This window comes from Equus caballus, chromosome 4 (assembly GCF_041296265.1).
Source record: "Equus caballus isolate H_3958 breed thoroughbred chromosome 4, TB-T2T, whole genome shotgun sequence".
Classification (NCBI taxonomy): Eukaryota; Metazoa; Chordata; class Mammalia; order Perissodactyla; family Equidae; genus Equus; species Equus caballus.
The window spans coordinates 15,432,173-15,573,791 of NC_091687.1; the positions used below are offsets into that span (position 1 = coordinate 15,432,173).

Here is a 141,619-nt window from a genome sequence, read left to right on the forward strand (position 1 = left end):
TTCTGGGTGGAATGGGGAAATCGAGATGGAGATAAGCAAAAGGTTGCAAGCTACTCAGAAGTCCACCAGCAGAAGGATGGATAAAGGTCTGAGGGGTGGCTGTGCTGCAGTGTCGGGGCAGTGGGACAGGGACCACAGCCCTGACGTCACCATGGATTCCTCTTGAAGAATGTGGGATAACAGAGCAAGACAGGTCCAGGCAATATGATGCCACTTTTAGGAAACAACAGCAAATGTATTTTATGAGATTCGTGTTTGTGCTGAAATTAGGAAGAAAAGCAAGGGAGTCAACAAAGTAACCCCAATGCTTCCCCATGGCTCTGGCACAGGGCACGTCTGGGTAAGAGGGAGAGTGTTGGTGATGTGATCCTCAAGGGGAGTGGTGGCTTCATGGGTTTTCACCTTATGATACTTTGTATGTCATGTATTCTTATGTATGTGCCAAATATTACACAATTTAAGAAAGAAAAAGCCAACTAGACCTAACAGAACGCTCCACCTGACGGCGGCAGGATACACATTCTTCTCAAGTGTACACGGGATGTTCTCCAGGAGAGATCACATGTTAGGCCACAAAGCAAGTCTCAATAAATTAAAAAGATTGAAATCATACAAAAATATCTTCTCTGACCACAGTGGAATGAAGCTAGATGTCAATAAGAGGAGAAAAACTGAAAAGATCACAAATATGTGTAAATTAAACAATACTCTTTAACAGCCAAAAGGTGAAAGAAAAAATTACAAGATACTTTGAGGTCAATGAAAGCAAAAACACAACATACCAAAACTTAAGAGATGCAGCGAAAGCAGTGGTAAGAGGGAAATTTCCAGCAGTAAATGTCTATGTTTACAAGAGGAGAGAGGGATGGGGCTGGCCCTGTGGCATAGTGGTTAAGTTCTTGTACTCCATTCCAGCAGTCTGGGGTTTGCGGGTTCAGATCCCAGGTGCAGACCCACACCACTCATCAAGCCATGCTCTGGTGGCATCCCACATACAAAACGGAGGAAGATTGGCACAGATGTTAGGTCAGGGACAATCTTGGTCAAGCAAAAAGAGGAAGATTGGCAACAGATGTTAGCTCAGGGCTGGTCTTACTCACCAAACAATGAAAGTAAATAAATAAGACAAGATCTCAAGTTAATAACCTAACCCTACACCTGAAGGAACTAGAAAAAGAACAAATGAAACCCAAAGCTAGCAGAAGGAAGGAAATAAGATTAGGGCAACAGAATGAACAAAGCGTTAGTTAAATTGACTAAGGAAAAGAAGAGAGAACGCAAATAACCAAAATCAGAAATGAACCTGGGGAAATTATTACCCACCTTAGAGAAGTAAAATGGATGGTAAGAGAATACTACGAACAGCTGTGCGCCAACAAGTTAGATAACCCAAGTGAAATTAACAAATTCCTAGAAACACTCCTCTTACAAAAACTGACCCAAGACAAAATAGAAAATCTGAACAGACCTACAATGAGTAAGGAGATTGAATCAGTATTCAAAAAACCCCTCAACACAGAAAGGGCCAGGACCAAATGGCTTCCTGGGTGAATTCTACCAAACATTTAAGGAATTACACCAATCCTTCTCACTCTTCCAAACCCTGAAGAGGAGTGAACACTTCCTGACTCATTTTCATGGCAGCTCCCTGCCCTCACTGCCACATTCCCGGGCTGCTCCTCCCTCTGAGCTCCACCTGTGGCCCTCTCCCTGCAGGGAGGGCTCCCACTGCAGCCGTCTCCTCCTCACCACCCCTCCAAGCTTGGGTGGCCATTGAGACGGCCTCCAAGAGGACTGGTCAGGATGGTCCTTCACCCCAGGTAGGTTCAATGAGAGAAGCCGGGGATGTCAGGGCCATCACTGGAGGGGCAAGTCTCTAGACAGGATCAAGGGAATACGTAAACAACCCAGGGACTGTTGACACCTTTTTTCTTTATTTTTTGTTTGTTTACAACTTATCTTTTGCATCGAGAATCTTGGCCACTTGCCTGATGCAGTTTTTAGAGTTGAGGTAGAGTGAAATGCACAGATGTTAAGTGCAATGAGTTCTGTAAGGTCACACACCACAGACATTTCCATCCCTCTGCTCTCCCCCGGCAGTCGTCACTGTTCTGGCCCCTATCCACAGAGATTAATTTAGCCTGGTCTTGAACCTTACATAAGTGGAATCTTAGTTCTGCCCGCCTCTGTTAACTGACGCTTATTAAAGCTCATGTTTTTATTTTCATTTAATGTAAGTTGTTCATGTTTACTCATCCTCAGTTGTTATGGGGTGGGAGTGCAGATGTAACTGACACCCCCCCCCCCCAACTCTTTTCTGGTAGGGTGCTTCTCTGCTCAAACCCTTTTCAGGGTGTGTTAGCCACAACTGAGATTACAAGTAACAACGACAGACTCAGGACCAGCTTGGGAGGGAAGGGCTCAAAACAACCGTCCTGAAAGAGCCACCAAGGGCCTTGGGGACAGTGGACACCGGCAAGCACACCTCCAGAAGGAACTTTCCCCTCTCTCTGAGAGCTTCATTGTTCAGACCAGCTGCTTCTGGAGAATGGAGACCTGAGTTGCAAGCCTCACTCTCGTTGACTCACCCAGAAAGGCACCTACTCTCTGCATGCTTTCCGGTCCCAAGTTGAAATCCCTAGGACAGGCCAAGCTCCATTGGCTTAGCTGGAGCCCTTCCCCCCCCCCACGACTAGAATGGGGTCAGGGGCTGGCCCCGTGGCTGAGTGGTTAAGTTCGCGCGCTCCGCTGCAGATGGCCCAGTGTTTCGTTGGTTCGAATCCTGGGCGTGGACATGGCACTGCTTGTCAAACCACGCTGAGGCAGCGTCCCACATGCCACAACTAGAAGGACCCACAACGAAGAACATACAACTATGTACCAGGGGGCTTTGGGGAGAAAAAGAAAAAAAAATAAAATCTTTAAAAAAAAAAAGAATGGGGTCAGATGCACTTCCCGAGAGAAGGAACAGTTATCAGAAGGAGGTTGCAAGCGGCCCTCAGGGCCTCTAGGATAAAGTCCACATTCCTTACCCAGCCCCAGGCCAGCGTGGCCCGGTGCCCCGTGTCCCTGCCACACAGGCCGGCCTCATCTGGAGATTTCCAGGTTCCTCAGCATCTTACCCTAGTTCAGCCTTTGGCTGACCTGCCCCTTCCCCGGGGAGGCTTCTGCTCCCAGAATAAGTTGAGACCTCCTGCCATGGCCTCCGTGCACCCTTTGAGCTGGCTTGGTGGTCCCTGTCATAGCTGATCAATTGCAGACAATTAAATAATGGGGTGATTTTTTTTCTCCAGTTTTTATTTTTAAAAAGTTCAACCTTTGTAAAGTTAAAAAATAGCACAGTGAGCTCCCCCACAGCCTTTGGGTCCCAGTTGTCAACACTGCCACATTGCTTCACTGCTCCCTCTGTCGTCCCATGCATCCGTATTTTTGTATACACATGCTCACTTTTTAGTTCTTGCCAACTTTAGAATTAAACTGCAGACAAACGCTTCATCTCTAAATACTTCAGCAGGCATCCTAGAAACACAAGAACGTTCTCTTATATAAGCCCAACACCATTAGCACACCTAAGAAAATGAACAGGAATTCCATAGCATCATCTATTGTATGCAAATGTCCCGATTGTCCTAACATGCCTTTTATCACCCATTTTTTCAATCTGGGATTCAATCAAGGTTCACATTTTGTATCTGGTTGTTGTGTCTCTTTAGCCTCTTATAATCTAGAACAGTTCCTAGCCTTTTTTTCCCTGACATTGATTTTGAACAGTTCAGGGGAGTGGTCTTATAGAAAGTCCCACATTCACCTGCACACATTGTCTCCTTTACGCCCTGTGTGTCCCGTCACCATCAAGGGTGCTCTAGAGCTGGATTAGACATTCTTGGTCAGAGGAGAGTGTTATTTTTTATGTTTTCCCTACAAGACTGGGAGCTCCATGGGGGCAGTGACTAGATCTCTTGTGTCCTAATTTCCACCTGTGTGTCTTACACCTGCTGAGCGTTGCAGCGGGCTGGGCTCCCTCTGTCTCAGCCCACCCACCTGGGGCTTTGGAGGAAGAAGGAAGGTGTGCAGCTCATGGATCTCTTTACTGAATGGACAGAGGCTTGGCCACGTGGGGACAAATCTACCAAGAGGACGACCCTTCCCTCCGCCTGACACCCTTCTCCCCAGCCTGCCAGGCCACCCATGCTGTCTGCCCAGAGTGAAGCTTCATGGTTGGGGAGTGGGTCCCCAATAGCTGTTTTAATTTGCAAATGGACATGAGTGTGGGGTTTTGGATTCACCTCAGCGAGACCCTGTGTTGGTCCCCAGTGGGAGTGGGATAGGACTAAGGAGGGAAGGGACCCGTGGAGATTCTGGCTGAAACGAGGAGAAACCCCCTAGGGACGGCAACCCTAGGCTTTGAGCTAGCCCAAGACAGTGAAGAGCGCCCTCTTGACTCGGTCATGGTTCTGGAGAGGTCTGGCTGGACACAGCAGGCAGGCAGAGCCCAGGAGCCCCAGGCCAAGGAGAGGGAAGGACAGAGGCACTTCGGTTAAGTTTGTGAGTCCAGTGGCAGGTAAGACAGACAGAAGTCATCAGTCAAACCTCAATGAATGCATCAAATGAAGTGGCAGGTGGGAGACCTGGGCAGGCAGGAAATGAACGCCAGGCCAGGCAACTGTATCTACACCCCGACCCCAGCCTGCAGGAGTAGCTGGGCTCGAAGGACATCCCTTGAGGCTCGTCTAGGCTGGGTATGTGGCCCCTCTGGAGTTCTGAATGCAGCTCAGATGCAGTCAGAGGGTTCTCAGTTCTGGGTCAGGTTTTAACAGGTGTCGCCCACCCACTCAGACATGCGTGCCTCCCCATGGAGAACAGTCCGGCCTCCCCAGGGAACAGCAGCTCTGTTTCCTAAGGATCATGCCAACTGCAGATCAATGCGCCCGCTCGCCTTTCTGAACATCTTGAAGACCACTGCCACAGGGCAGCCCGGCCTGCAGCAGCACCTCATGGGTGCTCACAGAGGGTTCCCTTCTGGAGGGTGGCCTCCAGCCTCCGAGACCCTTTCCAGGCTTGTCTTTTTTATTATTGACGTAAAATGTACATAGTATACCATTAATCATTTTAACCATTTTTAAGTGTACAATGCAGCGGCGTTAACTACTTTCACAATGTGTGTAACCATCACCACTATCTATACCCCAAAACTGTCATCATCCCCAACAGAAACTGCACCCATTAAACACTAACTCCCCCTTGCCCACTTCTCTCCCCAGCCCCTGGCAATCTCTGATCTACTTCCAGTCTCCGAATTAGCCTATTCTAGATATTTCATCTAAGTGGAATCAGACAGTATTTGTCCTTTGTGTCTGGCTTATTTCACTTAGCATAATGGCTTCAAGGTTCATCCACACTGTAGCATATATCAAAATTTTGTCTGTTTTTCAGGCTAAATAGTATTCCATTGTGTGTCTAGACAACATTTTCTTTATCCATTTATCTGTTGGTGGACACTTGAGCTGCTTCCATGTTTGCTATTGTGAGTAGGGCTGCTGTGAACATGGGTGTACAACTGTCTCTTCGAGTCCTTGCTTTCAGTTCTTTCAATTCTTTTTCAATTCTTTTGGGTATATACCTAGAAGTAAAATTGCTGGACTAAATGGTAATTCTATGTTTCTCTAACTTTTTGAGGAACTGCCATGCTGTTTTCCACAGCAGCTGCACCATTTTACATTCCCACCAACGGTGCGCAAGAGTTCCAGTTTCTCCACCTCCACGCTAACACTTGCTCTTTTCTGCTTTGTTTCGTTTTAATTCTAGCCATGCTAATGGGTGGGAGGCGGTATTTCACTGTGGTTTTGATTTTCATTTCCCTAATGACTAACGATGTTGAGCTTCTTTACATGTGCTTTTGGCCATTTGTATATCTTCTTTGAAGAGATGTCTGTTTACCAAACTTGTCTTTTGAAGTTGCCAACCGTGGTCAGGCAACAGCTCCTTTGCTCACTCTGCGCTGCACAGTGGCCATGGGCTGGATATGTTCAACTTCACTAAAAGCCAAAGAAATACAAGATAGTGTGACACTCAAGTACGATATCCATTGTTATATTGCAAACCATGTCTCACTTAATAAATTAGCAAAAGGGGTAAAGAAATCATTGTCCCTAATGCAGCTAGGATTGTGCCTTCAGCTATTTCTGGTGGCAACACTTACGTCTCCTTAGGAGTACCACTTAGAAAATGCTTTGGTATTTTAGTCATGAATTTAAACTCTGTAAATTTATCCAAAATAGGAGAAAAATTATATGTGCAGAAATCTCATCACATACTTCTATTTTTGTGTTTTTTTTGAGGAAGATTAGCCCTGAGCTAACATCTGCTGCCAATCCTCCTCTTTTTGCTGAGGAAGCCTGGCCCTGAGCTAACATCCATGCCCATCTTCCTCAACTTTATATGTGGGATGCCTGCCACAGCATGGCTTGACAAGTGGTGCCATGTCCGCACCCGGGATCTGAACTGGCGAACCCCAGGCCACTGAAGTGGAACATGCGCACTTAACCGCTGCACCACTGGGCCGGCCCCCACATACTTCTATTTTTAATTGGGACAAAATCTAATGCCCCCTGTTTATTTTAGTTTCACACCTACAGAAAAGGTGGAAGAGTGGTTCAATAATCACCCAGACCCCTCACCTAGATTCACCAGTTACTAACATTTTGCATCACTTGCTTTATCTTTCTCCCTGTGTATTTTTTTTCTGAGCCATTTGAAAAGTAAGTAGCAGATATTATGTTGCTTTACTCCTAAATGCTGTGGCATGTATCTCTTAAGAACACAGATCTACTCCTATAACCACAAGAAGTTTATCTTACCCACAAACACTAATGTCTATGCAGTTATATTATCTGATATGTAGTCCATATTTAAATGTCTTCAAATGTCCTTTACAACCAGTTTTTAAAATCTAGAACCAGGGTGCCGGCCTGGTGGCGTAGTGGTTAAGTTCATATGCTCCACTTTGGTGGCCTGCAGTCCAAGGGTTCGGATCCCAGGCATGGACCTATGCACTGCTCATCAAGCCACGCTGTGGTGGCATCCCACATACAAAATAGAGGAAGATTCGCAACAGATGTTAACTCAGGACCAATCTTCCTCACCAAAAAAAAATCTAGAACCAGAGCAACCATCACTAGTTGTATTTGATTGACATGTCTCCTTAGTCTCCTTTAGTCTACAATATTCCCTGGCCTTTTTTTCCCTTTTGCCTCCCTTTGATATTTTTGAAGAGGTCAGACCAGGTGTCTGGTAGAATGCCCCAGACTCTGGTTTCATCTGACTGTGTCCTCCTGGTGAGAGGTCAAAAATTTTTGTCAAGACTCTGTCTAGGAGGCGTGTGTACTTCTCATTGCGTTGGAATGTCAGCTGGTCCCATCCTTGGCCGTGTTCAGCTAGACCACCTGGCTCAGTTGTAGCTAGTCACCTTCTGTGGGGAAGGGGCCTCTCGCCCTTTGTATTTATAAGCAGGCCTCAGAGTGAGCACATCCAGCATCATCTCAACGTGGCTTTAGCCTCCATTGAGGGTCCTCGGCGATATCCATTGTTATATCGCAAACCATGATTTTCCTCCATCCATCTTTCCTTCTACACGTATTGCCTGGAATTCTGTGCAGCGTCCTCCACCCAAAACACACACTTTCAGTAGTCAGGATCACCACGACTTGAACTTGTTTCTGTTAAATGTGTTATAATTACTACTTGTCATTATTCTTCTTGATACTTAAATTGACGCAAGTGTGACTGGTGGCACACTAGGGTTGGAACACTCTCTTGCTCTCTGACATGAGCTGCTCTGGGTTCACCTTGACCTTTCCCAGCTTCTGACCTTCGGTCAGGCATCTTCCCAGGGATTCCTGGTTTCCTTTCATGAGAAAACCACATACCTATTTATAAAGGTAAAAAAGCTGAGGAGAGAGAAATGCTCAGCAATAAAGGAGCTAACCAGGTTCTGGAATCTCTGCTCCACGGAACATCATCCGATCGTGTAAAAAAGCGCATCGAGGAAATTGGAACTAAACTCAATGCTCGTGATAGAAGATTCAGTTGAAAAATGAGGCAATAAGACTGTACACACATGATCCAGACTTAAAAAGAAGAGAAAGAAGGGAGAAGCTCAAGACTAGGAAGGGCCATCAGTATACAGAACAGTCCACCCTGGCGAGATTGTAGTGGAAAGGACTGTGTTCTTTTAGGGGTCTGACGGTTCCGCTCACGCATTGTCATTGGAGAGAAAAACAAGTGCTGTGAGTTCAGGTCCCATTTGTATGTGGTGCGGACCTGGGCAAAGTCTGGCTCGAGTGTCTCAGCCCCCCCCGGCCTCTGGGGCTCAGTGCACGACAGAGGCTGACTCCCCACAAGCTCTGGGGCCCCCAGAGGGCAGGGCAGGCTGCACCACTACAGCCAGATCAGAGTCAGTTAACGTCACTGCCTCTTTCCACTCTGACTTGCCCGTCATCTCACTTCTCCTGTTGAGTGGGGCTGGAGTTGCCACAGACATATGTGGGATCCAGCTCAGGGGAAACTGAGTCAGGGATCCATTTAGTGTGGGTTTAGTCACTTTTACATGTTGTGCTGCTGTAGGAGTGACAGCCAGGAGGACGCCCCTGCCCAAAGTCAAGCCTAGGAATGTACCCTAGAGGCCTGTACCGGAAGTTTGCACAGTGGGGAAGAAACGGACGGAGCCAGAAGCCTGTCTGCGGGAAATTATTCCAACTATCCCAGTGTAGACTTGCAAGCAAAAGACTCAGTCTTCATTTTTATCTTGTTAGAAATATACTCTAGGGGCTGGCCCCGTGGCCGAGTGGTTAAGTTCGCACGCTCCGCTGCAGACGGCCCAGTGTTTCGTTGGTTCGAATCCTGGGCGTGGACATGGCACTGCTCATCAAACCACGCTGAGGCAGCGTCCCACATGCCACAACTAGAAGGACCCACAACGAAGAATATACAACTATGTACCAGGGGGCTTTGGGGACAAAAAGGAAAATAAAATAAAATCATTTAAAAAAAAAGAAATATACTCTATCAAACAGCATATACAATTGTAAATGCAATACATATATGTTTAGAGGTTTTTTTAATGAGAATCTTGTGAAATAGAATTTATCAGGATTCCTCTGTTCTAGGACACAAACCAGGAGTAATCTGCGTGTGAGTTGGATGTTATACATCCCGACTGTGAATATTGAAAAAACAAATTTCCATCAACCATGCTAAAAGAAAGACAAAATTATCTTTCTATTCTTTCTGCAGCAAGCGATATTATAAAATCAATCAAACAAAGAAGCAAAGAGTTTTCACTCCAAAAAATGTACAAAAAAACACATTATAGAGGTATGTCAGGCAGTTAATTAATAAAAATATTGTTATTTTTCTGAATTTGTGTGATATTGCTGCTGTTAGATTTTTTTGAATTTGCAACTTGTGATTTATCGTCCTATTCTAAAGAACAACTTTTGCCCTAAAGTTGACTTTGTAACTTTTTCTCCTTTTTTTCAAGAGGGTTTTCCAAATTGTGGGGGGTGGGGCTGCTTGGCGACAGTGAGAGAGGGCATGCGCCGGTCTCTGGACAGATGTGGGATCTCAGACACCCCACTGTAGGGGTGCGGGTCAGGGGTCCTGGGCTGTCCAATGCCAGAGTCTCTGCTTCCAGGGCCAAGAGGTGGGAGGATGGGGAGGAGGCCCACGCAGGGAGGCAGGGGGACCAAGCAGTGTCATCTTCTTCAGAGGAGGGAGGAGGGGCAGAGGCAGCATCCTGGAGGTTCCAGAAAGGACCTCACAGTTCCTGCTCTTTTCCCCTCATTGAAGTCGAGTGATGGCTTCCGAGGAGCGGGAGAAGCCTCTACCTGAGAGATGTCGATAGGGGCCACCTTTACCTGGAGCTAGTGGGCCCATCCTCGCCTCCACTGCCGGAGCCACCCCTGTCCAGCCCAACCATCACTTTATTTCCTCCTTTTCCTTCCAGATGCTGCTCAAATTTCACCTCTCTGACCTCTCACTTTTCTTAGTTAACTGCTTTCGCGAAGTTCTCGCTTCTCAGTTACTTCACTCTTTGAGAAGTTCCATTTGTACTAGAACTCTATTTCTATTTTTCATGATATATGTAAGCAGTGCCTGGCACATAATAGGCACTAAATAAGTATTGGTTAAACTGACCAAACTGAATCAGTGTAAAAAGTTCTAATAATACTGAGAAAATAAAAGTCCCCTTTAACTCTCACTTCCTCCCCCACTCCTGCCCAGAGAGAGCTCCTGTTAAAAGGTTGATTTACATTCTTTTAGATTCTATATAAACACACATACTTTACATAAATAAGATCATGCTATATTTCCTTCCACATACTCCTCTTTCTCTCCTTTAAAAATAGATCTTGTGTAGCTTTCCCATCATAAAGATCTTCCTTATTTTTTGACAGTGGCATAATATTCCATTGTGCATGTGGCCCAAGGCTCACTAACCAACCTGATGTTAACAGACATTCGGGTTATTTCCAGCTGTTTGTTCTTATAAACAAGAGTACAAGGAACGGCTGCAAACGTTCATATCTACATGCAAATAGATATTTATAAAGGTGTTCCACTATTTTATCAGGATAATTTCTAGAAGGCATTGTTTGATGAAACACCACATATGTCTCAAACAATGATGTCTTCCAAATTACCGCCCTGGCAGGGAAGACCGGATTCTCCCTTCCAGGCCAGATCTGGGCAATATTTCTTTTCTCTTTCTTTTTTTAAACTGCTTTATTGAGGTACGATTGGCATACAAAGAACTGTGCATATTTAATGTATTCAACTTGAGGAGGCTGGAGATCAGTACGGGCATTATTTCTTGTTTTAATCTTTGCCACAATGGACAGTGTGGATGATCTTGTTGGTATGATTTGCATTTCTTTGATTATTAGAAGGATAAATCCTCTTTTTTATATTTATTGTAAATTACTTGTTCATTTCTTTGGGTTTTCTTCTGTAGTGTTAATTTTATTCTAATTAAAAGGACACTTCAAATAGTAAGGATATTAACCTTCTGTCTGTTGTGCACGTATATCATTTATCTTAACTTTGTTTATATTCTTTGCTAAAGCAGTTTTTAATTTTATTATTGCTAACCTTTAATCTTGTCCTTCATGACTTCCGGCCTTCAAGTCACGCCTGTAAAGTCCTCAAGACCATAAAAATAGTACCTCATACTTTACTTCTACTTCTTTTTAAATTTAATTTAAAAAATTTGAACTCCATATTTTGGGGTTGTGTGAGGTAGACCTGTAGCTTCAGGAAGTGCGCCCACTTTCAGCAGTGGTGGACTACGGCATTTGGAGCAACCTTCTTGCTAAAGTAAGAAAAAAACTTAATAAAATATTCTTAAAAGTACCTAAAAGCTAAAGGACAGTGCGGAGTTATCAAAACTGAGGAGAAGGCAAGAAGAACTCAGAGAGGTCAATCTAGAATCATAGCTGTTTTCTCCCTAAGGCATCTGCCAGTTCCTATAACAGTTGCAAAACTGAGTGGATGTTTGCTGGCCTTTGGGGGAACAGGCCAAGGCTCAAGGCCCAGCCACAGCAGGGAATGTGACATCCTCCTGTGACCAAGATCATGAAGCTGGGACCCTAAGGGCCACACCTCCAGCAGAAGGGGAACCAGAAGTGAACCAGCTCTGCAAGGCCTGACAGCCTGGAGGCTCTCCCCCTGGGCGTCTGGTGAGCTAAAGCAGCCCTGCGTCGATACTGCTCCTGGTACCTGGAAGACAGCAACAGAAACCCTCTTTCGAGGAAGGTACCTTTAGCCTCGGCCTCAGTTTCTACAGATAAAATTTTAAATACAGTTTCAGCACTCATGCAAAGACAACCAGGCACATGAGAACCAACCAAAATAGAAAACAGAAACAGAGATGAAATATTGAAATGATCAGATACATATTACAAAATAACTATGTTTATTATGTTTCAAGAATGACAATCAAGCTTGAAAAACAGCTGCAGGAAGCAGGACATTATAAAAAGTGACACCACAGGTTTGAAAACGAACTTAATAGAACTTCGAGAATTGAAAAATAAGTAGCTGGAATTCAGATCAATTTGACAGCAGAATACTCTATATTCACTTAAAATTGGCATGTACCTAAGAACATGGCCTAAAAATACATACAGCACAAGCTGACAGATCTAAACAGAAAAATAAACAAACTGATAGTAATAATAGGATACTTTTACATACTTCTTTCAGTAATTGATGGAAAAAGGAGGGGGAAAAAAGCCAAAGAAAATTTAAACTATTTACTTGTTTAAATACCATTAGCTGAGCAGTCCACTCTCCTTTCCGTTTGTCTGCTTTTTCCCTCAGCTTTAAACTTTAAGAATGTCTTTCCACTGTCTCTGGCCTCCATGGTTTCTGATGAGAAGTTAGCAGTTTCTTATCCATTTCTCCTCCTTTCTTTCATTCTCTTACCATAATATTTTCAAGGTTTTCTCTTTATCTTTGGTATCCAGACTTTGACCATGATGTGGCCAGGTATAGTTTTGTTTTTTTTTTTTTAAGATTTTTTAAAAATTTTATTCCTTTTTCTCCCCAAAGCCCCCCGGTACATAGTTGTATATTCTTTGTTGTGGGTCCTTCTAGTTGTGGCATGCGGGACGCTGCCTCAGCGTGGTTTGATGAGCAGTGCCATGTCTGTGCCCAGGATTCGAACCAACGAAAAACTGGGCCGCCTGCCACAGAGCGCACGAACTTAACCACTCGGCCACGGGGCCAGCCCCAGGTATAGTTTTTTTATTTGTTTGTTTTTAATCCTCTTTTGGGATTGCTGAGCTTCTTGGATCAGTTGATACTTTCCATGAATTTAGAAAATTCTTGATCATTATCTATTTAGATTTTTCTTCTGCCCCATTCTCTCCCTCTTGTCCTTCTGGGACTCCAATTACATGTATGTCAGACTGTTCTATATTGTCTTACAGATCTTGAATGCTCTGTTTTCACACACACCCCCCCCCCCCCACCGATTCTTCTTCCTCTTTGTCATTCAGATCAGATCATTTCTATTGACCTGTTGTCTTAGTCAGCTCAGTCTGCCATAAAAAATACCACAGGTGGGGTAGCTTAAACAACAATCATTGATTTTCTCCTGGTCTGGAGGCTGGAACTCCAAGATCAAGGTTTTGACTGATTTGGTTTCTGGTGAGAGCTCTCTTTCTGACTTGCAGATGGCAGCCTTCTCATGTACATGGCCTTTCCTCCTGTGTGTGCATGGAGAGAGAGAGAGAGCACGTTAGCTCTCTGGCGTCTCTTCTTTTTTTTTTAAGATTTGCACCTGAGCTAACAACTGTTGCCAATCTTTTTTTTTTTTCTGCTTTTTCTCCCCAAATCCCCCCAGTACATAGTTGTATATATTTCAGTTGTGGTATGTGGGACGCCACCTCAACATGGCCCGATGAGTGGTGCCATGTCTGTGCCCAGGATCTGAACCAGCAAAACCCTGGGCCACCGAAGTGGAGGGCACGAACTTAACCACTCGGCCACAAGGCTGGCCCCCTAGTGTCTCTTCTTATAAGGACACTAAGCCTATTGGATCAAGGCCCTGTCCTATGACCTCGTTTAACCTTAATTACTTCCTTCGAAGCTCCATCTCCAAATAAAGTCACACTAAGGGTTTGGGCTTCAACATATGAATTTGAGGAGGGGACACAAACATTCTGTCCATGAAGCTTGTCTTCAGATTCACTGTCTCTTTCCTCTGCTGGGTCCAGCCTGTTGTAAGTCCATAAAAGAAAGCTTCATCTCTGGTGTTACATTTTCTTCTGATTTCATTTTCTTTTGCAGCATTCCCATTTGGTCCTTCTTTATTGTTTCTGTCTCTCTGCTGAAATCCCCATCTGTTCATGTGTGTCATCCACCCTTTGCACTACATCCTGTTACATATTTACCACAGTTAAAGTCTCAGACTTGTAACACAGGCCATCTCTGGGTCTAGTCCTATTGACTATTGCTTCTCTGGTTGATGGGTCGCATTATCTTGCTTTTTTGGGTGTCTGTACTAGTCAGAGTTCTCCAGAGAAACAGATTCTCCTACTGGTTCATATATATACATATATATATATATAAAATATATGATTTATTATGAGGAATTAACTCACATGATTATGGAAGCTGTCAAGTCCCAAGATCTGCAGGGTGAAGTGACCAGCCTGAGGACAGGGACAGCAAAGTCCCTGGGGCCCCTGTTCAGGTGATTTGGGCCCTGTGGCTTTTTTTTTTTTTTTTTAAGGAAGATTAGCTCTGAGCTAACTACTGCCAATCCTCCTCTTTTTTCTGAGGAAGACTGGCCCTGAGCTAACATCCATGCCCATCTTCCTCTACTTTATATGTGGGACGCCTACCACAGCATGGCATTTGCCAAGTGGTGCCATGTCCACACCCGGGAACTGAACCAGTGAACCCCGGGCCGCTGAGAAGCGGAACATGTGAACTTAACCACTGTGCCACCTGGCCGGCACCCCCGCGGCTTTTTTGTGTAGAAAGACTATTCAGGGATTATTTTGCTATAATTTAACAACTGATATTTAATTTATTAAAGTCACCATTTTAAAACCTAGTTCTTCAGCGTACACATCATATTTCTTCACACATCATATTTGTCTCTTTATAAGTATAGCAGATTTGAACTCTTTTAACAATCTTCAAACATTTAAATTGCATTTATAAACATCATACATTTGGTTTCCTTTTAAAGTATTTAATTGTCCAAATTAACAAAGAAAACCTCTCTGAGCGTTAAATACTTCTAATAAGCTTTTAAATATGTTGAACCTCAAGTTCTCTGAAATGTTAAAATAAAATACATAAACTTTGTAATATTTCAATTTGAAACCAGAGGTCTAAATCAATTTTTAACTACACAATTTTAAAAGCAGTTATTGGGCAGGAACAGGCAGTTACTAAAAATAAGTACACGGTTCTTTTCGGGGTGAGGGAAATGTTCTAAAATTAGATCGTGAAGAAATTTGCACAGCTCCGGATTTACTAAAAATCGTTGAATTATATGCTTAAAATGAGTGGATTTATGGTGTGTAAACTATATCTCAACAAAGCCGTTAAAAAAGAAAATGCATACGTAAGTCAAAGAGAGGGAAAAAACTACTGTGTATTTTAACACCTAACTGAGGTAGATAATGGTCAGACCGGTCTGGCTGTGGACTGGAGCCTTTTGGCCACCCCCCATGCCTGCACGGAGACCCTGTTCTCAGGACTGGACAGCACACTGTCTGCATGCCGCCCCCTGCCTCCAGCCCTCGCTGGTGGAGTGTGCACCTCTGGCTTCGTAGTATGTATTTTTGCTTCGTTTTTGTTTTTTTGAGGAAGATTAGCCCTGAGCTAACATTGACTGCCAATCTTTCTCTTTTTGCTTAAGACTGGCACTGAGCTAACATCTCTATATGTGGGATGCCTACCACAGCATGGCATGCCAAGCAGTGCCATTTCCGCACCTGGGATCCAAACCGGCGAACCCTGGGCCACCAAGAAGTGGAACGTGCAAACTTAACCGTGGTGCCACCAGGCCAGCCCCTATTTTTGCTTCTTCCACCAAACATCTTTAAGTCTGATGGAATCCTCAGACACAGAAATGTCTTTTCTGTCCGTATCTGACCATCTCTGCACTTGACAGACATTCGGAACTTCTTCATATACTTCCCAGGCCCACAGAGCTCTTAGGCATGGGAAAATATCCTACTGGAATTTTGGTTATTGCACACAGCTTTTCTGACTTCTGACCACGGCTCAGTAGGCCCATTCTACTGAGAGCACCTTTGAGCTGCACCCTGCCCTGGATTTTTAGTGTATAAACAAAGTCCTGCCCCAGCCACTGCTGATGGCAGTTTCTCCCTCTCGCTGCTGAAGGCATTCTGAGCCTGGGTTACTGCAGCTTAGAGCTGAGAACCTCATGTCATCAAGGGGGTAAATGTCAGTGGTCATTGAGGCCAGCCCTGTGGCCGAGTGGTTAAGTTTGCGCGCTCCGCTTCGGCGGCCCAGGGTTTCACCAGTTCGAGTCCTGGGCGCAGACATGGCACCGCTCATCACGCCATGCTGAGGCGGTGTCCCACATATCACAAATGGAGGGGCCCACAACTAAAAACACACAACTATGTACCAGGGGGCTTTGGGAGAAAAAGGAAAAAAAAAAATCTTTAAAAAAAAATGTCAGTGATCATCAAGCAAAGGAGTCCATTGGGTTTGTAAATCAGAGGTCCCTGGAGGAAAGAGTGAGCGGTCAGGACAACAGTGTAGACTATTCTTGCAAGTGAGTTAGTTAAAAGTGAAGAGAAGGTGGCAGAGGAGCTGCTTCCAAGGCTGGGGGATGGAGAGGATTTGGTCAGCCGCAGGGAGAGATGCTGAAAGGAGGGGAAGGAAGAACAGCAGTGGGGCCTGGATAGACTGTGCACAGGAGAGAGGCCGGATGGGGGAAGGAAGTGAGGGTGCCGGCAGGCATCAGCAGCCGTGTAGCTGTGGGGGCAGCGGCTGAAGTGAAGCTGCCTGATCACCTGGACCTTTTCACGCCCCACTAAATGTCAAGAGGCAGGAGTACCCACTGCCGCCCAAACGGAGTACAGAGTCGCACAGTCTGGGGAGCGTGTGCGAATAATAACCACCCCATGGGAGACGCACTCCAGGGCCAGGTTTTGTTGGGCCTTTCATCACGTGCATGCGAGGCTATTGACCTCAGTTATGCATATTCATTCAACACACTTTTACTGAGTTTTGATATTGCAGGGTGTGGCCTGCAGATGAGAGAAGGCTCTGGGAGAGCTAAGGAAGGCTTCCCATGGGGACCACAGGGCCGAGCTCTGCTGGTGGAGAGGAGAGGGGCACTGCACAGGTGAAGGACGAGCCCTGGATGGGCCGGGCTGGGGGCAGAGTGGTTGAGTTCACGCCCTCTGCTTTGGCGGCCTGGGGTTCATGGGTTTGGATTCCAGGTGTGGACCTACACGCAGCTCATCAAGCCATGCTGTGGTGGTGTCCCACAAACAAAAAATAGAGCACAGATGTTAGCTCAGGGACAACCTTCCTCACAATAAATAAATAAATAAATAATAAAAAGGACGAGCCCTGGAAATGCAGGGTGGGGCATGGTAATGAGTTCAGCGTGGCAGGAGAAATGTCAGCCACGAGACTGGAAAGCAAGCCAGTTGGGGACAGTCTGTGAAGGGGCTGGTCACATTCTGTCCCGTGGGTGACCAGAGGCCTCAGAGGAGGTTTTAGAACATGGGACTTACAATATCAGCTGATTTTCAGAATGACCATTCCGGAAGCACCAGGAAGAAGAGAGGTAAAGTAACTACTTAGGAGGCTGATTGGAAAGGCCAAGCAAGAGCTGTAGCAGGGGAGAAGGAGGAGGGGGTCTGGGGATGAGTAAAGCCTGGAGAGGAGCGGGGAAGACTAGAGATGGGAGGGGAGGGGAGGCGGCAGAGCTCCGTCTGAGGGGTTCATCCATGAGGAGAGACCCAGTAGGAAGGGAGGATCCATCTGGAGCTCTGGAGTGAGCTCGGGGCTAGAGTTCGGTTTAGAAGTCACCTGAGAGTCTGAGCCACAGGAATGGATGAGGTTGACCACGGCAGGCGGGTAAGGAACAAAACAAGACCAAATGTGTAGCTCTGATTGGAGAAACCTGTGACAGAGTTCAAGGGGGAAGGGTCAGAGTTGGAGAAATGGGAGAGAAAGTGCAGGCTATCAAGGAAGCTGCAGAAGCAGGAGGAGGTGAACATGCCTGGCAGAGGGCAGTGTCAGAGAAGATGCAGCCTCGAAAAAGCCCTGGATTTGCAGAAATCACTGGTGGTCCCAGCAGGGGCCACTTCCACTCAGCACTGACAGCAGAAGCAGGATGGCAGAAGTACCAAGCCAGGCCCTGGGCAAGGAGCACACACAAGACAAGTTACCCTCTTCCAAAGTAGTCTGTCTTTACAGTTTTGAATAACCTGATTTTTTTTCCTGTTACATTCTCTTTTGTGCAGAGACATTTTTGAGAAAAGCATTTGTTTATAATATGCTACATGACCAAAGTCACAGTTCTGCTTGCTGGTACAGAACACCTCTGGCTAGCCAGATTGGGACACTGTTGAATTTGGATGGATTTGCTTCTGGTCTGAATCATCCAAATAAGGCACAGACGGCCCACATTCCTGAGGTTCTGTGCCTGCTGATAGCTTACTCAGTTAGGAAGTCCAGTTCAACAGATAATGCTAAGACAGGATCCCCTACAATACTGGCTCCCCGCTTAACAAACAAGACATGTGCACATTTATTTTCTTGAGTGTACATACTGCATGCCTGTGTGGATGAAGACCTAGAACCCTGCTGTGACAATGCTGATGGCGAAGAGAAGGCAGGGCTTTAAATGGTAGTGTGAGGGAAGTCATAAGGGATGATTTTATTATTCGTGCATGCACTCATTTATTTCCCAGCTGCTCTAAGGTTCAGCGTGGAGAAAAGCTGAAGGCGTTTAGGCCTGAGGGCCATTTTTTTCAGTGTCAGATGAGGACAAGTAGCTTCCTCAAGGTCACAAAGCACCAGGTGATGTCAAATCAGCACAAAAGGCAGTTTCCAATTCTGGCTTTGCTAACACTCATAAACGGGTTACTCTGAGCAAGATATTTAACCTCGAGGATACTTACTTTCCACATCTGTAAATGGGGATAAGGAGGTGGCTGTGAAAACAAAATCACTCTCTCAATCCTAGCACACGTAGGCTCATGATGCCATCATTAATAACGATGGCAAGATGCCAGACCCAGGACTTTACCTATCAAAAGAATTCTCATTTGATTCTCACAACTCTATCCCGGTTTTGCAAATGAAGAAACTTTTGAGTTTTACAGATCTTAAATAATATTCTGAATATTGCAACTAAATGACAGAGGACATAGAAATTCCCTCTGCAAGGTTTTCTGAACCAAAGACTAGGGTCACAGAAGTGCATTTAGTACTAGTAATAAAAGTATGATTAATGTCTTTGCCTGAAAGAACTCACTTTTAGATTGTTGCTTTGTCTTTCATCCAGAAGTCAGAGCACAATTCTGCCTCTGAAAGTCGGGAGACGGGGAGCAGAGATTTTTAAAAGAGGGCAAAAACGTGCAAAGTGTGTCTTCACAGGTAAGAGCTTGCGCCTGGCTCTTGTCTTAATACCTTTCTCCTGGAGAAAATTCAAGCAGTGTGTGCAAGATATTTTCGGAAAGTAGGGCATTTTGTAAAGATTTCATAACCTCTCAGACGGGGGCGGCTGCGCCTCATCTGCAGTTTGAGAAAATGGTGATGCCTAAGGCCACCTGGTCTCCCCAAGCGTCGCGGGGCGGGGACCCCGAGCGACCTTGGCGGGCGGCGCGACCTTGAGGCCTGCGTTCGCCTCAGTTGCCCCCTCTGCTTAATGGGGAGACGCCCTGCCCGTGGGGCCGGGTGGACGCGCCCTCTGCGCCCCCCTGGGGCTCCCACTGGTCCACTCAGTTCACCCGGGTCGTCCCCATGCCCGGGACCTGTCCTCGTCCCCGTCCTCGGCCCCGCGCCTGCTCGATCCCACGCCGCAGCGCCGCGACGGAGCCCCCGGGCGAGAACCTCCTGCGTCCGCCAGCGCGCACGCGTGCCTCCCGTCCCGCCCTTCTGGCGCCGTCTCCGCTCATGGGCCAGCAGCACCATCACTCCGAGAGACCCGCGGTCGCGATTGGCCATGGCTGAGGCTCGCGACCGGCTGTGGGCGGGGCCCGGACCGGCTATAAAGGAGGCGGGCGGCGCGACTCGTGCCGCTTTGCAGACGCCGCCGCCCAAGAGCTGCCCGTGCCGCTTAGCCATGGTTAACCCTACCGTGTTCTTCGACATAGCCGTCGACGGCGAGCCCTTGGGCCGCGTCTGCTTCGAGGTCGGGTCGGGCGGCGGCGCGGGCGGGTTCGAGCGGGCGGCGGGTGGCGGGGCCGGCCGAGGGGCCCGGGTCGGGCGCCCCGCCTGAGGAAAGCGGGCGGCGCGGCGCCATTTCCTGACGAGGGGCCATTTTGGAGGCCGGGGGCGGCGGGCAGACAAAGGCGGGGCGGGCGGGGGAGGGGCGGCCGCGCCCTTCCGGCCGCGCACGTGCTCGGACTGCAGGCGGTTGGCCGCAGCGCGTGCTCGCGGGCTTTTGGGGGTCTGCAGCGCCCCACATGGAAGCGGGGTGCCGGCCCCGGCAGCGGCCCTCCCAGGGTTGCCCTCGAGGGCGCGGGAGCCTCGCCTCCGGCCCCGACGCGGCGCTCGCGGGCGGTGTTGGCGCAGCCTACCCCGGCTCCCGGAGGCAGCGTGCCCGTCCGGGCTGTGAGGAGGGCGCGGGCCGACTGTGGCTTCGCTCGAGGGCTTCGGCTGGTCTGAGGTGGTGGGGTCTTAGGACTCGGCTCCCGGCGCCCCTCCCCGCGCGAGCGGAAACGTGCAGGCGGCCTTCCCTCCGTCTTCCGCCGCGGTGACGACGCCGGGGGAGGCGCCCGGCCCCTCCCGGGCGTCCCCGCACAGAAGGGCGAGTCGCGACTGGCGGCGCCGCAAACCTCTTCCTCCCGGGGTGGGTGCTTTCCTAACTAGTTCCGAGATGCGGGGCGTGCTTGCCGATCGGCTTGCAGTCACAGCAGTGTGTGCCCTGAAAACGATGGCTGCGGTTCCGTTCTGGTTCGCCCGATATGGCAGGGCTCGGCGTGTGTGTAACGCTGAGCGGTTTTATTTTCTTGGGCGGCTTCTCAAAGATCCTGCAGTGATGGGGTTTTAGGATTCCGAGAATAGGTTTGCCCGCATGTGGGGGATGAGGCCGGGGCGTGGGGGTTCCTGCCATTTTGCTTGTTCAGTCTTCAGTGTCTGGTACGTAGTAGGCGTTTAAAGGCTTGTTAGAGAAACGTTAAGTCCTAGTCACTCTGCACCTAGTTTTTATCTGTAGTCAGAGGTGGTAATTGACAAGGGCCCACGTGGAAACTTGGCCTGACCCTAAAAACTCGGAGAAGTATTACATTCTATGGGATCTACACCCTGGTTTTACCCGTAGACAGTTAACTGACTGGGGTCCACGTGGAAACTTGGCCTTAGCCTAAAGCTTTGTAGCTTGTCAGTCTCGGGTTAGCCAGAGGGCTTAATGGAAATGAGATAGGAGCCGCGGGGGAGCCCTTGGTGAGAACGCTGGTGGGACTGCCAGTAAGGGCTTTGACTTCAGTAAGAGTCTAAAAGGGAGGTTGTAATAAATTAAGGAGGACAGAGCTCTGAGAAAAGTTAATACAAAGAGACCATATATTTTAGGTGCACATACTTAAAAAGCTAAATAACAAGATTTTTCTAAGGAGAATGTGCACGTATTTAGTAGGTGATTTAGTCACAGATCTCTGGAATAGTTCATAAAATGCTTCTTAAAAAGCTGTTTAAATGAAAAGGCTTGTAAATGTTTTTAACAGTGTTTAAGCTGTTTCTCAAGCCAAAATGTTTTATACATGTAGGAGAGGTTAAAGCAGATGCGCTAGAAACCAATCTTTATTTTTTACCCCATTACTAGGTAAGGGACCTGGAAACCAAGAAGTGACTGCTCATCTAATCCATAAAGCTATGTTAACAGAATGGAGGTAGTAGCATTTTCATTACCAGTGACTAAAATAACAGCTATTGACTCCCCTGATGGTGCAGAAGTACTTGCTGTTCCTGAAAATCTTGTCCTTAGGTTCCAGCTGAAGTTGGGGGAGGTGATGAACATTTGAGAAGCCATATATCTGTTTAGAAGTAGGTGTGATAATACCTAAAACTTCTAAGTCACTTTTTAGAAGCCTCACACTATTTAAGTCATTACCGGTTCTGGATTTTTGGCATGTCTTTGGGTTTCAGGTTGCTTAACCCAACCCCACAGGGCCTTAAGGTTGTCAGGAGCAGTTCTTATTTGGGATCCAAAGTAATTACTGAAGAAGCATTCTATTCTAGTGAGAAAACGATGTTATGATTCAGAAGCCCCTAAAGACACGGGTACTAAGCAACAAAATATGTAAGCAGATGTTAATCAACTGTCATTTTCTTTTACAGCTGTTTGCAGACAAAGTTCCAAAGACAGCAGGTTAGTTTTCTTTTGCTTTTCAAGTTTAAGAGGTATTCTGGTTTTACTTGCTGTGTGTGTATAAATACATATATAATTTTTTTAACAGAAAACTTTCGTGCTCTGAGCACTGGGGAGAAAGGATTTGGTTATAAAGGTTCCTGCTTTCATAGAATTATTCCAGGATTTATGTGTCAGGTATGAAGTTTACTGATTCTGCTTTGGGGTTCAGTTTGGGGTTGAGCCAAAAGATTGGGATTGATGAAGTTTGAACCTTGCAGACTTGGCATGTTTTCCGATTATGTTGCCAAAAGTGATAGGTTCCTCTCACGTTCACAGGGTGGTGACTTCACACGCCATAATGGCACTGGCGGCAAGTCCATCTATGGGGAGAAATTTGATGATGAGAATTTCATCCTGAAACACACCGGTCCTGGCATCTTGTCCATGGCGAATGCTGGACCCAACACAAATGGTTCCCAGTTCTTCATCTGCACTGCCAAGACTGAGTGGTAAGGGCAGAGCGCAGCAAAGGCAACCAAGGAACACTAATTACTTGCTTCAACGTTTCCCTGCTATTTCTATCTTTGAGGTTATATGAATAACTACAGGTTTTAATAGTGTGCTGTAGAAAGCAAGATACTATAAAAGCAAAACAGCATTTAGCTGGGTACTTTAATTAGTGTGTGATTTGTTGGCCCTTTTTTAGGGGTCCATTGTAAACTTAAGATTAACAGCAATTGGAGAATCTTAAGCCACGTTTTTGATAACTGGCTCGTTGTTAATCCAGGGTGTTGCCATTTCTTTTAGATAAACGGATAAGATAATGTTTTCAGTATTTAGCCTAGTCAACATTAACTGGTAGTGAAGCTGGATAAGCCACCCTTCTGGTGTTCTCTTGGGTATGCTACATTGATTTGTGGAGCAGTGTTGTCTTCAGGGACAGTGCAGGCTGCTTATTTATCTCTGGTCACTGGTGGTTGTGATGGTTCTTCTGTTTCCAGGTTGGATGGCAAGCATGTGGTCTTTGGCAAGGTGAAAGAGGGCATGAATATCGTGGAAGCCATGGAGCGCTTTGGGTCCAGGAATGGCAAGACCAGCAAGAAGATCACCATTGCTGACTGTGGACAAATCTAATAAATTTGACTTGTCTTATCTTAACCACCAGACCATTCCTTCTGTAGCTCAGGAGAGCACCCCCTCACCCCCATCTGCTTGAAATATCCTATAATCTTGGTGCTCTCGCTGCAGTTCTTTGGGTTCCATATTTTCCTTATCTCCCTCCAAGTCTAGCTGGATTGCAGAGTTAAGTTTATGATTATGAAATAAAAACTAAACAACAGTTGTCTGTCCTTGTTTGGGTTAGGGTATTGATGTAGGTTTCATTTTAAGCAGCAGTAAGTTACCTCTAAGACAACACTTGCTATGTTTGCTTAATTCCACAGAGTACTTTGTTTTTTGTTTCCCTGATCCAAGAATTAAATGACGCTGGGAGTCTCCCCAAGGTAAGCTGTGAGTGGAATACTGAAGTTGTAGGAAGGGGCAGGGAAAAAACAAGTTAAAACTTAACGGGATTGTGAGTAGGTTGGACCGCTGCTGCTTTAAGGGTGACGGTGGGAAATTCCCACTGGTCACATTTAGAGGTATTCAGTGTTATAACCAGAGTTGTAACATGGAAAATGATGGCTCATTTTAACGAGGCTTAATTCCACCATATTGTATGGTGGTGTTCCTTTGAAGCATCGGGCTTTAGACTCAGGAGAAGGATCTTTGGACCATGTTCCTGAAATATTTGGAGCTATTTCAGGTTGAGAACGTAGATGAAGGGTAACAGGTTTATAATAGAGCTTAATTAACGTGGGAAATTGTTGGCAATGTTGACTGATAGAGAAGGGCAGTGCAGGCCAGCTTCCTGGTGATGTCTTGGCTGCAGAAGGGGTTTGGCTGTGTGTGACCCCACTACAGCTGTAGTGGCCAGTTAACTTCCTCTAGAGTAGGGCGCCTCTTCCCAGTTTGGGTTGTAGAGACTCCCCCCCCCCCCCCCAAGGTCTTCTGAGGTCTTGCACTTCCTCCATAGTCTAAACCTGACCAGGCCGAGCTGTAAGATGGAGCTGAGCGAGGCCCTTCTGCACTCCATGAACTTGTTTTCCCTTAAGATGAAGTGTGTGTGTGCAGTGAGAAATTAGCTGCATAGGCGGAAGGAAACCTGTTAGGACAATCTTGTAACAGGTGCAAGCTGAGAATACTTTTCAGCCACCTTGCTGATTCTGGGGCTGCTAATTGACCTAAAAACCACTTCATTTGTCGTAGTGGTGTGAGGTCCGCTAGACGGCTTAATGGTTTGTCGCTGTAGTCGGGCTTCTGGCTGATTGCTTGTGCCCTAAAGGCTGGTTCCTGCTTAGGTGTGCATTTCAGTTCTCTGCATCTTAGTGTCCTCTGGGGAACTAAGCAAGCACTGGCAGTGTCTGGATGACAAGGTCCCCAGGTGGAGATAGACATGGTCTCCTCAGTCCAGTCTTGCTCCCTTAGTTAATAAACCGGCCCTCATTAACCATACCTAGTCTAACCATGTCTACCTGTGGATGAGTTTCTTACTCATCCACAAAGTATCTGTCAGAGAGAGATGCCAATGCATTGTGCTGGGTATTGGAAAAGATGGGTAACCAAAGTCCTTCCTTAGAGACCTTTCCAAGGGAAGAGGCTCCAGATGCCAGTAGTTGATAGTAATTCTTGTTACATATGGTGCTAACTTATGAAGTAAGATGATCTAGTGAGAAATATCCCAAATAGCTTTCCTGAAGAGTTAGCCAGGTGAAGAGGAGAAGATTCAAGCAGAGGGACCTGTATGCAAAGGCCCAGTGTTCTGTTGCTAAGGCTCTCGTGGATACCTGTACACAAGAATTCTTAAGCTAAGACCCGGGCCGGGGGTGGGCCTGGGTTTGTTCACCCCATGCTTTCAAAACAAGTGTACAATATAATCTCTTAGTGAGTACTTGGCTTCATGGGATTGTAAGAATTAAACAGATGAAGCACTCGTGAGTACCTTGCAGGCAGTTTGTGTTAACGGTTTTTAAGCGTGAACCCCTGTGGCTTTGTCCAGCTTGTTCAGTGAATCCTAGTGCCTAAGGTAGTGCTTGGCCCAGAGGAGGCTCACAAATAACGAATGAATTGAGTGAAATGAATATAGATCCTGTTCTTACATTGTTCCAGAATTATGAACTTAAGGATTTTGTGTGTTTGTGAGAATTGTATGTACAGAAGCATATTGTATTGGGTATCTTTTGCTGTGTCTTAAATTATCCCAAAACTTAATGACTTTAAACAACGTATCGGTTCCTGTGGGTCAGGAGGTTGAGCATGGCTCTGTTGGGTCTTCTGCAGGCAAGGTGCAAGCCAGGGCTGTAGTCAGCTCAGGCTCCAGGGGGAAGGATCTGCTTCCTTGCACGCTCACACGGGGGACGGCAGGGTTCTGTTCTCGCTTTGAAGGCTGGCCAAGTTGGTAGCTTGCTTCTTGAGACAGAGTCCAGCAAGATGGAAGTCACAGTCTTACAGCCTAGTCATGGAAATAACATCCCATCACTTTTGCTGTGTTCTGGTAGAAGCAAGTCACTGGGTGCAGCCAATACTCAAGGGGAGGTGATTACACAAAGGTGTGTGTACTAGGGAGTGGGGATCATTGGGTGTCATTAAACATTGGTGACCATGAGTACGTAAAGCATTGTACGGTTTAAAGACCAGAAATAAAAACACCAGCATATCATTTCCAGCAACCCAGAAGTCCTCTTGGGAGTCCCTGGTTGGATACTCTTTCTGCGTTCCCAGAGAGAACTGTGATTCTGGTTTTTGTGTTCATCACTCTCTGGCACTTACGTGTGTCCTTAAAAATGTGTGTTTAGTTTTGAAAAAGTGAGAGGCAAGCTCAAATCCAGTTCTGCAGAGAAAGGGTACATTTCCGTTATGTGCTGAGGGCCCCCAGAAGTCAAGATGAGTAGAATCTGCCTTAACAGTGTGGCCTCAGTGTCCATCAGAGCCTAAGAGCCACTTCCAGGGAAGTCAGCCAGGTGTCCATCCTCGAAGGCAGGGCTCACCCAGTGCCTTTATCATGCCTCAGGAAAGAAGCAAAATCCATAAAATCTACAGTATCTGGTCCGTATTCAGATTTCTCCCATTGATGCTAGACGTTTTTAAAATTAGCTTTATTAAGGTATAATTTATATACAATTAGAATGTCTTCTGTAACACCTTCTTCCCCCCACGTCCCCCACCCCCAGAATCCAACCTAGGTTCATGTGTTGTGTTTGTTACATGTCTTTAGTCCTCAATCTAGAACAGTCCTTCCACTTTTTTTTTTAACATAATGTAATTTCTATTTATTAACTTAAAAAAACTGCTAATGAGATTATAATTTATACATCATAAAATTCATCCTTTTTATGGGTGTACAATAATTGCAAGAAGAATACAGTGATTTGGGGTCCGGCCCCGTGGTTTAGTGGTTAACTTTGGCACACTCTGCTTTGGCGGCCTGGGTTCGCAGGTTCAGATCCCTGGCATGGACCTACACCACTTGTCAGCCATGCTGTGGTGGTGGCCTACATATAAAGTGAAGGAAGATCGGCACAGATGTTCGCTCAGGGCTAATCTTCCTCAGCGAAAAGCAGAAAAAAAACTGATTTTTAGTGAATTAACTGAGTTGTGCAACTATCGCCATACTCCATCACCCGAGGAAACCCCACTGGAAAGGTATTTTATACTCTTTCTAGCGAGCAGGCAATCTGAGGGGCGATGCTTTGTGTCTGTGTGGAGATCCAGTTCCAGACTTTTCACCTAACTGTTTTAGCATCAATGAATGATCTTTGCCTGAATCAATTATTCTGTAGTTGCAAAAATAATCATCTAATCTCTCACTCTGTCCCTCCTTCCTCCTGTCACTGGACTCATGGACTCTTAGTTAACATGTTACCAGCAATTGCACTCATTATTTTTTTTGAGGAAGATTAGCCCTGAGCTAACTACCACCAATCCTCCTCTTTTTGTTGAGGAGGCCTGGCCCTGAGCTAACATGTGTGCTCATCTTCCTCTACTTTGTATGTGGGACGCCTACCACAGCATGGCTTGCCAGGCGGTGCCATGTCTGCACCCAGGATCTGAACCGGGAACCCTGGGCTGCTGAGAAGCGGAACTTGCGAACTTAACTGCTGCACCACTTGGCTGGCCCCACACTCATTATTTTTGATGCTCAAGTCATCCCAAAATTAGGGGGGTTGTCTGCCCCTCTAAACTGACTTTGGTGTCTTTGACACAATTCCAGTAGCCTTTGAGCCCTTCCTAGTTTCATTATTGCAATTTTAACTGGGTTTTGGGAAAAAGAAAAAGTAGGTAGATGCATTCAGTTCTCCACTCAACCCAGGTGTATATATTCTTGTTTTTTACGGCCTCATATACTTCATTGGTAATTTCCCGGGTTGTATTTACTTCATTCACTGTTCAGCGTGGTTTGTGTAAAACAGAAATACTTGAAGAACCGATCTGCTTTTGTATTTTTGCCATCTTGCACCAAATCTTGTTTCATCTATTTGGTGATCTATTCAATATTTGGTTCATCTGTTGCAGTATTTGTTTCATCAGTGGGCCGGCCCTGCCTTCTATTTTAAAAGGATCACTTTGCCAGCTGTACTCAGTAGACTGTGGGGCAGCGTGTTCTCTGGAGGCTGCCGCGTCATCCAGGTGTGCAGGATGCAGCCTGGACTGGCGGCGCAATGTTGGTGGTGAAAGTTAAGTACATTTGCTTGAATGGCAGATTGCTTTTTAAATGCATGAGGATATGAGATTGGTTATCTTTATAACTTTGAATTCTGAAATGTTACCTATTTCTGGTCCATGTTTAAGTTTTCCTTGCTTTGTCTGAATTGATGGCTTTGTATGAATGCAATGTTCGGGAACGAAAGCAAATAAATAGCATTGAAAAACTGGAAATAGTGTACATATCCATCATAGGGCACTAGTTAAGTGGATTACAGGAACTCACTAATTTATAGTACCCTTTCATATCCAATCCCCCTTTATAACAATATCCATTAACTATCCTGAACTCATATTATAGATAGAACTTTCTTACATGATTTTAAAAAATTGGTCGAGGGGCCACCCCAGTGGCGCAGCAGTTAAGTTTGCATGTTCCACTTCTCGGTGGCCCGGGGTTCACCAGATCAGATCCCAGATGCGGACATGGCACTGCTTGACAAAAGCCATGCTGTGGTGGGCATCCCACGTATAAAGTAGAGGAAGATGGACATGGATGTTAGCTCAGGGCCAGTCTTCCTCAGCAAAAAGAGGAGGATTGGCAGTAGTTAGCTCAGGGCTAATCTTCCTCAAAAAAAAAAGAAATAATAATAATTGGTTGAGTCCTAGTGCACAATGAGGAGAAAGGAAAGAGCAATGACTTATAATGAAATAACGTTTCACTCTAAATGCTGGGGTCCGTCTGACCACTCATGGGGGTACCATAAGAGGGTCAGGGTGCACTCCATTAACTGCACACAAAAACACGAGTGCACTTTAGGTGTCTTCAATATCATGGGTGATATAGGACTTTCAGAAACAGTGAACAACTCTCAACAAAGTTCCAAGCGACAAAGTTCATGCTTCCTTCCGCTGACGTGGCAGTGGCAGGCCTGGGAAATGCCAGAGATGTTAAAATTTTCAACAACCAAACCAAACCCTTTGTGTTTATATGTAAAATGGAGTTCTAGACTTAGATAGTTAGAAATGAGTTTTTCCTGTACATGAACGTCTGGCCGGATGTTTGAAAGTCAGTGAGGCAGTCTCATGCTTTACAAGATGTCCAGTATCACCCCCGCCCCCTCTCAGAGGCACACAAATTTCCAAAGTGCCTCGTGGCTGAAAATCACTGATACAATGAGAAAGGATGTAGCTGTTAAAAGAACAAGGTGGCACATCGCCAAAATAGTCTCTGATAGACTTTTAGATGAAAAGAATCAAAGAGCAATAGAACAGAATATCCCATATGCTACGATTTTTGTAAAAAGGAGAATTGTATTTGTGTGCCTGTACGTGCCTATAATACCCTTGGGAGGAAACAGAGAAATGTTTCCCAGGATGCTCAGGGGAGGCGGGAGAGGACTCATTTTCAATGCATACCCTTTTTACCTGTATTACATATTAAAAATTACAAAAACATACATTCTCAAATGAATCAGAAGTATTTGGTCCACTTCAAAATGTTTAAAATAAAGAAAGATATTGCTCAAAAAAATTAGATTTTTCCTGTCATTTTTACTTTCAGTAATTATTAGGCAGTTTTCCAAAATAAAGCTAGAAGTCATTCCTGATTATAGACTTCAAATAGCACATATTATAATGTTATTCACTTACCCCCCTGTTCATGCTGGTCGCCCTTTCAGTGAGACAGTCTGTCTGCAGGGCCAGCGGCAGGGGCAGCTGTTGGCTCATTTACACAGCAGACGTCTCTCCGGACTGTTAGGCTCCAAGGTGGTGAATTGAAAAGTACTGGTTAAAAAACCCTGACACTTTTATATCTTAACATATTATTTCGACTTTTATTTATTTATTTATTTATTTAAAGATTTTATTTTTCCTTTTTCTCCCAAAGTCCCCCAGTACAGAGTTGTGTATTTTTAGTTGTGGCATGTGGGACGCCACCTCAGCATGGCCTGACGAGCGGTGCCATGTTTACACCCAGGATTCGAACTGGCAAAACCCTGGGGCGCTGAAGCAGAGCGCCAGAACTTAACCACTCGGCCTCGGGGTCGGCCTCGTGACTTTTAAAAGACTCAGATTTGGCTACTGTTTTCATGTAAGGCCATGTTTCTTTGGTGTTTAGGGTATCTTTCATGATGCAGAATCCTCGTAAACTTCTAGCACCTTCCCCCAGATCTTTTCTATCTGCCACAGGAGCTCATTTCTTCAAAAGGAATTTGTGTTTGTCTACTCTTTCCAAACCTACTTTTGATAGAAATAACTCTTTTTTCACACTTATTTCATAATAGATTTACATAGTTGTTAACTAAATTACATACTTTAAATAGTTAAGATTTACATAAACAGATCTGGGAAGAAAGAATTGATTCTTGGTAAACACATGAGGGAGCAGAACGGTGCTCGTGAACTAGGTGATTGTTTTTCAATTGTAATCCCTAGAAAGAAATGTATTTTACGTTGCGGCATGGTATATATATATATATTTCATATATCTGAAATATATCGTGGAGCAATGCTCTTACCAAATGCACTGCACTGTGATATTTCCTATTCTATTTCTTAAAAAAAAGGTGGGTGGTAACCCAGTAGTTTATCTCATAACGCAGGTCATGGCCTGCAGCTGGGAGCCTCCATCCTGGAGCAAGACTGACCAGCTCAGACCCCAGCGACCAGGCCATCGGCAGGTATGCGTTACAGTGGGAACAGGAAGCTGTGACTGTAATTTTCCAATCTGCCTGAAATCCTACAACTTGCAATTTACCATGAAAAACGTGACTATTGTTCAGCTACACATTCAATTTCCTGAGTTTCAGTATTTTTCAGGAAATACTTGGGCAAATGGTAATCACTGGACATCCCAAACATTGTGGACATTTATTTTGGATTTCTCAAAACTTCTAGCGATGACATGAAATTTTCAGGTTGAGTCATCTTTTTATCCTTCATCCTAAGGTCGGCCCTCTGACCCTGATGACAGCTGTCACCCCCAGCACTGGCTGAGTCTGCAGGAGGATGAGACAGGCGTTTGAGAGCCCCTGCCCCATCGCATGCTCTGGGGCCTGGCTTCAGGGGCACGGTCGTTTCAAGGGCCTTCAGGGCCCTTGGTGCTGTCTCGCTGCCTTCGAGCCATTCTCCACGCTGACAGAGCTCAGTGAGGCTGGCCTTGAGTCCACTTCCACCACGACTGCTGGGACCTTGGGACAGTGATTTATGTCGTGCTCCGTTTCCTCATCTGTAGAAGGGGTGTAATTATAGCACCTACTTCCTCTGGCACGGCCTGTTTTCAGTCATTGTTTCTCTGTGTAAAGTACACTGGGTATTTGACAACCTAGTTTCTCCCTTTCCATATAGGACAAATGTTTTTCTTTCCTCCTCTAAGCTTTTTAACTGGAGTTATTAAGCAGTCTTGACTCTCAGTGGAGAAGTCTTCACGTATAGGCAAAGCCTGTCTGAACTTTCTTGATGGAGGCAAAATGAACTTCTCCCGCCTCTGTGTTTCTGTAGCATGTGTTACAATCTGTGCTATTGAAGCATCTACACTTTGTTGTACAGTTACTTGTTTGCATGAGGCAAGTGATAGGAGGAATTTGATTTTTGTGTGTGTGTGTGACGATTGGCCCTGAGCTAACATCTGTTGCCAATCTTCCTCTTTTTGCTTGAGGAAGCTTGTCCCTGAGCTAACATCTGTTGCCAATCTTCCTCTTTTTGCTTGAGGAAGCTTGTCCCTGAGCTAACATCTGTGCCAGTCTTCCTCTATTTTGTATGTGGGACGCCACCACAGCATGGCTGGATGAGTGGTGTGTAGGTCTGGCTCGGGATCCGAGCCTGCGAACCCTGGGCTGCTGAAGCGGAGCATGCGAACTTAACCACTGTGCCACCAGGCCAGCCCCTGGAATTTGACTTTTATCTTTATATCACTGGTACCTACTGGAGGGCTGGGCTTTTGGTGGACCTCACGCTTTTTCCATGGCAGGAAGGGAGCGAGGGAGGGAGGGTGTATGGTGAGGAAGGTGTACAGCAAGAGAGGAACACCGTTCTGGGGAAAGGCCGAGGCGCTGTGATAGGAAGAGGAGAGGGAGACTCAGGGAGGACTCCTTTCTCCTGCCACTGAGCTGGGCGGCAGGACACCATCCAAGTTCCTGCTCCCGACGGGCACAGTGCTCTGGCACATAATACTTCCCACTGACGAAACACTTGAGACAGTGTTTTGGGCTGTGAGGTTCTCCACTTGGGCCCCTGATATCACACACTAGCCGGGTGCAGCAGTGTCGCTGGCGGTGGAAGCACACAGGCCACGAGGGAAACCCAGTCCTGAAGCTCAGCTAACGTCCAGATTTGCCACCTATTGTGGATCAGTGACCTTGTAGAAGGACAGATCAGTGACCTTGCAGAAGGATAGATCAATCACCATGTAGAGGATAGATCAATGACCTTGTAGAAAGGTGGGTCAATGTTGAGTGCCCATTTCGGGCTAGGCTGGAGAAACAGGAAACACCTTCATGCCAAAGGAAGGATGAAGGTGTCTGTCAGAAGACAGGAACTGACTGGGGTTTATCCCAAGAACAACTTGTGAGTTTTAGATGACTCCTTCTGCCCTCTGGCAGCAAGCATTTTAGACCGGGGCGGCCATTACTCTGGTAACCTCCCACTGGGCCAAGGCTCAGGGCCCAGAGTCCTCTCAAAGCGGTGGCCCCTCGGGCTGTAGCATTCCCTGGTTTGAGAAAATTGTTCTAATGCTGTTTCCTTCAAGAGGTTCTTCCGCGGGGCCCCTTCTCCTTGGCGTGCTGGCGCAGGCTGCCGTGTTTCTCTGGAGTAGGATACTCTGGAGAGTATCCAGTGTCTATACAGACGTGCCCATGTCTAATCAAGAGCCGGTATCTTCATTCTCCGGTTGTCTGTCCTAAACGCTCCTCCCCTTCACCTCGTCCTCCATGCAGTCAGGAGGCTCGCCTGAGACTCTCAGACCACGTCTTCCCCGTTAAGGAAGGGTCACTGTGTGCACGTGGAAACACTGTGGAGGCAGAAGGTTGAGGAACAAAATTTACAAAATTCAATCTCTTAGCTTGTTACTCCCTTCCAGGCAGTCTTCACTCCCCACCGCTCTGCACAGGGCATCTCCTGCAGCCCCTTAGCATGCCTCTGCACTCACCCAATCCTGGAGTGCCTGCCTGCCTGCTCCCCGTCCCTTGGTCCCCCTTCCCCGGACCCAGTTCCCCCTGCTCCAAGGGCCTCTCTCTCACTTGGCGAAACTCTCCAGGAACATTCCAGCCCCTCAGCAGAGCTCTCCTCTGAACGCTGAGGTGTTTTTATATTTGGACACTTTAAACACTTCAAAACACCTTTTTTCTTTTGAACACTTTTAAAAAACCTTAATAGGATAGGTGTTACTTGAAAAAACAATCTGTGGACAGTGGGAAGGAACTGCCCGCCCCTGGGCGCCCTGTCACCTGCAGCCTCAGACTTGGAAGCTTCTGGGCGCCCATCTCTCACCCCTCCACTTAGTTATGAGCTGCTTGACTGTGGCAGCCTGAGAGCAGCGGTCTTTACGTCTCCAATAAACCTGCTGCCATGGCGCGTGGCAGACTTTCAATACAACAAAGAACCAGAGATGGAAAGGAAGTCACACCCGATGGTGAAGAAAAGCCGAATTTGGTGGCAGAGGACCCAGTAACGGAAGAAGCTTTGAGGTGTTCAGAGTCAGCCTGTGAGCAGGGTTTGCCACACTAAACGGGACACATTTTGGGGACATTAATCTGGTCGTGGTGTGCAAAATGGGTTAAAATGGGAGACTGGTGAGAGGTGACCATCATGGCCTAGGTAGGGAGTGGGAGGGGGCAGGATCTGAGGAGTTCTGAGGAGGAGTTGTCAGAACGGAAGATCAGAACGTGTGCCCTGGGAAGTATGAATATAGTGTGAATATACTCTAGGACGTGTATTTGAAACTGGACTCTCTGAAAAATTTGGGAAGTCTGGTGGCTGTGCTCACAGCTGAGGAAGAAGACAGGAAGGAAGTGGGCAGAGGGAGAAAAAGTGGAATGCGAATTGAGGCATTGATGCCACTGACAGATAGGAGAAAAAGGAAGCTCGCCTGGTGGTACGTGCAGGAGACAAGGAACAAGCCTTTTGGCAGGATAACAACTGTCACATCTGATTATGCTGCTAACTTTCACCAAGACCGCCATGGGGTAGAGTTCCTCATCCAGGGTCCCCAGGCACCACAGCCACCCACTGAGGGCGGGAGCCTGTAGAGTCACAGGGCTGTGGGCGATTCCCCCTGGCGGTGCTGGGAAATGCGAGGCTGCTGGAGACTAGCGAGCCTGTGTGCAGGGAGCGGCAGCTGACGGCACTTTCCGCTGACATGCCCTGCTTCCAGGCTTCATTCTCAAAGGGAGCCACGGCTTCTGTCCACCAGGAGCTAGGCATGTCTCGTTTGTACATATTAGAGGACTCCTGCAACCCACAAGATCAATGGGCACAAAATCATCTGAGCTTATGAGGCCACTTGGCTCTAAGTGTGAGACATTAGAATGAGAACTTTATAGTTACTTCCAGACCTGTGTTAATCACATTCTCTAAATGAAGCTTCAAGCAAACCAGAACAATGTGTGGCACATCCACGGGTGGTGGCAGACCCCCGTTGCATACCATCGTGTCCTTTGCACTGACAGAGCCTGCAGCTGGCAGTCAGGCTGATCCGAGTTCAAATTCCAGCTATGCCGCCAGCTGGAGCCAGCTATCTAACATCTATGATTCTGAATTTCTTCGTCTGTAGCTAAGGCTGGTATTTATTTCCCAGATATATTCAGGGGATTAAATGAGATAAATCCACATAGGGCATGTGGTAGGTTTTCAAAGAAAATGTTTAGTGACCTTCCCCAACTATAGAAAAAATTCTAAGTCTTGGAGCTAAACAGACCAGATTCTCAGCTCTGTCCCCTTTTAGATATGTGACCCCTGGATGTTGAATCATCTTCCTATGCCTGCATTTCGCCAGCCTCATCCCATGGTTGCAGTGGAGGTGGGACACTGGGAGGAGGCCAGCAGGTCCCTCTGCTGAGGGCTAGGTCAGCCCCGCTTGAACACCTTCAATGACAGGAATTCATTGTCTCCTACTTTTTTTTTTTTTTGAGGAAGATTAGCCCTGAGCTAACACCTGCTGCCAATCCTCCTCTTTTTGCTGAGGAAGCCTGGCCCTGAGCTAACATCTGTGCCCATATTCCTCTAGTTTATATGTGGGACGCCTACCACAGCATGGCATGCCAAGCAGTGCCATGTCCGCACCCGGGATCCGAACTGGTGAACCCCGGGCGGCTGAGAAGCGGAACGTGCACAACTAACCGCTGCACTACCAGGCCGGCCCCTGTCTCCTACTTTTTTTATTTTTAAAGATTTTATTTTTTCCTTTTTCTCCCCAAAGCCCCCCGGTACATAGTTGTATATTCTTTGTTGTGGGTCCTTCTAGTTGTGGCATGCGGGATGCCGCCTCAGCGTGGTTTGATGAGCAGTGCCATGTCCGCGCCCAGGATTCGAACCAATAAAACACTGGGCCGCCTGCAGCGGAGCGCGCGAACCTAACCACTCCGCCACGGGGCCAGCCCCTGTCTCCTACTTTTTAAAGCGGAAAAGGATCTTCCAGAGATTACTCAGTCCAGCCCAACTCTTTTACACAGAATGTATTTAATTCCATCATATAAACTAGGAACAACTTTACCAAGAGAAAATGTGACAATAAGGTAAATACAATAAAAGATCAAAGCAAGCACACATATCCACAGAAAAACCACACCAATTACAAGAATATGCTCAGCACTTCCATTAATATTGGTAGGCTACTTTTTCATTTTTTGCTGATAAGCGATATAGGAAAAATTTAAGAAAAACTTAAAATTGACAAGACAATCAACTGGCTTGTTTTTTCTGTCAGTTGGAAAAGGACTACCTTTGCTCAATTTTATTATGTAATACACTCATCCGGGTAATGAAACATCCATGAACAAATATTTGGGAACCACCATCAGTGGCCAACTCTAATCTCGTCTGTTCATAAAGATTTATCTCTGTTATACTCAAATGCAGACATTCAAAGTTAGAAAGGAATACAATTCAAATAGCGAAAGGTCTTAACTATAGAAAGAGTTTAAGGAGAGGCAATCTTATTTTCAAAAGTACATCCTAAGCCCAGACTAGGCGAATTTTTGGAATAACTCGTAGCATAGCGTTGTTCCTAACTCTCCAAGCAAGCTGCATTTGCAGAGGCAGCTCCTAAATGTCCCAAGAACAGGAAACAGCCCCGAGCACAGGGCTCACGATGAAAAGCAGGTGGGAGCGAGGAGCGGGCCTGCGTCCTCTTAGTGAAGGAGGATTGGGGTAAGGAGCTTTTAGGCCAAACTGGGCTTCCCTGAAAAATCTGGGCCAAACTGGGAGAAACTAGCTTCACTCCTGCGCTCAATTCCAATGCGTGGGGTTTTCTTCACACCACTGAGCAACTCTGACACCAGCCGGGTGTCCTAGAATTCAACTCAATTCTGACTCTACCTGGAGATAGTGTCAGATCCCACAGGTTAAGAGCTCAGTCCTGTGAGCCAGCCCTCCTCTTTAGGTGCCAACTGCAGGTCTAGGTTATCACCTGTACTTCTGACCCAATGGCTGTACATCAGAGGTCCCCCGGCTCCCTTGGGTTCAATTTGTTAGCAGCTCACCAAACTCAAAAAACCCGTTACTCACTAGATTACCCATTTATTACAAAGGACATTGAAGGATACAAAACAACAGCCAGGTGAAGAGATACGTAGGGTGAGTTCCCGAAGCAAAAAGCTTCTGTCCCCGTGGAGTTTGGGGCCCAGCACATGGATGCATTCTGGTTCACAACCTGGAAGCTCTCTGAACCCCCGTCCTTTTGGGTTTTTATAGAGGCTTCATTACAGAGGCAGCATTGATTAAATCATTGGCCATTGGCAATTGATTCAACCTCCAGTCCATCTCCCCTCTCTAGAGGTCAGGGGTAGCACTGAAAGTTCCAACCTTCTAATCGCATGGTTGGTTCTCCTGGCAACCAGGTCCCATCCTTAGGTGCTTCCAAAGTCACCTCATTAACATAAACCTAGTTGGGGTGGCAAGGGGCTTGTTATGAATAACAAGACACCATTTCACCTTTATGACTCTGAAGCATCTTCAGGAAATGAGGACAAGAGACCAAATATTATGACAAAAGATGCTCCCATTGCTCTTAGCACTCAGGAAATCCCAAGGGTTTTGGGACCTGTGAGCCAGGAACGATGGATGAAGACCAAAATATGTATTTATTATAAATCACACTATCACACTAGCCCAACCTTGGATGTTGAGATTTTAGCTGTACAGTGGCTGTACAATTTCGGAGTTTACTTACAGAATTAGAATGATCTTTAAAAAAAATCTAGAGCAGTCTTTTGTGTAATTATCAATCAGAGATGATATTCACAGATTCTGATAAAAATACGACTCTCCAACTAATGTGACCATGTCTACAGGCAACAGCGCCGGCAGCCGGGGAGTGCTGATTTGTAAGGATGTGGCCATGGAACTCCTGGGCCCTGCTGTCACATACAAAGTACATAGATCTTTGGCATGCAAAGATTTCCTGGTCTTGGTTTCACTAAGTTTCATGTATCTATTCAAAGATCCATGACACACATTGTAATTTACAATTTTCAAGGGGCATTGTTCCAGTCTCGGGTACTTGCAGCTAGGAGACGAGAAGACCAGAGCCAATGGTAGGGCACTCCTCCTTTTTTTTTTTTTTGGTGAGCAAGATTGGCCCTGAGCTAATATCTGTGCCACTCTTCCTCTATTTTGTATGTGGGATGCCACATGGCTTGATGAGTGGTGTGTAGGCCCACGCCTGGGATCTGAACCCATGAACCCTGAGCCGCTGAAGTGGAGCACGTGAACTTAACTACTACGCCACCAGGCCAGCTCCTGGGAACTCCTATTTTAATGTAGCTATTTTCTTAGTTCACATATTACCAGTAACTGAGATGCTCTTTGAAAGTTTCATGAAACTATGCACTGTGACAGGACTGCCAATTTGGGGATACAGAAGGTACTCAGATACGTCTCTCCAGAACGTCATGGGTTGACTTATCAACATCCTAATAATTTGCACATTTCTTTATCAGCACTCATTCTTAACGTTGACCTTGGAACTTTCTGCAGTAGTCCTCGAAGTGACTGGCCTGGGAGTCCTTGTTTAACGTTCTGAATTGAGTTTGATGTGTCCATGTTCTTGTTGAGCCTCTGGTAAAAAAAGGCTCTGCTTAAACCTGCTGACTGGAAAGAGACGGTCCGGCGCTTTAGGGACTCTCGGAGTTCTCTGGGCAGCAGGCACTGAGCTAAGCACCTTGTGAATGTTCTCTCACTCGGGTCGGTATGTGAGGAGGTGAAGGAGGCACTGTTATCACCTCCACTCCTGGGAGGGAGAGAGGCCACCCAGTCTGGGACCAGCCAGTAAGATTTGAACCCAGGTGTACCCGACTCCACAATTGTTAGGCGTAGATCACCTTTGGAAGAACTGCAACCCCAATCTTTCTTGCTCTCTGCTTGTAAGAAGTCATAAATCAATACCCATCAGGAGCCTGACACTTGCAAACCTTACATGTATTCCTCTATTTGTTTGCAATCGCTGCTGGAACAAATTACCACAAATGCAGTGGCTTTAAACAACCGTTCCTGCAGGTCAGAGGTCTACTGTGGCATGGCAGACCCTTTACACAGGGGGTCAGCCGCTAAAATCAGGGTGCTGGCCAGGGCTGCAGTTCTCATCTGTGCTTCAAGGCCCTCTTCCGGGACTGCTGGTTGGTGGCAGAATTCATTTCCTTCTCCAGTCTTCCATGCGGCCCTCTCTACCTTCAAGCCAGCAGTGTCACCTCGAGTCCTTGGAACCTGCCGCCAGCTTCCTCTTCCACTTTTAAGGGCTCGAGATTACACCGGACCCACCCAGATATCCGTATTTCAGAAACCTAAATTACATCTGCAAAGTCCCTTTTGCCATGTAATGTAAACTATTCACAGGCAGAACAGCAGGGGACAGAAGGTTGGAAGGTCATGGGGGCCCAAATTCTGTCTCTTAGAACCTCGCGTACTACGGACCCCGAAACAAAACACCCCTCCCTTCAGAAGCACATCACCTACTCTGCCAGGTGTTCAAGCAGTTACGGCGGTTAGACCGGGCCTCACGTGAACATGGATTAACTCCATATTTGAACATTAAGAAACGCTAGTTAACTAACTGGTAGATTACGCAAAGGCCGATTTTAAAAGGGGTGGGTGGTCTTTAACTTTGACACAGTTCATGTTGACCTCCTCACTTACGAAACAAAAACCATGAAATGGATGCTTATTACACCCCTTCCACCCACCATGTTCTCACCCTTCCAGTGTCTGGAAGTCCCCAGACTCACTACACCTTCACTCAGGGGTGGCGGTGTGGACCGACACTGCAGCAATGTGGTTTACCCAAAGGGACAAATAGAATGTGCACAAAAAAGTGCTCTGAAATTACTTTTAATCAAAGCTCCTCTTAAATAGATGAAGAATCTTGCTTAAAATCTGAGAAAAAAAAGTCCTTATTCAGCACATTCAGCCTTGATTCAATTTAGCACATATCCTAGTGACATCTTGTTTCACTAGATCATCAGAATCTCTCAATCATTTAATATAATGACACGATTTGGTCTAGGAACACCTTCTCTTCTCTAAGAAGAAACAACAGGACAAATAGAGGGAAAAAACCAGCAGGCAAATTAGGGCCATCCCATAGATGAATAAATTATGTGATAAAACAGAGTAAAATATTAATTGTAGAATCTAGGTGGTAGGTATAAGAATTATTCACTGTATAATTAACTTTTTTGCATGTTAAAAACTTTTCATGGGCTGGGGCCAGCCCAGCGGCGTAGTGGTTAAGCTCACGTGCTCGGCTTCAGCAGCCCGGGGTTTGTGGGTTCAGATCCTGGGTGCAGACCTACACACTGCTCATCGTCATGCTGTGGCAGCATCCCACATACAAAACAGAGGAAGATCGGCACAGATATTAGCTTAGGGCCAATCTTCCTCACACATACAAATAATAATTTTCATGGGGCCAGCCCTGTGGCCTAGTGGTTAAGTTTGGTGCACTCTGCTTTGGTGACCTGGGTTCTTCCCAGGCATGGACCTACACTACTTGTCAGCAGCCATGCTGTGGCAGTGACCCACATACAAAATAGCGGCAGACTGGCACAGATGTTAGCTCAGGGCCAATCTTCCTCAGAAAAAAAATTTTTTTTTCATAATAAAATATCAAAAAAGAACCATCACACCATCAACAAAATGAAAAGGCAACGTACAGAATAGGAGGAAATATTTGTAAATCATCTATGTGAAAAGGGGTTAACATCCAAAATATACAAAGAACTTCTACAACTCAACAGCCAAAAAAAAAAAAAAAAAAAACCCCAAAAAACCAACAAATTAAAAAATGGGCAGAAGATCTGAATAGACTTTTTTTTCAAAGAAGACATACAGAAGGTCAACAGGTGGTACATGAAAAGATGCTCGACATCACTAAGCATCAGGGAAATGCCAATCAAAACCACAAGGAGACAGATATCACCTCACACCTGTTAGAACAGCTATCATCAAGACAACAGATAACAAGTCGTGGTGAGGATGTGGAGAAAAGGGAACCCTTGTGTACTGTTGGTGGGAAGGTAAATTGGTGCAGCCCCACTAAGGAAAAAAGTATGGAGGTTCCTCAGAAAGTCAAAAATAGAACGGCCATATGATCCAGCAAATCCACTTCTGGGTATTTATCCAAAGAAAATGCAAACACTCACTCTCAAAGATATTTGCACCCCCATGTTCACTGCAGCATTATTCACAGTAGCCAAGACATGGAAACAACTTAAGTGTCCACTGACGGATGAATGGATAAAGAAAATGTGGTATATATAATGGAATAAAAAAAGAATGAAATCTTGTCATTCGTGACAACATGAATGGACCTGAGGGCATTATGTTAATTACTGCCAATCCTCCTCTTTTTTGCTGAGGAAGCCTGGCCCTGAGCTAACATCCGTGCCCATCTGCCTCTACTTTTATATGTGGGACACCTACCACAGCATGGCTTTTTGCCAAGAGGTACCATGTCTGCACCCGAGATCCGACTGGTGAACCCCAGGCTGCCAAGAAGCGGAACCTGTGAACTTAACTGCTGCGCCACTGGGCCAGCCCTGCTACATTGGTTTCTAAAAACTACTAAAACTTCACACAGGGGTAACTGTGGGTCCTCTCAATATGAAACTTCAAAGTGTGTGCAGAGATAACTCAATCAAAATTTGAAATTTTCTTCTTATCTTGCTTTGTAAACCGAAGAGCAAAAGTTCTTTATAGAATTCCAGATGCAGAAGGAATGATAGGATATCACCCATTGGCAACCCTTAATGGACTCTCAGATCTGGGCAACGATAGCTAATGATCATTAGTTTTAGCTTATGACAGGTAAAACTCTTAGAGGAAAAGCTGACAGAGAACTTTATAAGGGATGGAGTGGGCTGGCAGCATCCAAACCTACCATCAGTCTTAACTCTACAAGATGAGAGACAGGAAGGCATTAGGCGCTCCCCGACAGGGAGTATAGAATATCACCTATGAATTATTATTATGAAAAAGCCAAATGGAACAAAAACCACTCCTCTAGACCTGTCGGCATAAAGGAAATATAAGGGACAGAGAAAAAATGTTAAATACCATTAGGATGCATTCTGTAAAATCCACATTTAGAGAGAATTCTATAGGACAAATAGCTCAGTTTCTTCAAATATTAAATTACAAGAAAAACAAAGAGAAGAGAAACTTCTAGATTAAAAAGAAACTTATGAGATATCAACAAAATGTAAGATATAGATCTTCTCTGGATCCTGATTCCAACAAATCAACTGTAAAGACCTAAGAGACAGGGGCCAGCCCTGTGGCCAAGTGGCTAAGTTCACGTGCTCTGCTTCAGCGGCCCAGAGTTTCACAAGTTCGGATCCTGGGCACAGACACAGCACCGCTCATCAAGCCATGCTGAGGTGGCGTCCCACATGCCACAACTAGAAGGACCCACAACTAAAAATACACAACTATGTACCTGGGGCTTCGGGGAGAAAAAGGAAAAATAAAATCTTTAAAAACAAAACCCCAAAAACAAAGAGACAATCAGGGAAACTTGAATACTGATTGGATATTTGATATTTATAAAACGTGTCAGCTGTCTTAAAACAATGGTATTGTGGTTATGTCTAAAAAGTGTCCCATCTTTAGAGAGACACACTGAAGTAAGGAGACATGAAAACAATTCATACCTATAACAGGATTCAAACCAATCCACTGGGAGGAGGGCTCAGGTGGGGATACAGATAAAACAAAACTGACCACAGGATAACTGCTGAAGTTGGAGGATGAGTACACAGGGGTTCATTATACTATTCTCTTTATTTTTGTGTATTTTTGAAAATTTCCATAATAAAATAAGTTTTTAAAATGAGAGTTTTGTTTTGATAGTATTGTATTATAAAACATTAAAAGCTTTCCTTTTTTAATGAAGACTTCCAGGCAGAAAAATATAATTTTCTGATGGACCATTAATGAGTACATTAACTTAAATCTTACAATAGTTACTTAGAAACTGACAAAGAAAATAACTTTTAAATTATTGTACAAATTACTGAATATTACTGTATCAATAATACCAATAAAAGTTGGAATTTTAAGCCAAAAGAAGAAAACTGATGAATTTAACTTCAATTCTATATAGAGTGTGGGCTCTGGAGTCAGCCAAATCTAGGTTTGTATTCTAGCACTGCCATTTTCTATCGACTAGATAAATGTTTTCTGGCAAACCATTTACCCTCTCTGAGCCTCAGGTTCCACATCTTTAAAGTGGGGGTAATAAAATTTCTTGATCAGTAAAACACTTAGCACAGGGCTTGCCACACAGTAAGTACTCATTAAATAACTAAAATAATTCTGCTATCCTATTTCATCAATTCTAAATGCACACATTTTCATATTCTAACATCTCTAAAATCAGGATGCATATCATAAGTGATGGTGTATCATGGTTTAATTGGCAGAGTTTTTCTTTCTTTTGTGGTATGTAAAATACTGACGCATACTACAAATAGATAGCATCTGAGATTCAGTACACTATGGTAACCATCATGGTAAAGCCATATTCCCAATTTCTGCTTTAAGATTGTTCTGAATATATGATAACCAATTTGAAATTTAAAAAATTTCAAAGGATGAGCAAAATATTTCCAACACATCACAAACAGAACAGTTTTGAGACAAATTATTTTTGTAAAAAATGGTTTATCAATTCCATTTTTGTATAAAACACATGGGAGAAATCTAGCCAATCAACACACAGCTGTTGCCACATGAAAAGGTACTTTTATCAAACTTCGAGTCTAAGAACGTACAAATGTTTCTTTTATGATGTCTACAGTAATTGTCTATGCTTTTCCATTTAACTGTTTTAAAAATTCCACATATCCCCATTATTTCTTCTGTCTCAGTTACAGTACAATGACGGGGAGGAAGAGGGTTGGTTAAAACAACTCTCTAAGCAGTTTTCTGCTGTCCCTTCTTTCCAATTAGAGACTTGTGGATGTGAGGGATCACACCTAGAATGAAATGAAAAGAAAGAGTATTATTAAAAAAACCTTTAAGCTGGCCATATCTTATACTTCAGTGCCTCAACCAAAAAGAGCAATTATACAAAGAATGAAATTTACTTAAGTCCTCTTTCACATTCTGATCCTGTTAAAAAGTATTTACATCAGGACTCCCCTCTCTTTAGAGGGGTTTGGGAACCCCTCTAAAACTGTATGTAAAATGGTATGATTTAATGTTTTTTGGAGAGGAGTAATCATAGCTTTCAAGAGGTTCTCCAAAGGTGATCCAAAAAGGATTAAGAGCCACCAACTTATATCCCATCTTCACCGATCTGGACTCATCTGACTTTCAACATTAATCAATTTCTCAAGATCATTTTTCAAACATAGTTTACAGGGTATGAGAAATATCTTAAACACCAGGTTTTAAATATCATATATGAAATTTAAATAAAGAACTTACTAAAATAAAAATAGCACTGTATATGGCTACAAGGAGAAGAAATATTTATGAATCATAATGAAAAGAAGCCTAGATGTGTAATAGATTTAACACTTAAGGAATTTAAGTTTATGTTTTATAATTGGCTATTCAAATGCATTAAATCACTGATCCGAATTATATTTTAGTTAGAAAGGCCAACAGCAATCTAGGTTGAAGAGGTAATTAATACATACCACCCCCAGCTATGGTAGCCTTGATAAGAGAATCCAACTCTTCATCACCGCGGATCGCAAGCTGCAAGTGACGCGGAGTGATCCGCTTTACTTTAAGATCCTTGGAAGCATTACCTGCCAGCTCCAGCACCTACAAGGCATCCGTGAGAGCACATCAAACAAAGAGTGAATGTTTAAGGATTCGGTGTAGACTTGCAATCATAGCTAAAAAGATCACTATAGACTCTGTACATAAAACACACAAAATACATAAACCAATAATACATTTTTCTTTTTCATATTTCTATAATGCCTTTATAGAACTCTCATTACTTCATTTGACCCTTTCATATTCATTGTCTGCAAGAGCACTAGAGACTTGAGAAAAAAACCTGAAAACCTACCTCTACAGAAAGGACAAGGGATAATACTATCCTTTAGCCAAGATTCTAAATGTGAACATCTAGAAAAATCATGTATTTTTTTTTTCTTTTTCTTTTGAGGCAGATTAACCCTGAGCTAACATCTGCCACCAATCTTCCTCTTTTTGCTGAGGAAGACTGGCCCTGAGCCAACATGCGTGCCCATCTCCCTCCACTTTATACGTGGGATGCCCACCACAGCATGTCTTGCCAAGCAGTGCCACGTCCGCACCCAGGATCCAAACTGACGAACCCCGGGCCGCAGAGAAGCAGAACGTGTGAACTTAAGTGCTGGGCCACCGGACTGGCCCCTATGAGAGTTTATTTTTGCACTGCCCTTAATGGTTGGAATTTATCTTAGTACTGGTAGCAAGTTTAAAAATATAATTAAAATAATTTCTTATTCAGAGTTTTTAACATCACTGAGCCCTATAATCTGTAGGCAATAAGCTAAAAGCCCTACTGGGAATTTTCAATTAGAGGAATCTCAAAGTCCCAGCTGGCCATAAAACTGCATTTTTAATTTATTTTTTGCCTCCATAGTTGAGACTGTCCATAATTCAATGTTAAATCTCCAATGGGACACAAATGACTTAGTGAGGCTAATGAAATGACAGCAATGATAATTAACATACAGGTTACACCTATATCTTTCAGCCTAGCTCTCAACCATATCTTTCCTGAGTGAGAACTCTTCCTTTGTTTCTGCTAGGTTGGCTATCTCTACTACTAGACTTGCTTACTATCAAATTACTTCTCTGGCTTGGAATGTAGCTGAAGGAGTTTCATGGCTTTCCATTTGTTTTCCTTAAGAGGGGCTGGGATGGAGGAAGTGATGGTCCATGACCTAAGAATTACAAACTCGTACTCAATTAACTTATCTTCCTGAAATGTCAAACTGAACAGATACAGCATTTTACACATACAACCATGCAGAGAACCAGAAGGACTGATTGTCTTTTACCAAATTTCATATCATCATATTTGTGATTTTTTTTACATATCATCATACTGGCAAAACCTTATCCCACCCCAACTCTTCATTCACTAAGAAGTTATGTTGTAACTTCACAAATATCACATTCATTACATACATACTTCAGAGTTAATTAGTAGTACAGTATTTAAATTATTTTACACTCCTTTGTCATGTCACTTAAATATATGGATTGTTGACTCTTGCTTAACTTTAAAACGAGTACACCAAGGTTCTTTTTGACATTGGTACTAGGTAATAGGCTGATAAGATACATCTAAAACTGCTATTAAGGAAGCCAATGAGCATATGCGTCTTTTTTGTTTCAAACCCATATTCCAAGGGTTTCAGCCATTTACAGTCTAGGTCACCTTTTAGATTCCCATAGATGACAGACATTTTCCCCACAAACCTCAGCAGTGAGGTACTCCAGAATTGCAGCACTGTACACTGCAGCAGTGGCACCGACCCTTCCGTGGCTTGTGGTACGAGTCTTCAAATGTCTGTGGATGCGGCCCACGGGAAACTGAAAGAGACATCACCCAAACGGGGAAGCATGAAGAGTCTTAACACTGCATTACTGAGTGTAATCAAAGGTTGCATAATGAGTAAAGCATGAAATAAAAAATTTGGTTACAGATATTAGAAGCCAAACTTATTTGGCAATTAAGAGTTTCCAGGGCCTGTGTGTTATGCCCTAGTAATCAGCCTAATATCTTCATGCCTTTTATCCTGCTAAGCAGAGAATAAAAGTTTAAAAAACAAGAACCACCACAGGGTTTTATGAATTAATTTCTGCATAATATGGAATGTCATTATAAAATGAAGAGAAACTATGCTGTGCAGCCATCAACTGCATATCCCACATGGCCTAATAACTGTATTGTATCTAATTAATTCCTTCACATAACAGCCTCATGTGACTTTGAACCTCCACCACCTTCCTTGGGCCCCAACTCTATTCTTCTTTCCTCAGTTTCAAGAGGTGACCTGATAGCTAAGAAAAACCAACAACTATTCTCTCATTATGACTCTTTCTCCTTTCTGAGAAGAAGTACTTGCTCACTTCCAAGGTATCCTAATCCTCCTTGTCTGTGCCCTTGACTGTCCCCCATCAACTTTCTTACAGACCTTCCTCACCCTGTTACTGCTCCAGCATTTCAACAGCTCCAATTATTACTTCCTTTCCACTGGCTCCTTTCCTTCTGCACACTTCACTTAAAATTTCTCCACATGTCTATGGCAACTGCTTCCAGTTACAGTCCAGATATCTCCTTTCCAGCACAAAACTTAAAAGCAAATCCTGAAACCCTTATTGTCACCCATTTTCTCCTAATCCAAACTTAGCTTCTGTTAAACACCATTCTTAAAGGCCAGTGGTGACATTTTAATTATGGAACCTATTAAACACTTCTAGATTGCATCCTTAAGGAGAAAAGGCACAACTTTTGTTGCTGTTGTTTATACTCCTTCCCTAAGTAATTCTGAGCTCCCTAAGAGCAGGATCCATGCCTTACTCCCCCTCAGCATGCTCAGTGACTGGCATGTTGTCTGACACAAAGAAGGACCTCAAAAACCATTTCTTCTTAGACTGCAGAGATTACATAGAATTCTAATAGTAACTCTGATTCCTTTTCAGTCTTTCCTTTCTCTGACTCAAATACCATGTGTTTCTGAGGCATCCACCAATGTCTTTGTGTTTCTTTCTCATGCTCTACTTAGGAAACTCATCCATAGCATGAACTGCCAATTTTATATAAACGATCTTAAACTTGTAATTCTTTCAATCACCTCTCTTGGAAAGCTGGACTCAAATCTACAACTTTTGGACATTTTTACACAGATATTTTGGTGGAACTTCAAAATGACTCCACTGAAATTTATTCTCTCATAACTTGCCTCTACTACAAACTCCTCTGTCCTTCAGGTTCTAAGCCTTAGAGAAACCTTTCTTTGACTTTCCTCTCAACCCTATATCTCTCCTCCCACTTTCTGGGAGCACACACACACCTTCTATTCTTTTCATCCCACTCCGGTTCAAGTATGTATCTTATTCCTAAACACCGCAATAGCCTCCATCTGTCTTCTATCTCCTACTTCAAATTAAGGACATTTCAAATAAACTCTAATTAAGATTTACATGATGTTCTAAAATATAGAATGTACCCATAGAAGGTAAGTTGCTGTCCCCCTTCTTTCAGTACCACCTGGATCATATCATCCTATTACTCAAAAACTTTCAATGGTTCACCACTGCCAAGAGGATAAAATCCAAACCCTACAGCCTGGCCTTTAAACTTTCCTGTTTAAAAAGTGTCTCTTATACGTAGGGAATAATTTTTACTCAGCCAGAAAATTTTGAGTTTGTGGTTTAAATTTGCAAATATATGAAATTTGAAAATATTTAGTGTTTTGAGCATATCACTCAGTCTAAAACTGAAGCGACTGGGGAAATAATCAATGGTTAGTTCATTATTCTATCCAAAATTCTATCTCACCCTGTAAGTTAACATACTACTACCAATACCTCTTCAAAACAAAAACCACAGCATACTCACTTTGATATGATACAATGTATAAAAGAAACAGGAACACAATTATAATCTAGAAATAACAGATTTTAAGAGAGCAAAATCACCAAATTAATTTAAGATCTTTCCATAACGTGTTCTCATTTGGAAGAAGAGAATACAAATTAAAAGACAGATGCTTTATGATTTAAATTTTGACCAACTAATCTCATTATTAAAGGTCAATAGTACAAGTACATTTTTGCAATTAATGGAACATCTATGGATCATGAATTACAACAGTAAAGAAAATAATTTAATAGTGAATTATGACAGCATGGATACATCACCTGTAGCCCAGCTCTCTGTGAGCGAGACACTGCCTTAGCTTTGGCCTTCCCACTGTCCTTTCCAGCTTTGCCTCCAGCCTAAGTGAAAAAAAGCTCCAGATGAAGAGTTGAAAATGCTATTTCAAAAATATTCAGAAAACAAAATTTCTTCTAGTTTTATGTTAGGTGTTAAAAAAAACAATCTGGGTTATCTCCTTCCTCAATTTTAAATATATGTGTGTTATACTAACATTTGCTAATTTATACAAAAATCAGGTTGGAGCCTGGCCTGGTAGCGTAGTGGCTCCACCTCAGAGGCTTGGGGTTTGCCGGTTCGGATTCTGGGCACGGACCTCCACACTGCTCATCAAGCCATGCTGTGGTGACATCCCACATAGAAGAACTACAAGGACTTACAACTAGGATATACAACTATGTACTGGGACTTTGAGGTGGGGGGTGGGGGAAGAGGAAGATTGGCAACAGATGTTAGCATGTTAGCTCAGGGCCAATCTTCCCCACACACACAAGAAACAAGCTTAAAAAAAATGAGGTCAAGGGGCCAGCCCCATGGCTGAGTGGTTGAGCTCCTGCGCTCCGCTGCAGGCGGCCCAGGGTTTCATCGGTTCGAATCCTGGGCGCGGACATGGCACCACTCATCGAGCCATGCTGAGGCAGCATCCCACATACCACAGCTCGAAGGACCCACAAGTAAGAATACACAACTATGTACCTGGGGGCTTTGGGGAGAAAAAGGAAAAAAATAAAATCTTTAAATACAGTCACCACCTGATGTACTTGGAGTTAGGATTTAAAAAAAAAAGAAAAAAATGAGGTCAAACCTTAAATACTTATTTAAAATGAGATTTAAAAAGAAAATTTGAACATATTTCTCAAATTTTAGACTGAAGAATCTTCATTGAGTCAACATAACTTTTATGCTGGAAATATTACGTAATGAAATAATTTTTTTGGGTGTGAGGAAGACTGTCACTGAGCTAATATCTGTGGCCTTCTTCCTCTATTTTGTATGTGGGATGCCACCACAGCATGGCTTGATGAGTGATGTGTAGGTCTGCACCTGGGATCCAAACCCATGAACCCCAGGCTGCCAAAGTGGAAGATGCGAATTTAACCTCTATGCCACTGGGCTGGCCCCTAAAATAATTTTTTACAATGTCAACATATATAATTTCCACAGAAATATTCAGAACTTTGCTCTCTGGGAGGAAAAAAAAGCACCTTAAAAAAAATTTAAACATAGAATTATCATATGCTCCAGCAATTCCACTTCTAGGTATATACCTAAAGAACTGAAAGAAGGGACTCAAAGAGATGTTTGTACACCCATGTTCATAACAGTATTAATCATAATAGCTAAAAGATGGAAATAGCTCAAATGTCCATTGTGTATAAATGGATAAACAAAACGTGGTGTATACGTGCAATAGAATAGTATTGAGCTGTAAAAAGGAAGGAAATTCTTGATACATGCAACAGCACGGATAAACCTTGAAGACATCATGCTAAGTGAAATAAGCCTGTCAAAGAAGAACAAATATTGTATGATTCCACTTACATGACATTACGTAGTTAAAATCACAGAGACAGAAAGTAGAATTGTGGTTGCCAGAGGCTGGGGAGAGGGGTGGAACGGAGAGTTATTGTTTAATGAGTACAGAGTTTAACTTTGGGAAGATGAAAAAGTTCTGGACACACTGGAAGTGATGGTTGCAAAACAATATTAATGTACTTAATGCCACTGAATTGTATGCTTAAAAATGGCCAAAATGGGGGCCAGCCCAGTGGCCCAGCGGTTAAGTGCGCATGCTCCGCTTCCGCGGCCTGAGGTTTGCCAGTTCGGATCCCAGGTGCTGGCGTGGCACCGCTTGGCAAGCCATGCTGTGGCAGGCACCCCACATATAAAGTAGAGGAAGATGGGCACGGATATTAGCTCAGGGCCAGGCTTCCTCAGCAAAAAGAGGAGGATTGGCAGCAGGTGTTAGCTCAGGGCTAATCTTCCTCAAACAAACAAACAAAGGCCAAAATAGTAAATTTTATGTATATTTTATAATTAAAAAAAAAAGACCTTCAAACTTACACTAATGGGGTTAAACGAATACGATTTCAAGTCATAGAAAATAAATACTTCTCAAATAATCTTAACATTTACTAATAGGATATGGTATATAAATGCAATGGAATATTATGCAGCCATTTCAGCAAATGAGGTACAGATATGTGCTGATAAAGAACAATCCACAAAACACATTTCTTCGTGAAAAAGGCAAGGTATACGCAAGCGGAGTGAGCCTTTGTTTATGTAAAATGGGGTATTACAGAGTGTGTGTACACACACATTTCTAGAAGGTGACACAATAAGGTAGACAAGTTATTTGCCTCTAGGGAGGGAATACTGAAGATCTGTATTGAGAGGGAAACCAATGTTCTCTTTTGGACTCTTTTGCTTCTCTGTCTGATTTTACCATTTAAATCTATTATTTCTTCACTGAAAAAAAAACAACAAAGAAATTAGTTTACAAGAATGGCTAGCTGTGTGAAGGTCTATATTTTTGAAGTAGAGGGTAAGATATGCAACGGCACATCCCCTTTGTAACACTTTTCTTAAAATTTTTTTTAAGTTAAAAGTCAACTGTACATAGTCTCTTAATTGTCTCTCTCAGTTGACTTAATGTTCCTCTCTCAAAACCACATTAAAAAAAAATTAAAGGCCTTGGCAGGCATTAGAAGCAGGAAAAAAAAGCCTAAGAACTAATTCGTATCTCTTTCTTACCTTTAATAATTTAGCAAGAGAGACTGATTTAACACAGAGAACTGAGAATCTCTAGATTTCCACCAGGATGCCCCATATATTTTAAGAATTTCTGACCATATTGCTACAGAAAAAAAGATACTGCATAATTTTTTGATATCTGAGGTCAGCTCGAGTAACAATATATTCCCACTTATTCCTCAAATAAAGCAATCTTTTCAGCTGTATTTGCTCTGGTATAAAACTTTTAAAACTTCTCAACTGGTGTATGAGTCTAAAACTATCATCCTGGTGTGTCTCTATGACTGCATTATAAAATAAGAACTAGTTATCAATTAAAAGCCATCAACTGCAAAACTCACTAGGCTTCCCAATTTACTCTTCTTAGGCAATTTTATCCTTACTCTTTCAAATCCATATTTGTTCTTTTATCTATTTGCTTTTTAAGGACAGAGACATGAAATCAGCTTTTAAAAACCTCAACATATTAAATGACTATATCCAAGGTTTTTGAGACTCCAGACACATTACTTACACTTAACAAACTTCTATGGTGTCAAACCTGTATGAGTATAAAACTATACAGTAAATGAGTATTTTCTTTTCATAACTCCCTCAAAACTGCGCACAGGCTCCCAACCTGCACATTCATTTTAGTATATCTGATGGCTGATTGAGAAAAAAAATACAAGCGCTACAAAATTTTTCATTCTAAGAACTGGTATTAACTAAGAATTTATTTATTCTAAGAACTGGCGTTAACCTGGTCCAAAATATATCTATAGAGAGAACTGGAGCACATTTCATACACAACAACCTGAAAACTGGATACCAAGATACTTTCATACTAGCCTAACAGACACAGGCTCACTTCCCCTCAAGTTTAAAATCTTAAAAACAAGAATGACAACTCGACGCCTCCTACCTTTCTAGCTTACTCGAACGCCTACGTATTTTCAGCTCCTGGTACAGGGAGACCCCGTATGCAACATGTCGCTGCAGAGTAAACGCGCGACACCTTAAAACCAGCAAGGATCACGCAAATCGTCAGCTCGAGAAGCCAGGCTCCAGAGTCGCTGTCACCGGTGCCTCGGTACGGGCACTGCACAGTGATCGCACTCCAGGTCACAGGGACCGACGCGCTCGTCCCTAAGCGCTGGCCCCGCTCTGAGCCTCGAGACTGTCACACATCCACCCGCTCTGCGCGGCTCGGGCTGGGCCCCGCGCGACGCCACCCCACACTCGGGCGCCCTCTCCTCCTCTCAACTTTCCAAGGGGCCGAGCTCGCGCTCTCACGTTTCGGAAACGCCGCACTTTTCTTCCCGAGCTCTGCCTCAGGACCAAACCCCGCACAATTCAGGACTCAAAGTCGGTCGCACGGGGCGCGGAGGTGCTGCCGCACCGCCAGGGCCGCCCCGGCCTCGGCCCGCTCCCCTCGCTTCGCCCGGGCGCCACGGAGAGCAAAGCTGGGACCGCGGCAGCCCCGCCGTCACCGCTGCCATCACCGCCTGACGCGCGCCCGCCTGACGCCCGCCCCGCCGTCACCGTCGCGCCTCACGCCCGCCGCCCCTCACACCCGCCGCCTCAACAGGTAGCGGCGTCGCCCAGCTATCGCCGCCCGCCCACCCCGGCCGCCCAGGCACCCTCACCATGGTCTTGGCTGCTCCCGCCCTCGCTCCCGCCGAGCCGCTGCCGCCGCTGCTGCCGCTGCCGCCGCTCCCGGAGCACCGACCGCCGCCGCCGGAGCCGGGACAATAACCGGGACCCGCCTCGCGCCGCCCCGACCAATGCCTGCTCGCCTTGCTCGTTTGAACCCCGGCGGCCGCCCAATCGGACGCCTCCTTCTAGCCAGACCCCGCCCCTTGGCACCTCCTCCCTAACGGCTGTTTGTTTTTGCACACGGCACGCGGAGGCGGGGCCTCCAGCCCCAACACGGCCGCGCCTGTGCGCGAGCAGGGGCGGGGCCACGCTCCGCTCTCTGCCAGTCTCCACGGCCCGAGTCTGACGAACGGAGGGACTGACCAATGAGGGCAGACGGCTGGCGGAAATCAGCCAATGAGAACATCGCCCGCGAGCCAGGGAGGCGGGCCTCCGGGAACGACAGCGGGATTAGTCAATGGTGAGGCGATTGGCGGTGGCGATAGCTTTCCCGCTAGTTCTCGGCGTTGGCTCTCGGGGTTCTGAGAGCTGTTTGGGAGGAAACGGTTGTGGGGTGGCTTTTCGCGGCGGGTTTTCACAGACTTCGAGGGTTTTTTTCGTGCTAGCTGGGACTCGTCTCGTGGCGGGCACTCTTCCCGGGCAGCGGCCCTTTTCCTCAGCGCTTTCCCGCCGGCGTTAGGTTAGCCGTGAGGACGCGCAACGAAAAGGGAGAGAAGCTCTGAAATGGGGTCAGCGTCCCCGCGGCCGCTGCGAAGCGGAGGGACTGCGCGAAGGCGGGCGTGGCCGGCTCTCCCGCGGGCTGGCCCGGCAGGGTCCCCGCGGCGCCCACCCCACGGCTGGGACAGCCCGTCAGCCCCTGGACCGCACGGCCAGCGCTCGCCGGCGCCCAGGCCCGGGTTCCCGGGTCTTCCGACCCGTTGCAGCTTTCTGCCTTTCCCTCTTTCCCCGGTTTCGTCCACTGTCCGCGCCAGGCCGCGTTCGGGGTGCCAGGAGCCGGCAGTCCACGCGGGGGTTGCGAGCTAGCGGGGTTTTCCCAGGCTGGCATTTCACAAATGTGTCACCAGCTGGGCAGATCCTGTCCCAAAGTGTGAATTGTTTTCTTTCTGACACGGAGGAAGCAACGCGGGGGATGTGAGTTTGAGGAGAGGAAGGGGGCGAGCTTCCAAATAAGAGTTTGGGAAAATGAGAGTGAAGGTGTAGACGGGTGTGAGGAAGGAGGGGCCGGTGAGATTGGAGGCGTGGAGCAGTGTGCCCAGATTAACGGAAAACCTGGCAACGAGGGAGAGGAGTTATGAGTTAATTGAGGATGCAATGACCATTGTGAGTTCCTGCCCCTCCTTTCGTGTTTCTGGCCTTAGTGAACGAAGTCTAAGAGACCTACCAAGGCATCTACCCGTGGATTTTTCCCTCGGCAAATCACCGGGCGCCTGCTGTTTGCAGGCACTGTCTTAGGTACTGGCGATTCAGGGGTTAGCAAAATAGACCTGTCCTTGCCCTAACCATCCTCTGCAGCAGGGGTCAGATGTTAACATGCAAAGGGTGAATTATTAATAAATACAAGTGTGTGGAAGGAAAGGAGCAGGGTGCTTTGAGAGAGCAGCAGAGGGAACTTAATTTAGATAGGGCGGGCAGCGGTCTAGGAAGAAAGAGCAAGTACAGAGGTCTGTGAAATGAGAAAGGCTTGTCACTATGAAGGGACTGAAAGAAGGCTAGTGTGGGTGCTCAAATTCTGACCAGATCCTTCTTACCACCTCTACTTCCTGAATATCTCAAATCTGGCTTTTTTTTGGCCATGTCCCCATTGTCCTACCTCCCGTGACTGGTGGATGTGGGATGACAGTGCCCAGCTCTTTTGCCTTAATTTGGGACATCTCTGAAGGGCCAGTCCAACTCCAGAGTTTCCTTGTGATTGACACCGATTTGCTCCAACTACCTTCTATCTCTACTCAGTCCTGCTTCCTTCCTTTTCTCATAGTGATATTGCAAAGAGCATTCCTCACTAAACTTCTTGAAGGTACATCCCTGTGTTAGAATCTGTTTCCTGGGTAACCTGACCTACGACGATGGCTTTCCTCCGCAAAAATTTAGTCAATTTTTGAATGGGCAATATATTCACGTGTACAAAATTTTAAAGGTACTAAGAGTGTACAGTGAAAAGACTTCCCATCCCTGCCCCACTTTCCATTTTAGCTCTGCACAGGCAACCAGTGTTGCCAGTGTTTTAGCCTTTTGGAGAGGAGAGCCTTACTGATTACTGTACATAGATTCCAGGTGTTTTTATGCCTGTGTTCAGTTTTAAATTCCCTTTTAACGTTACAATACTTCAAAATATAAAGCCTTTAAGATACAGATCTTTTGGCCACTCTTGGAAAGGACAGCCAAATTCTTTTTTTTTTTTTAAAACATCCCTGGAGGTTTAGGCCAGATCCCAGTAGCAGGGCAGCTACTTCTGTGAGCCAGAACCTGCCTGGTTCTAATGAGGGCAATCAGGATGCAGTATCCAGCTACCTACACACAGCTTTGTGATGCTGAGGCTGGAACTCTGCAAACATTTCTGCTTTGCCTTCTGCTTCCCTGCTAGGCTTTGCCAATAAGGGGCACTAGAGGGAAACTGCAAGACTGAAGGAGAGAGAAGGGACGTAATCTGTTCTGTCTGCTTTCTGTTCCTCTGAGCATCATCCAAGCAATGCTGCTTTACTCTGGCGGCAGCAGTTCCTTCAGGAGCAGCAGCTGAGTCAGTTTTTCCAACACTTGCAAAACCAGCCTCCTTACTCACTCCCTCCCGCCTCAGCAGCACCAGCCAGCTCCTTCCTCAGAGGTTTGAGTTCCTCTAAGTTTTTAAGAATTTCCCCTTGTTTCCTCAAGGTAGCTGCTAGGTGTTAACCTCCATGACACCTTAGACTTCTCTTTTTATCCTTTAGCAGCTACCAATTTTATATCTGGTTAACAATACCTTATAGTAATTCTCTTTGTGTAGATAACTGGTGTGTTTTCTGGAAGCTTAATGGACCTTGAGGATAAGAATAGGATACATATATTTCTAACTTTTTATTATGGAAAGTTTTAAACATATACAAAGGTAAAGAGAATAGTACAATGAATCTGACGTACCCCTCACACAACTACAGTGATCATCAACTCATGGCCACTTTTGTTTTATTTTATATTCACATTTCCATCTGCCCTACCCCAACTGGATTACACTGAAGCAAATCCAAAGTAAAGGGAAAGGGGCAAGAGATGTTTTTACAGGAAAATAGTTTCCTCACAAAAACCTTGGGTCATCTTGAATTTGTACAATGTGTGTTTACCTATTTAAACAATAAAACAAAAAGAGCAAACTAAAAGCAAGCAGAAGGAAAAAACTAAAGAATAGAGAGGAAATAAATGAAATAGAGAAAAAGAAAAATAATAGAAAAAAACCCAATGAAACCAAAAGTTAGTTCTTTGTAAAGATGAACAATGACGAACCTTTAGCTAGACTAAATAAGAAAAGAAGATTCGAATTACTAAGATCAGGATCACTACTGACCTTAAACAGAAATAAAAGGACTATCAGGGAATACTTTTGAACAACTGTGTGCAAGCAATTAAAATAACCTAGACGAAGTGGGCAAATTCCTGGAAAGATAGTCAAAATCGACTCAAGAGGGGCTGGCCCTGTGGCTGAGTGGTTAAGTTCTCGTGCTCTGCTTGGGCGGCCCAGGGTTTTGCCGGTTTGAATCCTGGGCGGGGGCGTGGCGCTGCTCATCAGGCCATGCTGAGGCGGTGTCCCACATGCCACGACTAGAAGGACCCACAACTAAAAATACACAACTGTGTACTGTGGGGCTTTGGGGAGAAAAAGGAAAAATAGAATCTTAAAAAAAAAAAAAGAAAGAAATAGAAAATCTGAATAGACCTATGACAAGTAAAGAAATTGAATTAGTAATTAAAAATCGTCCTATAAGGAAAGCCCAGTCTTCATTGTTGAATTCTATCAAATGTTTAAAGAATTAATACCAAGCCATCACAAACACTTCCAAAAAATAGAAGTGGAAAGAACACTTCCCTATTCATTATATGATGCTAGTATTACCCTGATACAAAAATCAGACAGAGATTAACAGAAAAAACAAAAAACCCCACAGACCAATATCCCTTATAAATATAGAAACAAAAATCCTCAACAAAAACTAACAAAAATGATTCAGCAACGTATAAAAGGGGTTACACACCATAACCAAGTGTGATTTATCCCCGGAATGCAAAGTTAGTTCAATACAGGAAAATCAGTGTACTACACCATATTAATAAAGGACAAAAATTACACGGTCATCTCAATAGAGGCAGAAAAATTAACTAAATCCCACACTCTTTTATCATAAAAACGCTGAACTAGGATTAGAAGGGAACTTCTTCAACCTGATAAAGGCCATCTATGAAAAAACTCACAGTTAATATCATGCTTAATGGTAAAAGACTGAATATTTTCTCCCCAGATCAGGAACAAGATGAGGATGTCTACTCTTGCCACTTTTATTCAGCATCGTGCTGGAGCTTATAGTAAGGGAAATTAGGCAACAAAGAAATAAAAGGCAACCAAATTGGAGAGGGAAAGTAAAGCTATCTTTATTCACAGATGACATGATCCTGTATATGGAAAATCTTGAGGAATCCACTAAAAAACTATTAAAACTGATAGGTGCAGCAAGGTTGCAGGATACAAGATCAATATACAAAAATCAATTGTATTCTATACACTAGCGATGAAAAAACTGAAAATGAAATTAAGAAAACACTTCCATTTACAATAGCATCTAAAAGAATAAAATACTTGGGAATAAATCCCACCAAAGCACAAGGCTTGCACTCTGAAAACTACAAAACATTGGTGAAAAAAAATTAAAGATCTAATCGGAATCCCAGCTTACTTCTTTGTAGAAATGGACAAGACCATCCTACAATGCATAGGGAAATGTAAGAGAGCAGAATAGCCAAAATAATCTTGAAAAAGAATGAAGTTGAAGGACTCACACTTCTCGATTTCAACTCTTGCTACAAAGCTGCAGCAATCAAGGCGATGTGGTGCTGACATAAGGGTAGACATAGATCAATGGGATAGGGAGAGTCCATTTATGGTCAGTTGTGTCTTGATGCAAGGGTGTCAAGACAATTCAGTGGGCAAAGCATAGTCTTTTCAACACATGGTGCCAGAATCTCTGCTTAAAGAGAATTTTCTTTTTTTTCATTCATTCACTCACATAGAAAATGGATTGCCAGGAAATGCATTAACACCTAACAATGAAATATTTAGGGTGATGAGGTTATTTGTACATTTTGGTTTTTTAATACTTTTTGATATTTTCTAAATTGTCTTCTTTGGCTATGTGTCAGCTCTACAAATACTTTAGAAAAATGGTATTTAAAAATATTTCAATTTTACAAGTGGAAGAAGTAAAATGTAGAATTAATGTGATAATAGAATAGATGATTACATTTTTCAACAATTTAAACTCATTCATCCTTAAAATTTGTGGGCCTACTATATGCTAGACATTGTGTTAAGTACTTAACTGCTTTTCATACATACTTTTTAATCCTTGTAACAGAATGCAAAGTAGACTCTATTATCTTCATTTTATAGAGGAGAAAACAGATTCAGAAAGGTTATGCGAGTTATTTTGAGTCACATGGCTGGTAGGTGACAGAACTGGGAGTGAATTGCGGTTCTGTCTAGGTATAGGCCCATGATATTCCCACCTCCTGCCTTGAAAGCTACACACAGATATAGACGTGCTTTTGTACACTTGAGCTTCCAAATGTGGTAATCTTTTGTACTATCATGCTTCTAAACATCTAGTTATCCTTTATACCTTTTATACCATTTACCATCCTTTATACCATTCACTTCCAGTTTATTCACGATAAAATGAGAGTCCTGGGAGATTAAATAAATTTTGGTGTACCCATATTATGGAACATTATGCAACTTGTTAAAATGAATGAGCTTGACTTAAATACACTAAGACGTCAAAGATAAACCGTTTCGTGAAAAAAAAACCAAGTTGTGGAATAATGCATATAGTATAATTCAATTTATACTTAAATAGATAAACTCCAGATGATAGGTATGAATGTACTTCTGTGAATGCTTAGAAAAAGGACTTAAAGGCTTTACATTAGGCTGCTGACAGTAACTACCTCCAAGAAGAGGAGTAGGGATGAGAGGATAAAGAGGATGTTCACATTCTGCTCTGTGTTCTTGGCTGAATATTTTACAATAAGAATGTTTTATGTAATATTTGTGTTGTAAAGTGCAAGAGACTGAAAGTGTGGTGTCTAAACCAGTCTGACTATTTTTCTTATTGAATATAGAACAAAACACTATCCATAGGGAATCTAGCAACATATCAAAAGTTATATATGCATTTACATTTTGATGCCCAAGTCCCTACTTCTGCAAATCTATCCTATAGCTATACCTTTTATCCATATGAAATGATACATGTACAAGGTTATTTTGGGGGGCTTTGTTATCAATAACAAAACTGGAAACGATCCAAGTGTCTGTCAGTGGTTCAATAATCCAGTGTATATACTCAATGGAATATCATCCAGCTATAAAAAGAAATGAGAAAAATATCTATATGTCGATGTAAAAATATCTTCAGGATATATTAAGTGAAAAAAGTGTTGAATATTACATACAGTTAGATTTTGTGTAAGAAGGGGAGAAATAAAAATGTACACTTATTTTTCTTAAATTTGCTTAAAGAAAGATAAACAAGAAATTAATAAAAATGGTTTACTAAGGGTAATGTGACTATATAATTTATCTTCTAAACTAGGACACTTGTGAAAGTCAAAGGGGGAGCTAAATATAAATAAATTTATATAATTTTTGAAGTATTTGTTGATAAGTTTGAGGATTCTATAACATTTATATACATTCAAACAAAAATTTAAAAAACATTTAGTTCTCTGAATAATTATTTTTGGTACTCATTGACATATTTTAAGTAGTTTCTTAGCCATCTCTGTCTCTAATATCGCGGAGTTGGTATTTTTTTCTGAAGAAATGTAACTGTTAAGTGGTCTTACTTTTATGTTTTCCATAAAATTGCCTGCAATCTTCTTTAAAGTTGCATTCTATGGTTAATACATTTGAAGTTGTTGACACCTTTGATTGGCTCTCAGTGTAGACTGTAATTTTTTTTTTCTTTTGCTGAGGAAGATTCACCCTGAGCTAATATCCATTGCCAATCATCCTCTTTTTGTATGTGACCCACTGCAACAGGATGGCCACTGACAGACGAGTGGAGTAGGTCAACTCCCGGGAACTGAGCCTGGGCCACCAATGTGGAGTGTGCCAAACTTAAACTCTGGGCCACCGGGCCTGGCCTAGACTGTACAATTTTTGATTGAGCAAATACTTTCTTTAGAGAGGCATCTTAAAAGAGGAAGTTCTGCTACATGACAGATATTTTCAATTCTCAATTCTAATTATTTTCATATTGAAATGTATAAACACTTCAGCCCAAATCTTTTCACAGTCACAATCTTTTGGCTTTCCTTCAGAGTACCTTTCTTTTTTTCATATGGATGGCCACAGAATTTTTACTTCTTTTTTTATTATTTGGGTAACATTTATTATTATTATAACATTATATACATTTCAGGTGTACATCATTATATTTTGATTTCTGTGTAGATTACATCATGTTCACCACCCAAAGACTAATTACCATCCATCAGCATACACATGTGCCTAATCACCACTTTCACCCTCCTCCTTCCCACGCTTGCCCTCTGGTAACCACCAATCCAATCTCTGTCTCTATGTCTTTGTTCGTTGTTGTTTTTATCATCTATTTATGAGTGAGACCATACGGTATTTGGCTTTCTCCCTCTGACTTATTTCACTTAGCATAATACCCTTGAGGTCCATTCATGTTGTCACAAATGGCCAGCTTTTACCCTTTTTTATGGCTAAGTAGTATTCCATTGTATATATATACCACATCTTCTTTATCCATTCATCCCTTGATGGGCACCTAGGTTGCTTCCAAGTTTTGGATATTGTGAATAAAGCTGCGATGAACATAGTGGTGCATGTATCTTTATGCATTTGTGTTTTCATGTTCTTTGGATAAATATCCAGCATGGAACAGCTGGATAGTATGGTAGTTCTATTCTTAATTTTTTGAGGAATCTCCATACTGTTTTCCATAGTGGCTGCACCAGTCTGCATTCCCACTAGCAGTGTTTGAGAGCTCCCTTTTCTCTACATCCTCTCCAACACTTGTTATTTCCTGTCTTGCTAAATATAGCCATGCTGATGGGGGTGAGGTAATATCTCATTGAAGTTTTGATTTGCATTTCCCTGATAATTAGTGAAGTTGAAAATCTTTTCATGTGCCTGTTTGCTGTCTGTATATCTTCTTTGGAGAAATGTCTGTTCAGATCTTTTGCCCATTTAAAGATAGGGTTGTTAGTTTTGTTGTTGTTGAGATGCATGAGTTCTTTGTACATTTTGGATATTAACCCCTTATCAGATACGTGGTTTGCAAATATCATCTCCAAATTGTTAGGTTGTTTTGTTTGTTGATAGTTTGCTGTGCAGAAGCTTTTTAGTTTGATGTAGTCCCATGTGTTTATTTTTCCTATTGTCTCCCTTGCCTGGTCAGACATGGTACTTGAAAACATGTTGTGAAGACTTATGTTGAAGAGCACCCTGCCTAAGTTTTCTTTTAGAAGTTTCTTGGTTTCAGTATTACATCCAAGTCTTTAATCTATTTTGAGTTAGTTTTTGTGTATGGTGTAAGATAATGGTCTACTTTCATTTTTTTGCATGTGGCTGTCCAGTTTCTCCAACACCATTTATTTTGAAGAGACTTTCCTGTTTCCATTGTATGTTCTTGGCTCCCTTGTTGAAAATTAGCTGTCCATAGATGTGTGTGTTTATTTCTGGGCTCTCGATTCTGTTCCATTGATCTGTGTGTTGAACCATCTCTGCATCCCTGGAATAAAACCCACTTGATCATGATGTATGATCTTTTTTTTATTTTTATTTTATTTTTATTTTTTTTATTTTGTATAATTTTTAAATTTTTTAAATTTTTATTATTTTTTTTATTAATGTTATGATAGATTACAACCTTGTGAGATTTCAGTTGTACATTTTTGTTAGTCATGTTGTGGGTACACCACTTCCCCCTTTGTGCCCTCCCCCCAACCCCCCCTTTTCCCTGGTAACCACGGATCAGATCTCCTTATCAATATACTAACTTCCACCTATGAGTGGAGTCATATAGAGTTCGTCTTTCTCTGACTGGCTTATTTCGCTTAACATAATACCCTCGAGGTCCATCCACATTGCTGTGAATGGGCCAATTTTGTCTTTTTTTATGGCTGAGTAGTATTCCATTGTGTATATATACCACATCTTCTTTATCCAATCATCAGTTTCTGGGCATGTAGGTTGGTTCCACGTCTTGGCTATTGTAAATAATGCAGCGATGAACATAGGGGTGCAACGGACTCTTGAGATTTCTGATTTCAGGTTCTTAGGATAGATACCCAGTAATGGGATGGCTGGGTCATAGGGTATTTCTATTTTTAACTTTTTGAGAAATCTCCATAAGGTTTTCCATAGTGGCTGTACCAGTTTGCATTCCCACCAACAGTGTATGAGGGTTCCTCTTTCTCCACAACCTCTCCAACATTTGTCGTTCTTGGTTTTGGATGTTTTTGCCAATCTAACGGGTGTAAGGTGATATCTTAGTGTAGTTTTGATTTGCATTTCCCTGATGATTAGCGATGATGAACATCTTTTCATGTGTCTATTGGCCATATTCATATCTTCTTTTGAGAAATGTCTGTTCATGTCCTCTGCCCATTTTTTGATCGGGTTGTTTGTTTTTTTGTTGTTAAGCAGTGTGAGTTCTTTGTATATTATGGAGATTAACCCTTTGTCAGATAAGTGGCTTGTAAATATTTTTTCCCAATTAGTGAGCTGTTTTTTTGTTTCAATCCTGTTTTCCCTTGCCTTGAAGAAGCTCTTTAGTCTGATGAAGTCCCATTTGTTTATTCTTTCTATTGTTTCCCTCAACTGAGGAGTTATAGTGTCCGAAAAGATTCTTTTGAAACTGATGTCAAAGAGTGTACTGCCTATATTCTCTTCCAAAATACTTATTGTCTCAGGCCTAATCTTTAGGTCTTTGATCCATTTTGAGTTTATTTTGGTGTGTGGTGAAAAAGAATGGTCAATTTTCAGTCTTTTGCATGTGGCTGTCCACTTTTCCCAGCACCATTTGTTGAAGAGACTTTCTTTTCTCCATTGTAGGCCCTCTGCTCCTTTGTCGAAGATTAGCTGTCCATAGATGTGTGGTTTTATCTCTGGGCTTTCAATTCTGTTCCATTGATCTGTGGACCTGTTTTTGTACCAGTACCATGCTGTTTTGATCACTGTAGCTTTGTAGTATGTTTTGAAATCGGGGATTGTGATTCCGCTGGCTTTGTTTTTCTTGCTCAGGATTGCTTTAGCAATTCGCGGTCTTTTGTTGCCCCATATGAATTTTAGGATTGTTTGTTCAATTTCTGTGAAGAATGTTCTTGGGATTCTGATTGGGATAGCATTGAATCTGTAGATTGCTTTAGGTAGTATGGACATTTTAACTATGTTTATTCTTCCAATCCATGTGCATGGAATGTCTTTCCATCTCTTTATGTCATCGTCAATTTCTTTCAAGAAAGTCTTGTAGTTTTCATTGTATAGATCCTTCACTTCCTTGGTTAAGTTTATCCCAAGGTATTTTATTCTTTTCGTTGCGATTGTGAATGGGATTGAGTTCTTGAGTTCTTTTTCTGTTAGTTCATTGTTAGTGTATAGAAATGCTACTGATTTATGCACGTTAATTTTATACCCTGCTACTTTGCTGTAGTTGTTGATTATTTCTAAGTTTTTCTATGGATTCTTTGGGGTTTTCTATATATAAGATCATGTCGTCTGCAAACAGCGAGAGTTTTACTTCTTCGTTACCTATTTGGATTCCTTTTATTTCTTTTTCCTGCCGAATTGCTCTGGCCAGCACCTCCAGTACTATGTTGAATAGGAGTGGTGAAAGTGGGCACCCTTGTCTTGTTCCTGTCCTCAGAGGGATGGCTTTCAGTTTTTGTCCATTGAGTATGATGTTGGCTGTGGGTCTGTCATTTATGGCCTTTATTATGTTGAGGTACTTTCCTTCTATACCCATTTTATTGAGGGTTTTTATCATAAATGGGTATTGGATCTTGTCGAATGCTTTCTCTGCATCTATTGAGATGATCATGTGGTTTTTGTTTTTCATTTTGTTGATGTAGTGTATCACGTTGATTGACTTGCGGATGTTGAACCATCCCTGTGTCCCTGGTATAAATCCCACTTGATCATGGTGTATAATCTTTTTGATGTATTGCTGTATTCAGTTTGCCAAAATTTTGTTGAGGATTTTTGCATCTATGTTCATCAGTGATATCGGCCTGTAGTTCTCTTTCTTTGTGTTGTCCTTGTCAGGTTTGGAGATCAGAGTGATGTTGGCTTCATAGAATGTGTTAGGGAGTTCTCCATCTTTCTCAATTTTCTGGAACAGCTTGAGAAGAATAGTATTAAGTCTTCTTTGAATGTTTGGTAGAATTCTCCAGAGAAGCCGTCTGGTCCTGGACTCTTATTTTTGGGGAGGTTTTTGATTACCGTTTCTATTTCCTTACTTGTGATTGGCCTATTCAGATTCTCCATTTCTTCCTGATTCAGTTTGGGGAGATTGTAGGAGTCTAGGAATTTGTCCATTTCTTCCAGGTTGTTCAATTTGTTGGCATATAGTTTTTCATAGTATTCTCTTATGATCTCTTGTATTTCATTGGTATCTGTTGTGATTTCTCCTCTCTCATTCCTAATTTTATTTATTTGCGATTTCTCTCTTCTTTTCTTGGTGAGTCTGGCTAAAGGTTTGTCAATTTTGTTAATTCTTTCGAAGAACCAACTCTTTGTTTCATTGATCCTTTCTATTGTTGTATTCAATTTGCTAGTATTTTGTTGAGGATTTTTGCATTGATGTTCATCAGTGATATTGGCTTGTAATTTTCTTTTTTTGTGTTGTCTGGTTTTGGTATCAGGGTAATGTTGGCTTCATAGAATGAGTTAGAAAGCCTCCCCTCCTTTTCAAATTTTTTTTTGAGGAAGATTAGCCCTACGCTAACTACTGCCAATCCTTCTCTTTTTGCTGAGTAAGACTGGCCCTGAGCTAACATCCATGCCCATCTTCCTCTACTTTTTATGGGGGACACCTACCGCAGCATGGCTTTTGCCAAGTGGTGCTATGTCCACACCCGGGATCTGAATTGGCAAACCCTGGGCCACTGAGACGTGTAACGTGTGCACTTAACCACTGCGCCACCGCGCCAGCCCCTGCTTTTCAAATTTTTGGAATAGTTTGAGAAGGATAGGTATTAAGTCTTCTTTGAATGTTTGGTGGAATTCACCAGGGAAGCCATCTGGTCCTGGACTTGTATTTTTTGTGAGGTTTTTGATTACTGTTTTGATCTCCTTACTGGTGATTGGTCTATTCATTTCTCTATTTCTTCTTGATTAAGTTTTGGAAGGTTGTATGATTCTAAGAATTTATCCATTTCTTCTAGATTATCCAATTTGTTGGTGTATAGCTTTTTCATAGTATTCTCTTATAATCTTTTGTATTTCTGAGGTGTTTGTTGTAATTTCTCCTCTTTCATTTCTTTTCTTTTTTTTTTTTTTAAAGATTGGCACCTGAGGTAACATCTGTTGCCAATATATATTTTTTCTTCTTCTCCCCAAAGCCCCCCAGTACATAGTTGTATATTCTAGTTGTAGGTCCTTCTGGCTCTGCTGTGTGGGACACCACCTCAGCATGGCTTGATGAGTGGTACTAGGTCTGTGTCCAGGATCTGAACCAGTGAAACCCTGGGCCACCAAGGCGGAGTGTGTGAACTTAACTACTCAGCCATGGGGCTGGCCCTTCCTCTTTCATTTCTGATTTTATTTATTTGAGCCTTCTCTCTTTTTTTCTTGGTGAGTCTAGCTAAAGGTTTGTCAAGTTTATCTTTTCAAAGAACCAGCTCTTAGTTTCATTGATTTTTTTCTATATTTTTTAGTCTATTTCATTTGTTTCTGCTCTAATTTTTATTATTTCCTTCCTTCTACTGATTTAGGGCTTTGTTTGATCTTCTTTTTCCAGTTCCTTCATGTGCACTCTTAGACTGCTTATTTGAGGTTTTTCTTGTTTGTTGAGGTAGGCCTGTATTGCTATAAATTTCCCTCTTCAAACTGCTTTTGCTGTACCCTATACATTTTGGCATGTTGTATTTTAATTTTCATTTGTCTCCAGATATTTTTTGATTTTTCCTTTAATTTCTTTATTGACCCAGTCGTTGTTCAGTAGCATTTTGTTTAATCTCTACATATTTGTAGCTTTTCTGATTTTCTTCCTGTAGTTGATTTCTAGTTTCATACTGTTGTGGTCAGAAAAGATTCATGGTATTCTTTCTTTTCTTTTCTTTTTTTTTTTTAAAGTTTGGCTAACTTTAACCTGAGCTAACATCTGTTACCAATCCTTTTTTTTTTTTTCCTTCTTCTTCTCCTGAAAGCCCCCCAATACAGAGTGGCATATTCTAGTTGTGAGTGCCTCTGGTTGTGCTATATGGGATGCCACCTCAGCATGGCCTGATGAGTGGTGCCATGTCCACACCTAGGATCTGAACCAGTGAAACCCCAGGCTTCCAAAGTGGAGCATCCAAACTTAACCCACTCAGCCATGAGGCCGGCCCCCTCTTGGTATTATTTCAGTCTTCTTAAATTTATTGAGACTTGTTTGTTGGCCTAATATGTGATCTATCCTGGAGAATGTTCCATGTGCATTTGAAAAGAATGTGTATTCTGCAGTTTTTGGATGGAATGTTCTGTATATATCTGCTAAGTCCATCTGGTCTAATGTGACATTTAAGGCCAATGTTCCCTTATTGATCTTCTGTTTGGATGATCTACCCATTGGTGTAAGTGGAGGGTTAAAGTCCCCTACTATTGTTGTGTTGCTGTCTATTTCTCCTTTTATGTCTGTCAATAATTGCTTTATATATTTAGGTTCTCCTATATTGGGTGCATAGATATTTACAAGTGTTATATCCTCTTGTTGGATTGTTCTCTTTATCATTATGTAGTGCCCTTCTTCGTCTCTTGTTACAGTTTTTGTTTTAAAGTCTATTTTGTCTAAGTATTGCTATCCCAACTTTCTTTTCTTTGCCATATGCATGGAATATCTTTTCCCATCTCTTCACTTTCAGTTTGTGAGTGTCTTTAGGCCTTAATTTTGTCTCCTGTATGCAGCACAAATATGGGTCTTGTTTTTTTTTTTTTTATCCAGTCAGCCACCCTATGCCTTTTGATTGGAGCATTTAGTCCATTGACATATAAAGCAGCTATTGATGAGAATGTTCTTATTGCCATTTTGTTACTTTTTTTCTGGGTGTTTTAGTAGTTCTTCTCTGTTCCTTCTTCTCTTGCTCTCTTTCCTTGTGGTTTGATGGTTTTCTTTAGTATTATGTTTGGATTCCTTTCTCTTCATTTTTTTTTGTATTTATTATAGGTTTCTGGTTTGTCATTACCATGAGGTTCATATAAAATAACTTATGTATATAGCAATCTGTATTGATTGTCTGTTTAGTTTGACCTCTTGCTAAAAGCTCTACTCTTTTACTCTCCTCCTTCAACATTTTATGTTGTTGATATTGTATCTAACCTCTTTTTTTGTGCATGTGTGTCCATTACCCTCTTATCATAGAAATAAATAATTTTAGTACTTTTGTCTTTTGACTTTAATATTAGTTTCATAGGTGGTTGATCTCCTACCTTTACTGTATATTTGCCTTTACCAGTGATTTTATTGCTTTTTTTTTGGTGATAATTTGCTTATTCCTATTTGTGGTCTTCTCTTTTCCACTTGAATAAGTCTCTTTTGCATTTCTTGTAAGGCTGGTGTTTTGGTGATAACGCCCTTAGTTTTTGCTTGTCTGGGAAACTCTTATTTCTCCTTTCATTCTGAATGATAATGTTGCCAGGTAGAGCATTATTGGCTGTAGGTGTTTTTCATTTCAGCAATTTAAATATATTGTGCCACTCCCTCTTAGCCTGTAAAGGTTTCTGCTGAGAGTCAGCTGATAACTTTATGGGGTTTCCTTTGTATGTAACTTATTGCCTTTCTCTTGTGGCTTTTAGGATCCTCTCTTTATCTTTACTTCTTGACATTTTAATTATAATGTTTCTTGGCGTGGGCCTCTTTGGGTTCATCTTGTTTGGGGCTCTCTGTGCTTCCTGTACTTGGATGTCTGTTTCCTTCCTTAGGTTAGGAAAGTTTTCAGCTATTATTTCTTCAAATAGATTCTCTGCCCCTTTGTCTCTCTCTTTTACTTCTGGGATACCTATAATACAGATGTAAGTGCACTTGATGTTGTCCCAAAGGTCCCTTAGACTGCCATTATTCCTTTAAATTCTTTTTTCTTTTATCTGTTCAGCTTGGGTGAGTCCCTCTAGTCTTTCATCCAGCTTGCTGCTGCATTCTTCTGTATCATCTACTCTGCTCTTGAGTCCCTCTAGTGAATTTTTCACTTCCAGTATTGTATTCTTCATTTCTGGTTGGTTCTTTTATATATTTTCCAGTTCTTTGTTGAAGTTCTCACTGAGTTCATCCATTCTTCTCCCAAGATCATTGAGCAGCCTTATGACTCTTAGTTTGTACTCTTTGTCAGGTAGATTGTTTATCTCTGTTTTGTTTAGTTCTTTTTCTGTGGTTTTGTCCTGTTCCCTTACTCGGAATGTATTCCTTTGTCTCCTCATTTTGCCCTTTTCTCTGTGCTTATATCTATGTATTAGGTAGGTCAGCTATGTCTCCTGATCTTGGAGAGGTGGCCTTATGTAAGAGATGCCTTATGAGGCCCAGCAGTGTGCTTCCCTCTTGATATCAGTTCCAAATATTCCAGAGGTACCTGTGTGGGCTACATGTGACCTTCTGTTGCTGCAGGGTTGTTCTTGCTGCAGGTGCCTGGGGAGGCTAGCCTGTCCCCCTGGCCAGCTGGTTGTAATATTCAGCTGTGTATGGCTGCTCTGGACCCTTCAGACATTTTATCAGGCATGGAAAGCCCCAGAACAGTTGGCTGCAAGGTCTAATAGCACATTCCTGTTGCACTTTTTCTGTTAAGTGAGTGAGCCCCCAGTGTGTCTGGTTGCTAGGCTCAGGGCCTTAGAATTGCTGTAGACCTCTGGCCTGTAAGGCTGTTGTCAGCTCTCTTAGGATTGCAGCTGAGTGGGGCCAGCCCCAGGCCTGGGAGCACCCAGTTGTTTCAGGCTTTGGAAGGGGGGCCAACCCCCTATGTGGGTGTTTGAAAAGCACAAATCTGCTGCAGCTGACAAGCCCCACCACCTAGCTGGGCCACACATCCTGTCAACACAGTCCTGCCCCATGCACAAGCACCAACCCCCTGAAGCAAACCCACTCACCCCACTGTAGAGGGCCCACACAATCCACCAATGCAAGCCTGCCCCTCGCCCATGCCCTGCCCTGCAGAGACACACGCACTGCCTGGGTGCAGAGGATCCAGGCACCCTGCTTATGGGGCCCACAAGTTAACTGAGGTCTTGCTTTCAGGTGAGGCCAGCCCCTAGGGCAGGCTGGTTGCCTTGGCTGAGCTGGATTAAATTGATACTCTCCTGGGTGGGGCAGACCCCTGGGCTAACAGGGCAGGGGAAGAACTGCAACAGCATCTGCCAGTGTCTGTGTCAGCACGCCTGTACTAGGTCACAATAATGGCTGCTGCCAATGTCTCAGTCCCTGGGGAGGTCTCACCTCTCACTGAGATGCACCCCGAGCCTATCAGGTGAGTCTCTTTTCACCAAAGGACTGTGCACCTTTCTTTCTGGTGATTTTAGGTTGCTTTCCCAAATGGGTGAATTTGTGCATGGGCCCTTTAAGACCAGGCTTTTCTCCCCCTTATGTCTAATAGCTTTTCTGGGGGTATTCCCTGTTGTAGTTAATAGCCAGCAAAGCCAGATATTATGACCCTTGTCTTGGTTGTGCTGAGTCCAAAAGTTTCTTATTGTGGTAACACTCCCCCACCCAGATCCCCTACTCCTCCAGGGAAGGCTTTCTACCTTAAGATTGTTCCTGGCTGGCTGTGAGGCACTGCAGCTCGAAGGTGGCTTTTTTCTCTCCAGAAAGGAATTTCTGCCTCTACCTCAGTCAGCACCATCCCTTGTTGTGGGGGTTCTTTTTATCCAGATTTCAGTTCTCTCTCAGGGGTAATTGTTCCAAGAGTAGTTGTAAATTTGTCATGTCCACGGGAAGAGGTGAGTTCAGAGTCAAACTATGCTGCCATCTTGACACCATCCCGATTCCATTTTAAATGATGTTTCTGTTTATTAGTTTTCACACACAATACTAAACCATGTCAAACTAAGAGTCCACTAAACTCATATCTGCTTTTTTTTTTTTTTTTTTAAGATTTGCACCTGGGCTAACAACTGTTGCCAATCTTTTTTTTTTTTTCTGCTTTATCTCCCCAAACCCCCCCGTACACAGTTGTATATCTTAGTTGCAGGTCCTTCTAGTTGTGGGATGTGGGACGCCGCCTCAATGTGGCCTGATGAGCGGTGCCATGTCCGCGCCCAGGATCTGAACCCTGGACCGCCACAGCAGAGCGCATGAACTTAACCACTCGGCCACAGAGCCAGCCCCCTCTGCTTGTTTTAATAAAAGTAGAAATATTAACTTGTAAAAACGGAAAAATCCTGGACAAGTGCTAAACTGGATGAGATGCTGAGACAACAGACAAAATGGGACTGGGCAGGCTAATGCTACCCATGGGAAGGATGGGGATGGATGGAGACAGGAACAAAACTTCTTGATTTCCTTTTTACCTAGTTTTGATTTTGAAACGTGAACATATTGTCTATTTTAAAAAGTTAGACTAAAGAAAGAAGAAAGCAACATGTAAAAGTGTAAAGAATGCTAACCTCTGTTTATTAAAAAAACACCCTACCTGGGCAAGGCTGGTGGTGTAATGAGTGATTAAGTCTGCACACTCCACTTCAGCAGCCTGAGGTTCGTGGGTTCGGATCCTGGGTGTGGATCTACACTCCAAGTCATGCTGTGGCAGTGTCCCATGTACAAAGCAGAGGAAGATTGGCAACAGATATTAGCTCAGGGCCAATCTTCCTCATCAAAAAACAAACGAAAAATCACCAAAAAAACCCAAACAGAACCCCCCCCACCTGCTTATAATTTCTTCTTAAACAATGTTCTGAGGCTCCTCAAATTTGACTTGTAGTCAGTGAAAAGACAAAAAAATAAGGAAATTCTTTTGTTATGCCAACTAAAACATTGCTCAGCTTAACCGTAAATGAAAAGGTTAGGATTACAGTATACTTATAATAGTTCAAAACAGACATTTGGCCAAAAATGAAAAACAAAGTAAATGTTATGGCCATAAGAATTCACCTTGCAGACTTTCACTAAGGAAGCAAAATGACCAAGGGCCCCAGCTGCTGTGCATTATTCACACTGTTGTCAATATGTCTTTTGAGTAGATTTCCAGAAGTGGGATTGCTGAATCAAAGGGTAACTTAGATAATTTTGCTAGATATTGCCAAATCCTTTCACAGGAGATGGTGCATTCCCATAGCAATATATAAAAGTGCCTGTTTATCCACAGAATTGCCAGTGGAGTTTGCTATCAGACTGTTTTCTTTGCTGATCTGGTAGGTAAGAAATAGAATCTCTGTAGTTTTAATTTGCATTTCTCTTATGAGATTAAACATATTTTCATGTAATTATGGATCATTCGTATTACTTTTTTCTATTAATTGTCTGTACCTATTTCTTATACATTTGCAATTTGCTTCTACCTTTATGTATCCAGCATCTCCAGGATCCAAATAAAGTATCCAGAAACTGCCATGGTAGAATATTCATATTATTTTGTTTTGTTTTGTTTTGTGGAAGATTAGCCTGAGCTAACATCTGCAGCCAATCCTCCTCTTTTTGCTGAGGAAGACTGGCCCTGAACTAATATCCGTGCCCAGCTTCCTCTACTGTATATGTAGGACGCCTGCCACAGCGTGGCATACGTCCGCACCTGGGATCCAAACCGGTGAACCTCAGGCTGCCGAAGCAAAGTGTACAAACTTAACCACTGTGCCACCGGGCCGGCCACAGAATATTCATATTCTTAACTGTTGCTGCTCTTCAGCCATGAGTCAATCTAGAATGCCACAAAGTGGTTCTAGCACAGGGCACTGAATCATTGCCAGTTATGGAGAGTAGTTCAGCTCTTCTTCTGGGAGCCTGGATCAGTCTGAAGAGTTGTAATTGGAATATCCCCTTTGTCAGTAATCTATTAGTATTTATGGAAATTTAACAACGGAAATTTAGCACCTTCTCCTGAGCAGAGATTAAATGTGCCTCCTTGTTTCAAAGTAACTGCAGTGAAAACATTCCACTTCCTAGTTCCTGAATCCTGGGAAGACCAGGTCTGTGGGCTTGATGGGTGTTTGGAAAGGCCCGCTGTTAGGCTTAATAACCCAAAGAAAGACCGCTGCCTCCAGCCCTGCTCTAGAAGAAACCCCCGTAATGATATCAGTCCTGGTCCTTAGAGGGTAGGTGAGAACAACTCTTAGGGAAAATAGAAGAGCTGGCTCCCTCAAACTGTGGCCTTTGAAGGCTAAATGGTAGGTACAGAGTAGAAACAGCAACGAAAACCCCAAAAACTTCTCACAAACTTGTTTCTATCCTAAGTCTTGTCCACAAAAGAGGAAACCCTGATATGACAAAGGTTTGGGAGAGTTAGCAGTTGTATCCAAAAGAAAGCTTGCGGTCTCCCCAGAAAAGGTGTGGTGTCAGATGAGGAGCAGACAAATAAGATCCCATTGCCCTGAAGAGTCACTCACCTGAGTGACGTCACCAGCTGCTGGACTAGAACATTCCATATTGCTGACAACAGCAGCTCTCCTTCCCTCAGAAGACTGTTTTCTGCCATTCTTCCTGAGACCCTAACATGCTTTCTCTTTTTATATTATTTATACTAGAGGGTAGGGACCCCCCTTTATGTTCTGAACTATGTGTTGCAGGGGACACAATACATATTCATAAAGGCTCTTTCTGAATTCTAAGCCAAAGCTTCAAGATGAGAAGCAGCTAGATGTAGGTATGATCAGGAATTATTTTAAACAGAGAGAAAAACTCAGCGTAGGTCATATAACAAATAAAAAAACCCCAAAATTTTCTTATTCCTAAATTGAAAAATAGTCTCATAACACAAAAGATAAGGGTAACTGGATCCTTGTACCTAATTGAATGACTTCTAAGCAGAGAATCACTTCATCTAGTGACATTAATTTTAAATGCAAGTTGTTTACCTGAAAGGGAAATACACACAGAGTGGAAGAGATCTATGAAACGCAATCAGCAAATGCTCCATTTGTCCATTTATGCTTTATTTCCTCATGAAATAAAGACATTTTCCTCTAAGTTCTGGAAGCCCAAGAGTTTTTGTTTTACTACTAGAGGATGTATATTTGCCTGTGCCTTATTGAATAGAACCTCAAATAATGAATAATTAAATTACTTTTCAACCAAATTTCTGCATGAGTTGTTGGCTTTGTGGCGCAGTTAATAATAAGATATGTACATTAGAAAATACCACGGAAATAGCCATTAATGTACCTAAAATGAAATCCTTATCAGTTAACCTATTGAGGTAATATAACATTTTGTCAATATTTATCAATATATACAAAAATATGATGGCCACTTAACACTGTTGAGATTTTTAAAATTATCAAAAGTTTTCAGAGGGATGCATGCTGAATTGTTTAACAGTAGTTACCTTTAAGGAGTGGGTTTGGAGAAGGAGAGCACATTCAGTTTGTTTCTTTACAGTGATTCTCTACTGTTCACACCAAGTTTGGAGATTATAACTACCAAAACGATGCCCGCCAATCATGAGGAGTACTGAATAAATGAGGCAAAGGATAGGACAATTTTGAGGGTGGCACAGTCTAGGAGTCCCTAGAGGGCTTCCTAGTCGAGTCCTGAAAGTGAGAAGATGGGAAGCCTGTGTGATAGTTGTGTCTGGGTCAGCCCTGTACCCATAGGCTCAGCCCATCCCCCCAGCCTCTGTTCTGTAAACTCCCCCTGGGAATCCTGACCAATAGTTGAATAAATGGACCACTGCTGATTCTTTTTTATTAACTTGGCTGTTTCTTGTTTTGACACCTAGGACGGGGAAAATATAACCTAGCATATAAGGGGCTATTTCAGGTCCACATTGCTCTGTATCACTGACTTTGTACAGAGTACCTTTCTGGTTCCAGTCCCCTCCTGCAATGTGACTTTGGAAGTTTTTGTGTTCTGGGAGGGAAAACATGATTGTAACATACAGCGGGTGCCATTGGTACTTATAATTGAGTTGGGTATCCTAAGCTGTTCACCCTGATAGAACACTATAGCATTTTATTTCTTGGTCAATGATACAAATGAACCAAATCGGCATGTTTTTCTTTTTTCTTTTTTTTAAGTTTGGGGAATTATTTTGATTTTGTTCTCAGATACCATATCCTGAAAACATGGATGGGTGTGACCCACAGTTTCTACGTATGACAACCTTTCTGCAGAAACCATACAAGGTTTTGCAGAGCTTTGTGGAGTATCTCTGGATCCATCATGTGTCATCTCAGGCTCCTGGCATGGGAGTGTTGTCCTTTCTGCGGCAGCGTGTTATAGCAGATAAGAGAACAGGGTGAGATGTGTGTTCGCTCTTGCCACTAATGAGTTTGCAGACCTTAATTGGGCCCACTGAGAGGCCTACTTAAATACCTTGTAAGTGGAAGAGAAGTTACACCTTGCATGGGGAATATTTTCTTTTATAGTTTTAATGGTGCTGTCTCCTATAAGGAGTAAAGGCCTGGGTCAGGAATGATGTTGCAAACCAAATTCTTTATTGCTTGGATTGAGGTCTGGTTATTACCTAGGGAGACTGGTTTACTCAGATCCTGTTAGGAATCACTGTCACCCCACTTGAGGGAAGCATGGGCAAGGAGAAGGAGTACCTACTGGACCTGTCAAAGTCCAGGGCTACTGCTCACTAGCTGTGAGAGCGTGGGGCACATGCCCAGGCAATGGGGCCTCACCCCTCCCAGATTCTAACTGTTTGATGAGTGATGCCAGAGGAAAAATGGAAAGAACACAGACCAGGGCTCAGAGCCAATTCTCCCACTCCTTCCTCCCTCTGTCCACCTACGCTGGGCCCACTTCCTCCCTGGGGTCTGGGGAAGTGGCTTCTCAGGATTTGAGACTGCATAGAGGCATTTTACTGAGGAGGGAGATGCATCTAGCAAATTTGAGCTGTACCCATCCTAGCCTCCTGGAGACCTGGGGTCACATAAACCAGAACTTTTGAGCCCTAAATATACCTTAGTCCAATGTACCTTAGTTCCTCCTAGTTCTTCCTAAAAGCTTTCTGCTGTTCTTTCTCCCAACCATTTGACCATGGACCGTATCTTCTACACCTACTGTAATACCTTGCATATGGTAGCTACGAAATAATGAATGGATGAAGTTACAAATGATGTGACCTCACAATGGTTATTAAATAGATTTCAGTACTGACCACCAGGTGGCTCTCATTTCCCTAAGTCCTAATGGCTTCTCCGGGAAACTAGACACTGTTGTAGAACCTTAAGGACTTTTACGTGTTAAAGATACTTGCCTGGAGTCACACTATTAGTTTATGACAGAGCCAGGGATAGAACCTAGCTCATAACATCCAAAATACCCAAACTATGAAGTAATAGCCTTATTCCTTGAGGCGCTGGCTCCAACAGAGCTCTTTAGGCTACAACCTTTAGTCATCAAACTTGTGCAGCGACAACTTCACATCAAGCTAAAAATTCAGCAGGGCTATGGCTGAACCAAAGCATCAGTGTAAATGCTTCTTGAAACCTCTGTCAGTTGGCGATAACTGAACTAATTTTTCCTGAACTTTTGTGATTTCTGCAGTGAGTCTCAAAGTGTGGTCCCCACCAGCAGCATCAGCATCCCCTGGGAATTTGTTAGAAATCCAGCTTCTCACGTTCCACCCAGACCTGCTGAATCAGAAGCTTGGGGGGTACGGTGGGGCTCAGTCATCAGCCCTAGTGACTCCAATGCACACTAAATAGGGTTCTTTAAGCTAGAAAAACTCCCAGGTCTCCCCAGTGAGGGCACTACTGACACAGTGCTCGACGATTCCATTTGCAAACTTTTCTCAATGTAAATTATTCCGAGGTTTAAGTGGTGGTGTGGGTAATGTAGGCACAACAGCCACAAGGTGGAAGCCATTTTCTCAAGGATGCTCTACAATCTCGAGTTTCTTTTGTTTTCCTTTAGCAGATTCCTAGCCCTTCCTCTTCTTTATACCCCAAGATCCCACAGACCACTGGTTCTCGTTCCTGCCTAGAATCACTTGGGGGAGCTTAAAAGTGTAGAGCCCAACACAAAACACCCTATGTCTACGTCCCAAAGATTCTGACCCAGTTGGTCTGGGGTGGTGCCTGGGCATCAGTATTTGAGGCTCTCCAAGTGGTTCTGTAGTCAGCATTGAGAACCACCGCGACTGTAGAAGTGGACAGTCACAGGAAACTTAACTGTGTGTGCAAGGGGGGTGGTGGTAGAGGGAGTAATTATTTTACAGCAAGATCCTCTAATATAAAGAAACCATGAGGAGAACTAAAGGATTAAGCTATCTTAATCTTCTCCAACCCCATCTCTCATCTTCACCTAATTTACACACCACTCTAGTTCAGTGGTTCTTAAAGGGTGATCCAGAACCCCCGAGGTCCCCAAGACTTTCAGGGAGTGCAGAAGTCAAAACACTTTCCTAACATTATTTGTCTTGTTCACTTTCATTCTCTCATAAGTTTATTGTTTTCCAAAGGCTGTAACGACATGATGTCATTGCTCTGATAGTGGATCGAATGTGTGCTTATTTTTGCCTTAAAAATGGTTCAATTTCTAATGATAGGTATCCAGTCATATAGCCCTGAAAGATTAAAGCTCCTTGGGGGGTCTTCAGTAAATTTTAAGAGTGTAAATGGGTTCCTGAGATAAAATTGTCTGAGAACCATGGCTGGGATCTATGGATATAACCAATTTTTCCTTTAACATTGGGCTAAGAGATGACTTGGACTAATCTACTTCCTGAGCAGTCAGTTATGATGACAAACGACGAAGGAACAGTTTCTTTACATCCATTGAAAATGAGAGGGCCCGAGAGCCAGTAGAAAATGATGAAATTAGGGGAAGCAACAAGTACAAAGATAGGAACCAAAGCATGAAACTAATTTGCAACTCTGATTTTCTCCAGATTGCTTACTAACTAGAAAAGGTTATGGGAATCCTGAAGCTCTTGAACTAACAGGCTCTACTTCAGATAAAATGTGCAATGGCTTTTAAGTCATTCCGAGTAGGAACTCACCCAATTCCAGACCCACTTATGAACCCCAGCAGATGGTGTGTGGTATTTCCCTCCCCGGCACCATGTAATTCCCTAAATTAGACACCATCACAAGACTGTCATTCACTTTTCCGCATACTTTATTTGTTACAAACATACAATTTTTTAAATATAGACTGTAAAACTCCATTTGCAAAAGTCTGCTATTGTAAGGAGTACACACCAGCAGTAAGGATTCTTAAACGTTTTTCTCTATGAGTTTTTCTGTCAGTTTTGCTAGTTAGTGGTAAATATGGGACCTGCCATTTTACAGACCTGTCTGAAGCTTCTGGCTGTATTCACATTGCTCTTTCGAAGCAGCCCTGCTAGTCTTGAAATTGACTGGAATCTGAGCTTCAACCTCCAGGCAGTGAGATCAACAGCCCGTGTAGACTCTGCTTTTGAACGGTTTCCAGGAAGTGTGACTTCTGAATGGGTACTGCACTTCACGGATTTGTGTGAATTGCCCATGCAGCTGTGTTTGTTAAAGTGCATTCTTCTTTTAAAAAATAAGAGGAATAATCTTTACTCTTTAGCCAAGGTACTTAAAAAAATGAACTTTTTGGTCTCTCAGCAGATATTCCCAAATTGATTCTATCACTACAAATTTTAGTGTTCTATTTACAAATATTTATATGGTTACAGGTGGAGGGAGCCTTATAAAGTTAAAGGTGCGGCTTCTCTTGAAGCAGAAATCAGTTCTACAAATTCATACACAGGAATACACACTTGGTTTACAATGCACAAGCATGTGGGTATTTACAGAGACTGAAGACATCCTCCCCAAACCCCTTTTAAAGTAACTTGCAACCTAAACTCTAGTTGTACATCTAGATCAGGAAGCTCTGTCTCCTGCTATCAAGATTTGGTTTTAATTAATTCAAATTAATTCTGTAGATTCTCTACTTCCAGGACATCAGTCCCAACTCTGGAGTGAAGAATCTAGTGTAAGGAAGCCCCTGGTAGATATGACTGGCAGTGAAGGTTCCCATAGAATGCAAAGTGTTATCTGGAAATGGATCAGAAGACGGATGGACTTTTAAAAACGATCTTGGAAAAAGACCTGCATGAAGGTGCAAAAGGAAGAATAAATCCCTAATAATTGTTCTAGAACTTTAGGAAAAAAGAAGTCAGAATACACTGATAATCTTAATTATTCAAATATTGATAATCATTGGAAAAAACTCAAATATAGTTGCCTGCTACCATAACATGCAAAACTAGACTCTTTCTAAGTATGCTATATACTGATTTAAAATCAGTTTCTCAACTTTTGCCCAATCTATTAACTTCTAGGAATCCAGAGACGTTTGTACACAGAAGTGATGTGTAGGCTGAGAGAACAGGGCTTATGCTTCATATCTGAAGAGTTTAAAATGCAACTCCCAAATTCCTACAACACAAATGTGCTTAGTAATACAATCCTGTTTTTCAATTTCTTGGGACTCTACCTGCACTTATATGTCCCTGAAAAAGGAATTTAAAAAGGGAAGAAATATACTACTTGCCATTCTATTTCCAAATATCGAGATTTTTTGAACCAGCCTGATCTTGCAACACAGGGTAAGTCTGGGGACGAAAGTTTGCCTTTAAGAAATAAGAGGTGGTCTAAATCAATTTTTTTTAAAGAGTTAGCCAATGAAGTTATTGAAGGTAGGAAAATAAAAACAAACTCATGTCTCCTGCAATATTCAGGTGGACAATGAACTTGACTAGGTCTACTGCTTTCTCTCTTAAATTCTGGGCCCACATTTCATCATATCAAAGATATAATCAGCCCTCTCTTGTCCATGTCAATTGATACTTTACATATACCACAAAGAAAATGAAATTTGCTCCTAGACTCAAAATCTCGTTAAGAGCAGTCATACACTTATCAAAACATTTGTTAGAATCACCTATGAAAAAAAAACACTTTAGCTTCGAATAAAGGTCTGCCCTCCCTTTATTAGGAGTCCTACTGAGCAGTGAAACTAACACTATGACATTTGCTGTTGTTTTAACATGGCTTACCTATCCAAACTGGAATGTCTAATACAAGAGGCATGAGTTAGATTTTCAAATGAAAAGTAAAAGATTGTGAATAAAGGTGATTACACTGACAGCATATTTCCTATTTCATTAGGAAATATAAAATACATTCACAAAGGTCTTACTTAGATCAGGGGCACCACTATCAATTGGAAATTGCTAGAGTAATAAGTCTTCATGATGCAATTGTATTTTTTCATTTTCCCAAATTCAATTTTGGTAGACAAGTGGACCATATTTGTTGAACTAAGAGTCTGTTAAATCTATCAGTAAGGAAACTACGTTTTAGGACTGAGAGCTGGGAACAGTGAGTTTAAATAAAAAGCAAAGTTAGACATATTAAGAGAACTCACCACTCAAGAGTCTGCTACTCTTGAAACTTCTGGGGGCTAACATTTGAAAATTAATGACTTTGCTTTCTAGATTAAAAACAGGGGAAATGAATTTATAAAGTGCCATTTCCACCTTATGTCTGGAATTTCAAACAGGGCATTGACATGCACTTTTTTCTTTTTTGTCTATATTTTTCTTAAGGTAAACGTGGTTCTTTTTTTCTTTTTTCTTTTCTACAAACCAACTCCCCCCCTCCCCAACCCTCCCTACACACCCATTATCCAGTTTATTCAATGGGAATAGTTAACTTTAGGAAGACAGCTAATTGACATACAGTACTCTAAAACCAACCTGAAAACTGATAATCTCATTCATTTATGATCACTTCAGTGCTACTGTTGACAGAAAAAAAAAAAGTTACCTTAAGGCTCAAGGGAAAGTAACTTATTAAATTGTGAATGCAGCATTGTTTACTCTCCCGTCCACTGGAAGCTAGCAAAATGCATTCTGGATCAATAATACAAACTTTCTAACATTAGCAAAGATTTCTACTCTTCTTACACAGAGTTAGAACAATATTCATAAGCAGATTATCTACGGGAGCCTGAGAAATCATGATCCACATCACATAAAGATTCCATGTATTTCATGATAAAAAAGTGCTTTATCTTTGAGAGACAGTCAGGGTTAAAATGGAAATATACAATGTAAAATTACTCGACACTTTCTCAAGCGACGTACAAAGTGGAAAAGGAGCAAAAAAATGGAGGCTCTGCTCTCTGAACAGGCCTTATGCGTGTGACTTTCAGGGTGTACTAAATGAAAATTGTTTTAAGAGTTAACGTTGGGATTTTACATCACTATATATATTCTAAAACCTGAGATTGGACATCAAAGCAGTCAACTTTGTTACTTATCAGAGCAATTCTGATACTTCCTAAAAATAGAAGACAACTCAATTGAATTAATAACCCCAGGGTCAAAAACATTACCTTCCCCAATCAAAAAGGAGACCGGTCACAAATGCATTAGATACTAAGAGTGCTACAGAACGACTCTCAGCAAACGAGTCATTTTTACACAAGCAAAAAGTCATTTCTCTCCTTCCCCTTCGCACTGATCAAGGCCACACTATTTTCAAATGAATATCTACTGAGAGATCAGTTGTGCATTGGACAAAGTACCATAAGTGGGTTAAAAATGAAAACAAAATTTACAGTGAAGAATACTTATGTGCATGGCTTACACACTCAAGCTACTCCTTAATTTCATCCACCTCAAGAGCAAGGTAGACGCAAATGAACAGTCACCTTTTAATACCTTGTGTAGATAACATTCTACCCCTCTTTAAAGGTCACATTTAACAAAGCATCCTCAGCAACTCTAGTGCCTGAAGTGTGCAGCCATTTACAGACCACTCAATATGAGGGCATTATTATAACCAGCCTCTTTAGCCCACAACCCTGCATTTTCAGATAAGACAGGATAATTGTTTTGTTTTGAGAAAAACTGAAGCTTGACTTAGAAGACCTGCAATTTATTGCAAAGTGTTCGAGAGGTAACAAAGGAAGCAGGAGGTGAACGGCTGCCTGCACCTAAAGCCTCTCAATCATTTTGCAGTAAATAATTATGGAAAGTGACTTGACAAGTAGCCATGTGTGTATCACAGCTACAGTCATTTATACCACCTACATACCTCCCATAGTAACATAGGGTGTCTGGGTTTTTGGTTTGGTTCTCACTTTGATTTTTGGTGCCATACAGACTTACATTTTGTTCTGTGCAGCATATGCACTGAGAAGTTTCTCTGCTGCCTAGAACTGCTGTTCTACTTGAATGACAGGAAGGGACAATAGAAACCAGAAGGGAATAGTAGGATCTCATCAGAGTTTTGCTTTTTTGATCCTGTTTCTAAAATTTGACTTCTCACATCTGTACTGCAGTAGTTTGAGAAACAAACATTCTACCAATTATCTCTAAAGTGATTTTAGTTACCTACTTCTCAGGAATATGACTATTTTGAACATGTGATTAGCTGGGATGTTTGCCAAAGTTAAAAAACAAGCCCTAAATCACTGTTCATAGTAGTGGTTGAAAAACAAAACAAAAGACATTGGTTGTTTCCCATAGTCTGCACAATGCCATTTTCTGACTGGATTTATCAGAAAACATTTGCTTTAATAAGCAATATTTATAAACGAGCTCTGAAAGATGGCCCATTAATATTGCCTTGTTTAACAAACCACACATCAGAAGTGTAGTCTCGGCGCTTTGCAGATTTCTATTGTCCCAAGTGACTGGAATGAGGATCAGTGAAATGCTACAATTAATCCACATCCTTCTGTAATCTTCCTGCAGTGGGAAGAGAGGCCATGAACCAGCCCCTGCAGGAGAACAAACCTTTGAGATTGGTTAAGACTTAAAAACCCACCACTATGACATTTACCACTTAATCTTTACATAGGCAGGTCAAAATTTTAATATAAATTACTTTTTTCAACACATAGCTTATGCATTCTTTGCTCCTTTTTTTGGAGGATTCTCAAATTGATATCTAAAGATTTACATATGATATATTACTGTTATATGGTCTAATGACTAAGAAAATTTCTCTGGTAACCAAAGCTGATGCCATATATGGTAGTGTTCTTGGCATATACTCTATATGCCTCAGACCACTTCCACATTCTTTCTATTCAGCTAATTATAGCTTAGTAGCCACCGGTGAAGGATTGTGAAGACCCTGTCATTTCTACAGGATAGAAAGGCAGGGCTAGTTACTGCAATTCAGCCAAATGAAAAGAAAACAGAATAAACCAACCCCTTAAAAAGGAGAGGTACTGCACCTTTGCAAAATTGAACTGGCTCACTGCAGCTGAGCAACAGAATCACCACTGAAACAAGAAAACAAGTTGGTCTATACAGGAATTGTACATGGTTTGAAAATGAAAAAGTTACAGCAATCAACTAATAGCTGCAACCTTAATTTTCATTGCTGCCTCAGAGTTTGAAACTTAAAACAGTTTTTGCAAACCTAATGCTAGCTTCTCAGCTCCTTTACTAAAACTACTTAGGGATTTGTTCTCCGCAGCAAAGAAAGAAACACTCAAAACACATAGGTAAATACAGCAGGACATTATTGAAAACAGCTGCCTTGTAGTACAAAATACAGTACAAGTATACGGATGTCATTAAAACATCAAAAATACTATTGCTCCCATACAATTTAGGAAACATTCTTTGCAACGGAGAAAAATTTAAAAAAAAAGAAAAGCTCTAAAAAAAATCTGTTTAAAAAGTCTACTGTGGATGATGAGAGTAGAGAAATAGTCTGAAAAGGGCACCAATGTCTGTGGCTCTTCCACTTTTGTTAAAAATCTAAGATCAACAATATTCTGAATCATAGTTTAATTTTTAAAAAAGCCTAATTTTATTTACACAATTATTTCCCTCTCTCAGCCACAATGCATGAAAACGACCTTTTTGTATATTACTTATTCCCAATAAATACAAAAAGATTGTAGAGGTTGAATAATACCAAAATAAGATAAAAAGGGTATGCAATAAATTAAAAGGCAGCTCAAATAAAGGGCAGGCATGCAGTTAAAAAACAAAATACTAAGATTGTGGAGGTGGGGTTACTTGCCTCCCGGTTGAGAAGGTGTCGCACAAAGAATACCTGAAAACTTTGGAAAGAACATTAGCTCCCATTCAATTTGAAGTTACCTAGATCTACGACATCTCTAGGAATACCTTTTGATGGGTTGGGATTAACTTGATTAGTAAAAATCATTTTTATGGAAAATCCATTTAAAATATAGAAGAGGCGATCCTTGAAAACCCCAACTTTTATTCTTGAAAGACAGCTGGATAAACTAGCAAAAGCCAGTTTGTTGAAATTTCAAGATGGTATAAAAATGCTTCCAGGATATAGTCAGCATATTCATGTTCACTTCAGCTCCATTCAGATGGATTTCAGCTTCCAAAGGGCATGCTGCTTGAATCACTCATCCATCATTTGCCAACTTTGATTGTGAGGTACTGAAACAATGGATCAAGTTCTTAAAAATTTATTTTAAAAGAATAAACGATGCTGGAATTCTGGACCTGAGGATCTTTAGTATTTGAACAAATCCACAGATTAAACTGAAGGTAGATGAAGACTTCAGTTTTGGTTATTTCCAACTTCTCTGTGAGGACGTATATTCCATTAAAGCTCAGGCTTGTAGCCACAACTGTACCTTTTGTAGATATCTTCAAGTTTTACGGTTTAAAATCCAGCCATCCAGTGGCTGAAACGGCCAAATTAGCCATAATTCACTGGCTCACCCGGTGGAGCCACAGGGATCTGGCTCTCATTCACACCTAAGCCATTTCTTGGTAATGACCTCCATATTTGGAGATCAGGGGAAGAACTTTAGTGAGCAGCAACCAATCCACTCAAACAGTTTTCCTTGTGCTTTGTGCCTGATTTCTTTTTGTGCCTACCTCAGCAACCCCCAATGTAAAACTGCTCTTTTATCTTTGAAAAATTTTTGCCAACTTTTACAATATTTTAGTAACAGATTCTAGTTGAAGGATTGACATCTGAACCCATTTGCATCCCAGAAAACAATTCTGCAAAGAAAAGACACAGACCTTGATCCAGGTTCCATGCAAAACCATTTTAAACAAAATGGATCCAATTTGTTTCTGTATTCCCCGGTGGCTTCTTGAATTCTTATTTTGCTCTGTCCATGATTATTTAGAGTTGCATTCCTTTTCATGAAACTTATACCCTCAACTGGGTAACTGCAAAGGCCTCTCTCTTCTCAAGATTCCTATGAAGACCTAGATCCAAAATGCTGATTTCAATGGAGGTGGAGGGACAGACACTTTAACAGCAAGGTCTGGAGAGACCTTTAGTCCAGGTTACCCAGATAGAATGCAAATTCAGCTGTTACCAACAGGTTCGGGTAACTCGAGTGTTCCTTGGCCCACGATGTGCGAGGATCTATCCCTTCCAGGGTTAACCTAAAGAGTTTAGGAACCTCAGTTGGGAAAACAACAGAAGCTGAGACTATTTCGCTCAGTTGAGGAGAAGCTGTTGTCCTTTCTTTGCGGGTTGCTGTCAGTTCTTGGAAATTTACTGCTGTTCTCTAATTGTCCGTGACTGTTCTCTTATGGTTATTTCTCCTAATTAACTATTTTATTTTAAACGTTGTTTTCTCCCTCTGGGCCTCCCTTGCTCCCACTCCACTAGCTCACTGGGGACGAGCAGGAAGGGGAGCTCTCTAGCCAAGGGGACGCTGGTGGGGTGGGGAGGCCCATAGGGGATGCTGCGCGTTTCAATCCTCATCCACCTCCTCTCCCTCGGACTCGTCTCCGCCGCGTCGCTCATAAAGTTTATCCCTCTGCCGCTCCTGGATCTCTTTCATCTCATCCGCATACCGACAAAAAGCGCCCCCGAACTTGCCCCAGGCCTTAAAGGGGACGGTGATGGCGTTGCGGTAGGACGGCTTCACCTCGCTCACACGCAGGAACACCCCATACTTGTTGCACCCCACGTCGAAGAAAAAGCGCTTCGAGTCCACCGTGATGGAGGTGCCTTCTGGGAGCTCCCCGTACAGGCCGCCCCCGGGGCCCCCGCCACCGCCCGGGCCCCCCGCCAGCTCGTCATCCTCGCCACCGTAGTCGTCGATGAGCTTGGCCAGGGCATCGCGGAACTCGATGAGGCCCTGGGCGGGCAGGGCGATGGTCTGTCCGCTCTGCAGGCCGCCGGGCCCGGGGCCGCCGCCGCGGTTGACTGTCTGGCGGATGCGCAGGAAGCGGCCGCGCTGGTTCTCCTTAAGGTCCAGGTAGTACTTGCGGTTCTCGCGCACCAGGAACTCGCTCTTGAGTGCGCGCCGCGGCCCGCCGCCCTCCTCAGCACCTGCCGCCGCCGCCACCTGCTCGGGGCTGCTGGGGCCCAGCTGCGCGTAGTGCTCGATGAAGTCGCCCAGGTAGTCGCGGAACTCGGCGGCCACCGCCATGGACAGCGTGAGGCGGCTCTTGGAGCCGCCCGCGCCCACCTCGGCGATCTTGAGGAAGCGGCCCTTGGCGTTCTGCTTCACGTCCAGGTAGAAGCGCTTGTTCTGGATGTCCAGCCGCTTCGAGGCCAGCTCCTGCGTCTCCTGCTCGCCGCCGCTGCCGCGGGACGCGGGCTGGAAGCCGCCGGGCCCGCCGCCGCCGCGCTCGCTGCCGCTGTCGCCGTCCGCCATCTTCTCGGCCGCCGCGCCCTGGCCGCTGCCGCTGCGCCCTGGCCGCCGCCCGCCGCCTGGAGCGCTGGCGCCCCCGCCCTCCGCCCTGCGGCTCGCTCTCCGGGGCCCCCCAGCCTCGCCCGCCGGCCCGCTCACGCGCTCCCGCCGCTCATCGCCAGCCTCTGCCGCCGCCCCCCATCGCCTCCGCGCCCCGCCCCACCACTTCCGCCCGGCCCGCGCCCGCTTCCGGCGCGCTCCCTCATGACGCCATCCTACCCCGCCCATCACGTCCTCGCGGCCGGAAGCGCCGAGCGGTGTGGCGGCCGGGCGCGGAGCAATGACGACACGGGCCCAGGGCGGGCTGTAGGCGGTTCGCTGTGGTGGCGGTGGCTTGGGGACCTCGGTGGTGTGGGACGCAGGGGAACCGAGGGAGAACGAAAAGAGTCTCGTCTTGCTTGTGGTGTTGGTTTCACAGAAGTGCCACAATTCACTGAAACGTACGCTTTAAATAGATGCAATTTACTGTAGAGAAATTATACCTCAATATAGTTGTTATTAAAGAGAGAGGAATTAAAGGAGGGAGGATGTTGGGGTCATCTGCACTCAAAACAAAACAAAACTAGCCTTATAGGATTGTTGGGTAATAATCCATGAAAAATGTTTAGTATAATACTCGTTACAGTGAGTGCTCAATAAATGTGGACTCAGCTTTAGCTGGTAGAATACCTTACGTAATGCCGGGAGCACACAGCATAACAGCGTCATCATCATCATCACTACAACGATATAAGAAAAATGTGATGAAGGCCTGCACCACGCAGTCCTGATGGGGACGCAGAGCTTAGGCAAGGAGATAACTTTTATGGAACACCTCCTATGTACAGGCACTGACGACCATTTTACATGTTAGCTCGGAAGGATACATGTTTCATGTGCTACGTTGTGTGGTGAGACGCAAATGGATTAAAGCAGTAGAAAGTATGGCTTTCCGGGGAGGAGATGTGTGCTAAGAGTCACTCTGCCTGGGTGTGAATCCCATGCTAGCTGTGTGATCTTGGGCAGTTCAGTTAATCTCTCAGTCTCAATTCCTCCACCTGTTAAACGGGAATAATAGTACCCATCTCTTGGGGTTGTTATAAGTATTAAATGAGATAATGCAGATAAAACATGTAACCTGGCACAAAGGAAGCACTCCCTAAGTGTTAGTCACCTCTTCTGTTTCATAAAAAAGAGCCAGTCAAACAAAGTTAGAATAATAGCTATCAGCCAAACACAGGAGGGTCCAGGGAAAGATGTCAGATTTTAGGCCTTGAACACGTCAATCTTGGAGAGAGTTTAGACATTTCACTTCCCTAGGGAAGGAATGTGATGTCAGGCATCACTTGGCTTTCATGAAAGATATCCATGTTGCTCCTTTTCTAATTTCTTGCTAACCAAACCACTTCCCTACTCAGGGGACCCCAACATTCAGCTCATGAGAAGGATTCTCTACCCCTCTGTCTGTTTGTCAGTTTGGTTTTAATGAGTCAGGTTCTATTTAATGAGTTAGATCTATAGCTTTGTTTCCTTTGAAATTTCGGTCTTTGCTTTTAAGCTTAGGTCTTCCACCTTTTCATGTATTTGGTAATCACATATTTTTGCAGACTTTCTACAGTTTTATTATTTAATATATGTGATTATATCAACTGTTTGTATTATATATTTAACGCTGGTTTGTCTGGAATACATTTTGGTATAGAGTATGAAGAATCTAAAAAATTACTTTCAAATGGCCAATTGTCCCAGTACTATTTATTGAATAACCCTTCAAGGACAGATCTCGACAGGTGGAGATGGATGTAGGTTATTTTGGGAAGAGGGAACATGTGTTCCCAGATGGCGAGAAGTCTGGTTTGGCTGAAGCCCAGGGTCTGTGAGGAGGGGGTGGTGAACAACAGAGTCTGAGGCAGCTAAACCTGGGCCCATGGGGGAGGCCTTCACTTACAGGCAGGAGCTTGGCCTTGAGTCAAGTGGGAGCCCCCAGAGCTGTGTGACGCTTCCCCTCTGTGCTTCGAGGAGGTGACCCATGGCAGAGGACAGCATAGGTGTGCTTCGTTAGGAGGCAATGACCTTATTGCAGATGTGAGAAGACTAAAGGATGATTTTACGGTGGGGCTCTGAGTGACTAGTGCCTGAGCCTGTTCAGGAAGGATGAGCTCTTGTTGGAGATGATAGTGAGAGCTGAGTTGAGACCTCAGAGGCCCCAATAATGCAAATGTTAGGTGCTTCTCCCCCACATAACTCACAATAAATGGGACGCAACAGGACAAGCTGCTTCGATGCATTTTTTGAATATCAAATTCTTCCCCAGAAGCTTATTACTTCTTGGTGGCCTTAAGCACCTGCTGTGACTGCCTTTTGGCAAATCTAGCATGAATGAGAGTGGGTCTCAGGGTCGGCATGTTAAATTTGAGGAGCTGGCTGGATGCCTGAGGGTAGATGTCCAAGCAGCTGTGGGAACCAGACAAGCAGAGTTGAGAAGAGGGGCAGCAACGGAGATGCAGGTTTGGGAGCTGCCAGCAGACGGGGTGGATTTGATGTCAGCTCCCAGGAGGCTGCATGGAGAAATCAGGGACAGGTGAAGAAGGGGAGAGAGAAAGGTGAGGGTCGGATGTTACAGTTCATATTGAACCTGCATGTACACTACCCACGTGTCCTGGAAACATGCAGAGAGTCACACAGCTCTGAAGAGGTGGAGCAGAGACTGTGGCTCAAGTCTCCAATTCAAAATCCTGTCTTTGACACTGCCACTTTGGGGGGAGCATGGAAGCCAGATGTCACAGTGCTAACGAATGAACACGTGAGCAGGAGTATGGGTTGAGGAGCTACCCAGGTGACAGAGGGCAGAGAAGGATAGTAGCTGGCAAAGGGAAGCATGAGGCTGCCTTGCCCAGAGAGACTCAAGCTAGCTCCAAGACCGGGAGGTGGGCACTGAGGGGAAGTCATTATTGAGTGAGGGCCTAGAGTGGGCTAGCAGATGGGCACATAGGGAGAGGGGCTGGGCCCTGGGAGGCAAGAAGGCATCTTTTTTCTCATGAGACCAGGGAGAATGGAGGAGAGACACAGGAGCTTCTGGTGGAGAGGAGAGAAATTGGAGCCGTTCTTGCCGAAAGGCTCTATCTGCTCCAGCGTCTGAGGGTGAGGCCATGTGCTCAGTAGAAGGCTGCAAAAACCTGTGGGGCTTACGTGGGACTAGAATCCCCCTAAGCAGCCCAATCTGGCTAATGCTGGGGCAGAAGCACTGTGCTTCCTTCAGCCACTGTGAGCAGCTTGGAGGCTGGGCAGGAGGTGGCAGATGGGAGCAGGCCTTGCCAGGGCTGGGGAGACCTGGAAGGGAGTGGGGACTGGGACAGTGGCCTCAGATGGCCGGTCCCTTCTCCTGAATCTGGGCCAGGAGAAGGAGGAAGGGTTCAGACATTGCAGGGTACGTTTTTATTTTCCTGTTACTTTTCCTATTAAACTTAAAATTGAAATTGAAATTCACGGAACAGTTCAGGAACAGTACTCTTCACCCCGATTCCCCAAATGTTAATATTTACCACGTTTGCTTCATTGTGTCTCTCTTTGTATACACGGTCATGCATCGCTTCACCATGGGGACACATTCTGAGAAATGTGACATTAGGTGATCTTGTCGTACGAACATCATAGAGTGTATTTACACAAACCTAGATGGTATAGCCTACTGCACACCGAAGCTATATGGTACTAATCTTACGGGACCACCGTCATATTTGTGGTCTGTCATTGACCAAAATGTCATGTGTTGCATGACTATATATTTTTTCTTCCTCTTGAGCCATTTGAGAATAAGTTTCAGACAAGATGCTCCTTTACCCTTAAATACTTCAGTGTCTCTTTTTTAAAACATGAGCATTCTCTTGCCTAACCAGAGCACAGTGATCAAAATCAAGAAATTAACCCAGATCTGATACTATTATCTAATCAACAGACTTGATTCAGATTTTGCCAAGTGTCCCACTTATGTCATTTGTAGCAACAGAAGATCTTGTTTCCTTCGCTGGGCTGCCTCCTTCCCCTCTCTGGTCTGGAAACATTCCTCCCTCAGTCTGTCTGTGTCTTTCCTGTTGTTGACATAGCTCAGGGGTAAAGACCACTAGTTTTGTAGACTGTCTCTGACTTAGGGTTTGGAGAAACTTCTTGACCTTGGTCTGAAAACCCCTCCCGCCCTGGCTGGCTCAACTCTCCACAGTGAGGGAAATGCTGCCCGCCACCCAGATCACCCTGGTGCTGGAGCAGGGAGGAAGATGAGGTGGTAGAAGCTTCTGGAGTCAGCAGCGCAGGGGTGGCGGGAGAGCCTGGGGTGGGGGGGGCGATGTCAAAATGTGTTTTTGAGTAGATCAGTAGTGGAAACTGTTGGCGCACTCTCCTGCCGTGTGCTGCTCAGAAGCTGCGTGACCTCCTTGTCTGTTCTGCCCTTTTCCCATCTGGGAGGAAATTGTACGGAAGGGAAGAAGGCAGGATGGTGGCTTAGGAGAAATGGGTGTTGAGGGGTACCACCCGCATGGCGCTGGCACCAAGACCCCCAGGCCAGGCATCCTGTGCTGTAGATGCATCTCAGCTTGACGCTCTGGGCCCAACCCAGCTGGCATGCACTGAAGCCACCAGTGACATTTCTATGGATTCGTGTGGCTGGAAGCAAGTGTGTTCTTGCACAATCTAAAGAGATTGCCTCATCGGGGCTGGGCAGAGGCCCCACACCTGCTGTTTATTCCGGGGATTTTTGTCTTCTGAGAGGTAGAACATCAGTTCCTTGTGTTGGTGTTAGGTTCCAGAGGGCACAGTTTCTCAGGCCCAGGACTTATCAGTCAACACATCAATCAATCAGTAGCCCTCCTGTAGCTCCCCTTGTTCTTAAAAATTAGACTCTTGGGGCGTTCCCAGAGGCTGGGAGTCTGCTTTAAGCATGCCTGTCAAGCCCTGCTGTCCGGTACTCACCAGCTCCCAAGTGGCCTCCTGAGCCCCTGGAAGAGGTACATGTTCCTTGGAACATTCTGGGCCTCCACTGCCTGGTGCTATGGGGCGAGTTGCTTCACTCCTGCTTCCTGGCTGTGAAATGTGCTTCCCTGGGTGGTCAGCGAGGTGATGTGTGCAGACTGCTTCGTGGGTGCGGCTGGCGCGTGAGCCACAAGTGTTCTTGCCCTTGTCAGTGTTCCTCAAGGGTGTGGCCGAGCTTCCTGCAGACGTGTCTTGCAGGCTCCACGTTCTGTAAAGACCCAGTGTTGAGTTGAGAGAACGTGCACAGAAAACCCAGAAATACTTTTGTCTTCGGGAGGTATGTTTGTTAGAAAAGACAGTTGAAAGTCCCAAAGGCAACAATCTTAAAAAGAACAGGATCCCTAGAAATAGAACAGTAGGAAAGTGTATCAGCTGGTTATGAATAACAGGTCTGAGGAGGCTATCAGTGGGGTCAGTAGTGTTTGAACCTGCTCTCTTATGCCCTAAGCAGCAGGGGGGCAGCCTCTGTCCCCGTGGGCTCTCTTCAGTGATATCAGGGCGGGAGGAGCCTCCTCCCAGCTGCCCTTGTGGCTTGGGAGAGCCAGCTGTGCCCACAAAGCCTCTAGTCAGGGCTCTGCTCCCAGCTGCTGTGGGGAACAGGTTTGCCCTTTCCAAGTGCCCCTTAGGTCACTTGTGGTCTTTGAATGGAGCCGGACAACAGCCATCTGTTCTGGCTTCTCATTTCATCCAGAACATCCCAGCGTGGCACCCCCCTACCCCCAATTCCTGGGGATTCTGCTTCTGCTTCCCCTGCACCTTCCAGAAGGCTGTCTGGCTCAGAACTGGGCCCCAGCCTGGTTACTCCGTCTGCCCTTTGCCTTTGCTCACAGGCTGGCGATGCCCAAGTCTACACTAAGCACAAAGTAAGGCCACATGGTCAAGAGAGGGAGGTTTCCGGTGCCAGTGGTAACAATGACAGGTGAACTACAGCCACAGCCTTTAAAGATCTGTGCCTGAAGGAAGTTACAAATATGGATGGGGGAAGATTAGAACAAACTTTATGGGACTGCATAGGAATTGGAGGTATCAGCACGAGTTCACGGTTTCATTACACAGGTGTGTGTGTGCACATATACACAGATAAATAGAGAAATGCACACACACAGATAAATACAGACATACATACCTACATACCCGCAGATAGATACAGAAATACACACAGTTAAATGCAGAAATACATAGATACAGATAAATGTAGAAATAGACACACAACTAAATACAGAAATATACACACATACATACACACATGCAGATAGATACAGAAACACACACAGATAAATACAGAAATACACGCATACAGATAAATGTAAAATACACACACAGATAAATACAGAAATACACAGATAAATGCAGAAATACAGACACAGATAAATACAGAAATATACACAAACAGATAAATATGGAAATACACGCAGATAGATATAAAAACACACAGACACATGTGAACATATCGACATATAGAGATGAATGTATGTATTTATATACATCCATTTCCTAGAAACAATAACACCCCAGGAGCAATGAGCACACCCAGCACCCAGATCTCGGTTTCTTAATCCCATTCTCTGCTGAAAGTGAAAGGAACTAGAGCTCCTTGGAGAAATGACTGATTCTAGAGCTGGAGGAGAGACAGCATGAGCCAAACCTGGACTATTTTGTGTCAGGAAGTAAGTGTGTGCTCAGAAAATGAGGGGGATATGTCAAAAGGACACTCCTGCTGGCTAAATCTGGGACAATTTAAGCATCAAATAATGATAGTAACAGGTTATAAATCACCGAGTAAAATAAGAATCCATGTATACGTGAGGATATAAATAAATAAGAGAAAGAAAAGCTCTTCCTTCAGTAGAAAGCCAAGTGATAAATACAGAAGAAATGATGGAATTTGAAAAATGTCATTTAGCAATTATCATAGTAATAATTGATTCAGGCAAAAGTCATCAATGGCTATTACAACCAGCGGGTAAAAGTTTGCTGAGTAAAGTGAATATTTACCTAGTCTCAAAGAATCTCTGCATAAGTACTTATTAATTACAGAAGGAAAAATAGTAACTCTGTAGTGGAGAAAGCTGGCAGCCTCTGCTTTATTCATGTGATCGTGGTTAATGTCACCAGGAATGGGACAAATGGACCTCAGAGGTCCCCAGACATGATTGCCGAGGACACAGCATCGCTTATGTAGTATTCCTACCAAAAATGCAGAACCTGCATCTAGTCTTAAGGAAACAGCAGACAAGCCCTCACGGAAGGAATGTTCACAAAATCACGGGCTACAACCTAACTTCAAAAATGTCAGTGTCATCAAAGACAAAGGCTGCAGAACTGCTTCAGATTAAAGGAGAGTCTAGAGATGTGACATGTGGGCATTTCTTTGCCATAAAGAATGTTATTGGTGAGATCTGAATAAGGTCTATAGATCAGATAATAATACTGTGTTAATGTTAGTTTCCTGGTTTAGGTCATGGTACTCGTGGTTATATAAGAGAATATCCTTGTTTTTAGGAAATGCACACTGAAGTATTTAGAAGTGAAAAAGGCATTATGGCTGCAGTTCACCCTCAGACTATTTGGAAAGAGACATTCACATGCAACGGAGAGCGACAAAGCAAATGTGGAGGAATATTAGCAGTTGGAGAGTGGGTGAAGGGTAAACAGGAATGCTTCGTGCTAGACTTGCAACTTTTCTGTAAGTCTGAAATTATGTCAAAATAAAAAGCAAAAAAATCTTCAAGTTGTCAGAATGTTTTAAAAATGATCCCCCTAAAATTTTGTTAGCCCTCCTTGTCTCATCGTACCCTTTTTATTTTCCCTGCCCAGTTCAGCATGCAACTCCCTGGGACTGGCCCTTTGCCCGTTTAGAATCTCTGTGAAGCTTTTTGGAGCCTCTGAGCAGCAGGGAGTCTGCTCGGCTGAAACACACAGCCCTGGGATGCTCTCACAGCTCCCACGTGCTCTGCCCTGAAGTCAGTTACTTGCCAAGGCTTATTTTCCTGCTGGCCTGCAAACTCCTTAGGAGCAGGGACTGCATCTTATCTTTGTGTCTCCTTTACAGGGAGCCTATCTAACGGAATGCACTTGAAAAGAAGCATGCGATCTTCAACTTCCTGTGGCTTTTTGAGCCGTTCAGTAAAGCGTGACAACAGCTCACTTTAGACAGTCACACTTGAACTATGGCTGGGCGTCTTGGTGAGGTCACTATGTTTTTCTCCTATTAAAAAATGTGTTTTTATTGCAGGAAATTTGGAAAATACAGCAAAGCAAAAGTAAGAAAATGTAAATGCCTCAAAATGGCACCCACCACCCTGAGATCTCAATGTCTGACCTTCTGAGTTTTTCCTATGCAAAATTTTAAATACAAATTTACATATATGTGTATATACATACAGTCATATTACAAAACTATCATTCTATGCATACTGATGTATAACATTAAGTTTTTATTTTATGCACAGAATTATATTGATCAAAATCTTTGTTTTATCAGATTTTTTTATTAGTCCATGCATCATGGCTCTGTTTTTATCATTCATTCAATCACGTAGCTTAATAAAACCTCTTGAATTACCAGCCAACCTGAGAACTAGAACACTAATAATAATTTAAATCTGTGTATGTTCCTATATGTGTTCCTCCCAGTCTTTTTTCTTTTTTTTTGAGGAAGATTAGCCCTGAGCTAACATCTGCTGCCAATCCTCCTCTTTTTTGCTGAGGAAGACTGGCCCTGAGCTAACATCCGTGCCCATCTTCCTCTACTTTATACATGGGACGCCTGCCACAGCATGGCTTGACAAGTAGTTCGTAGGTCCGCACTTGAGATCCGAACCAGTGAACTCCAGGCCGCTGAAGCAGAATGTGTGAACTTAACCGCTGCGCCACCAGGCTGGCCCCCCAGTCTTTTTCCTTAAGCCTTCAACTGATTGGATGAAGCCCACCCACATTATGGAGGATAATCTGCTTTAGTCAGAGTCTACTGATTTAAATGTTAATCTCATCTAAACAATACCTTCACAGTGACATCCAGGCTAGCGTTTGACCAAATGTCTGGGTACTGTGGCCCAAGTTGTTACCCTGGTTTCACTCCCCTGAGCCATGTTCACAAGACCTCTGGTCCACAGCCTCTCCAGCCCTTGGCATTGGCAGTTCTCAATTTTTGCCATGGAATGGATGAAAAGCATCTTCTCTTTGCTGCCTTGGTTTACATTTCCCTGATTACCCGGGAGGCCAAGTGTCTCTCAGTGTGCCTGTTGGCTGTAGGTGTCTCCTTGTTGGCGAAGTGCCTATTCGTGGCTTTTGTCCATGTTTCTATTGGGCTAGGAGTTCTGTGTATGTTCTGAGCACAATTATTTGCCCTGGTCACCTCCCACTGCCACCCCCTTGGGGTCACAGTGACCCCTCACACCTTGCACTTGAGGGTAGATGGGGCTTTGAGCTCTAACTGCTTGGCAACAGGCCATTCCCTCATTGCCAGCCCTGCTCTTTCTGTCACTGTTGGGTTCCCTCACTTGCTGTGCCTGCGGGTGGCTCTTGCTGGGCCGTCCTGCCTCCAGTTTGGACGCCATGTGGCTGAGACCAGCCCCTGGCTCCCTCTAGCCTGGCCCCGGCTGGCCCCACCATTGGAAGCTTGGCCGTGCCATCTGCTCACGAGCCACCGGCTGTGGCAAAATTTACCCAAAATGGAGCCCGACACCATGGATCAGAGCCTTGACTATACCTTCATTCCCAAAGCCTGGCTGCTCGTCTGTCTCAGAGTACAAAAGGGCAAACTCCAGGTCCAGGGCAGAGGGCAGAGGTTGTACTTCCTCTCTCTCTGATCAAGTAGCATTGTCCTGTCCCCAGGGGAATAGGCAAAGAGACGTCACCCTCCTTGTCCCCTCCCTGTCCTCCTCCGGTTGAGTTGCTTCTTTGTTTAATGCATGTTTTCGTTGAGGAGATAGAACTATTTTTAAAGTATCATTTATTAAAACCTTGCTGAAATATTAAGGGAAATTTAAAATGAAAAACATTTAGGACACAGTCCTACCGCCCCGGTGCACTAATCTACCTGCTTTTGTTTTTCTGTTTCCCTTCCACTTTCTATCAAAATGCTCATCTATTTTTATGTTGTAATTATAGTGTGTAGTTATATATAGTATATTGAAAACAAAACCATTTTCTCTCTCACTGTACGTTACTGCACAAACAGGTCACCATGTTCTTATGTTATCTTGGTGATTACCTACTTCTATGAGCCGATATAATTGACTTAAGTATTTGTGGTTGGAAATTTAGGCTATTTCCAGGTCTGTGTTTGTTGTAAACGTGCTCCGTGAGCAGCTGTTTTCCTTGGTACCTCTGTGGGCCTGGCTCTCGGGGGCAGAGGCGGCTCTCAGTGGCTGCGTGTTTCCAAGCTAGTTCCTTCCACGTCTGTGGCGCACACTGTAGATCTCTAAATCTGCTTCCTTAACAACTTTAGATTTATAATTTCCCCCTAAATATGGATTTTCAGAGGTTGAAAACTAATAACTTTTATGGGAAAATTTGAGAAGATTGAAATATATGTGGGAGAAAGAGTCGGTGATATTGGCTCCAGAGTGCCCCCTGTCCCACACACTCTGTGGCCACGGAGCACCCTCCCCTCCCTTGCTCCCGGCCCACTCCTTTAATTCTCCTAGATGGAACTCCAATCACTTCCTCCCCCTGTGTTGGGGGTCCACGTGCCAGGCTTGGTGACTCCTGTCATTCGTGATTTAGGACCAGCCAGGGGTCCCAGGAACTCCTGGGGAAGAGCCAAGTGGTTCTGGGACACTGGGACAGTGGCTGGGGCTGGACACTAGTCAAAAGGAAGGGGCTTCCTCCCACAGGTGTGTCGGGCGGTTTGGATGGAGGTTGGGGGTCCTGGAAGTGTATCTGCAGAACCCAACCCCGGTCCAAATGGGCTGATGTACAAACTCCATCTCATGTTGGAAAGAGGGAAGGGAAGAGGCACATCCCCGGACGCTTCCTGGGGAAGGTGGAGGCTGCAGAGGAGAGGCTGTTTCTTAGTTGGCTTGGGCTGTTGTAATAAACACCACAGACCGGGCGGCTCAAACAACAGACATTTATTCCTCCCAGTTCTGGAGTCTGGAAGTCTAAGATCAAGGTGTTGGCAGGGCTGGTTTCTCCTGAGACGTCTCTCCATGGCATGTAGATGGCCATCACCTCCCTGTGTCCTCGCATGGTCTTCCCTCTGTGTGTGTCTGTGTCCTAATGTGCTCTTCTTATAAGGACACCAGTCACACTGGATTAGAGCCCAACCTAGTGACCTCATTTGACCTTCATCACCTCTTGAAAGATCCCACTTCCAAATATAGTCACATTCTGAGTCCTGGGGTTTAGGGCGGCAACATGTGAATCGGGAGTCAAAGTTTAGCACATCACCGGCTATATCTCTGGGAGCTTGGGGCAGTTCTGAGCCAACACCCCCTGGGGCAGGGACTCCACTGTCTGCAGAACCCACTTGGTGGCCTCCCACTGGCCTAGAGCTTCTGACATTGGTTTTCAGTGGTGGGGTGCTGGGTAGGGGCTCTCCTGCCTGCGCTTCTCCTAACTCACCTCTGCTTCGACCAGCCAACAGCCCCTCAAGCTCCCATGAGGGGTGACTGCTCCTTCCTCCACCTGAGAACCATCATGGGTGAGACCCTTCCATGGGGTCCCCTTCAGGGGTGGGACATGAGGGGTGGGACAAAGAGGTTTTCAACCCAGTTCCTGAGAAAAGCCAGGGCCGTATCCCCAGGAGTCTTGGAGCCAGGCCCCTGGCAGCCTGGAATGTGACTGTGGTGGGGCTCACAGCAGTGACCTCCTGGATACTCCAGTGGGAGGAAGGGTTGGCTTCCCCTTCTCCCCGCAGAGGGTCTTGGCCTGGTGGGATAGCAACCTTGGTGGAGCATAGATGCCCCAACAGGAGCCCTGCTGGCCCTCACCTCTGTCCTGGAACCACTGAAATTGAGTTTATACCCCATTGCCAGCCTCTGCCCTCCCCAAACCACTGACCTCCTGCAGGAGGGGTCTACTCTTCATCTTGACGTTCCTGCTGCAAAACACAACTTTTGACACAGAGCAGGTTCTTAATAGATGTTGCTGAAGGAATGATCGAATGAGAGAAGTTAGCAGCCAAGTAGCCTTCAGAGTGCACAGGGTTGTTGAGAGGGAGAAAAGGACAAGTTGCCAGGGTCATCTTCGTGATAGGAAGATGACAGTCACTGGCCTGGGGCCCACCGTCCGAGCCTCGGGCGGCCTGCTGCAGTGCACCATCCGACTCCTCGGCATTCTCTCTACCTGTTTAGTCCCATTTAGCATCTCTAGCTGTGACCTGAATGAAACGCTGTTATAAAATGTGAAAGTGAAATGAACCCAGCAGGAACAGCTAATAAGAGAGAAAAGAAAATCAGGATTTGAAAAGACCTCTGTGTATGGCAGAACCCCTCAGTGGTTCAGCTGCACCCCCACAATGGTTGTCAGAGTTCATCTATGAATGTCGATGAGACTCGAAGGCAGCACAGAAAATGAACAATTTTATTTCATTTAATTCCCGCATGGTAGAATTGCGGGGGGGGTTCCTTTTATTTAAAATTTCCATAACTCTTTCCTACTATAGCCACTCTGCAAATACTAAATAAAAGGATCCTTTACAAAGGACAAGACTGGAGATGCTCCCTCCAGGAGAGAGAGGTTCCGAGGGGCCTGCGCCCAATCCAGCCATGTGGCTGCTGAAGAAGCAAGCTGGGCCTTGGGCTCCATCCCTGGGGGCAGAGCGTGCAGAGCAGACTGAGAAAGATAGGAGCCCGTACCCAAAAGAAAAAATACATCAGTAGGAATTGATTAAAATTAAAAAAATTTGTACCTTAAGAGATACTATTACACTATTACTTTTTACACAGAGTGAAAAGGCAACCCACAGAATGGGAGAAAAATATTTGCAAATCATATATTAGATAAGGGATTGATATCCAGAATATGTAAAGAACTAAAATTCAACAACAAATGAACAACTGACCCAATTCAAAAACGGGCAAAGGACTTGAATGGACATTTTTCCAAAGAAGGTATACAAATGGCCAATAAGCACATGAAAAGATGCTCAACATCACTAATCACTGGGGAAATGCAAATCCAAATTACAATGAGATACCACCTCACATCCATTAGCATGGCTACTATCAAAAAAACAGAAGAGAACAAGTGTTGGTGAGGATGTGGAGAGATTAGAACTCTTGTGCATCGTTGGTGGGAATGAAAAACGGTGCAGCCACTATGGAAAACAGTCCGGTAGTTCTTCAAAAAATTAAACGTGTAATTCCCATATGACCTGGCACTTCCACTTCTGCGTATATACCTGAAAGAATTGAAAGCAAGGGCTTGAAGAGGTATTTGTACACCCATGTTCCTAGCAGCATATTCACGATAACCCAAAGGTGGAAACAAACCCAGTGTCCATTGACAGAGGAATGGATAAACAAAATGTGCCATATCCATACAATGGACTATGGTTCAGCCTTAAAAAGGAAGGAAATTCTGACACATGCTACAACATAGATGAAATTTGAGGACATTATGCCAAGCGAAATAAGCCAGTCACAAAAGGACAAATACTGTATGATAGAAACAGAAAGTGGAATGGGGGGCGCCAGGGGCTGGAGGAAGAGGGGAGTTGTTATTGTTTAATGGGAACAACGTTTCTGTTTGGGAAGATGAGAAATTTCTGGAAATGGATGGTGGTGATGGTTGCACAACAATGTGAATGTACTGAATTGTGTGTTTACTGGTTAAAAGGGTAAATTTTGTTATGTGTATTTTACCACAATTAAAAAATATTTTATAAAAAGAAGAAAGAGAAAGAAAGATAAGAGCTCATGTGCTGGGCTGGTCAGACTGTGGAGACATGTTGGCTGGGCAGAGCCCCGAGGCCACGTTTTAAACGATTTGGTATGGGTGAACCCTTGAAGGAGCTTGATGAGGCTGGGGTAGGGTCTGGATCTCTCAAGGAACTAATTTTTGGGAGTTTTTGCCTGAATTTGGGGCTGGTTAGGGGTGCAAAGGTGGGAGGGGATAACAGGAAGTCCCAAATACAAAGGACAGTCATGTGGAAAGGGGCTTCTGTGTTGGGTGAAGTGTGGGTCTTAGTCCGCAAAAGGCTGATTTCAGCTCAGTAGGAAGGGAAAATTCCCATAAATTTGAGCTCTGAAACATGAGAGTTGCTTTGTGGCATGATGAGCCTCCTGACATGGTCTAAATAGGACTGGGTGACCAGCTGCAAGGCCCACCTCGCCATAGTGAAGCCCTCCAACCACAAACGCCTCTCCCCCGGATGAGAAACACTTCCGGTCCCTGGACGGCACTTGTCATCAGCAGTGCTAGGTTCTCTTAGTGATCTCAGGGCCTTGGCACCTCCCAGGGGGTGAACTATAGCCAAGCAGTCATTTTCACTCAGGCCCAGTGTTTGTTTTTTTCTCACATCCACCGATTCTCGGACACCAGCTGAGTGTCAAAGGATTCAGTTCAGTTCTGACACACCCGGAGTGAGTGTGGGCCCCAGAGGTCTGGGGCTCAGTCCCATAAGACTGCCCAACCCACTGCAGACGCTGGCTGCAAACAGGGGCTGCAGGCGGCTCACACTTCTGCCGGCTGACTACAAATTCAGGGGTTCCCACAGCTCCCGCTTTCATGTTCGATGCTTTGTTAGAATGACTCACAGAACTAGGACAGCTCTGTATACTACTTACAGTTGTAAAGGAAACAAATGAACCGCCAGATGAGGATCGACTTAGGCTGAGGTTTGGAGCCTCTGTCCCCTTGGGGGACACAACTATGGGTTTACCTGCCGAGAAGCTCCCCATGCCTCATTGTTTAGAATGTTCATGGACGTTTCGTTACATAGGCAGGAATGAGGAAATCATTGGCCGCAGACTGAACTCCAGCTCCAGCCCTCCTTCTCCCAGGGGTTGAGGTGGGAGCTGATAGTTCCAGGTCTTTCTGGTGACCAGCCCCTATCCTGAGGCTCTCTAGGCACCCCCTCAGAGTCACCTCATTAGCATAAACACAGGTGGGTCGAATGGGCGTGTCATGAATAACGACAGATGCTCCCACCACTCAGGCAATTCCAGCGGTTTTAAGAGCATCGTTCCAGGACGGGGCAAACACCAAATGTGTATTTTTACTGTGCCACACTCTGCCTTCAGATCCGCTGAGAGCACCTGGTTGTGGAGAAAGTGGATTGAGGTAGGCGGGTGGGCTGGTTGACCGTGTCTCTGAGGAGCAGCTCGTTTCCCTTCCTGTCTCCCCAGGATCTTGGGGCAGAAAGAGCCCCGTTTCCCTCAGCTGGGAAATGAGAGTATTCACCTTGAGCTTAGTTGTGAAGATCAAATGAAGTGTGTGTCAAAGTGCTTTGAGAATGTCAGGTCTAACTTCTAAGTCTGCCTTTGGGCCAGTTCTGCACTTGGAGTCAAATACTCAGATTGGGTCTAACGTGGCAGAGGTGGAAAAGTAGCCACAAGAATCATTCGTTCATCTCACCAATGCCTTTGATGAGAGTCATTCATTCACCCACCAGTGCCTCTCATGAGAGTCATTCCTTCCTTCCGCCAGTGCCTCTGATGGGAATCATTCCTTCCAGTGTCTTTGTCCTCCCACTGAGCGTGGCCTTCTGTTAGGTCATGAATATTTACCGACAACCTGCCACAGCCTTTAGTACGGTTGTTCAGAGGGGCAGACCACCTCCACATGTCTGGGTGTTATTCAGGTAGAGATGCCACTGGAGGTCTTTGCACAAGAGCACCCCCTCCCCCAGCCAGAGCTGCGCTGCACAGAGATGGATGCAGCCCTGAGCGGAGGTGGAGCAGAAGCAGAATACCCCAGGCAGCCGGTGGAGCGTCCCCGTTCGCCCCCTGGTGGCCAGCCCGCGGTGGCACTCGTCCTCACGGCCAGCCCTGTCGGGGTGCAGCCTCACTCTTCAGTCACTCATTCATTCACTGATTCTTTCCCAACTACTTGCCAAGTGCCTGTGGCCTCTACAGCTGCGCTGTCCACTACCAGCCACACGGCCCCAAGCACTTGCAAGGTAGTCAGTCCAAACTGAGGTGTGCAGTAAATGGAAAACACACACCGGGTGTCAAAGACAGTACAAAAAGGTGTAAAACGTGATAATAATTTTTATATTGTTTATGTGTTGAAATTATAATATATTCGATAAATCGTGTTGAATAAAATGTGGTTAAAATCCATTTCACCTGTTTCTTTTCCCTTTTCCATTGTGGCTGCTAGAAAGCTTACAACTCCAGTTGGGTTGACCCGACATCTGTGGGACAGTGTTGTTCTAGACCATTGGTGCCCGGGCTTTGGTCTTTGGGCTTTCGAGGACAAGCAAAAGTCCTTTGCTAAAACACAATGGTGTTTTAAAGTACTACCTCCGCCTCTGCAGTGAGGAGGGGCATTCTAAAAGCGGAGAGGCAGGAGTTGGGTCAGAATATAGAGGCTGATAAAGACCCACCCCTTGCCCTTCGGTTCACATCCTTACTGATCAGTGAGTGCTTCGTCAGGCCCAGAGTGTGGGGCGAGCTGTCTGAGGAGCCTCTCTTGTGAAAGCACACATCTTCTTGGCCTCCTCCTCCTCAGTGTCCACACAGGCTGCACCCTGAGGCCTGCAGGCGCCCTTCAAGGAGCTGTGGCCCCGGGAAAGGTGAGGGGGCAGGGGCTGGCCGGCCCTTGGCCTGTGGATGTCACATAATCCTTAGAGCTGCTCCGTGAGGCAAGTACTGTCCCCACTGTGCAGAGCAGAGCAGACACTTGGGCAACTGGAATGGATTCCCGGCAGTGGTCCCACTGTGGTTACTCCCTAAAGGGAGCAGGCAGGGAGGGGAGGTGAGAGGAATCCCGACCTCAGACCCCTTTCACAGGGGGCCTGAAAGGCAGGAGGAAGGCAATGTGAGACCCTCTCAGTTTTAATGACAAACATGAATGAAAACCAACAGGATCAGTGGAGACGTTCATTCACGATGCTGGAGCCTGCTGCCTGTCAGAAGGTGACACGCCCCCGACGGAGGTGGTCACAGGTACATACAGATGAACGTCTCCCTGTTTCCTTCTGAGCCCAGTGCCAGCCCAGTAAATGTTATCTGAAATCGTTATGAATGACATCATGCTTTTATTGGCCAAACGGCAATGACTAATGACTATGATGTGGGAACGGGGATGAGTTATGGAATGGAGATAACTGCTCGTACACAGTTCCATGACGCCTTCGCCCAAGGTGAGTCTTTAGAAGTGGATGCTTTCGGTGGATTGGCCTCCCTGTTAAGGTGGGGGACCATTTTGGGAAAGTGGTTCTGCTTCTTTATAAATTTTGCTGTCGGCATCTGTGCGTGGCAGGTTTGATGTTGGCGCAGAAGCCCTTGTGGAGACAGCCCAGGTCCCTCAGTCTCTTATCCTTGGGGCTGATGGTTCTGGTATCCCCTATGCACCCTCATGGACTGAGCGTTGTGGCCCTGTCGGGCCTGGACCAGGGCCTGGCAGTGATTCTAGGAATTGTAGGGAGCCCCGAGAAAATGCAGGCAGCCTCTGCATCATGAGAGATATCAGTCTGTAGTTTTCCTTTTTTGTAATGTCTTTGTCTGGTTTTGCTATTTGGTAATGCTGGCCTTGTAGAATGAGTTAGGAAGTGTTCCCTCTGCCAGGACTGTGTGTCTACGGAGGGGTAGAATGTTCTCTCATCCTGTCTATCTTTCTCCCAATGCCTTACCACATCGCAGCATCTCTCATCTACACGGCCCAGCAGTGGTGTGGCTAAAGGGAGGGTGGATTCTGTTTACTGCCTGGTGGTCCCCTCTCTGTCACAGGTGCTCTTGGAGGATAGGGGATGCCTGTGTCTCATTCTGGAGGGGGGGGGTTGAAACTCATTGAGTTTCAACTCAGCTTGCTGCTGGGCAAGAGCAGGCTGCAGGCCCTGCAGCATTTATTACCTCCGAGGTCATGTTCTGGGTACCTCACCCACCATCAGACAGCAGTTCTTGGGGCCAGCCGGTGGCGTAGCAGTTAGGTTCGTGTGCTCTGTTTCGGTGGCCTGGGGTTCGCTGGTTTGGATCCCGGGCGTGGACCTAGCACCCCTTATCAAGCATGCTGTGGCAGGCCTCCCACATATAAAATAGAGGAAGATGGGCACAGATGTTAGCTCAGGGCCAGTCTTCCTCAGCAACAAGAGGAAGATTGGTGGCGGATGTTAGTTAGCTCAGGGCTAAACTTCCTCAAAGAAAAAAAAAAATCAGCTCTTTGAGAGCAGTCAGCTCTATTGCATAGTATAGTCTAATGTTTTATTACAGTGAAGTATTCATTGATTTTACTGAAATCTGTCATAGTCATAAAAGTTATATGAGCATCATCTCTTGGCAGGCAACTACCTTTGCAATTGAAAATAAATTGCCATAAAAAATAAATTACTGAATTGAGTCTTTGAATAACCAAGAAAACTTTATGATCTTTCTGCAAAATTATATGTGACAAAATGGTTGGAATTCTGAAGGCTGATGCCTGGTAGCCCCCCTGGGAGCTTGATCTGGCCTGGTTCATGGGTGCCATGTTGAAAACCCAGGCTCTCTCCATGTTCTAGAAACTGAAGTTGATCTGAGACTTGTGACTACATTCACTAGGAGGGATGAATGAGAGAGTATAGTTGGCAAAAGAGCTTTCTAGAAGGTTGAGGATGATGCCATTCTCCCCAGCCCTCTCTAGGGCAGGAGGAGTGTCTGCACGCATGTCTCTAAAGTTGGGAGGCCAAGCCTCTGGTCGTTTGTCATCAGGAGACTTCTGAGGCAGGAGCAGGGGGAGGATTGCAGCCGAGTGCAAAGGAACGAGAAGAAGTGCTCTGTAGAGAGGAGGGTGGGCCCCCTCGCATTTGAGTCCTGCATCCCCCACAGGGCACAGAAGTGGCCCTGGTGCCCCTGTGGCCTAAATGATGGCACATGGGGTGTAGCAGATGAAACAGAAGCCTGCTGTTCCACGTATGGCTTCTGGACTGAGAGAAGGGCACCCAACTCAGACACAGAGACACAGAGGCACAGAGGACTCTGAGGAGCCAGTGGGTCATGGCTGCTCCACTGTGGTAAAGGGGTCCCTGTCCAAGAGAGGTCAGCCCCCAAACTATGCACAGCCATACAGCAAGCCCTCACCACTGAGACTGCTGCCTCAGCCCCCCCCCCCCCCCCACCCCCAGAATGAGACACAGGCATCCCCTATCCTCCAAGAGCACCTGTGACAGAGAGGGGACCACCAGGCAGTAAACAGAATCCACCCTCCCTTTAGCCACACCACTGCTGGGCCGTGTAGATGAGAGATGCTGCAATGTGGTAAGGCATTGGGAGAAAGATAGACAGGGTGAATTTTGTGGCGTGAGAATTATACCTCAATAAAGAAGTGGCAGAGAATATGCAAGGCTAATTAAAAGAATTGTCTCAGCATTTTTTGAGGGAAGACCAATTTAACTTCAAATTTAAAAAAAGGGAAAGAAAAAAGGCCTTCTTTATGCTTCTGTTTCCTTATCTGCTAAATGGGGATGGCCTTTCCTGTTCCCAGAATTGTGGGGGGACCGGACACAGTGAGGGAAACCACTGCCTGAGCCACTTATGGGATTGTCTTGTCCCTGCATCCAGGATAGGGTGGCCCCTGTGTGCTGGACATCTTCTCTGATGGCCTCCTGTCATCCTCAAGACGACTTTAGGGGAAGATTCTAGCAGACTTGTTCTGTTGACAGGGAGATGAGAGGAGGGCCCATGCCTGGGTTCCATAATTCTAACGAGAAGAACTGGGATTGGAACCCTGGTCTGGGGAGCTTCCTGGTGGGTGCTCCAGGCCTCACCTCAGCCTCCTGGCAGGGAATGGCCTGGTCTCGCATGCCTGAAACCGGCAGGTTTGTTTTATGGGCATGTGGCACTTCTGGGGGGAGTTACACTTTAGGCATCAAAATGCTTTTTATGTGAACACTTCTCACCCTCAGTGAGAAACCTCAGCAGGTCAAAATACAAGACTGCAAAACTAGCCCCTTCTGCAGAAAGAGGCTCTGCTGAGAGAGGAGGGGCCCACGTACCAGACCACGGAGTCTTCCAGCCGAGCTCCTGGGCTCCTGTGGACCGAGCCCCCTCTTGACAGCCCCTCCCCGTGTGGAACTGGCGCTTCTCCAGAACTAAGCCTGTTTCACTTTCTCACAGATGGGGGCTTTCTCTGCTGAGGTCCCTTTCAGCAATTACCTCCTGTCGTTGGTCAGTGAGTGGTTCCTGAGTGCCCCTCAGGGCCAGCCATGCACTGGAGCCAGCAGCTGCCGTGGTGAGCAGAGCAGCATCCATCGAGGCCACCAGCACTGGCAGTGAGGACCGACACAAGCAAACTCTGACCAACTGATGAAAGCTTTGCTGGTGACCATGTGCTGCAAGAGAGAAGTACTGCTGCGTGCTTTACTAGCTCATGACAAGTCTGCAGGTGTGGGGTTGGGATGGGAGGGGCTTCCAAGAAATAAATAGCATGTAGGAGAGGACCTGCCGGAGGAGAAGGCTCGAGCAGGTGAAGAGGGGCAGCAAGAACACCCCTCCTGGAGGGAACAGCGTGCACAGGGGCCTGAGGAAGGAAGGGGCCGGGGTCCTGCCACCAGAAAGCGCTCTGAGCTTGGGGGAGGTAGCTGTGGGAGGGCTGCTGGGGCCATTTGGTTAGGAAGTTGACATCCTCCTGAGCGCAGTGAGTAGGGGGGCTGTAAGCTGGGGGCATTCTCCACGAGGAGTGGTAGCCCCCCAGAAATAGAGTTTGAGGGGAATTAGTGTTTGAGGGAAGGCAGAGTCCAGGTGACAGGCAGCTGGCATCCCTATTACTTAGGGGCGGAGCCAGCTCGCCCAGTGGGCCCCACATGGTGGCTGGAGTCCGAGGGAAGAGGGAAGGGAGGCAGCCAGCCTCTGGTGTGAGCGGCTGGTTGGGCCCTAAGACAAGAACCCTGGAGTCTCTTCCATGTTTGTGGTGAAAGATCATGAGTCGAGGTTGGACCGAGTCTAACTGTCTGGTTAACATCCAAGGGCAGAGGAGGCCAACGCCAGGATCTGGGACTCAGAAGAGCCCGGGGTGGTGCCCAGAACCAGGGGCCAAGGCTCCGTGTGGAGTGCTCTGGCCAAGTTCCCTGTCTTTAAACTTGGCATCCATAATGCTGACCACACAAACTTATTCTGGGAATCTAATGGGACAAGGAAACTTAATACAAACATTACCTTTGTTGGGATACAGATTCAGACAAATAGAATATGTGGATTTTGTTTGGATAATGGTTCAAACCACCAACCATAAAAGGACATTTGGGGCGAAAACTAAATATTGACTGGGTATTAGATGACGTAAAGGAATTATTATTTGTTTTGTTAGTTTTGATCATGGCATTTGATTATGTAAGAAAATATGTTTAATTTTTAGAGGTGCATATTGAAATATTTAGGGATGACATGGCATGATATGTATAATCAACCTGAAAACATTTCAGGAAAAATTGAAGCAAAGGGGTGATAGGGCACATGTGCATGTTGACGGTAATTAGTCTTTGGGTGGTGAACATGATGTAATCTACACAGAAATTGAACTATAATGATGTACACCTGAAATTTATATAATATTATAAACCAATGTTACTTCAATAAAAAAGAAAAAATTTTAAAAAAGAGATACCATTTACAATAGGATCAAAATATGATGGTCTTATGAATTAATCTGATAAAGACGTGTAAGACCATTACGGAGATCATTAAACTTAAGACAGCTCATTGGTTAGATGTCAATATGTGGAGAGATAGACACAGCCATGGATCAGAAAGCTCAACCCTTGTTTCAATGATCTATCGCTGTGTTAAAAAATCACCACTAAATTTAGTGGCTTAAGACAACCACCATTTTATTTATTTAAGATTCTACTCAAAATCTGCTGGTGTTGCTGGTGGGTCCCCCCTGCCTCTTCTCTGTCTCCATTTCTCTTTCTCTGTCTCTCTGTCTAGCTCTCTCTCTCATGGCCTGTCCCGCTCCACGTGGCCTCTTCATGTGGTCTTTCCATTCAGTCTCTGCCTCTTTAAGGCTCAGGCCGAGGACTGGCCCCACCTTCTGGTTAAAGCCGCTTCCAGGACCAGGCCAGACTTGGAGGCAGAGCCTGAACAGGCATGGATGTCCAAGGGAGGCCAGTGGGGACACATGAATGGAGCTGGACTCTGATTGAGGCCCTACCCCTGGAGAGCCACCTGACCCATGTCAACGCTCAGGATGGCAGTCCCCATCTGCAAAGTGAGTGCCCCTGTCTGGCAGAGGGGTTCCGTGTTGGTGTGACATGAGGGGCGTGTGCCTGGATCTGCCCTGCTCAGCATCTGGATGGCCTCAGACAAGTCAAGGAACCTCTGATTTCCCACTTGTAACAGTGGGAAGATAACACCAACTTTGTAGGTATGAGGTGAGGTGATATTTGTAAAGTGCTCAGAACGGTGGCACCTAGTAATATAAGACAAATCTAAGGGTTTGTGAAGTGACATATAATGTATGTGAATTGCCTGATACGAGATCTGAGTTCAATAACAGGGTTCTATCACCCTCCGTTTCCTACCATGTCACCCCACCCTTTGGACTGGATCTCAGGATCCCACAGCCCCAGGAACCCGCCTGGCAGCCATGACCTTTCTTCCATGAGGCTGGGTGAACTGTACTTGGCTCTGGGCCCTGGGCAGAGAGTGGCGCCCAGCAGGGCTGGACCCCAAATGTTGCCAGGTGGTGTGTGAGGTATCCCACTCCGGGCTCTGTGACGTTTTCACTCCCTCATAAGCCCTCCTGTCAGCCAGGCAGTGGGGCTTCCTAGAGCCGTGAGAGAATTGGAAAGGAAGCAGGCGATACTGGGGATCTCTGACAAGCCACACTCACGGCAACCCATGGGGAACCTGCAAAGGGCCGGGACCACCTACTGTCTAGTGCCGCTCAGGATCGATTGGTCCAAGGGGACTCGAGTATTCTTCACATCTGCTTGCTCTGCAAGGGAAGCTCCAGCTTGTCCCAAAGCCACCAGAGCCGGGGACAGATGCTAGACTGGGTCTTGTGGGGGCTTTTGGAGGCCTCTGGGCTTAGCTAGGAGATAAGCTGCTCTCCTTTGGCAGGAGCAGCCAGACATAGGCCTGCATGGTAGGGTATGTGTGTGTGTGCGTGTGTAACCCTGTCTACCCCTGGACAGGTGGGGTGGTAGTGACAAGAAGCCTCAGTAAGTTCTGAGCCCTTCCATGAAACACCCAAACGACTTACAGATGCTGACCTCCCTCCACACCAACGGGGCACAACCAAGCAAGAATGCCCCCGAATTTAGGGTGCCTCAGGAAGAGGGAGGGAGCAGTTGTGAGAACAGAGGGTCTGCCTATGGAGGGAGGAGAGGAGGAGGTTGGGGAGGGGCGGGAGCTGGGGAGGGCCTGAGGGGTTGAGGAGGGGTCTAGGGGCAGGGAAATCTGCTGGCCAGAGCAGGTGGAGATGCATCCGCTCTGGCCTTCCTTTGGTTGGTTTCCAGAGAAGCCCCAGACACAAGACCCTGCTCCCAGACTCTGGGAAGTCCTGGCTGCTCCTGTCCCAGAGGTAGCATTCCCAGGGCCTGGGACACCTGCACCCAGCATTGGTCCAGACAGCTGGGACAGCATGTGCCCCCAGTTGGCTGGTGGGACTGCTCTCTGCCCCCAGTGTGTACCAGTACCGCCCTGGGATCCCCAGCTTCCCCAGTGGCCCAGTGGCAACAAGGCAGGGAGCCCTACAGGAAAGGGGAAAGGGAGAGAGGCAACCCCTGTGGAGACAGTCTGAGGGGCAGCCCGGGGTATAAAGGGCATCCTTTTCTCTCAGACCACAGGTTCCACGTGCAGCCTGTCCCTAGGCTGGGGCCCTATGTGGGATGGGGCCTTGCTGACCCTCTAGACTGGGCCCCCAGGCCTCCTTCTCCAGTTTGGGTGGCCCGGCAGGGTCAGCAGAGGACTCTGGGGTGATGTTTGTCAAGTTGGCAGCGGCCACGCGGATGTCCAAGCACAGACACGGGCCCAGCTGGGCAGAGATACAGCATCCTTTATTGCTCAGGGCGCTGGCCGTCCCCGCGCGGGTGTGCAGGGATGCAGGAGCCCTCGGCCTTCGCCCTTCGGGGAGGCCGGAGGCCCTAGTGCAGGCGGACAGACCCAGACAGGACAGGCCGGCTCAGCTGCTCGGCCACAGGAGAGTGAAGGCGCCGCGGCTGCAGCGGAAATCCGGCTCTGGCTGTTCCGGCCTGAGCTCCACTGACACGAGGCGCCGGGCCCCGCGCTGGCTCAGGGGGATGCAGTCCGACACGCGGACCTCCAGGGCACGTCCCTCCCTGAAGCCGGGGCGGACGAAGAAAGGTCAGGGTCACAGTGGGCGGGCTCCGCAGACCCGCAGCCGCCCGCGTCCCGGGACTCACCCCTGGCAGTGCGCGGCCAGCACGCCCACCAGCTCCCCGACGCGGTTGTCCAGCGGCGGCTGGGAGCGGTGTAGACACACCACCAGGTCGTCCTGGCCCCGCGCGTGCAGCACCACCAGCTGGTCCCGCCCGCTGGTCACGCTCAGCCCGGTCACCTGAGGAGGGCGGGGGGCTCAGGATCAGGGGTGCAGCGGACCCTCCTCCGCGACCCTACACCCCGCGGGACCCGCACCCCAGGAGCACGTGGCGCCCCCTCAAGCACCCTGCCCTCGCGCGCATCTCCTGCTCCCCCGCAGCACCCAGTCTCTCTGCCCTCAGCCCTCTCAGCGCCCCTTAGCCCGCGGCTCCACGGTCCAGCTGTCCCCTCCAGGACCCCTTCCTCCCTCTCTGGCCCCACCCACAAGGCGGAGGGTTGGGCAAGGCGCCGCACAGAGGAATGTTCTAAATGTGCGCGGTCTAACACCGCGGCCACTGTTCACCTGTGGCTCTCGAGCACCTGAGTGTGTTGGTGCGACTGAGGAGCTGAACTTTTAGTTTCCTTTCCTTTCCTTACATTTAAATAGCCCCACTAGTCGTGGCCACCGTACCAGACGGCCCTAAACCTTACAGTTATAGGCCCGACCTCGATCCCTGCCCCCGGTTGCTCCTGGCCCTGCGGGAACAGGAGCTCTGCTTCCAGCGAGCGAGTGGGCTACAGAGCTGGGCAGAGGGGCGACGGGACCAGAGTCCCACGGGTGGCAGCCGCACCCCGCAGCCGGATCCAGGCGGTCCGGGCGAGGAGACCCCGAGGCGGCACACGAGTAGGGCAGAGGGGACACTCGGCTCGGCCAGAGTTGAGCGGGAGGGGGCGAGGGGCTGTGCCGGCGGGGTTCGGACCCGGCACTTGGGGGCAACAGGAAGCCACGCAGGCTGTTCAGAAGGGGTGCTGCCATCCTGAGTTGATATGAGTTCTAGAAAGCTCCAGCCATCCTAGGTAGGCGCAAAGGGAGGTCCGGCGGTGCCCCCCGCCCATGGGGCTCACCGTGTCCAGGGGCACGGCCCGCATCACCCGGTACTGCCGGGCCGGCTCCAGCTTGTAGAGATGCCGGTCTGTGAGCAGGAGTGCCCGGTCCCGCCTCTTGTTGAAGCGATTCACCTGCGGGACAGGCGCTGGGGGGTCACTTGCCTGACCCAGGGGCTACTCTCCCCGGGCTGGTTTTCTCACTGACTGGGTTAGAGCTGACGGTTTCCGAAGTTCCAGGATCAGCTGTGAAACCTCTGAGCTGGGCCAGGCTTGAGCTGCCGCGTCCCCAGCGCGCGCGGGAGCCACTTCTCACCTCGCGGCCACGCCCCGCCCCGCCTCCCTCTTCGAGGCCCCGCTCCGCCTCCCCCCTCGAGGCTCCGCCCCGCCTCCCCCTCGAGGCCCCGCCCCGCCTCCTCACTGGCGGCCCCGCCCCGCCTTCCCCTCGAGGCCCCGCCCCACCTCCCCACTCGCGGCCCCACTTCTCACCTTGCGGACGTGGCTGGAGAAGAGCACCGTCCCGAAGCCGTCCTTCTCCCGAAGTATCTTCAGTCGCTGAGCAAACAGGCCTGAGGCTGTGGGGTTGTCGGTGGCCTGAGGACAGATCGGGGGGCTGTTTGGGACAGGGTCTTTGGACCATGCTGGATTAATACCTGTCCTGTTATGGGCACAGCTGTCTTTCACCTCGGGCCATCGAGTCAGGCTGTGCGTCAGCCTTCAGCTGGGTCCATCCCCACGCTGGGTTCCCCGAGGGCCCAGCGCAGCCCTGAGGTTGTAGGCACGCACGTCTTTGCCCTCCATTCACCCTCACCAGCCCTGCTCCTCAGGCCAGACCTGGACAGATGAGGAGAAGGCAGGGCCCCGGGCGGGACCTGGCTCCTCCCTGGTAGCTGCACACCTGGGCAAGCCCTGAGCCCCCTGAGGTGTCATCATCCCCTGTAGAACGGGGCCGGGGGCGCAGCTCACAGTGCCCATGTGAGGGCCAAGACAGATATGGCGTGAGTTGCTGACCAGGAGGCTGTGCCTGAGAACAGGGTGGGGGCGGCTCTGAGAACAGGGGTGGGGGCCTTGCCTGAGAACAGGAGGTGGGGCCGTGCCTGAGAACAGTGAGGGAGTGGGAGCAGGGTGGAGGAGAAGGTGGTAAGTAAAGCCCAGGCCGGCTGATTCTGGGTGGAAACCTTTACACTTCAGAGGCAAGGGACAGGGGCAAAGAGGCATAGCCTGTGGGACAGATGGACAGCCAGGCTAGGGACAGGACAGCTGGGGTGGACACAGGAGGCAAGGTCTCAGCCTTGAGCCCCTCCTTGGTGTGCAGCCTGGGCAGCCCCGCACTCACAGAGGACAAGTAGTCTCGGGCCCAGGCCCGCCGGCAGCCCCAGTCCTGCCGTAGCTCCTGCAGGGCCCCCATGGCGGCCACCTTGGCCTTGATCTGGGCCATGTCTGAAGGGGGGATGTTCTTCACCAGCTGCCGGGCCCGCCACCTGGAGAGGGATGGGTGGTCAGATGGGTGCCCATGCAGCCCTCGCCCTTCCCCACCCCTGGTCTTGGCCCCCAGAACATATGGTAATGACTTCTCATGCCCCTTCCCCTAGAGGAAAAGTCCAAGCCCCTCAGCCTGGCACTGGCCATCCTCCGTGTCCTAGCCTCCCTGGTGTCAGCGGAAGGTAGCTCCTCCCACTGTGAGCATGCTGGTTGCTCTGTACCCCATCTCCTGGAGAACTCCTACTCATCCTTCAAAGCCCCACTCAGATGCAGAGTTTCCTCCAATCCCTAGCCAGGACCTACCACTCTCCTCTGCAGGCCTCTATCGAGAAGACCCAGGCCTGAATGCACAGCACTATGCTGGTGCTGGGGATGTCAGGGCTCTGCCACTGACAGTGGGATGTGGGCAGCCAGTTAATGCACAGAGCCCCCATATTTTTCTGCTTGTCAGATGGGGCTCATGTGTCTCCTAGCAGGCACTACTTGTGGAGTTCAGATGATTGGGTCCAGGTGCTCAGTGGGTGCTAGCTGAATGGGAAAGAGTGAGAGGGCGGCAGCCGAGGGCACATACCTACAAAAGAGTGCGTGGCAGGTGTCCTGGAAAGGCTGCAGCACAGCGGGGGGCGGTGGCCAGACGAGGTCGCGGCCATAGAGTGGGGGCTGCCTTGCAGCCTGGAATTGCCGCTGCAGCTCTGCCAGGTGGGCACGCACCTTGTGCCTCCGGAACCAGCGCATGATGGTGTAGATGGCCCGAAGTCGCCGGCAGCGCCGCCTCGCCAGCGTGCCCCGCCATGCCTGGGGGACCAGCCAGAGGCAGATCCTAGGTTAGGCCCAGCCGTGCCGGCCTCCCTCCCTCCACCCCCAGGGCTGCCTGCTCTCCCATCTTTCCTGAAAACACTATGCTTGTCTCTAGGGAACCCACAGCCTGGGGGTGCTGGGCCAGGCTGACGGCCCCTGGCTCCATGCCTTTTAAGCTGAGACCCAGCACCACTGGGGACTCCCAGGTGCCCCCAGGGAGAAAGCATGTGAGAAGAGAGCTGGGGGGCAGATGGCAGTGTTGTCCCCTCTACCAGGGGCAACTGCCAACTGTCCATCTGGAGTCTGACCTGGTCTAGATCTAACCTCCAACTCCCAGGAGACTCTCAGACAGAAGGGCACCCCAAGAATGCCACCATCAAAACCCAGACCGAAAACTCTGCAAGCCAGGCAGCCTGCAGACCTGCAGATTAAAACAGACTTAAGCAATGTTGCCCTGGACCGCAGTGTATGGACCCTGACTGAACAGAGTGAGCAGAAGTCTGGGGAGGTGCGGACGTCGCTGGAGCTGGTGCGACAGCAACAGTGCAGTGTGAACGTTTGAAGTCCCATCTCTGTGATAGCGGCCTGTGTCATGTTCTTAAAACCAACCCCTAGGGTTAGAAGAGGTTACAGTTAAATGCAGTGTGTCATCATTGATTGGAGTCTGGGTTCATAAACGGTGCCATGGGTAACAGGGGGACACTTGCAGAAATTTGAGTATGGCCTACATATGAGATACTCAGATCGTAGATTATATTTCATTAGTGTTGGATTTCTTGAATGTGCTAATGCCAGTGTGGATATAAAGGTGAATGTCCTTGTTCTTAGGATATGCCTGCTGAAGTATTTAGGGGCGTCGTTACTTTATATGGTTCAGGACAAAATACAAGTATTGAGTACCTATTGAGTCTCTGTATGTGGGTGAGGAGAGAGACAAAGACAGAGAGACAGACAGGGTGGGGGAGCCCACAATTGTAGCAATCCAGGTGAGCAGCAATCGTATGAATCTTTCAATTTTTCTGTAGGTTCGAAATGTTAAAAGTAAAAAGTTATGGGGAGAGGTGGAAGAACACTTATCCTCTGGAAATACATACTGAAATGATTGAAAAGGAAACGATTTGCTTCAAAATAACTAGAATAGACGCACAGGTGTCTACACGAATTATATTGGTCACGAGGTGATGCGTTGACACTGGGCATAGGACTGTGGGAATTTAGTATACCATTCTGCACATTTGTCTCTAGGTCCGAAATCTTTCAGAATAAACAGAAGAAGAAAAAAAAGCAAGGAAGAAAAGAAAGAAGAAAGGAAGCCAGATTCCTGAAAATCTTGTTTTGAGCACCTGGATCCACCTGGGCCTGAAGCTAGTGGCCACAGGACTAAGGTGACCTGAACTGCAGCCACACTTTTTGCTTAAGTCAGTTTCAACCGTGGTCTGTTTCCTGCGAGTGGGGACTCCTGTGGTACTTGGAAGTGTGCCTGTGGGCCCTGCTGGTGCACACACATCCCCCCACTCCAGGTGGTGCACCCCCATTCCCCCCGTCCCTCCCCCGGAGTGCACACCCATCCCCGCCCTGCTCCGTGGTGGGTGTCCCTCCGGGGCCGCACCTTCTGCAGCAGCAGCACGATGATGGGGATGAGCCGCGCGCGGCCCTGCTCCAGCGTGACCAGCGTCTGGGGTGAGCGGATGAAGAGCTTGCTGTGGCCAAAGGCCACGTCCCCCTGCAGCCCATGCTGCTCTAGGAGGGCGCCCACGGCCGCTTTGTCGGAGCCCAGCAGGTGGTTAGGCCACGTGTACTCACAGGTCATCTTGTACCTGTCACCGAAGGACAGGGCAGTGGGTGCCAGTCCCTGGGGAAGGGTATGGAGCCACCCCGCCCCATGCACCACGCCCAGCCCATGTGCCCTCACTCCCCAACCCCTGCACTTGCCACTCACGCCCCAGCCCCTTCCTGCCCACATCCCGCCCTGTGTGTCACATGAGGGTCCTTGCTCTCAGTGTCCTGAGGTCAGCAGCATGCTACTCCCATGTGTCAATGTCTGAGAAGTGCTCACTGCTTTGGGCACCCCCTGCTCACCCCTCAGGCTCCACACAGCCCGTGGAGATCGGGGTGATGGGGCTCCTGGGCAGCAGGGGTCCATACCTGAGCAGGAATCGAGGGTAGGGTTGGCGGGAGGCGAAGCCGGCCCTGCGGACCCTCACATTCTCCAGCAGCCCCAGGTATGCGACCTGGTGGCGACAGTGGCCCTCGTCCAGCCTCGCGGCCACCTTGTCCTCATTGGGCTTGATGCAGCGGACGTAGAAGGGCTCCTGTGGGAACAGAGGTCACTCAGGAGGCCGGTGTCTCAGCCCCAAGGTCACTGGGCAGGGGTGGCAGGTGAGCTCAGGTGTGCTACCTCGTGTCCCTCCCACGCTCTGTCTGCGTGGGGAAGGGGCTTTCGTGGTGGGAAGGGGAGGCCGAGGGGCCAAGAGCAGGCAGAAGCGCCAGGCAATAAGGAGATGGGGACGAGGGGATGGCAGGCTGAACAGGACCTGCACCAGTGGGGGCAGGAGGCGGGGCCCAGAGCCAGGTTCGGGCGGGGCAGCATTGCGCCCTTTGGCCTTTCCTCTCGCCTTGCCTGAGGCTGAGCTGGGTCTCTGGATGTTCTTGTTGAGCCGGCCCTGGTGGCCTCCCGCTGCCCTCTCTGCCTTTGGGCTCCAAGCTCCGAAAGAAGCTAGTGCCCGTTTCCTGTCCCTGTGGCCCCAGCTTCCAGAAGATAATCCTGGTTCCCGGCAGGGCCTGGGCTGCGCCAACCCAAGCTCTGAGCAGGGTTTTCCCTTGCCTGTCCCTGCCCAAGGGGCAACGGGGCCAGGGAAGGCCAGCTGGAATCCCGTCTTTACTCAGGAATCCTGTGCCTACTCGAGCCTCAGCCTGGCTCAGGACATCCTAATCTGTGCAGTCGTGAGTCCCTCCGCCCGGGAGGCAGTGCAGCTCACAGCAGACAGGAAATGAACACCCTCCTCCACATGATGTGCAGAGGCAGTGGGCGGCCCGACTTGACACCCAGGCACAGATGGAAAGATCTGGAAGGATCTAGGGTGGCAGCAGGAGTGAGGGTGGTACCTTGGAAGCCAGGTTTTCCACCAGGGCCACCATGGAGTTCTTGAAGAGGGTGCCGGCCGTCAGGGGGCGCTTGGTCACCTCTGTGATGTCCTGCTGTCCGTCCGGCCACATAGCCTTCAGGGTGGGGTCCGTGCTGTGGAGACAGGCTGCATGTCCAGCTGCCCTCACCCTCCCGGAGAGCAGCCCCTACCCAGCTCAGCCATTCAAAAGCCTCGTGGCCTTAGTGTTGTACCTCAGGCTGTCTGCCTGTCAGGCAGGGTCAGCCCCGAGTGTCTGAAGGCCCTTCCAGCCCGAGCCCCTGGGTCCTCCACCCCCCAGCGCCCACACACACGCCCAGCCAGCTGGCTCACCTGTTGTACAGCAGCCGCTTGAAGTCCTGGAAGAGGGAGTCTCTGTTCTTGTCAATGAAGCCCTCCACCGAGTACCTGCAGGGGTCAGGGCTGGTGAGGGCCGAAGGGGCCTCTGACAGCCCCAGGAAGCCCCTCAGCCTCCTCTGGCCTGCCTCTCTTCTCATAGGCCAGCTCTCTTCCTCCCCCCTCAGCTACTGCCCTCCCTTCCCCTCTCCTGCCTGCTTTCTCTCTCATCACGTAAAACTCCCTCCCTCAGAAGTTTCCTAGATGGGTCGAATGGTTATGCCCACGGCTCTGGAGCCAAATGTTGCAGCACTGAATCCTGGCTCTAATGCATACATGCTGTGTGACCTGGGATGAGTTACTTAACCTCTCTGTCCTCACTATACATCAGATGCTCAGAATAGTATCTACTTAGTTTTCCATAAATATCAGCAATTGCGATTACAACCAGGAACTTCTGAGTCATTGGTCTATTTTGATCCCGTGGCACTGACAACCACAGATTCATTGTCTCCTCCTTTGACTGCTAGAAAGCTCAGCACCAAAATCTTGGCTCCACTTGCAGCTCCTGCAAAAGCTCGGGGCGTGGGATCTGATGCCTGGCTGCTTCGTCTTCTCTATTCTATTTCTTCTCCTTGTGAAGGACACATTAGACACTTGTGTCTCTCTCTGGAGTCCCTCGAAACCACTTCAAGATGAGGTGAGCGACAGGTAAGTTAATAACAACAATCATGGCGATTTCCAAAGGACCCCCTCGGCCTTGGCACTCTGGGTGTGGCCTGAGGACCGGCAGTGTTCGCCCGCCTGGGAGCTGGTTAGAAATGCAGACTCAGCCCGTTGCCCCTCTGCGCTGACCTGCAGCTCGCAGGATGCCCTGCTCAGAGTGTGCCAGGAACTGGCCCTGGACTGGATTGGGGGCCCCTCCCCGGCTGCACCTCGGAATGTGCTGGGGTGGAGCCCAGACATGGCATTTTTTTAAGCTCCCCAGAGGATTCCGTGGTGCAGCCAGGGCTGAGAATCACTGTCTTAAAATCCCCATTTCATGCTTTTCACTTGTGAATCTGGTAAAGAGGACGTTTTCAGTGTCTTAAAAAGGGAAGAGGGGACATAGTGGGGGGCCTCACGTGACATCCCCCGCATAGTGCTTGATCCGGAAGTCTCGGCCAAACTCCATGGTCTTGTCTGTGGGGCAGAGCTGTGGGAGGGACAGGCCAGGGTCAAGGCACAGAAGGTGAGCGGGATCTGCAGGGGGTGGGGGGACAGTGCTGAAGAAGAGGCTGGGCCACCCCCAAGGCCCCACCAAGACAGGCAGCAGGGTGCCTGGGGGTGTGTGTGCCAGCACCAGGACAAGCTAGGGGTATGCGGGGTGGGGGTGACTGCAGGGGGCGGAGGGGGCACCTGGCGGCTGGTGTAGTGTGGGTGGTGGCGGTGGTGTGTGTCCAGGGTCTGCAGGAAGATGCGGTCAGTGATGGGGCCCGCGGTGCTGCAGGCCTCATCCAGCACGGCCAGGATGCCGCGGTGGGGCCGCTCCACCAGCTCCACGATGGTGGCGTTGTTGAAGTACTCAACCTGGGGCAGAGCGAGCAGGCAGCTCCCGAGTCCCGCCAGCCAACCTCTCCCACACCGTCCCTGCTGGGCGCCCGCTCTGCCTGGCCGTCCTCCGCACGTCTGCTTGCCTGCCCGCTCCCTCACGGCCCACAGCCGCGTGGGATGGGCCCGGGCACTCACGCTCTGCCAGGTGATGCCCTCCCGCTCATACTCCTCCTGCTCCTGCTTCAGGATGAGCTGGATGAAGAGCTGCTGCAGCTTCTCATTGCAGTAGTTGATGCAGAACTGCTCGAAGCTGGGGGCGGAGGGTCTCGTTCAGAGTCACGCCTTACCCGCCCACCTTGGGGCTTTTGCTCCATTTGGAGTGAGTGCAGTGTTGGCAGGTCTCTCCCCTAAAGTTTGCCCGAGGGGTCTGGTGCCAGGTACCCCAAGTGGCCCAGAGTGGGGCTGCATTTCCCACTCTGGGCCTCTCCTTTTCCCCACTGCTCCCACCTCTGGCACACATGCTCTGGAGTGGATTGGGGAGTCTGGCAAGGGGACATAAGCCTGAGATTTTGCCTTCCTGGTCACCACTGGGCAGGTGGCACAGCTGAGGCAGGCTCGGGGGCATGAGCCTGGGGCCAGGGACCAGCTGGGACAGATGCCAGACATCCCACTCCCCAGCCCAGCCAAGCTCCCCGGGGCTAAGGCGGCCCTAGAGGTTGAGGGGTCAGAGCATGGGATATGGTGCCTGGGCCACCCACCTGTTGACAGGGAACACCTCGAAGCCATAGATGTCCAGCACACCGATGACTGTGTCCTTGCCGTCACGCCGGGGGTCCCGGCCCCGGGGTTCCATGACACCATTGATCCGGTCCACCACCCACTCAAATAGCCGCTGGTATACTGCCTGGGGAGAGGCCAGGAGCCAGTTGCTTTGGCTGCCTCTAGCCTTGCCTCCTCCAAGAAGGCCCCCACCTCCTGCCTGCCCCCAGAGTACCTTAGCACAGGCGTCCCGGGCATAGCTGGCCTCAGCCGCAGTGTGGCCCTTCTCAATGACTTCTCTGCCTCCCGAGGCCACAGTGCGAGCCAGAAGGCAGCGTAGCACCAGCTCCCGAGGTGTGGCTGTCAGCTCAGCCACGTGGTCCACCAGCACTTCCTCCGTCACGGCCAGGCTCCCCTGCTCCAGGGTATCCTCCTCAGTCTCCACAAACTCGATGTTTCCCTGGTGATGGGGGAATCGTGAAGAGTCAGGCTCCATGTTCCAAAGGAGCCTGCACACCTTTCCTGGGGGAGAGGAAAGGAAGCCAGTGGAGCCCGGCTTCTGCCACAGATGCAGCGAGAAAGGTGAGAGCGGCCCCCAGAACACACCAAAGCCTTCCCCAAGGCTTCCCACTCAGAACAGCATGTGAATGATCCCACTGCATCCTCCAAAGCCGGCTACGCGCTACCTACTCCTCAAGCTACCTCGAGAGGATGGAGTTCTCAGAGGCACTGAGTACCCTACCCAAAGCCACACAGCTCTTAAATGACAAAAGCAAGAGGCAGGTCTGCACGACGCTCGCCTTTACTGAGCCTGGACTGCCCTTGCCCACTAAATGCGGGCTCATCTACTAGACGCGGACTGGGCACGTCGCAGGCCTGACTTGCCACAATCTGGGCACATAGAGCCCACAGCCCAGGGCCTGGCCTTGAGAGAGCCCACAGCTGAAGCAACTTGGCTTCAGCAGAGGGAGGAGTGGGCCAGCTACCTAACTGGGTTGTCAGAGGCCAGTCTCCTCCTCCAGGGGTGGCTCCCAGCCAGAACACCATGTGGGGAGGTGGCCCCCCAGCCCTGGCAGCCAGGCTCACCAAGTGTAGTATGGCGGCCAGGATCCGGTGCACGGAGCCCACCTCCTCAGGGCTGAAGCCGATCACCCGCATGGCCTCTGTCACTGCCTGGTGGTGGCTCTTCTCATCGGTCTCCAAGGCCTGGGGGAGAAAGGGGTCAGCACCCCAGGGCCACGCTGAGCCCCAATTCCTCTGTCCCAGTGCCTGTGCTCACCTTCTGCACCCCATCCCCACACTGAGCCCTGTTCCCCGCTCACACTGAGCCCTGCTCCCTGGCGGGTGAAATTATACAGGGCAGGGTTCCTCTGCAGGTGCAGTTCTCGCAGCATCTCGTCCTCACTGCCCCGCAGCAACTGTAAGACAGAGACACCCCTTGGTTAGGCCCCCTGAGCTCCAGAAACCTCACCCACACTTGTTTGATGACAAACAGATGTGTCCTTCAACCATCGTTGACCCAACAATGGCACGGAAGCTCAGAGATGGTGTAGATACTGCTGGAGTTCAGGGAGAACCCATTTCTAGGTCAGACATGGTGTAGACACTGAACAAGTCAATGAGAACCCACTTCAGTGGTCAGATATGGTATAGACACCATGAGAGTCCAGGTAGAACCCACTTCAGTGGTCAGACATGGTGTTGATACTGCCCAAGCCAGGGAAGAACTACTCAGTAGTCAGAGCTGTTATAGACACTGAATGAGTCCAAAGAGAACCCACTTCAGTGGTCAAACATGTTGTAGACACCATGGGAGTACAGGGAGATCCCACTTCAGAGGTCATACACAATGTAGAAACCACCTGAGTCCAGGGAGAACCCACTTCAGAAGCCAGATGCATTGTAGACACCACCCATGTCCCAGGAGAACTCACTTCAGTAGTGAGACATGGTGTAGACACCATCAAAGTCCAGGCAGAATCCACTTCAGTGAATCAAGAAAGAATGTAGATATCACCCAAGTCCATGGAGATCCCACCTCCATGGGTCAGAATGGTGTAGACACCACTAATGTCCAGGCAGATCTCAATTCAGTGGTCAGGCAGGGTGTAGACACTACCCATGTCCAAGGAGATCCCATCTCAAGGGTCAGGCACAGTGTAGACACTGCCTGTGTCCAGACAGAAATCACCTCAATGGGTCTGACATGGTGTAGACACCATCAATGTACAGGGAGATCCTACCTCAGTGGATCAGTCATAGTGTAGACACCACCTGAATCCAGAGAGAGCCCACTTCAGTGGGACATAGTGTAGACATCAACTGTGTCCCAGGAGACCCTGGTTTAGTGGTCAGACACAGTGTAGATACTGCCAGTGTTCAGGCAGACCCACCTGAGTGGTCAGTACACTGTGAATGTCCAGGGAGATAGCACTTCAGTGGGTCAGACATGGTGTAGACACTTCAAGTGTCCTGGAAAAATCCACTTTGGTGCATCAGAACAGTGTAGACACTGTGTCCAGGGTGAGCTTACCTCAGTGGTCAGACACGGTTGTACACTGTGTGTGTCCACGTAGAACCCACTTCAGTGAGTCAGAAAGAGTGTAGACACCACATGTGTCCCAGGAGAACTCATTTCAGTGTGTCAGAATCTTGTAGACAATGCCCATGTCTAGGGTGAACTTACCTCAGTGGATTAGACGTGGTGTAGACATCGACTGAGGCCAGGAAGATCCTACCTCAGTGGGTCAGACACAGTATAGACACTGGCCCAGTCCAGGGAGAACATACCTCAGTGGTAAGATTGGTGTAAACAAAGACCAAGTCCAGGGAGATCCCACTTCAGTGGTCAGATACAGTGTAGACATTGCCTGTGTGTTGGTGTGTCCCACTTCAGTGGTCAGATGCGGTATAGACACCGCCAGTCCAGACAGACACTTCAGTGGTCAAACATGGTATAGAAACTTCCCAAGTCCAGGGAGATCCCCTCTCAGTGGCTCAGACACTGTAGACACTGCCTGTGCCCAGGTAGAACCCACCTAAGTGAGTCAGATTGGTGTAGACACCACCCTAATCAAGGCAGATCTCACCTCAGTGGTCAGACATGGTATAGATAGGCCAGTGCCCAGGCAGAACACCTTAGTGGTCAAAGTTGGCATAGACACCACCATAGTCCAAGGAGATGCCACTTCATCAGTGAGTCAGACACTTTGTAGACACTGCCCAAGTCCAGGCAGAACTCACCTCTGTGGGTCAGACATGGTGTAGACACTGACTGAGTCCAGGCAGAACCCACTTCAGTGGGTCAGACATGGTTGTACATCATCAGAGTCCAGGGAGAAGCCACCTCAGTTGGTCAGACATGCTTGTTCAGTGCAAGTGTCCTGGGATCCGACTTCAGCATGTCAGACACTGCGTAGACACCACAGGTGTCCCAGGAGAACCCAATTCAGTGGGTCTGAATGGTGTGGACACCACCCGTGTCCAGAGTGAACCTACCTCAATGGTCAGACAAGGTGTTGACACCGCCCGAGTCATAGAGGTTCAGCCTCAATGGGTCAGAACTGGTGTAACCACCAATGTCCAGAGAATTCCTACCTCAGTGGGTCAGACACAGTGTAGACACTGCCTGAGTCCAGGGAGAATCCACCTTAGTGGGTCATACTTGATGTAGTCATGCCCACGTCTGGGGAGAACCCAGTTTAGTGGGTCAGAACAATGCAGACACTGTCCAAGTCAAGGGAGAACTTACCTCAGTGGGCCAGACACAATATACAACTGTGGAAGGAAGATCCCACCTCAGTGATCAGACACGGTGTAGACACTGCCAGTTTCCAGGATATCCCACTACAGTGGGTCAGAAACAGTGTGGACACTGCTTGAGTCCAGGGAGCACCTACTTCAGTGGGGTGGACAAGGTATATCACTGCCAGTGTCCAGGGAGATCCTACATAGTGGGTATGAAGGGGTGTAGACGCTACCTGTGTCCAGGCTGAACTCCCACCAGTGGTCAGACACAGTGTAGACATTGCCACATCCAGGGAGAATCCACTTCCATGAGTCAGAATGGTGTAGACCACCAGTGTCCAGGGAAATCAAACCTCAGTGGGTTTGAAACAGTGTAGACACCACCAATTTCTGGGGATATCCCACTTCAATGGGTCAGATCAGTGTAGACACCACCTGAGTCCAGAATGATCCCACCTTAGTGAGTCAGACACAGTGTAAACATTGTTTGAGTTGAGGGACATCCAACCTCAGTGGGTCAGACAGTGTAGATATCACTAATATTCAGGGAGTTCCCACTTCAGTGGCTCAGACACAGTGTAAACACCACTTGAGTCCAGGCAGAACTCACCTCAGTGGTGTGTACATCACAAGTGTACAGGGGGATCCCATTTCAGTGGGTCAGACACAGTGTAGACACTACCCATGTCCAGGCAGTGTCTACCTAGTGGGTAAGATTGGTGTAGTCACTTAAGTTCCAGGGAGTTCCCACTTCAGTGGGTCAGACATGGTATAATCATGTCTGTGTCTGGGGAGAATCCAATTCAATGGGTCAGAACAGTGTAGACACTGCCCAAGTCCATGGAGATCTTACTTCAGTGTATCAGACATGGTTGTACACTATGAGAGTCCAAATATCCCACTTTCATGTGTCAGACTTCATGTAGACACAGCACGTGTCCGGGGCAACCCAATTCAGTGGGTCAGAACGGTGTAGACACCACATGTGTCCAGGGCAAACTTACCTCCATGGATCAGACACATGTGGACACTGCCCAAGTCCAGGCAGAACCCACTTCATTAGGTCTGATACTTTGTAGACACTGCTGAGTACAGACAGAACCCCGCTCGGTGGGTCAGACATGGTGTGGACACCGACTGAGTTGAGGGAGATCTCACCTCAGTGGGTCAGATAGGGTGTAGACACTGCCTGAGTCCTGGCAGAACCCACCTCAGTGGGTCATTCAAAGTATGGGGACCACCAGATTCAGGGAGATATCCAACATCAATGGGTCAGACATGGTATAGATCACTAGTGTCCAGAGAGTTCCCATTTCAGTGGGTCAGACGTAGTCTATGTAGATATGTCTGTGTCCTGAGAGAACCCACTTCAATGGGTCAGATACAGTGTAGACACTACCCGAGTCCAGGGAGATCTTACCTCTGTGGGTTAGACATGGTCTAGACACTGACCAAGTCAAGGGATTTGTCACCTTAGTGGATATGAATGATGTAGACACTGCCAGCGTCTAGGAGGAAGCCGCCTCAGTGGGTCATGTACACTGGAGACACTACCAGAGTCAGGGAGATCCAGTATCAATGGGTCAGACATGGTGTAAACACCACAGGATTTCAGGGAGATCTCACCTCAGTGGGTCAGACATGGTGCAGGCACTGCCCAAGTCCAGGTAGAACCCACCTTGGTGGGTCATACACAATGTCAGCACCACCAGACTCAGGGAGATCCAGTATCAATGGGTCAGACATGGTGCAGACTGCCAATATCCACAGAGTTCCCACCTCACTGGGTCAGATACGGTGTAGATATGCCTGTGTCCTGGGAGATCCTACTTTCAGTGGTCAGCCACAATGTAGACACTGCCCGTGCCCAAGCAGAACCACCTCAGTGGTCAGACATGGTGTAAATATAGCCCGAGTACAGGGAGACCCCACCTCAGTGGGTCTGACCTGGTGTAGACACCACTGGTGTCCAGACAGAACCCGCCTCAGTATCACACAGGGTACAGACCCTGCCCATGTCCAGATAGACCCCGCCTCAGGGTCAGATGCAGTGCACACACCGCCTATATCAGGGAGACCCCACCCCAGGGCGGGTGGAGAGGGGAATGGACGGTGGACGGAGCCATGGAAGGGCTTCCCCATTACCTGCCCGCCCACTCGCCAGCTCACTCACCTGGTAGAAGGCATGGAAGTTCCTTTCACCCACGTGCTGTTTGAGGACTCGAGACTGAGGAGAGAGGGGCAGCTGGGCCTGTGCTTGGGCAGCAGCCTCATCCCAGGGGACCCGCCCTAGAGCCCCCAGGGCAGTGCAGGCAGGAGGTGGTGGGCCTGGCCACAGAGGGTGCCCTGCCTGTGAACCTGGGGCTTCAGAGAGGGTATGTTCCTGCCCCCAGGGCCTGGGAGGGTCAGCATGGTTGGGCAGCTCTGTCTGGTCCCCATGGGGAGGCCTGCACAGCCCACCTGCCTAGGGTGTGCAGAAGCAGGGCCCACCTTCTCCAGCAGGTAGCTGTGGATGTGTCCCCCGACAGGGTCTCCTTTGAAGTCAAAGTTGATGTCCATGTACTTGCCGAAGCGGCTGGAGTTGTGGTTGCGGTTGGTGCGTGCATTGCCGAAGGCCTCCAGCACGCAGGTGGACTTTAGCAGCACGTCCTTGACCCTGCGTGGGGCGAGGGGCCAGAGCTATAAAGCAAAGACCTCATACTGGGGACTGTACCCAAGTCCAGCATCCGGTCTGAAGCCTCCCCATTGCAGGAGGTGAGGAGGCCCAAGGGCCTGGCCTCCCCCTGCGCTGCCCCGTGCAGGCTGTGGAATGGCCCTTCGCTCTGAGACGCTGGGATAAGCACCGGCCAGGCGCTTGTGCTGGGTGTAGTATAAGCACTGGGCCCGAAAGGCCTCAGCCATAGTGTATGGTCACCTCCCACCTTCCCAGACAGCAGCTGCGGGCTGCAGTGAGGAGATGGGTCTGGACGCTTGTCATCAACTCCAGCTGCAGGAATGGGCAGCTGCCGGCCACGTGTGCTCAGGAACTTCCATCACCGCCCCCCACCCAACCCCACCTCACCCATCTTGACAGGAAGAGCCGGGGCTCCCACACAGGAAGCTGCTCCCACAAGGCCTGACTGGTGAGCAGCAGGCGGGCAGGTGGACAGCCAGGCCCTGATTCCCAGGTTCCCGGCCCAAACCAGCACAACCGGCCTGGCATCCTGGGCCTTCCTGAACGGCCACCCAACTTTTCCCCTTCGTTGGGTGCACCGGCTGTCAATCCTTGTCCCTCACCTCCATCCCGTCGCCAGGGGGAGGGCTTCCTGCACAGGGCCCCCTCAGTTGAAAGGTCCAGGGTGTGGGTCACCTGGAGCCTCCTGATAGGCGAGCCCACTAAACTTGGCTTGAGCCGAGCTGGGCTCAGTCCTGTCTCTTGCTCCCCGTTAGGCGTGAGGCCCAGGGCTGCCCCTGCCCCAGCCCTCTCCGCCCTTACCTCTCCACCTCGGCCCTCTGGCTAGGGTTGGTGACGGCAGCGATGTACTGCATGATGTGCTTGCTGGCTTCTGTCTTTCCTGCCCCACTCTCCCCTGCCGGACAGATGGACAGTCAGACAGAATTAGCGACCACTCCCCCTTGGCCAGCTCCCTGTGCCCACTTCCTCCCCAGTGCTTCATTCACCTCCCATCACTGACAAATGAAGATGCTGGGGCCCAGGGAGGCTGCGAGCCAGCACTGGGGCCTTAGCCACAGGGCAGGTACCTGAGATAACGATGCAGGTGTCCCTGGACCGGCGCTTCATCGCCCTGTAGGCGGCGTTGGCCACAGCATACAGATGGGGTGGCCGCTCGTAGAGCTCACGGCCTTGGTACCTGGCGATGGCCTCGGGCCCGTACAAGGGCAGCTCCTGGTAGGGGTTCACGGACACCAGCACCTCCCCGATGTAGGTGTAGATGCGGCCCTTCTCGAACCTGGCACAGGCAGGGCCAGTCCTCAGCGCTCAGGGCAGCAGGGACACACACCCAGGTCCTGGGGCCTCGAGGCCCTGGGCTGCCCCTGGGCTGAGAGCGGAGAAGTGGGATGGGTTGACCTGAGTCTTCCCGGTGCCCACACTACCGTAGTGTAGTGTTGGGCTCCACACTGCTCTCCACGGGGTCCTGATGTCACAGGAATCATGACCACCCATTCTATGAAGGGACTGACTTGCCCAAGACCACACTGGGCAAGGCAGAGCAGCAGGTTCGGAACCAGGTTTGGGGACAGGGAGGGGCCCATTTCCGGCTCAAGGCCTGGGTGGGGACCCAGAGGCAGATAGGACCCGCCTAGCTCCACCCAGATGGTAGGCGCCGGGAGGGGCTGAGGGCAGCTGGGGCTGCAGCATCCTCCCTGGCACATCCTCAGACTCCTCAACTCTCCCGTCAGGCGCCCAGTTGCTGGTGGGGTGGCTGTGTCGTCCCTCTCTTGATCTTCCTGCCTGAGGAGGAGCAGCGCGGCCTGCTCCCCGTGGTGTCGCGGACCCGCCCTTCCCCTGGCGGCTATCCTGGGTTCCTCTTCCTCCCCTGCCTCTGGCTCCCTCCACACCTTCTCAAGTGCCACCCAGCCACCCACCGGGGACCTGCTCAGAGACACGCTTTCCCATCTGCAAGCTGTGTGGGCTGGGGCTCAGTGCTCCACTGTTAAATGGAGATGGTAATACCTGGCTTATATGCTAGTTTATACGAATGAAGTAACATCAAGTTTAGCTGGGTGCCCCATACAAAGTAGCTCATTTCCTGTCCTCTGGCTTCAACAGTCTGTGCTCAGTGGAGCCCCACCCCGAAGCTCTACACAGCAGGCTGCCTTCTGCTCCCCAAGGCTGTTCAGGGATGAAACCAGCTCTCAGTGGCCACCCCATCTCACTGCCTGACCCCTGGTTCTTCCCTGCCCTCTGCCTTTCTCCTCAGTAAATCGGGCCTCATGTCACTTCTACCAGCCACACCCTGAATCATCCCCATGTGTCCCCCTGAGTGTCACCTCAACTTGTCCACCTGCACCCCAGGGCAGGACTTACCCACTTCCCTCAGAGCCCCCAGGGCTCAACACAGCCCCATGCAGGAGATGGAGCGCCCACCCAGTCCGGGTGCCTGGCACCTGCCTGTCCCTGCCGGGCAGGACGGGTAGAAGACACCTGGGTTGTGTGTGAGGCAAAGATCTGAGGAGCTCTGTCCATCGCAGGGTGGCCACCCTTGCCCTTGAGGGGACAGTTGTTCCTGCCCTGCCACATCTCCCTGCAGTCACCCAGATGGTGGTCTGCCAGGGTGTGTATGCACTACCCTTCCCGGACTGATGGAGATCAGTAGGGCTGGGGATGAGAAGGGAGCCAGTGCCCTGGGTCTACCTGAGCTTCAGGTTCTCCATGAAGTCCTCCATGGTCACTTGGTCCAAAAGCACAAAGTCGGCTTTGCCGCAGTCGGGGCCTTCCTCGTCCTCCATCCTGCCGCGGGCAGCACCCAGGCCAGGTTGCCCCTGCCTTCCTCTGCAGAGGGGCGGAGGGAAGGGGTGCTCTCCAGCAGGCCCAGCCCTCCCTGCCCGCAGCCCTCCCTGCTCATCTCCCCAGCGGCTGCGCAGTAAAGTAGGAAGTGGGTTCTGGCCCCAGGGAGGGACTGCTTTTCCCACTTGCAGCTCCCTCCTGAGGGGCTCTGACCCCTGCTTCCTGTTCCCCACCCCCAGAGAGCGGGTGTGCCTAACGGTTGGTCTGGTCAAGGCTGGGGGGTTCCTGTTGGCCTCCTTAGGAAGCTCCAACCATTGTGATCTCTAAGTCCACCCCTCACCCCAAGCAGCAGAGACTGCAGTCCCCAGCCCTGCCACACTGAGTCACTTGTGGGACTGTAAGGAATGATTTCTTGACATGGTCTTGGCTACCTAACCCTGTGTGTCTGTCAACTCTCAGACCTCAACAGTAGGTGGATTTTACGGTGGGTACACTGTACCTTGATAAACAGTAAAAATGTGCTGATGCGCAGGCCTTTGGGGCAGGAGCCCAGGCAATAATATTCTTTAAAGTGTGCGAGACCACGCCAGGATGTGAAGCACAAAACGAGCTTCACGGTGAAGCCCACGATGGGCTGGTGGTCTGAATTCATCATGCTGCGATCCACAGCCTCTGGATGCTTCCCAGAAGGTTCCTACTTGTCTTCGGGGTCCACCTGCCTGTCCCTTCAGTAGTAAGGACAGGAACAGCACCAGGAGCCCTGCTGTCCAATCTGTGTACTCAGCTCAGAGGTGTGGACTCTGTAGACGAGATAGCACCTTTAGGAGATAGCCAGACTGGCTGGCTGAGGTTCACTTGAAACAGCATCCCTTGACCGCACAGTGCTCTCATCCCTCCCCTCGCACAAGGAGGCCAGAGTATTTCCCAAACTTGGGTCATCCATGTGTCACCTCTGGGATTCTGTATTCAAAAAGCTAGTTTATTTAATAATTGTCTTTCAATCAACTCACTTTTTAAACTCTAAAATAACTGTTTAATATGCAAGTTACAGGGTTTTTTCCCCCTCAAATACCTTAAAGTGGATGCATATCTAATAAAATTGGAAAGTGCTTGTTCAAGTTCCTGATAAAACCAGGCTGTGCTCCATTGTGCGCCATGGGCTCCAAGGGGACCCTGGCCAAAAGACCCTCCCATCATGAGAGGGCTTTGGCTCCACCCTGCGCCAGGCCTGGGGCTCCTCTTGGGCAGATTCAGATCAGAGTTCACCCATCCAAGCTCTGGAGACACCCTCCCTAACACCCACCTCGAGGGCTGGTGCTTTTGAAGGGCTTTCCAAAGGCAGACTCAGGACAATCTGGGGCATTCTCAGAGCTGGGTAGCAGGTTTCACTTCCTCAACCTCCCAACCACTGGGATCACCCATCCCAGGGTCTGTATTAAATTAACATTTGAAAGAAATGACGTGGCTGTTTCAGAGAAACTTCAGGGACACTGAAACTTGAACTTGATAAAATTTCCCACGTGTCACCAAAATTTTCTTTGTTTTTTTTTCCATGTAAAAATGTCAAAGACCATTCTTAGGTTGGGTATTTGGCCCACGGGCGGAGCTTGGCAGTCCTGGCTTTAGACACTGCTGCCATGTGACCTCGAGCCTAACTGCAATCATGCCTGCGGTCTCTCCACCCCAACAGCATGCACAAAGGATTTGCCACCCACTGCCTCATTTATCTCACTGAGGCGGAGATGACATCACACTAAAAATCCTTTTCCCTTCTGGGTCTGGCTGGACCTCTGGGCTCACAGGTCAGTCTCGGCCTTGTCTTAGGCAGTAATGGCTCTATTTGCAGTTTCCCCAGGGCACACCCCTTGCAGGGTCTGACAAGTTGGGGCAGTGACCATGGTGGAACTACCAGGTGTATGAGTGAGAATGTAAGGACACCAGGGAGGGGCTGCTGGGGGCTGAGGGCAGCAGTTTCAGTCTCTCGATCTGATATAGATCAGTTTCAATATGCCTCTCTGTGTAGTTCCTTTGTGGCCCCCAACCTGGGCGTGCCTTGCTGATGCCATTGACCTTTGCAGAAGATCCCCAGTCCCTTTCAGTTTCTCAGCTTCCTTACACAACTAGACCCAATTGGGATTTACACTTAAAATTTTCACACCGCAGGGCAGACACATTGTTGGTTAGCTGCAGGTAAGGGCCCCAAAGCGCCCTGGAGCTGCATGTACTCAGAGGCCACACGGCTCATCCTCTGAAGGTGCTTGTGAGGAGTTGCTCTGAGGCCACCTCCCACTCTCCTCCCCGTCTGCCTAGGAGGTGGTCAGGAGGGTTTCCTCTAAGCCTCCAGTTCTGCGATGAGGCTTTCTGCCTGTGCCCTTCAGGGTGTAGCAGCGTGACTTGGGGTGCAGGCACCTTTGGGTACTCTTCCATTCACTACATCAGTAGCGAACTGAACGTAAAAGTAGTCCCTTACATCAGTTATGGCTGTTAGCCCTGGCCTGGCATGGCCTGGCCTGCCGACATTCCTTAACACAACATCAAGCTGTTTAGCTAAATTTGTTGGTGCAACCCATTGGTGGATTATTTTCCAAATGAAATAGGACATTATGTGAGTGCACCACTCATACTAAGGGTATCAATTCAACTCAGGTCTTGATCTGCACTCCCAAATCTGACTCACGCTGAAGAGGACATCAAGAGGCAGAGAACACCATCAAGCCAAGGCAACTCACTCTAGGATCTAAAGGTAACCCCGATGATGGGTCTTTGTGCCCCATCACCCACTCTGCAGTTTACAAAGGCACAAGCACTGAGAATGTCAGACACCCTGGGGCTCCCTTGGACTCAGATGAAACTCATTCAAGCATGGCAAGGTCTTCTTCCTCTTTGTATCTAACATATGGAAAGGAGAAAGAAACAGAGGCTAGACTAAATCACACATTTAAAACTGTTTATTAAATATGTCTTTCTCCTTATTCAGGAGATGTCAGAGAGACCTGGGTCCTGATGCACAGCGAGGATTCTTTTTTTTTTTTAATTATTATTTTTTTTAAAGATTTTATTTTTCCTTTTTTCTCCCCAAAACCCCCCCGGTACATAGTTGTATATTCTTCGTTGTGGGTCCTTCTAGTTGTGGCATGTGGGACGCTGCCTCAGCGTGGTTTGATGAGCAGTGCCATGTTCACGCCCAGGATTCGAACCAACGAAACACTGGGCTGCCTGCAGTGGAGAGCACGAACTTAACCACTCAGCCACGGGGTCAGCCGCACAGCGAGGATTCTTGTTCTGGAGGCAGATACAGCGCCCACACCTGGGGTCAGAGAATGTCAGTCAGACACACACCCCAGGCCCCGAGCCACCCACACCCCAGCCTGGGCCCAGAACCGGAAATTCCTGACTCTTCCTAGCAGGGGAGTAAGGGAGGCATTGAAGTTGCTCAGAGAACCCAAGTGCAAAGGCCTGGTTCAAATTCTGCTGCAACCTTATTAGGTGTGTCAGCGTAGACAGGCCACAACTCCCCAGAGTACCCACTTCCTCATCCGGAAAAATGAGGAAATTGGAAACACCTCAGAGGCCTGCTGTGAAAAATGAGTGACGTAAACACATAGCCAGGGATTGTTACAAATGCCAATTGCCACTGAGTGGCAATAACAGAACTGAACTTGGGTTCCCACTCCTGACTCCACCTTCAGTTGAGGAGGCCTCTGTGATGAGACTTCGCAGCAGCCTGCCCTTTCTAGGCCAGCACATCACTGACCGAGGAGATTCCTGGGGAAAAGGTGGCGCGTCGAACCCAAAACCAAATTTGGCAACCAAATGCCAAAGAATCAAAGCCCCACAATCCAGACACTAGAAAACTGCCTGTCCACAATGTAGTCTTGTGGGCTTGAAGGCAATTAACCTTTCTGGGACTCAATCATCTGACCTATAATAAGGGAAGGTCAGAATAAGTCAATGGTTTTAAACTTCTTGGCCAGGGGATTCATGGAAAACTAACATATAAAACAGAAGTGAAGTGACTTGTTAGGCCCGACCCTTCCTGCATACATACCACTGCAGATTCCATGGACAGCCTGACAGCCACCAAAGGGATCCTCTCTCAGGTCTCTTCTAGTTCTAGCATCCTGGGCTTTCTGAAACACTGGGGGATGGCAGGCACTTCCTGTTATGCGCTAGGGCAGGGACGCAGAGCAGAGTCTGCTGGGGGAGGTAAGGGTCTGATTTAGCTCCCATCCGACAGCAGACAAACTCCAGTTTCACAGATGCTGGTAGGAGACACAAGATTCCTCGATTAGAGACACAAACAATCGACTATTCAAAACAGCAGCTGCCAGAACATCAGCATTTTCCCCTAGCCCCAATTCCCACAGGGTGACCCGAGGGGAGTCAGAAGGCACCCGTACGTGCAGTAGGCTGCGTTACAGGAAAGGTACTCCGAATGCAGGAAAGCCAAATCTTTTACGGTGGACAGTGGGCATACCTGCTTTCTGCTCTGGAGGGAGGCGCTACCTCACACATCTCGAGGCTGTCTGCTACTTGAAGATCCTTGAAAAGGCAATCTGGGCAAAAGGGCAGCCGGCACCTCGCTCCGAGGACTGCAGAAACTCGAGACTCATGGGCAAGTGTCCCCAGACGCAGCCGCGTGGAGGCTGGTGTGCTCAGCCTCTGCAGTTGGACTGAAGGGATCCGCGTCCACTGGAAGCCTTCACCTGCAAGGGAAGAAGCGTGGTGTGACCTCACCACCCGGAGGAGCACAGAACTGGGCCGCCCTGCCACGACCATGCTGGCCACTCTTTCCACCATGGCCTATCCCTGACTGTACCCCACAGTGCTCACACCAAAGGACACAACCTATTTCCCTCCAACCCAAACTTCCCACCCGCTTCTAGATTCCCCTCTGTCTGGCATCCTGGAAACGAGCACACACGGTAGGGCTGGAGAGGCCTGGCGTCCAAGCCCGACCTGCTAGGTTCCAGCTGGGCAACCCTGGACACAGAATTCTGACTGTGGGCTTTTGTACTAGACCTAAGACCACCTCATCGTGGTCCTCAAAGATTTAAACTGGGTGAAGAACTACGAAGTTCGGCACAAAACAAGAGTCCAAGCAACAAGAGAGCCCTCCTCTCCCAGGAGGTCTTCCCTTGAGATCAGTGCACTGACCCTGCCCTTGGTCAGCTCCTGGGGCATTCAGCTCTGCTGCAGAATTTAGCCTCTGGTTCTCTTTGGTTTGCCTGTTGTCAACACCCTGTACCCTCCAGGCAGGGCTCACCCCTGTAACTCCTTTCTACTCTTTATTCCCTGATGCTGGTCCAACTTTACCTTTACCACTCCCCCTGAGCTTTATTTTCAAATTTTGTACAGGTTTTGTTTTAAGAATATAATAAAATTCGCAATGAGCCTGACACATAGAAAACACCCAAAGTCCAAAACAACTTTTGCAGAGATGTGGATGTTCTATATTCTGCACAGTCCAGTACAGTAGCCATTTGCCACATGACTACTAAGCATCTGAAATGTGGGTAGTATGAATGAAAAACTGAATTAAAATTTTTTTTTTAAAGATTGGCACCTGGGCTAACAACTGTTGCCAATCTTTTTTTTTTTTCCCTTCTGCTTTATCTCCCCAAACCTCCCCCCTCCCTCCCGTACGTAGTTATATATCTTAGCTGCAGGTCCTTCTAGCTGTGGCATATGGGCCGCCGCCTCAACGTGGCCTGACGAGCGGTGCCATGTCCGCGCCCAGGATCCGAACCCTGGGCCGCCGCAGCCCAGCGTGCGAACTTAACCACTCGGCCACGGAGCCGGCCCCTGAGTTTTAAAATTTAAGTTCAAGTTAACCATATGCTGCAAGTGGTTACCACATCAGACAGTACAGATCTATACAATGCCTAGCACACCAGATAGGGAAGGGAGCAGGCGATTGTCTGAAATTTCTATAACCTTGCTCTGGATGGAGCAGGGCAAGGCCTCAAACCGTTTCAAAATGTTCTCGCAAGCACTGTAGGAATGCACAGGGTCACCCCAGACCCAAGCACGCTGGAGGCTTGCAGCCCACACTCATTTAAGCCCCTCAAGCCCGGGGAGCTGAGAAGAGAGATCATGGGGTTAAACTGGGCCTACTTGGGTTTATTCCAGGAGCGCACGGGCACAGGTGACTCCGACAGGTGGAAGGAGCCTGAGCAGAGGAAGCCTTATCAAGCAGTTGGGACGAGGGGAGCGAATTTTACTCCCTACGACCGTGTAATTCTAGAGCTGAGCTTCCTACACTTAGGCGACCAGAGAAACCTCTCTATCATCATATCATTCACAAAACGGCCTTTTCTTCCACATTCTTCTAGGTGTGGACTTTACGTTCAGAAAACACTTCGGAACTGTAGGCCAAGACACAGAAGTAGGCTCGGTTTTCCCTGTGAAATAACGGTGGAGAGAACAGCGGGCCGGGTTCCGGGAGGTGAGCGCGGGGCCCGGGCAGCGACACTCAGCAGCGCGTCTCCGCGAAGAACTGCTGCGGGGAGCCGAGGGCCGGCCCCGAGAAGGCACGCGGCCAGCTCAAGCCGGCCTCCTAACGCGCCCAAGTCCCTTCCCTCGGGGCAAGCCGGACGCACGACCCCATTCCCCCAGCGCTGCCCCCAAGGCCGCATGTGTCCTCCGAATGGGACCCTCAGAAGCCCGGCTGGAGACCCCCGCCCGCCGAGCCCCTAGCCGCAGGGCCGACCGCGCCCGGTCGGGCACCCCGGATCCCTCCGCACCCGACCGACGCGGCCCAGCCAGCGACAGCAGGGGGGCCAACGCGCCCTCCCACCGGGCCCACAGACCCCACAATCTTTACCTGGCCTCAGCAGAGCGCAGGTACCACCTGGGGCCCTCGATGGCCTCGGATGACGACGCTGCCCGGCAGCGGTCCGCGACCGCACAAACACGCCTCATCCACCAGCCATGGCTTCTGCCGCGCACGCCCGCGCCTACGTCACCACGCAGTCCGCCGAAGGCCGCGCGCGGAATCACGTGACCCCTGGGCCCGGCGCGATGACGTCACCTGGGGCGCGTTCGCGGCGCCTGCTAGTTGTATTTTGTGAGAACGGCGAGCAGAAGTCTGGTGCCGCGGGAAGCCGGGCGGCTGGTGTCTAACCGCGGGTGGGGCCTGGGGCCGGAAGGCGAGCGGGTGGGCCCTGTAAAGGAGCCGGAGAGCGGAAGCCGCCCGGGAGCGGGGCGGGGTGGGCGGAAGGCCCCAGAAATGAGGAGCGGGACCTGGGTCATCCTTGTTCAAAATGAGGAAGACAGCCCTTTTGCTTTCAGAATTTCATTTTCTGCACTTTTCAAATAAATCCCTAATGGCTAAGTAAGCTCAGGCTAGTCTCACAACTCAGGAATGTTTCCCAAGGACTTGGGAGCCCTCACTTTGAAATGTAATTGTCAAGGGGGACAAAGCTCGATCTCCCGTGTCCTGGGATGTTAAGGGTCCATTTGTCACCTGACTCCAAATTGCACAACCTGTCTAGTGTAATGGGCTCTGTCCACTTAGCTATATAGGAGAGTGAAGTTTCTTTCTGTCTTTGCATCCCTTTAGTGGATTGCGGGTGGTGCACAGCACATTCTGGTTTAGCGCTTTTTCAATAAAATTGTTTTCTTTCTCTTCTACCTTTGTGGAGAGGTTTTCTGAGTTGGGAGGAGATTTTGTTTTTAATTGTATTCCATCCCCCTGCCCCCTGCTGAAGAAACCACATTGGAAGGTCCTGAGACTGGAAAGGGCATGGCTTGTTGGAGATACAGCTAAGTCTAAGGAGAGGTGGATAAGGACTACACAGTTAAGGGGCTTGACTATCAGGCTGGGAAGGGGAGAACTTGGTTCTGTAAGTAAAGAAAAGCAGAGCAGTACTTGAAACTCATATTTTATGTGTAGCACCTGGTATATACATTCAAGCAGTTTACAGTATACAAATCCAATTACTTCATTAAATTTCATGAGACGCATAGGGCAGGAATATCACTTGCAGACTGCTAACATGGAAACTAACTACATTCACCCAAAGAGGTTAAGTGGCTTGCTCAAGATCTCATAGAAGGCTAGTGTTTGATGCAGGTTGTTCTCGCTCAATGCTCTTTCCATTCTGTCACTGCCACGAGATAATCAAAGAGAACCGGGAAGGTAAATGGTTATGGAGGGCCAGAGTATGAGTGTGAGGATGTGAGTTTATATGTGTGACCAAAAAGGGTGGGCTCTCCCAGGACTGAAAGAGAAGAAGTTTTTTCTAAGATGGTAACAAACAAAATTCACTAGAGAGGGGAGGACGCTCCATGGAAACTCTTATCCAAGTAATAAGAAAGGATGCCAAACATTAAAAACGACATACTCAAAGCTCAATCGCATTATACTAGGAGGTTGCATGAGACTGGCAGAGAGACAGAACTGTCAGTAGTTAAGTATCTTAACTACTTACCAGAATTTTGAAAAGACCTTTCCACAACTACATCTCAAAAGAGTAACTCCACTGTTCTACCAAGCCAACTGGGATGTATGCCTGAAAAGAAAATTAGCAATTTGGCTCTGGAGGAATACAGAGGCCTAAAGCCAAAGAGATGTCAAAGTAGGGCATGCAAGCTTTCTTCCACTGGGGGCCACATGGGGCAGCAGTGCTTCTGAGGGGTCATTATAATCTAAAGTTGGTTTCCTCCTTTATCATTTATAGGCCCGGAAACTGGATATATAAATTTATTGAAAATTCACCTGAATCAACTCTTAAAGAAATTCTTTTCTTCATGAATTAAGTCACCGTTGGATTTATCACATGCACAGCATGGTATGAGGTGTTGCATGGCATGTCAAAGAACAACTCAGGGACATCTAGTTAGCTATCTGCTAGCTATTTAGTTCTCATATGAGGGAGACAGTTGATGGGTGAGAGGAACAAAAAGGAAAAAACTGCAGTCAGCCTTAGGAACAGTGAAAAAATTCACTTAAAAACCCCACAGTTAGCTGGAAACTAGCAAATACGTGAGTCCAGCAAAACTGTCTTTGAGTAGGCCAATTGAGGATAAATTTCAGTTCAGGGGTTTCTTGAAAACTAGTCTAGCTAGGAAGCATGTGTATGAAGCTGTGTTCAGGTAACATCAGTGCCCGTCCATCAGTCTGGCCAGGTGTGTGCCATTTCTCTCAGAACTTCTCAGATACCAAGAGGAATCCCGGGGCTGGCCCCGTGGCCGAGTGGTTAAGTTCGCGCGCTCCACTGCAGGCGGCCCAGTGTTTCATTGGTTCGCAATCCTGGGCGCGGACATGGCACTGCTCATCGAACCACGCTGAGGCAGCGTCCCACATGCCGCAACTAGAAGGACCCACAAGGAAGAATATACAACTATGTACTGGGGGGCTTTGGGGAGAAAAAATAAAATCTTTAAAAAAAAATAATGCTAGGTTATCATAAAAAAAAAAAAAAAAAGAGGAATCCCACTCAGTCCCTATCTTTAAAGGAGCTTATAATCTAGTAGAGGAAATAACATAGTTATTTCCAGTCTAGTCCTAACATGGTTAACTCTAGCATCAGAGCAATATGAATAAAGTGCTCTGGGGTCTGGAGGAGGGAAAAATTGCATCCAAAGATTTAGTGGAAGAGGTGATACTTGAGCTGGGTGATAAAGCCCAACAGCCAAGTCTACTAGGGACAAACCAGGCGTCCAACAAAGTTTGGTTCATTAATCTGCTGCAATAAAGGAGAACCCCGGGGGATTCTGGGCTGCCTCTCATTATGAGAGTAGAAAGGGGATTTTGTAAGATTTGGGGATTGCAATGAATAATTCAAGGAGAGGAGAGGGGAAGTGAGACTCAGCTCTAGAGTGTTGCTTCCATGAAGTGCAGACAATTTAGTAATTGGATCTCAGTCATTTTTGTTCATGAGGTGGGGCCACAGAGCAGGCTAGAGAGGTTATTGCTAAGAAAGTAGTGACTGCGCAAAAGAAGGAGGCTGTTAGTACACTTTATAGCCAAGGTGAGACCTTGGGAGAAATATTGTTTTCTATTAACATTGCAGCTGGCCTCATCGGTGTCTGTTATGAGAGACTGAATACACAAATGGACAATGAGTAGACCCAATATAAAAATAGACCTCTGACCCACAACCTGCAGCAACCAGCCCAGGAAGACAGCTGCTGTAAGTTAGTTAGACTCAGGGGAAGTCAGATTGCTTTCTCTAGTGACAACCCAGGAAGCCACACCATAACTCCTGCAACAATCCAAATGAGCCAGATGACCAGGACTTGGTCAATAACTGACAACTTCCCCAATTTTTGTTTCCACTTCCTACTTAGCACCAATCAAAGACAGCCAAACACACTCCCCTAACCAATCACGAGGATGCCCCACTTCTAGTTGGCCCACCTCCAGCTTCCCCCGGCATACAACCCCCATCACGACACCCATGAGCCCCCCTTTTTCCACCATGAAGCTCTCCCATCCCTTGCCTGCCTTTGGGTCTGTGCCAAACCAAGTGACAGGGGCGACTTTCTCGCTATAGCCAACTCTGAACGCATAGCCTTTGCTTGTTCTCATTTGGTTGGTCCTCGTTTATTTCCAAAATTATCACCGTCTGATTATTAGTAGGCAGAATTTTACTTGAAGCCTGGTCTGTGAGTGTGGATTTGAAGAAGCCTGAGAAGAGTCAGCCGAGGGTCAGGTTGTGAGATAATAGAAAATACACATATTGGTCTCTCCCCCAGTTCCTGGCGCAGAACTCCTACATCCCTTGGAATTTCCTGGGCGGAAGTGTCTTTTTTTTTCTAATGAGGCAACTCTGGGTGGGTTCCTGGATGGTTCCTGGATGGGGGCTGGTCACCAGAAAGACCATAATTAGAAGCTTAGAACTTTCAGCACCACCCCCATCCTCCAGAGATGGTAGAGGGGTTGGAAATGGAGTTAATAAGTAATCACGTCTATGTGAGGAAGCCTCCATAAAGTCTCAATATTATGGGGTTCTAAGAGCTTCTGGGTTGGTGAACATGTGGAGGTGGTGGGAAGGTGGTTCACTGAGGAGAGAGCATGGAAGCTCTGTGCCCCTTCCCACATACCTTGTCCTAGGCATCTCTTCCATCTGGATGTTTATCTATATCCTTTATCATATCCTTGAATAATGAAGCGGTAAACAGTAAGTAAACTGCTTCTCTGAGTTCTGTGAGCCACTCTAGCAAATTAATCAAACCCAGGGAGGGGGTTGTGGGAATCTCTGATTGATCAGAAGCACAGGTGACAACCTGCACTTGAGATTGGCATCGGAAGTGGGGGGCAGGGCGACTTTGTGGGACTGAGTCCTTAACCTGTGGGATCTGACGCTATCTCCAGATAGACGGTGTCAGAACGGAGTTAAAGTGTAGGACTTTTGACTGGTGTCACAGAACTGCATCATGTGGGAAAAACTCTCACGCATCTGGTGTCAGAAGTGTTGTGAGTGTGGTGTATAGTGTGAGAGTAAAGGAGAAATACAGGAGTAGAGTGAGTTTTTCCTAAAACACAGGTTGAGGAAAGTTTTAGCAGTATTATTTACTGCATTACAGAGTGATAAGTATGGAAATGTACATTAGTGGAAGACCTTAAATATTAGGCCTCTGTTCTGTGAATGGTGGGAGAATAAGTACCAAATGCCCTGCATTATTTCTGTCTGTGAATGTAGTAAGCTAAATTATTGCAGAAGGTAGATTGAAGGGTCATTTCCTGCACTTCCGATTTCTGTGCCAAAGGGACTGGAATACCTAATACCTTTGGAGAATGCTAGAGACCAACTATTTCTTTGGTATCTGTACCAAATAGGGTCCAGTCAGGAGACAGAAACACGGTACAGGAAAGATTTACTATAAAGGATTATTAAGTATAAGGGGATTAGGTACAAGGGATTGGATAGTAAAAGTGAAGAGAACTGAAGAATCAAGAATTGTAAAAATAAGGAGCAGCTACTATTCTGAGAGCTGAGATAAAGTTCCCAGGGAATAAACCTCCCCACACCCCCAGGCTGAGATCCAGACTGTTGAAGAGAGCGTAGCTACAGCTCACTGAATTGCAGGGAAGTGCTGGCAGAACCTAGCGGAAGTCCGTCCTCTGGAATGCGGGGAAAGCTGTTCATGGGGAGGTGTCTTGCTGAAGCACTTGGATATAAAACTCCCCAAGGTGGGTGCTGGAGGAATCTGCTGGCAGCTGTGCACTGCAGACCGGATGCTGCAGAGAACCTGTACTGGAGAAGCTCCCTTGATGTAGGGAGGTGGGCCCTGCAGAGCCTCTCCTTCTGCAGATGCTTGCTGAGAGAGCTCACTAGAACCAGGCAGCAAAGCCCCTTCTTCCTGCACTCCCTCTCAGCAGCTTCTACTGGCAAAGCTTTATACTGGGCCACCTGGTAAAGGAGGAATGCTCAAAGGACCTGGCTCCATCCCACAGAGCAGGAAATGAGAGTGAATATGGAGCTGAGAGACCATACATTGGTACTGGCACAGGATCCAATACTTTAACTAAATCAGTTGAGACAAATATTGGCTTGCTTGGCATCAGTTTGCATGCTAATTGTGCTGTATGGTTTTTACTGGCAGCTTGGTTTAGTGGCAAAATGGCTGGCCTGCTGCCGCTGACTCCAATTTGCAGTCTGCTTTGGGCAAACCACCTAATTCTCTGGACCTCTTCTGTAAAAGGTGGCAGTTATCCCAGGTGACTGTTAAGGTTCTATGTTTTATTCTGATAGGGTCCAGACATGCTTGATGTTGCATTTCCACTTTCCTGACCTGTTTGTCTAAGGAAGGCCGGCATTGAAACAGAAGTCTTAGTAAAGGGCTTCGTGGTTGTGAAAATTAATAAAGAACTGCTTAACTAAAATTGGAGTAGGGAGAGCCTGTAGAGGGAACTCTCATGCCCTACCACTCAGCGTCAGTTACCCCA

At 46.9% G+C, this 141,619-nt stretch overlaps 4 protein-coding genes, 3 long non-coding RNA genes and 1 other non-coding gene across 10 annotated transcripts; 2 read left to right on the forward strand and 6 right to left on the reverse strand.

Annotated features, from left to right (window-relative positions):
* Positions 1–5,049: 5,049 nt before the first annotated feature.
* LOC138923711 (uncharacterized) lies at positions 5,050–19,213 on the reverse strand. Its single transcript, XR_011437733.1, has 2 exons — positions 19,052–19,213; positions 5,050–6,035 (listed from the first exon to the last, which is right to left on the reverse strand). It is a non-coding gene; the product is annotated as an uncharacterized lncRNA (long non-coding RNA).
* Positions 19,214–19,830: 617 nt separating this feature from the next.
* Positions 19,831–23,426, forward strand: PPIA (peptidylprolyl isomerase A). Of its 2 annotated transcripts, XM_070264378.1 has the most exons (6): positions 20,108–20,590; positions 21,560–21,626; positions 22,075–22,105; positions 22,194–22,282; positions 22,424–22,596; positions 23,089–23,426. In XM_070264378.1, the coding sequence occupies exons 2-6, from the start codon at positions 21,621–21,623 to the stop codon at positions 23,219–23,221; spliced, it is 432 nt and encodes a 143-aa protein (XP_070120479.1). In that variant the 5' UTR covers positions 20,108–20,590; positions 21,560–21,620; the 3' UTR covers positions 23,222–23,426. The 2 variants fall into 2 exon arrangements, with proteins under 2 accessions (XP_001496993.3, XP_070120479.1); XM_001496943.6 differs by lacking the exons at positions 20,108–20,590; positions 21,560–21,626 and adding an exon at positions 19,831–19,930.
* Positions 23,427–43,181: 19,755 nt separating this feature from the next.
* H2AZ2 (H2A.Z histone 2) lies at positions 43,182–52,950 on the reverse strand. The gene is made up of 5 exons (XM_023639021.2): positions 52,823–52,950; positions 48,422–48,499; positions 45,974–46,087; positions 44,185–44,314; positions 43,182–43,515 (listed from the first exon to the last, which is right to left on the reverse strand). Exons 1-5 carry the CDS (start codon positions 52,823–52,825, stop codon positions 43,454–43,456), a joined length of 387 nt encoding a protein of 128 aa, XP_023494789.1. The 5' UTR covers positions 52,826–52,950; the 3' UTR covers positions 43,182–43,453.
* Positions 52,951–53,063: 113 nt separating this feature from the next.
* Positions 53,064–93,768, forward strand: LOC138923712 (uncharacterized). 2 transcript variants are annotated; one of them, XR_011437734.1, is made up of 2 exons: positions 53,064–53,292; positions 93,545–93,768. It is a non-coding gene; the product is annotated as an uncharacterized lncRNA (long non-coding RNA). The 2 variants fall into 2 exon arrangements; XR_011437735.1 differs by lacking the exon at positions 53,064–53,292 and adding an exon at positions 90,695–91,017.
* On the reverse strand, positions 77,486–86,210 carry PURB (purine rich element binding protein B). Its single transcript, XM_023639022.2, has one exon. The coding sequence runs from the start codon at positions 86,003–86,005 to the stop codon at positions 85,094–85,096; it is 912 nt and encodes a 303-aa protein (XP_023494790.1). The 5' UTR covers positions 86,006–86,210; the 3' UTR covers positions 77,486–85,093.
* A 16,340-nt stretch (positions 93,769–110,108) lies between the features above and the next one.
* MYO1G (myosin IG) lies at positions 110,109–129,071 on the reverse strand. Its single transcript, XM_023639023.2, has 22 exons — positions 128,629–129,071; positions 127,014–127,222; positions 126,748–126,841; positions 125,763–125,928; positions 125,446–125,499; positions 120,848–120,943; positions 120,612–120,731; positions 119,761–119,985; positions 119,525–119,670; positions 118,962–119,076; positions 118,632–118,802; positions 118,358–118,428; positions 117,231–117,305; positions 116,881–117,013; positions 115,921–116,087; positions 115,385–115,592; positions 113,549–113,772; positions 112,832–112,976; positions 111,985–112,089; positions 111,517–111,630; positions 110,496–110,650; positions 110,109–110,411 (listed from the first exon to the last, which is right to left on the reverse strand). Exons 1-22 carry the CDS (start codon positions 128,721–128,723, stop codon positions 110,255–110,257), a joined length of 3,045 nt encoding a protein of 1,014 aa, XP_023494791.2. The 5' UTR covers positions 128,724–129,071; the 3' UTR covers positions 110,109–110,254.
* A 2,583-nt stretch (positions 129,072–131,654) lies between these two features.
* On the reverse strand, positions 131,655–135,819 carry LOC100629504 (uncharacterized). The gene is made up of 4 exons (XR_011437736.1): positions 135,548–135,819; positions 133,199–133,427; positions 132,770–132,983; positions 131,655–132,028 (listed from the first exon to the last, which is right to left on the reverse strand). It is a non-coding gene; the product is annotated as an uncharacterized lncRNA (long non-coding RNA).
* LOC111773352 (small nucleolar RNA SNORA9) lies at positions 134,637–134,768 on the reverse strand. The gene has a single exon (XR_002807734.1). It is a non-coding gene; the product is annotated as a small nucleolar RNA SNORA9 (small nucleolar RNA).
* Positions 135,820–141,619: the final 5,800 nt, after the last annotated feature.

Coding starts and splice junctions, on each gene's coding strand:
- PPIA (XM_001496943.6), top strand. CDS start 19,862: ATGGTTAACCCTACCGTGTTCTTCGACATAGCCGTCGACGGCGAGCCC. Junction 19,931..22,074: donor TGGGCCGCGTCTGCTTCGAG/GTCGGGTCGGGC, acceptor TTTCTTTTACAG/CTGTTTGCAGACAAAGTTCC. Junction 22,283..22,423: donor TTCCAGGATTTATGTGTCAG/GTATGAAGTTTA, acceptor TCACGTTCACAG/GGTGGTGACTTCACACGCCA.
- MYO1G (XM_023639023.2), bottom strand. CDS start 128,723: ATGGAGGACGAGGAAGGCCCCGACTGCGGCAAAGCCGACTTTGTGCTT. Junction 119,077..119,524: donor GAGGTGTTCCCTGTCAACAG/GTGGGTGGCCCA, acceptor CTCCGCCCCCAG/CTTCGAGCAGTTCTGCATCA. Junction 113,773..115,384: donor TCGTGCTGCTGCTGCAGAAG/GTGCGGCCCCGG, acceptor CTGGTCCCCCAG/GCATGGCGGGGCACGCTGGC.
- PURB (XM_023639022.2), bottom strand. CDS start 86,005: ATGGCGGACGGCGACAGCGGCAGCGAGCGCGGCGGCGGCGGGCCCGGC.
- H2AZ2 (XM_023639021.2), bottom strand. Junction 44,315..45,973: donor TGGAGTACCTCACTGCTGAG/GTTTGTGGGGAA, acceptor GATGCCTTGTAG/GTGCTGGAGCTGGCAGGTAA. Junction 43,516..44,184: donor GGCTACCATAGCTGGGGGTG/GTATGTATTAAT, acceptor ATTTCATTCTAG/GTGTGATCCCTCACATCCAC.